Raw genomic sequence first — 144179 nt, 5'->3', positions numbered from 1 at the left:
TCCCACAGTCACACTCCCTTCCCAGGGACTATGATCCACTGTTACTATAGACACCATCTCTCCCTACTATACCTGCTATCCCACAGTCACACTCCCTTCCCAGAGACTATTATCCCACTGTTACTATAGACACATCTCTCCCTACTATACCTGCTATCCCACAGTCACACTCCCTTCCCAGAGACTATTATCCACTGTTACTATAGGCACCATCTCTCCCTACTATACCTGCTATCCCACAGTCACACTCCCTTCCTATAGATTATTATCTACTGTTACTATAGACACATCTCTCCCTACTATACCTGCTATCCCACAGTCACACTCCCTTCCCAGAGACTATTATCCACTGTTACTATAGACACCATCTCTCCCTACTATTATAGTTCAGTAGATAGATGAACAATTGCTCCTGAGGGAGACAATTACAATTGGCTGTGCAGTGATGTTGGTCAGTACCATTGGGCAATAGAAACATGAGTGAAAAACTTGTGTTTATTTTTTTGCATTAATAGAAATCAGAGCAACTCGATGGATCCAGACACTATGTTCTTTATCCCTTCTTCGTCTCACGTTTGTGAAAACCCCAAATAAGACTGCTCACCTCCTGTTGCTAAGCAACCTGACTATTGCACCGCCAGATATTGTTTTCCATACTAAAGTGACAGAGGAAGGAGACCTGAAGGACAATTCCATCCCTTAAAGTCAAATTAGAATGTGGATTTTGTTTTCACCCATTTCCTTTTGTTTTGTCATTATTCTCTGTGTTTCCTAAATCCCTGAATTCTGTCTGAGATAATCTGGTCCCAAAGGAGCAAATGATTTAGTTTCTGTCTGAAATAAACAGAATTGACTGGCGAAGCCACTAACTGCAAATGTCTCTTAACTAGAGATTCAACCCTCTATACTCCTGCACCCCCAAACCTTGGGATAATGATCTGTATCTCACACATATATTGATATTGTACATCAGTCAGGAACCCCACTGTCCCTCTATACTCCTGCACCCCCAAACCTTGGGATAATGATCTGTATCTCACACATATATTGATATTGTACATCAGTCAGAACCCCACTGTCCCTCTCTACTCCTGCACCCCCAAACCTTGGAGATAATGATCTGTATCTCACACATATATTGATATTGTACATCAGTCAGAACCCTACTGTCCCCTCTATACTCATGCACCCCCAAACCTTGGGATAATGATCTGTATCTGACACATATATTGATATTGTACATCAGTCAGGAACCCCACTGTCCCTCTCTACTCCTGCACCCCCAAACCTTGGGATAATGATCTGTATCTCACACATATATTGATGTTGTATATCAGTCAGGAACCCCACTGTCCCCTCTATACTCCTGCACCCCTAAACCTTGGGATAATGATCTGTATCTCACACATATATTGATATTGTACATCAGTCAGGAACCCCACTGTCCTCCCTCTCTACTCCTCCACCCCCAAACCTTGGGATACTGATCTGTATCTCACAAATATTGATATTGCACATCAGTCAGGAACCCCACTGTCCCTCTATACTCCTGTACCCCCAAACCTTGGGATAATGATCTGTATCTCACACATATATTGATATTGTACATCAGTCAGGAACCCCACTGTCCCTCTATACTCCTGTACCCCAAAACCTTGGGATAATGATCTGTATCTCACACATATATTGATATTGTACATCAGTCAGGAACCCCACTGTCCCCCCTCTCTACTCCTGCACCCCCAAACCTTGGGATAATGATCTGTATCTCACACATATTGATACTGTACATCAGTCAGGAACCCCACTGTCCCTCTATACTCCTGTACCCCCAAACCTTGGGATAATGAACTGTATCTCACACATATTGATATTGTACATCAGTCAGGAACCCCACTGGCCCCTCTATACTCCTGTACCCCCAAACCTTGGGGATAATGATCTCTATCACACACATATATTGATATTGTACATCAGTTAGGAACCCCACTGGCCCCTATATAGTCCTGCACCCCAAATGCTTGCAATTGGTCTCTTTGGGTGTCTGCATATTAATTATCTACTTCTCTGCTAAAAATGTCTAATACAGAATATATAATGCCTGAATTTTGTCATTTTTATTTAGTTAAACGGCGGCTGAGAAAACACCCACTTGTCAAGTTGAAGTATATGCTGACATGATACCTACACTGTAATTTCTAGCTGATCCCTCCTTTCCTAAATGCACCAACACAGGGAGCAATGAAAGAAATGCATTAGCAAATGACAGTGAAGCGGAAAAAGTGGCGTCGTTTGCGGGTAATGTGGATACAGAAGCCCCCCGTGCTGAGTTAGCTGCAGGCACCCTACTGTGCATTGGGCCGCGTGCTGATTGGCTGCTACAGCCACTGGGAGTAGTGATGCTTTCTGGAGCGTTACTGGGGGGGCAGCGACGGCAGCAAAAATACATTGTTTTCATTCCCTAATGTCCATTATACAGGCAGGAAAAAGAATAAATAGAAAGGGCCCTTATATCCAAGTACAAAACAACTTTTCTTCCTTGTGTACAGGCACCTGGCTGGATACAATAAGAGTTTGGCCTCTTCCCATAAATATGGCCTGGGGGGGTATATCTAATAAATTCTGTCCTTATGAGCCGAACTACATGTTCATCTTTAAAAGCCCATGTATTCAACGTCTCCTCTTTAATACAGATATACTTGTGTGCCACAATGGGATAATATGGATTTGGTATTAATGTTTATCTCATCACACACAGGCCTTTATATATCTTTCTAACTGTGTATTCGTGATTCCCATCATCCTATTGTAACATGCTGCCTCTATTTGAACCAGTGACCTACAGGTTCTATGATGGTCGGACTGGGCAAGTGGGACACCGGGAAAAAACACTGTGGGTCACACTGTCCCACATCTGCTACCTGCCTGAGACCTGCCTACTTATTAACATACTGTTATGTTTTGGGTAGCCAAGGATGATTAGAGTATAACAGTGCTTTATTAGCAGAGTCATGCAGGCATTACACACCAGTAACTTTCACTTTCCCTTTTAAGCTGTACAGAAAGTCCTGTGCACAGTGACACCCGCAGGCCATTTGTATAAACACCACATATTCCCCCTATAGTAGGAAAGCATTTGGGCAAATGTAATAAACAACAACAATGCATGTTAAAGCAATAATATACATTATTCACATCACATAGTCCTTGGTCCATGCAGCTAGTTTTCTGATTCTCTCAGTACGCCTTATAGGTTCACTTTCTTCAGGTCTATTGCAGTTGACATCAGGAGTAGGAAAATGTCCTTCATCAAATGGAGCTTCTCCAAAGTCATATCTAACAGGAGCAAGACTTGCATTCCATATGCGTCCATCAGACAGTTCATATGTGTATGGTCCTCGCTGGCATCTCACATCAAGTGATGTAATAAATTTAGATTGTCCTTGTTTCTGTATTCCTGGTTTCTTAATTCTGACTAAAGATCCAGGCTGAAAGTGTACTTCTCTTGCACCATGTTTTCTGTCAGTATAAGCCTTGCATTTGGCTTGTTGACGTTTCACAATGTCAGCAGTAGAGGATTTTGTAGGCACAGTATTCTGTGGAAGTTTGATGTCTGCAACATGTAACTTAGTGCGCATCTGTCTGCCATGTAATAATTCAGCTGTAGATGATTGGGTTGTTGCATGGCACGTTGCTCTGTAGTTATGTAGGAACTCTGTTGTAAATACTTTTCCCAGTAAGATTTGCTGTCTGTAGTGCTTCTTTCAGACTTCTGTTGAATCGCTTGATTTCTCCATTTGCTTGTGGGTAATACACTGAAGATTTCCTATGCACAATATTCCTCTCTCTCAGAAAGAATTCAAACTCAGATGAGACAAACTGTGGTCCATTGTCTGATATTAACTCCTTTGGATTACCTTCTCTGCTGAAGACTGTAGACAGAAATGTTATTACTGTTGCTGATGTTATATGAGAAGCAAATCCAATTTCAGGCCATTTACTGTAATAGTGTATCAAGGTTATAGCAAATCTACAGTCTATAGGAGCATCTGTAAAAGGACCGACAATATCAATAGCAAGTTTTTCCATGCTGAATCAGGAAATGGCACTGGTTTGACATCTGGTCTCACCCTTAAGTATTTCCAGAAAATCTCCTTTGGTCATATAGAAAGAGCTGAACCCGTATCACATCTGGTTAATGGAGTGTCCCTTGTCAGCAGAAGCAGTACTGACACTGACAGTGCATATAAACTTGTCTGGAATAAATGTACCAGCTTTATCCACACTTAATACTGTGACATTTGTAGTAGTGACTTCATGAACATCTTTAGTAGAACTACGGCAGATCTTAGCAAAATCTCCTACTTTTGTGCAGTTGCGGCACCGTAAAGCTTTTGCAGGACATGTAACATAATTTGCAGTGTGTTGTGTTGAACCACAGTGAAAACAGTATTTGCTATTTGTATTTGCTGCACAGTTTTGCAGTGTAGGTGAATCCCTTTCCTTAGCACTGTATTTTGCCTGTGATTGTGCATTATTAGGCCCCAGTGCTGAATTCACAGTCTGTACATTCCCAGCAGTTCCCTGACTGAGAGTTTTAGCCTCTGCCACTGCTGTTTCAATTGCTGTTTCAATGTAGCTAGCAACTGTAATAGCCTTTTCAAGGGTTAAATCCTGCTCTAGGAGCAGTCTCTCTCTAATGCGAGGTGAGTTTGTATTTTCCACTATTTGGTCTATTAGCATTTCATCTGTTCAGTGGAGTAACTACAATGTGCTGGGCATTTAGGGTTGCCACCTGTCTGGATTTCACCCGGTTTTTGGAAGGGCTGAAAAATTAGGAAAAATTAGGAAATCCAGACAGGACATTGAAGTGAATGACATGGCTATCAGTCAATCGCTGATCGCCACATCATCAGTCCTGCCCCTGATATCACATGCCCCGCCTTCCCACATCACCTATATAAAACTGGACTTATTTCCATGTATATACTCTAATATGTGTGGATTTTGTTCTGAGAAATTTCTATTTTCAAATGTCATGAGAATCGGCAAACATCCAGATTGTGAGAAGTACAGTATCTTGCATGAATTATAGTTTCAATTATTAAACAGTTAAATGTGGGGGCACAACAGAATGATACGACTGCTGCACCCTCCTATAACCATAGCCTGGCACCTGGGCATGGGGAGGGTAATGCTGAGATTCTCTGAATTAGAAGGGAACATATTAGCATCAGTTTAATACGACTGGAGAGAACAAAAGGAAATAAGGAATAAGGAAAAGCCTATCCCACATCATCACCAGGAATCACAAAGTGCATCTGAACAAATCCGGTTTAATGAAAGTCAGACTCGTAATATCCACAAGGTCAAAGCTATAAAGGCAAAAGCACTGACCTGATCACTGAGAACCCCCTGCAAAGAGTACCGGGTGGCCCCAAGGAGTCAACAGGCCATGAATTCAGCTTTGCTGGTAATGATCCAATTGACTTGCCTAATGGTGTCTGAAAAAATTCTCATTGAGATACATTTCTTAGTGAAAATACATAAAGTCGCTAATTATTTTCCACCCAATGGGGACGGAATTTTCTTCTGTTCGGCTGTTGTCTGAAATGTAGCAATAGTTATTTTATAGTACAGGTATGGGACCTGTTATCCAGAATGCTCAGGACATGGGTTTTTCCAAATAACGGATCTTTCCGTATATTGGACCTTCATACCTTAAGTCTACTAGAAAATCATGTAAATATGAAACAAACCCAATAGACTGGTTTTGCCTCCAATAAGGATTAATTATATCTTAGTTGGGATCAAGTACAAGCGACTGTTTTATTATTACACAGAAAAAGGAAATCATTTTTAAAAATTTGGATTATTTGGATAAAATGGAGTCTATGGGAGATGGCCTTTCTGTAATTCAGAGCTTTCTGGATAATGGATCCCATAGGTGTATAATATAGCTGGGTAGAAGAACACAGTCATAAGTAACACAGTGTTTATTGACTGGGTGTCAGTGAAAGTGCCAATGTGCATATGGACTTGTGTCTGGCAATAGATGTCAGTTGCTTGCTGGCCAGTGCCTAGTTTAAATGCAGGGAAATTTGGGCACTCCCAGTTGGTTCTAGGAGATTATTAGACGAGGTCTTTGAAACAATAGAGGGAAACTGGCCATGGAGGTAGGAGTGCAGAGTGTTGGCAACTGATGGGGAATATGGGGTGGGGACAGAGAGGGTGATGTGAGGATGGCGCATGTAAACGTGTTGGCACCGCTATGAAAAGACAATGTGAATCATGGGTGCCGCATAAGGAGTAGGGTGGGGGATATCCTAAAATCAGTATGATCAGTATCGAGAGTTAAAAATCAGAATTAAATGGAAGCTATTATGCAGTATTTAGTGGCACCTGGTGATGCTCTGCCATGGGTTACATTTACATGGGATACATTTACATGGGATATACTGTATTTAAATGGGATATATTTACATGGAATATACTGTATTTACATGGGATACATTTACATGGGATATATTTACATGGAATATACTGTATTTACATGGGATACATTTACATGGGATATATTTACATGGAATATACTGTATTTACATGGAATATATTTACATGGGTTACATTTACATGGGCATCAACAGTTTCAGCAGCGCACTCCGGAACCACTTTGAAGAACTGCACAATCACTGGTCACAGGTAAAAGTAGACAGAGAGTAGATCTTTATTTCCACATGATTCACAAACATAGCGTCCGAGGTCTTGGACACTATGTTTGTGAATCATATGTGGAAATAAAGATTTTTTTTACCTGCGCCCAGCGATTGTGCATTTCTTAAAGTGGTTCTGTAGTGCGCTGGTGAAACTGTTGATGCGCTGATTACGTTCTTCTTGGTGACAGACTCAGGGCGACAGCACCTGTGTCACAGCGGTGTTGGGTAAGACCTGTTTTTATACCCTTGTGTGGGGAGATCGGGTTAATTGTACCGGCTCCAAGTTTTAAAATAGGGGTCCAGGGCATGTAGCACCCGGACCAAAAAGTGCTTAACGGTGAGCAACACGTGGACCTTGATGACTATTTAAAATTATAGTCTTATCCCATCCTGTCTATTTAAATAAATAGTGATATGAAGCCCGGGAGAAGCGATGGACATAAATATTTGGTGGTACATTTACATGGGATATATTTACATGGGATATAGTTACATGGAATATCCAGTATTTACATGGGGTTATAGTTCTAGTTGTATAAGAGATGTTTTTTTTATTCCAGGAAGATTGTGCTTTGCCAGTTACAATGTGCCAAGGGTGCTGCTCACTCTCTGTCACATTTCTCCCCTGCGGCACCCACAGCACCCTGCCCCTCACTGTCAGTAACATCACCCACATACCCGACTGGATTCCTGCAGGCCGGATGTGACATTGGACAACTCTCATGCTTCATTCTCCATTCCTCTTTGTATTAACCTTTTAAATAAATCACTCCCTGCACCAGTGGAGCTTGCAATCTAAATACCTGTAGGTTAGAAGTACATGTAGATTGAGTGAGGTAGGGGTAAGGACTGGTAGTGGGTTCATACACAGGTGGAATGTGCCAGTGTTTTAGGCAGGTTCATGGAAGTTGAGAAACCCCTGTAATCTGAGACTGGGATCCCAAAGAGAGTAAATGAGGCTGTAACTAAATCACTGTCTGGCATGTAACATCATGAAAGCAATGAATGTCTGTCCCATCTGTACCATAAATCAAGCAGTGGAAGCAGGGGAGGAGGGCCCCACTGATTTAAGGCTGCAGGGAAGGAGGGCCCCACTGATTTAAGGCTGCCGGGAAGGAGAGCCCCACTGATTGAAGGCTGCAGGGAAGAGGTGCAGTGTCCATAGGAAACCCACACAAACACAGGGAGGACATCGGACCTTGTGCCTCGAAGCAATAAATGTGCTGGGAGATTATCCAGAAAGTAAGATCATAGCCCTTTACTTCTGCCCCAGTTGTTAGCCATGCACCCCCATATCTCCCCCATACTTGGGGGCCTGCTATAATCAGTATGTGAGTCTCTCCTTCCACTTCCATGTGAGTATAATGTGTTCCATCACTGATCAGACTGTCTCTGTAAACACAGGCAACTGGAATGCTCAGGACTTGGGGTTTTCCTGATAATGGGTATTTGTGTAATTTGGAGCACCGTGCCATAAGGCTACTGAGGTCACTGACCCCATCTAAAAAACAAATGCTCTGTAAGGCTACAAATATATTGTTATTGCTGCTTTTTATTACCCATCTGTCTATTCAGGCCTCTCCTATTCAAATTCCAGTCTCTTATTCACATCAGTGCATGGTTGCTAGGATAATTTGGACCCTAGCAACCAGATTTCTGAAATTACAAACAGCTGAAGAAAAAGCTAAATAACTCAAAAACCACAAATAATAAAAAATTTATACCAATTGCAAATTGTATCAGAATATCACTCCCTGCATCATACTAAGGGGTAAATTTATCAAAGAGTGAAGTTCCGCCACTAGAGTGAAATTCCGCCGCTCTCAATTCATTTCTATGGGATTATAAAAAAAGGCGTATTTATCAATGGGTGAAAGTTCACCCTTTGATGAATACGCCTTTAAAAATCCCATAGAAATGAATGGGGAGTGGCGGCATTTCACTCTAGTGGCGGAACTTCACTATTAACTTCACTCTTTGATAAATATACCCCTAAGAGTTACTTTGTGAACAACCCCTTTAAATCCTCCAATGAGAATCCCTGCTAATCAGTGCCAGTCTGGCTCCATGTTCTTTGTACTTGCAGCTGGAGCTCCTATACAATGAGTTGCTATTGGCTGTAACGTTCTGCTCCTGCCCAATTCTTGTGTTCCTTCATTACCAGGGCCCACCAATCTCTGACTTGCTCGGTTACAATTAAGGGATGAGGGGATGTTGCTAGTTGTAGTTTATCTATGTGCAACAGTCACACTATTGAGAGTAAGACCCTGATTATGACATTTACATTAAACTGTGTGTAAGGAGTAGAAGTACTAATGGTGATTACAAGTAGGAGGAGTTGGTCCCTGGAGAATAACATGGTCTCGTCTAACAGTTTAGGGAAATGCAGAGTCTACAGAAATCCCCCCGTGGCCAATTTAATCTGAGCTGCTGAGTCCCATTGGGAACGGGGAATTTGATACTGGTGCACCTGTAGTATAGCCATGAATTACTTCTTCCTCTTCTCCACTTCTGTTTGTTTCTCAATCCAGCACCTTCTCTCTTCATCTCTTCACTTCTGTCTCTTCTCTCCCAATTCTTCTTCCACTTTTCTCTCCTTCTTAACTCTTTCCTCTTCTGTTCTCCCGTTGTGCCATTCTCTCATTTATTCTCCACTTACAAATCATTTTACGTCCCACTCTCTGCTTCTGTTTTTCTCCCACCTCCATTTTCTCTTCTTGACCTCTCCCCTCCTGTCCTTCTTTCATTATACCCTGTTTCTCTTCTCGTTCTTGTGTTTCCCATCCTTCTCTCTTCATTCCACCTTTATCCTTTCCCTCATTTCCTGTATTCTCTCCATTCTCTCCATTCTCTCCTCCTCTTCATTTGTTCTCTGGCAGTCTTACTCTTATTTAACCCCACTTCTCAACATTTCTCCTCTTTCTTCCTATAGTTTTTATTCCTCCTTCTGTCAGGCTTTCTCTTTTATCTCCTCCCCTTTAACTTTGTATTTGTTTTTGCCATGTTGCTTTTGAATAAGCACAGACATGATCTGGTTGTGTTGGTGGGGTCAGTGACCCTGGTAACCAGAAAGCAGACAGACGTTGAGGCTGATTCCTATTTTAATATGTTTGAGTTTATATCTCCCTCCTCCCTTGCCAACCCCTCAGCGGGTCAATTTTTTCCCAGTTTATATATATATATATTAAATGCAGGGATTGACAGCACTCCAAGGAAATACATCAAGTCAATAATTCAAATGAAAGTGGAGATTTATTGGTGATCCAACGTTTCGGCTCCGCACAGAAGCCTTCATCAGGGAAAGAAAAAAGTTTTTTCTTCTATTTGTGAAGGAGCCAAAAATGATCTCCCAGACAGCGGAACATTTTGGACCTTATTTTTGGGTGTGGTCATGGGCCTCGTGCAGGAATTTTCAACTAAAACCCCAGGCCCTGGTACACTTGCCTCCCCAGTGCCCCTACCCCATTCCTCATCGCAGGTCCTTTATCCACCCATATTATTTGGCCCATATATATAATTACAGATTATATTGCCCCTTTCTTTGAAAAATGCCTTTGTTCTCATTGGCTCCCCTGAACCCCTTGTTGTTCCGCTCCTGTTATTTGGCTGCCAGATGTCCCCCTTGTGTTATGTTTTGGGTAGCCGAGGATGAGTAGAGTATAACAGTGCTTTATTAGCAGGCTCATGCAGCCATTACACAGCAGTAAGCAACTCTAACACCACAAGCTGTATAGTAAGTAGGCACATTATAAGTCTTGAGCACAGTGACATCTACAGGCCATTTGTATAAACAATACACCTTGCACCACAGTGCGGCACATCAAGTACATTGGGGATTACTCTCGGCCGAATTAAATAACCCCCCTAAAGAAAGAAGCAGTGTAGAAATATGAGTAAAATAATTGAATATATTACTTCCCTCCCACTGACTTAGGTCCCGGCCCATCGGGGCTCTCAGACTCACAACAGAAGACGTGACCTATGAATAAGCAGATTTGTGCAACTCTCACATCACATCTGTCAGTCTCAGGCTATTTCCAGCACCCGCAGCCTTAGGGCCCGGCCAGTAGAAAGGTCATTCCGGATCTTCTTTTCATATCATCAGATAATCATCAGAATTCTAAATAAATAAAGGGTAAGTCACCCTTGTGATCAGTTACTAGTGCTAATGTTAAAGGGGTGGTTCACCTTTAAGTTTACTTTTAGAATGTTATAGAATGGCAAATTCTAAGCACCTTTTCAGTTGGCCTTCATTTTTTTTTATTATCATTTTTGAATTATTTGTCTTGTTCTTATGACTCTTTGCAGCTTTCAAATGGGGGTCACAGACCACATGTAAAAAACAAATACTCTGTAAGGCTACAAATGTATTGTTATTGCTACTTTTTATTACATATCTTACTAATTAGGCCCCTCCTATTCCTATTCCAGTCAAATCAATGCATAGTTGCTAGGGTAATTTGGACCTTAGCAACCAGACTGCAAACATTTCAAACTAGAGAGCTACTGAATAAAAAGCTAAATAACTCAAAAACCAAAAATAATAAAAAATGAAAACCAGTTGCAAATTGTTTTAGAATATCCCTCTCTACATCAGACTAACAGTTAATTTAAAGGTGAACAATGCCTAACCTTTAAGTTAACTTTTAGTATGTTATAGAATGACTAATTCTTTGCAACTTCATTAATTATTTTTTCCTATAGTTTTTTGAATTATTTGGCTTCTTCTTCTAACGCTTTCCAGCTTTCAAATGGGGGTCACTGACCCCATCTAAAAAACAGATACTCTGTAAAGCTACAAATGTATTGTTATTGCTAATTTTTATTCCTCATCTTTCTATTCAGGCCTCTCCTATTCATATTCCAGTCTCTTATTCACATCAGTGCATGGTTGCTAGGGGAATTTTAACCCTAGCAACCCGATTGCTGAAATTGCAAACTGGATATAAAATAAAAATAAAAAAGATGAATGAAAACCAATTGCAAATTGTCTCAGTATGTCACTCTTTATATCATTACATTACATATCTTACATCAAGGTTAATTTAAAGGCAAACAACCCGTTTAACAGTCAGCTGACAAAGTACTGGGAAGCTGCATTCTTATAGGTCAATTCCATTGCATCTATAATTACATTTTAGTTTATCTTATTTAGAGAACTAGGTGGTGCAGTGAAACAGTTTTATAGGGTGGGGGTTACAGTTTTGGGGTTCTTGCTATTCACATTTTTTTAATATTTGGATCAGGGTCGGTAATTTTTCTTATTATAGCTTGATCTAAAGATTTTTGCAGAATTGGACACTGTGTTTTGTAATATTTTTACGCATATATATAGAATTTTACTTTTGCTGTGCAGAAAATCAGCAGGTTTCCTCCTTTTCAATCAAAGAGAAGCGTCAGCTTTGCAGCAATGTCACAGTCAGCAGTGGAAATGAAGAGTGGGATGGGGGGGGGGATTAAGCAGACGAGGGGAGATGCCCAAATCCCCTTATCACCCAAGTGCAGGATACAGATAGTAATGTGCTCAATAACCGATTGACTCTGCTAATAAAGCACTGAGCCGCACTGCTTCCTCTCTGATGATCGGGTGCTGGCGACCATAGGGTTAAAAATAATGAATTCATATTTGTAAGTGTTTAATTGTCATTGAGGTGAGCCGGTGATGTTCATTGTAATTGTGCTGATCATGCCGCAGCCGTCTGACTGACACGTACAGACGAACAGAGAGGGCACCCACGCAGCTCCAGTGCCAAATTCAGATACAAATTCAAAGACAAAGTAAAGAAAATCCAATATGATTGGATACAAAGGTTAAAGCTGAGGTTATTAGAAAGTATGTGCATTAAAGACATTGGGGCTCATTTATCAACACTGGGCAGTAACTCATGGCAACCAATGAGATTGCTGCATTCATTGTTCTACTTGCAGCTGGTTTCAAAAAGCTAATCACTGATTGGTTGCTATAGGTAACTGCAAATGTGCCCAGTGTTGATAAATGAGCCCCATTGACGTTAGCTGGGTACAATAGGTACAGCCCCCAGAACATGACAAAGTCATTGGAGTTTGGGTTGGCTTCCATTAAAGGGGTGGTTCACCTTTAAGTTAACTTTTAGTATGTCATAGAATAGTTAATTCTAAGCAACTTTTCAACTGGTCTCTTATTTTTTCTTTTTTTATATACTTTTCCTTCTGACTCTTTCCAGCTTTCAAATGAGGGTCACTGACCCCATCTAAAAAACAAATGCTCTATAAGGCTACAAATGTATCGTTATTGTTACTTTTCTCCTATTCATATTCCAGTCTCTTATTCAAATCGATGCATGGTTGCTAGGGTAATGTGGATCCTAGCAACGAGATTGCTGAAACTGCAAACAGGGTCAGACTGGGGCGTGCAAGGCCCACTAGGGCTCCCCACAACCCCTCTGGGTTGCAGTAATAGAAAAGGGTTGTTGAGACCAGCGTCAGACTGGGGGCCCCGGGGACCACTGGGGCTGCTGCCTCCGTTTTTTGGGTGCTTTTTAGCACTAGGTAAATGTGCCCCTAACAATTAATTTAAAGGTGAACAACCCCATTAAATCTGCCCAGGAACTCCGCCATGCTTTGCTAGAGGTGGGTATTCTGGGAATGCGGAGAATAGAACTGATAAATACTAGAAATGAACAGTTATCAAATTCTACTTTTAAAGTGAAAAGCAGTTCATTCAGATTTAGGTTTCCCAATGTTTGGTTAAACAAATAAAAAATAAATTCATTTTGATCGGGAACTTGAAATGAGATTTAACTCAAATAAAATAACGTTCCCGATCCATGTCATTATTGGTCGCAATTAATCCCTTATTTGGTCTCACTGCAAAACCCGGAGCAGTGTCCTTCTGAGCAAGAAAGATATTTATTATAATGTTGCACCGAAATCCTGACACACTGGGATACATATAATCACTAGGGGCACTAGGCTTTATATATTTATATTTATATATACACAGCATCAGTGGAGAAACAACAAGTGTGACATTAGTCTGAGTCTTTCCAGTTCTTCCCTAATAATTCCCAGATACATGTTTAAACTCTGACCCACAGATTTTGGGTTTGTTTAGAGACATTTTGTAGGAGCCGGATCCTCTTTCAGGTTCAGATTCTTGGCTGACTGATTCATATTGAATTTCTGATATTTAGGTGAAATGCTTCTTCCCTCCACATTATATACAATATTCCCTGTACCACTGGCTACCCACAACCCTAAAGTATTATGGATTTGCCAACAGGTGTAACATTTGGCAAGGGGTCTTCTTATTCATTAAATGCTGCTCCATTTTTTCTCCAAACTTTAATGATTGTGGCCAAACACTTCCACTTTATCAGCCCCACAGCACTTGTTTCCCACAGCCCTCCAGTTTGTTTAGATTCTGCGTTGTACCATCTCTCCCCACTATCCTCACTACTACTATAGGCACCATCTCTCCCTACTATACCTGCTATCCCACAGTCACACTCCCTTCCCAGAGACTATTATCCACTGTTACTATAGGCACCATCTCTCCCTACTATACCTGCTATCCCACAGTCGCACTCCCTTCCCAGAGACTATTATCCACTGTTACTATAGACACCATCTCTCCCTACTATACCTGCTATCCCGCAGTCACACTCCCTTCCCAGAGACTATTATCCACTGTTACTATAGGCACCATCTCTCCCTACTATACCTGCTATCCCACAGTCACACTCCCTTCCCAGAGACTATTATCCACTGTTACTATAGGCACCATCTCTCCCTACTATACCTGCTATCCCACAGTCACACTCCCTTCCCAGAGACTATTACCCACTGTTACTATAGGCACCATCTCTCCCTACTATACCTGCTATCCCACAGTCACACTCCCTTCCCAGAGACTATTATCCCACTGTTACTATAGACACCATCTCTCCCTACTATACCTGCTATCCCACAGTCACACTCCCTTCCCAGAGACTATTATCCACTGTTACTATAGGCACCATCTCTCCCTACTATACCTGCTATCTCACAGTCACACTCCCTTCCCAGAGACTATTATCCACTGTTACTATAGACACATCTCTCCCTACTATACCTGCTATCCCACAGTCACACTCCCTTCCCAGAGACTATTATCCACTGTTACTATAGGCACCATCTCTCCCTACTATACCTGCTATCCCACAGTCACACTCCCTTCCCAGAGACTATTATCCACTGTTACTATAGACACCATCTCTCCCTACTATACCTGCTATCCCACAGTCACACTCCCTTCCCAGAGACTATTATCCACTGTTACTATAGGCACCATCTCTCCCTACTATACCTGCTATCCCACAGTCGCACTCCCTTCCCAGAGACTATTATCCACTGTTACTATAGACACCATCTCTCCCTACTATACCTGCTATCCCGCAGTCACACTCCCTTCCCAGAGACTATTATCCACTGTTACTATAGGCACCATCTCTCCCTACTATACCTGCTATCCCACAGTCACACTCCCTTCCCAGAGACTATTATCCACTGTTACTATAGGCACCATCTCTCCCTACTATACCTGCTATCCCACAGTCACACTCCCTTCCCAGAGACTATTACCCACTGTTACTATAGGCACCATCTCTCCCTACTATACCTGCTATCCCACAGTCACACTCCCTTCCCAGAGACTATTATCCCACTGTTACTATAGACACCATCTCTCCCTACTATACCTGCTATCCCACAGTCACACTCCCTTCCCAGAGACTATTATCCACTGTTACTATAGGCACCATCTCTCCCTACTATACCTGCTATCTCACAGTCACACTCCCTTCCCAGAGACTATTATCCACTGTTACTATAGACACATCTCTCCCTACTATACCTGCTATCCCACAGTCACACTCCCTTCCCAGAGACTATTATCCACTGTTACTATAGGCACCATCTCTCCCTACTATACCTGCTATCCCACAGTCACACTCCCTTCCCAGAGACTATTATCCACTGTTACTATAGACACCATCTCTCCCTACTATACCTGCTAATCCACAGCCATAAACAGAAACTTTGTTCTAAATATTCATAGAGCACATATTAAAGTAGTTATTCAGTCTATGTTTGATTGAAGCAAATGCTATTTTGGAAATAATAGCCAGGGAAGTTAAAAGGTAGCTATTTTTAAAGCCAACACTTCTTTTATCAAACAGCAGCACAGCAATCAAAGCACATTTGTAATCAAGGGAAATCTGATTGCTGAAATAAAAATAAATCTTGGCTATGAGTTCAACACTAAAATGAAAAGTGAAGTGATTTCAACCGAAGACTCGTTCATTTCTCAAAGCTCAATTAAATCTTCTTGGAACTGATCAGCTCCTTCATTTTGATTCTGCATCAGGAAAACACTTCCGTGTACTGCAGAGACAGAATAGTATCACATTGTCAAGACATTTGTAAAATATTTTGTTTCTCAGATGCATGTCAAATTTAATCTGGTTTTCTGGCTTGATTGGTTGTATATATATATATATATATATATATATATATGCCTTATAACATAATTCATAGTGATCATATCCCCCTTAACTGTCTCTTCTCCAGTGTAACAATCCCAACTTGCCTTTCCCCATAACTGATCCCTTCCATTCCCTTTATCAGCTTAGTTGCTCTTCTCTGTACTTTCTCTATTTCATTACTGTCCCTTATATATTAATATATAGAGATCATATCCCCTTATATATTTATATATAGTGATCACATCCCCTTATATCTTTATATATAGTGATCATATCCCCCTTATATATTTATATATAGTGATCATATCCCCCTTATATATTTATATATAGTGATCATATCCCCTTATATATTTATATATAGTGGTCATATCCCCTTATATATTTATATATAGTGATCATATCCCCCTTATATATTTATATATAGTGATCATATCCCCTTATATATTTATATATAGTGGTCATATCCCCTTATATATTTATATATAGTGATCATATCCCCTTATATATTTATATATAGTGATCATATCCCCCTTATATATTTATATATAGTGATCATATTCCCCTTGTATATTTATATATAGTGATCATATCCCCCTTATATATTTATATATAGTGATCATATCCCCCTTATATATTTATATATAGTGATCATATCCCCCTTATATATTTATATATAGTGATCATATCCCCCTTATATATTTATATATAGTGATCATATCCCCTTATATATTTATATATAGTGATCATATCCCCCTTATATATTTATATGTAGTGATCATATCCCCCTTAACTGTCTCTTCTCCAGTGTAACCAATCCCAACTTGCCTTTCCCCATAACTGATCCCTTCCATTCCCTTTATCAGCTTAGTGGCTCTTCTCTGTACTTTCTCTATTTCATTACTGTCCCTTATATATTTATATATAGTGATCATATCCCCTTATATATTAATATATAGAGATCATATCCCCTTATATATTTATATATAGTGATCACATCCCCTTATATCTTTATATATAGTGATCAAATCCCCCTTATATATTTATATATAGTGATCATATCCTCCTTATATATTTATATATAGTGATCATATCCCCTTATATATTTATATATAGTGATCACATCTCCTTATATCTTTATATATAGTGATCATATCCCCCTTATATATTTATATATAGTGATCATATCCTCCTTATATATTTATATATAGTGATCATATCCCCTTATATATTTATATATAGTGATCATATCCCCTTATTTATTTATATATAGTGATCATATCCCCTTATATATTTATATATATAGTGATCATATCCCCTTATATATTTATATATAGTGATCATATCCCCTTATATATTTATATATATAGTGATCATATCCCCTTATATATTTATATATAGTGATCATATCCCCCTTATATATTTATATAGTGATCATATCCCCCTTATATATTTATATATAGTGATCATATCCCCTTATATATTTATATATAGTGATCATATCCCCTTATATATTTATATATAGTGATCATATCCCCTCATATATTTATATATAGTGATCATATCCCCCTTATATATTTATATATAGTGATCATATCCCCTCATATATTTATATATAGTGATCATATCCCCCTTATATATTTATATATAGTGATCATATCACCCTTGTATATTTATATATAGTGATCATATCCCCTCATATATTTATATATAGTGATCATATCCCCCTTATATATTTATATATAGTGATCATATCCCCCTTATATATTTATATATAGTGATCATATCCCCCTTATATATTTATATATAGTGATCATATCCCCTTATATATTTATATATAGTGATCATATTCCCCTTATATATTTATATATAGTGATCATATCCCCTTATATATTTATATATAGTGATCATATTCCCCTTATATATTTATATATAGTGATCATATCCACCTTATATATTTATATATAGTGATCATATCCCCCTTAACTGTCTCTTCTCCAGTGTAACAATCCCAACTTGCCTTTCCCCATAACTGATCCCTTCCATTCCCTTTATCAGCTTAGTTGCTCTTCTCTGTACTTTCTCTATTTCATTACTGTCCCTTATATATTAATATATAGAGATCATATCCCCTTATATATTTATATATAGTGATCACATCCCCTTATATCTTTATATATAGTGATCATATCCCCCTTATATATTTATATATAGTGATCATATCCCCCTTATATATTTATATATAGTGATCATATCCCCTTATATATTTATATATAGTGGTCATATCCCCTTATATATTTATATATAGTGATCATATCCCCCTTATATATTTATATATAGTGATCATATCCCCTTATATATTTATATATAGTGGTCATATCCCCTTATATATTTATATATAGTGATCATATCCCCTTATATATTTATATATAGTGATCATATCCCCCTTATATATTTATATATAGTGATCATATTCCCCTTATATATTTATATATAGTGATCATATCCCCCTTATATATTTATATATAGTGATCATATCCCCCTTATATATTTATATATAGTGATCATATCCCCCTTATATATTTATATATAGTGATCATATCCCCCTTATATATTTATATATAGTGATCATATCCCCTTATATATTTATATATAGTGATCATATCCCCCTTATATATTTATATGTAGTGATCATATCCCCCTTAACTGTCTCTTCTCCAGTGTAACCAATCCCAACTTGCCTTTCCCCATAACTGATCCCTTCCATTCCCTTTATCAGCTTAGTGGCTCTTCTCTGTACTTTCTCTATTTCATTACTGTCCCTTATATATTTATATATAGTGATCATATCCCCTTATATATTAATATATAGAGATCATATCCCCTTATATATTTATATATAGTGATCACATCCCCTTATATCTTTATATATAGTGATCAAATCCCCCTTATATATTTATATATAGTGATCATATCCTCCTTATATATTTATATATAGTGATCATATCCCTTTATATATTTATATATAGTGATCACATCTCCTTATATCTTTATATATAGTGATCATATCCCCCTTATATATTTGTATATAGTGATCATATCCTCCTTATATATTTATATATAGTGATCATATCCCCTTATATATTTATATATAGTGATCAAATCCCCTTATTTATTTATATATAGTGATCATATCCCCTTATATATTTATATATATAGTGATCATATCCCCTTATATATTTATATATAGTGATCATATCCCCTTATATATTTATATATATAGTGATCATATCCCCTTATATATTTATATATAGTGATCATATCCCCCTTATATATTTATATAGTGATCATATCCCCCTTATATATTTATATATAGTGATCATATCCCCTTATATATTTATATATAGTGATCATATCCCCTTATATATTTATATATAGTGATCATATCCCCTCATATATTTATATATAGTGATCATATCCCCCTTATATATTTATATATAGTGATCATATCCCCTCATATATTTATATATAGTGATCATATCCCCCTTATATATTTATATATAGTGATCATATCCCTCTTAAATATTTATATATAGTGATCATATCCCTCTTATATATTTATATATTGTGATCATATCCCCCTTATATATTTATATATAGTGATCATATCCCTCTTATATATTTATATATAGTGATCATATCCCCCTTATATATTTATATATAGTGATCATATCCCTCTTATATATTTATATATAGTGATCATATCCCCCTTATATATTTATATATAGTGATCATATCCCCCTTATATATTTATATATAGTGATCATATCCCCTTATATATTTATATATAGTGATCAGATCCCCCTTATATATTTATATATAGTGATCATATCCCCTCATATATTTATATATAGTGATCATATCCCCCTTAACTGTCTCTTCTCCAGTGTAACCAATCCCAACTTGTCTTTCTCCATAACTGATCCCTTCCATTCCCTTTATCAGCTTAGTCGCTCTTCTCTGTACTTTCCCCACAATATACTCCCTAAGCTGCTAAAGAGTGAGAGACTGAAGAGTTAACTCCAGGCTATAACCAGGGCTAGTAGTTCCATGTGGAGGAGCCAGGCTGATGACTGTAATAAGAATCACGTGACGGGGCCTAATTTCCCTTAGAAATGACAGTGAAAGGGTTGGAGCCCTCAGGAACTGCAGATATTTTTATATGTACCAAAAAGATAGAAATAAATCTCATTATATTAAGCTTTACATATATTTCGGCTATAAAAGGATGGAGCGGGAAGGAAGTATTCAGGATTCTGACTCCGGTCCAACCTCAAGTATTTCTGTCAGTGCAAGAATTTCACAAATCAGAAACTATTGAGCGACAGAGAGAGGAACGAGTTTCCTCATGAGCGGAAATAGAATCAAGAGGGACGGTCAGGCAGGAACAACGCCGGTTCCAGGTGGCCATGGCAGCTGTGGCTACTCCATTCCTAGGCACTGACAGTGATTGATAGCCAAATTACAAACTTATTAGCACACACCAGGCCCCGCACTCTGGGGACCCATTTCCTTCAGCCGAGGTTGTTCACCTTTACATTAACTGTTAGTATGATGTAGAGATGAATATTCTGAGACAATTTGCAATTGGTTTTCATTTTTTATTATTTGTGGTTTTTGACTTATTTAGCTTTTTATTCAGCAGCTCTCCCGTTTGCAATTTCAGCAATCTGGTTGCTAGGATCCAAATTCCCCTAGCAACCATGCACAGATGTGAATAAGAGACTGGGATATGAATAAGAGAGGCCTGAATAGAAAGATGAGTAATGAAAATTAGCAATAACAATACATTTGTAGCCTTACAGAGCATTTATTTTATACACGGGGTCAGCGACCCCCATTTAAAACCTGGAAAGAGTCAGAAGAAGAAAGCAAATAATTTAAAAATTATAATGTATAAAAAATGAAGGCCAATTGAAAAGTTGCTTAGAATTAGTCATTCTAGAACATACTAAAAGTTAACTTACAGATGAACCACCCCTTTAACATGGGGTTGGCTCCCACTCTCTTGTCTGCACCTTGTGACTTTGCAGCATTGGGGTTCATGGGGAATGGAATAAAGTCATTAAAGGGATCATGTCATGGGAAAACATGTTTTTTCCAAAACGCATCAGTTAATGGTGCTGCTCCAGCAGAATTCTGCACTGAAATAAAATTCTCAAAAGAGCAAACAGATTTTTTCATATTCAATTTTGAAATCTGACATGGGGCTAGACATTTTGTCAATTTCCCAGCTGCCCCCAATCATGTGACTTGTGCCTGCACTTTAGGATGGAACTACTTTCTGGCAGGCTTTTATTTCTCATACTCAATGTAACTGAATCAGTCTCAGTGGGACTTTGCTTTTACTATTGAGTGTTGTTCTTAGATCTACCAGGCAGCTGTTATCTTGTGTTAGGGAGCTGTTATCTGGTTACCTTCGCATTGTTATGTTGTTAGGCTGCTGGGGGGGAAAAGGGAGGGGGTGATATCACTCCAACTTGCAGTACAGCAGTAAAGAGTGATTGAAGTTTATCAGAGCACAAGTCACATGACTGGGGGCAGCTGGGAAACTGGCAATATGTCTAGCCACATGTCAGATTTCAAAATTGAATATAAAAAATCTGTTTCCTCTTTTGCAAAATGAACTTCAGTGCAGAATTCTGCTGGAGCAGCACTATTAACCGATGCGTTTTGAAAAAAACATGTTTTCCCATGACAGTATCCCTTTAAATTAAAAAAGAAAATTACAAAAAAATCTCAATTTATTATCTTAAGGAGTAATTGTAGAAGATCTAAGAATCACCCTATGTGACTTAATACAGAAGTAAAGAAGTAAATAGAAAGAAATAGAAGAAAAAGATATTTAGTAACTACAAGTCTTTTGGGGCAGAAGCTGCATTTAATGAATAATATAATAAATGTTGTAAATCAGCAATCTGGAAGGCAAAGAAAGGAAATGAGGAGTGCATTGAGGCTAAGGCTAAGTCTAACCTCAAAAAGTTTTTTTTTAAGTATATCAATAGTAAAAAGATGCAGGTTGAGGGTGTTGCTCCATTAAATAAGGGTACCAGTCTGGTTGTAACAGATACAGAAAAGGCAAATATGCTAAATCAGTGTATACAATAGAGTTAGAGTTCACAGACCCACCTCATAGCTGCACTGTTTGTTAAGCTCAGTCTAGTCAGTTGCTGACTCAGGATATGATTCATAAAGACTTATTAAATATTAATGGGAACAAGACGCCAGGGCACCCCCGGGTTTTAAAGAGCTTAGTTCAGTTTTAGACCAGCCCCTATTTCTGATTTTCTCAGATTTGCTTTCATCTGGTATGGTGCCTATGGATTGGAGAAAAGCTGATGTCATTCTTATATTTAAAAAGTAATTACGATCTCAGACTGGGAATTATTGGCCAGTAAGTCTGACAACTGTGGTAGGCAAATTATTTGAAGGCTTGTTAAGGAATCTAAAAGTTAACTTAAAGGTGAATCACCCCTTGAACATGGGTTTGGCTCTCACTCTCTTGCCTGCACCATGTGACTTTGCAGCATTGTGGCTCACGGGGCATGGAATAGAGTCATTAAACTAAAAAAATTGCATAAAATTGTATGTGTGGAGGGGCAAGTAGGGGTTGTGGCTAGGGTGTGGTGCCAGAGGGGGTGTGCAGGCTCCTGAGGCTCCAGTTCTGGTGGGCAATGGACCCCCCCAATCCAATGTTGCCTGATATAGTCAGTCTTCCTCTCATTGCTGCAGTCCTGCAACTATTCCTGATGGTGGTTAGAAGGAGAGACAGGGTGCAATAGACACCCAAAACATCAGTGGCTGCTGTGTATGAATCCCTTGTGGGTTCAGTTGGCCCAAATCAGTAAAACGGACAAAAGATAGGCTCAAGAGTACATTTTTTATCATTTGTAGTGAAATACCTCCTTTAAGCAGGTTTTTAAAAAAACTGCAGCCTGAATAAAAATGAGCAGAATAATAACAGTCAATATATTGCAAAATGTCATTGTTAAAGGGGAACTGTACCCATAATGGAAAAATCCTCTACATTGTAGGGCTTGAGTTGCCTGGGGGGCCTGAATGACAATTAGGGGCAGTAACAGCACATAATGGTGCCTAATCAATTGCAATTAGTCACACGTTTCTGGAAATCTGATCTTATTTGTAAAAAATCATGATGGGTTAATCATGGATGAATTAAAGGCAAGAGATAATCACAATCATTTTAGCTTTATACATTTTCAAGGCTTTTGAGGGCTCAGGAGACATGATGTTTTATCAGATTTGGGGGGGGTAAATACAATTATTCACATGGTAAAATTGTGAATTATTTATGTTTTCCTTATTTGAGCCAAATTTGCAGAAAAGGCCACAAATTCCTCTGATTTCATCATGAATTGGACAAGAAGGATAAACTGCAGTGTTTTTTGTTGCCTTCCTGCATTTTATAATAAATAAAATCAGAATACAATATTTGGATCTCAGTACAATTCATTCGCATCCAGGGTTTCAGATTTGTCTTTGTTTTACAACAGACACAGAGCGCCACCCAGTGGCAAGTTGGTGTATAACAGTTCAATGCTCACCAATGATTGTTAGACTTTTTCATATCAAAGAGGTGATTCGCCTTTTAGTTTGTCATAACTTTTTTTTATTAATTTTAAGCAACTTTTCAATTGTCTTCATTATTTATAGTTTTTACATTTTTTGACTTCTTCTTCTGACTCGTTCCAGCTTTCAAATGGGGGTCACTGAAAAACAAATGCTCTGTAAGGCTATACATTTATTGTTATTGCTACTTTTTATTACTCCTCTTTCTATTCAGGCCTCTCCTATTCATATCCCAGTCTCGTATTGAATCAGTGCATGGTTGCTAGGGTAAGACCCTAGCAACCAGATTGCTGGAACTGCAAACTGGAGAGCTGCTGAATAAAAACCAAAAACCACAAATAATTAAAAATTAAAAGCAATTGCAAATTGACTCAGAATATGCCTCTCTACATCATACTAACAGTTAACTCAAAGGTGAACAATCTCTTTAAACCCCTTTGGAATCAAAACTTGATGATATAAAAGGAAGGTGCTGAAGCCTTATAGGTGGAGTTCTTAAGTGAGGAGGAGGCTAAGCTCCTGATGCAAATAGAAAAGGCTGCTAGTTTGGGTAAAGTAATGATTATGTGGGATTTTAATTAGCCAGATATTGACTGGAGCAACAGTACTGCCAGATCAGTTAATGGAAACAAGTTTATAAACTGTTAAATTACAATTTTATGGCACAGGTTGTTGAGGAGCCAACCAGAAAAAATGCTATTCTGGATCTAGTGATCTCTAATGAGCCAGAACTTATAGAAAATGTGCAAGTCATTGAACCCCTGGGTAATAGTGACATAATGTTATATCATTTAATGTCTGGTGCAAAAAACAAATATATACTGGGGCAACAAAAACCAGGAATTTCAGAAAAGCTAATTTTAGTGCCTTGAGGGCTGCCCTTCAGAGAATTGATTGGGGCATTAGGTTTTCAACTAAAAACACAGAACAGAAATGGTTGTAATTTAAACTGATATTAAATCGTTACTATTCTCAATTTATTCCCTTAAGGAGTAAATGTAGAAGCTCAAAGAATCATCCTGTGTGGCTCAATACAGAAGTAAAGAAGTTAATAGAAAAGAAAAGAAAGACATTTAATAACTACAAGTCTGTTGGGACAGAAGCTGCATTTAATGAATATAAACACTATAATAAATGTTTAAAAACAACAATCGGGAAGGCAAAGATTGGAAACGAGGAGTGCATTGAGGCTGAGGCTAAGGCTAACCCCAAAAATGTTTTTTAAGTATATTAATAGTAAAAAGATGAAGGTTGAGAGAGTTACTCCTTTAAATAATGGTACCAGTATGGTCTGATACAGATAAGGCAAATGTGCTAAATCAGTGTATACAATAGAGTCAGAGTTCCCAGACCCACCTCATAGCTACACTGTTGGTTAAACTCAGTCTAGTCAGTGGCTGACTCAGGATATGATCCATAAAGCTTTAATAAAAATTAATGGGAGCAAGGCGCCAGGGCCAGATGGCATACACCCCCAGGTTCTAAGAGAGCTTACTTCAGTTTTAGACCAGCCCTTATTTCTGATTTTCTCAGACTCACTTTCATCTGGTATGTACCAAGCTGATGTCATTCCAATATTTAAAAAGGGATAATGATCTCAGCCTGGCAATTATAGGCCAGTTAGTTTGACATCTGCTGAAGATGCTGGACAGTGGGGGGGAGTAGATGTGATCTATTTGGATTTTGCCAAATCGTTTGATACTGTGCCCCACAAACGACTGCTTTCTAAACTAGTCCGTTGGGCTTATTGAAATCATTTGCAGATGGATAGGAAACTGGCTACAGGATCAGGTTCTTAGTGGGGTCCTCCAGGGATCGGTATTGGGGCCACTTTTATTTAACTTGTTCATTAATGACTCAGGGGAGGGTATTGTAAGTAATGTATCAGTGTTTGTAGATGACACAAAATCAGCCTAATTAATTCCATCCAGGATGTGGCACTTGCAACAGGATCTTGACTAACTGGCAATCTGGGCAGCTAAGTGGCAAATGAGATTCAATGTTGATAAATGTAAAGTCCTGCACCTGGGATGTAACAATATCCACTTATACCCTTAATGGGACTGCACTAGGCAAATCCATAATGGAGACGGAGCTTGGAGTCCTTGTAGATAATAAACTTGTCTGTAGCAAGTAATGCCAGTCAGCAGCATCAAGGGCAAATAAGGTCTTGACTTGTATTAAATGGGGCAGAGAGTCACGGGAGGAGGGGGTCCCACTGTATAGAGCACTGGTAAGGCCCCATCTAGAATATGCCCTACAGTTTTGTCTCCATCACTCAAACAGGACATTATTGTATTAGAGAGGGGACAGAGAAGGGCAACTAAGCTGGTAAAGGGAAAATCTTAGCTATGAGGAAAGACTGGCCAAATTGGGGATGTTCCCACTGGAGAAGAGGCGCTTAAGGGGTGATATGATAACTATGTATAAATATATAAGGGGATCATATAATAATCTCTCTAATGATTTATTTACCAGTAGGTCTTTCCAGCTGACACAAGGTCACCCATTCCGATTAGAAGAAAGGAGGTTCCAGCTAAATATTGGGAAGGGGTTTGTTACAGTGAGAGCTGTGAAGATGTGGAATTGTCTCCCTGAATCAGTGGTACAGGCTGATACATTAGATAGGTACAAGGAAGGGTCGGATGCTTTATTCACCAGTAGCTCCTCCCAGCAGACAGGAGGGAGCCAATGAGATTAGAGGAGGGAAAGGGGTGTTACAGGGAGAGCTGGGAAGTGAATCAGGAGGTACAGGTGGACACATTAGATAGGTACAAGGAAGGGTCGGATGCTTTATTCACCAGTAGCTCCTCCCAGCAGACAGGAGGGAGCCAATGAGATTAGAGGAGGGAAAGGGGTGTTACAGGGAGAGCTGGGAAGTGAATCAGTGGTACAGGCTGATACATTAGATAGGTATAAGGAAGGGTCGGATGCTTTATTCACCAGTAGCTCCTCCCAGCAGAGAGGAGGGAGCCAATGAGATTAGAGGAGGGAAAGGGGTGTTACAGGGAGAGCTGGGAAGTGAATCAGGGGGTACAGGCTGATACATTAGATAGGTACAAGGAAGGGTCGGATGCTTTATTCACCAGTAGCTCCTCCCAGCAGACAGGAGGGAGCCAATGAGATTAGAGGAGGGAAAGAGGTGTTACAGGGAGAGCTGGGGAGTGAATCAGTGGTACAGGCTGATACATTAGATAGGTACAAGGAAGGGTCGGATGCTTTATTCACCAGTAGCTCCTCCCAGCAGACAGGAGGGAGCCAATGAGATTAGAGGAGGGAAAGGGGTGTTACAGGGAGAGCTGGGAAGTGAATCAGTGGTACAGGCTGATAAGTGAATCACAAGGTCACCCATTCCGATTAGAAGAAAGGAGGTTCCAGCTAAATATTGGGAAGGGGTTTGTTACAGTGAGAGCTGTGAAGATGTGGAATTGTCTCCCTGAATCAGTGGTACAGGCTGATACATTAGATAGGTACAAGGAAGGGTCGGATGCTTTATTCACCAGTAGCTCCTCCCAGCAGACAGGAGGGAGCCAATGAGATTAGAGGAGGGAAAGGGGTGTTACAGGGAGAGCTGGGAAGTGAATCAGGAGGTACAGGTGGACACATTAGATAGGTACAAGGAAGGGTCGGATGCTTTATTCACCAGTAGCTCCTCCCAGCAGACAGGAGGGAGCCAATGAGATTAGAGGAGGGAAAGGGGTGTTACAGGGAGAGCTGGGAAGTGAATCAGTGGTACAGGCTGATACATTAGATAGGTATAAGGAAGGGTCGGATGCTTTATTCACCAGTAGCTCCTCCCAGCAGAGAGGAGGGAGCCAATGAGATTAGAGGAGGGAAAGGGGTGTTACAGGGAGAGCTGGGAAGTGAATCAGGGGTACAGGCTGATACATTAGATAGGTACAAGGAAGGGTCGGATGCTTTATTCACCAGTAGCTCCTCCCAGCAGACAGGAGGGAGCCAATGAGATTAGAGGAGGGAAAGAGGTGTTACAGGGAGAGCTGGGGAGTGAATCAGTGGTACAGGCTGATACATTAGATAGGTACAAGGAAGGGTCGGATGCTTTATTCACCAGTAGCTCCTCCCAGCAGACAGGAGGGAGCCAATGAGATTAGAGGAGGGAAAGGGGTGTTACAGGGAGAGCTGGGAAGTGAATCAGTGGTACAGGCTGATACATTAGATAGGTATAAGGAAGGGTCGGATGCTTTATTCACCAGTAGCTCCTCCCAGCAGACAGGAGGGAGCCAATAAGATTAGAGGAGGGAAAGGAGTGTTACAGGGAGAGCTGGGAAGTGAATCAGTGGTACAGGCTGATACATTAGATAGGTATAAGGAAGGGTCGGATGCTTTATTCACCAGTAGCTCCTCCCAGCAGACAGGAGGGAGCCAATGAGATTAGAGGAGGGAAAGGGGTGTTACAGGGAGAGCTGGGAAGTGAATCAGGGGTACAGGCTGATACATTAGATAGGTACAAGGAAGGGTCGGATGCTTTATTCACCAGTAGCTCCTCCCAGCAGACAGGAGGGAGCCAATGAGATTAGAGGAGGGAAAGAGGGGTTACAGGGAGAGCTGGGAAGTGAATCAGGGGTACAGGCTGATACATTAGATAGGTATAAGAAGGGGTTGGATGGTGTTTAGCAAGTGAGGGAATACAGGGATATGGGAGATAGCTCATAGTACAAGTTGATCCAGGGACTGGTCCCATTGCCATTTTGGAGTCAGGAAGCAAATTGGAGAGACTTCAGATGGGTTTTTGCCTTCCTCTGGATCAACTGGCAGTTAGTCAGATTATATATAGACTTAAGGGTGAACTTGATGTGTGTTTTTTTTAAACCACTATGTTACTCCCTCTATAGACAACTATAACAACACCTACAGCCTAAACAGTTTAAAACTCCATTGCTGTCAGAGAAAGTCATTACTAGATGTCTGGAGAAAGCACCCAGGATAAATGGACTGAACTTACTACTCCCCACTATACTATACCCACTCCAGAATTGATTTGTTTCTAGCCGACCCACAAAGCACAGCACAAATTGCAACAGCATCAATAGGACTTGGTCAGATCATGCACAGATTGCTATGGACCTAGACGCCATAAAACACCAGGGATGTGTTAGAAGGACAGTCCCTATTTTGACAGCTCAGCCCATAGTCCCAGATTGTTATGTAAATGTCCCGACTTTCTCTTTGATCTCCTGTACTGTACAGCCAGAAAAAGATACAACGTTTCTAACTTAATTGACTTTAGGCAGAGAGCCCAGAATGTGTGCCAGGTGCACTCAGAGCTGCCATTAGAAATCACGGGGCCTCGTACAACAACATTTCTGGGGCCCCGCCCACCCAGACCCCACCCCAGATCCCGCCCACTCCACACCACAGTTAAAAGACCACACAGACATCAGCGCTAAAAAAGGTACCCCCCACAACACACACAAGTTATAAAAAGCTATTGATGGTCAGGGCTCCCTTATCAGTAAAAAAAAAAAACTGTGGTGCCTGGGCACTCCATAAAAGTTTGTGGTCAGGGCCCCCCTACAAGAATTGGTGACCAGGGCCCCCCTATAAGTTAAAAAAAAAAAAATTCGCTCCAGGTCCCCCCATAAAAGTTTTTTTTACAAAAACATTGGTGCCAGGGCCCACCTTACAAGATAAAAAATTTGGGGCCCCAAAGAATATTTTTTTAAAAAAAAACCTTGGTGCCAGGGCCCCCTTACAAGTTAAAAAAATTGGGGAAAGAAGAATATTTTTTTAAAAAAAAAACCTTACAAGTTTACAAGACCCATAAAATATTTTTTTTTTAAAAATTGGCAGGGGCCTATAGAGTATTAAAATAAAACGTTGGTGGCCAGGGGATTAAAAAAAACATTTACAAACCCACATTGGTGTTAGTAGAATTGAACTCGTGGCTGCAGGACTTCAATTATAGCTGTTTTTGTGACTTCGGGTCTTTTCGCCGCCTCAGGACTTGGTCTGTTCGGCACTTCCGCATTCGGCTGTTCGGGAATTTGCTCAAGTGGCACCGCTTCAGAGCTGTCAAAGGGGGCCCGGCTCTTCGAAAAGTGAAGCCCTGCCGGGCCCCCCTTCAGGCCCGGGCCACCTGTCCCCCCTGATGGTGCAGTTAGATACATTTGTAACAATCCAGGATTCGGTTCGGGATTCAGCCTTTTTCCGCAGGATTCGGCCGAATCCTTCTGCCCAGCCGAACCAAAGCCGAATCCTAATTTGCATATGCAAATTAGGGGCGGGGAGGGATATTGCGTGACTTTTTGTCAAAAAACAAGGAAGTAAAAAATGTTTTCCCCTTCCCACCCCTAATTTGCATACGCAAATTAGGGTTCGGTTCGGAATTCAGCTGAATCTTTAGCAAAGGATTCGGTGCATCCCTAGTAACAATTTAAGATAAGTAAAGAAACAATTATAACAATTTAAGATAATCCGATTTATGGGGGAAACTGTGACTCACTGCGGCATTTTTAGCCACATTCATTTTTAGGGTTTAGTTCTCCTTTAAAGGGCAATTGACTTTCATTTCAAAACTGTAATAACACATAAAACCTGACCCTCAAACCCCCAGAAATGTGTTCAGACTTTCCATAACCAGAGCCACTCCCTGCCTGAAGCCATTGCCGCTGCCACAGGAGCCCCAGGCCAGTGTCTATTATGTCCTAATAAATATTTTTGTACATTTGACTGATTTTTGGAGGGACTCCCTGGCCCCCCAGTCTGACAATGTCTCAGGGGTGTCCCTGTCAGGCTGTGTTGTTATTGTTGATATAAATTTCATATATAACTTACCTGGTGTCTGTGCTACACCCCCTTGTGTCTAAATATCACTTGACCCCTGTACCCCAACATAGCGGCGCTGTCACAGACACAGCAGGAAGTCACGTGATCTCCGCACGGCATTGTGGGACTGCCCAAGCCACACCCACACAGGAAGTAGCTTTGCAGCTGTCACAGAGCACCATGTCTGGCACAGTGGTTGCTATAGTGATTGTGGTGCTGCTGTTGGTGCTGATCGGATCGGCGATGCTGATTATTTATTGCTGGATCTGTCAGATCTATAATTCCCTGATGTTACTAATAGGAATGTATTAGCTCATTGGCCTACAGAGGTGAGTCTGATAACCAGGCCTCCCAGTAACACCCGGACTGGGCCGAGCAAATTCCTCTTATTTGGATTATTGGACACAACCAGTGTCGGACTGGGGGGCCCGGGGCCCACCGGGACAGCTGTCTATGGCCCCCCTCTGGCCTCCCCGTCCGGCCCCTACTTTGAAGTGCGCCGGCGCGCACGCATTCTGGCGCGCTCAGCGCGCACGCACGATGCTGTACTCGCCGCATCGGCGGCTGCGCGGCGCAGTTTTTTCTTTCCGATTTGTGAATGGAGAGAGGTGGTCTGGCCCGGCGGGGGCCCATTAGGGTCGGAGCCCACCGGGTTTTTTCCCGGTGTCCCGCCGGGCCAGTCCGACACTGGACACAACTAGGGTCGTCACCTTGCCGGTATTTTACAGGCCTGGCCGATAAAAATGATGCTTGATGCCAATGTTATTAACATACCTCTTAACATCAAAAGTTGCCGCACGAAATGTGTTTGACCACGCCCATTTTTGTGGCCACACCCCTAATTACCATGTTCATTATACAAAATCTGGCAGGTTATGAAAGTCTGAACATATTTCTGTGTTTTTTTCCAGTTATTACAGTTTTGCTAATGAAGGTGAATTGCCCTTTAAGCTGTGAGTCTAACTTCTCCCCAGGGACCTGTTATCTTATATTGTTACAATTACTTATTCGCTTATCTCAAAATTGTTACAAAAGTATCTTATCTGCAGCTGCGGCTGTTCTGGGCTCTCTGCCAAAAGCCGATTAAGTTAGAAATTTTGTTTATTTTTCTGCCTGTTCAGTGCAGAGAAAAATGTGACTTTCCAGTGCAAACGAGGGACTGCGGGTTGAGCTGTCAAAAGAGGGATTGTCCCTCTAAAAACGGGACAGTTGGGAGGTATGTATTAATAGGAAAAGATTACAAGAATATAGGAAGGCTGGTATTTTTTCCCAGAAACGGTGGCAACCCTAGACACAGCGCTGTGCTCGGCCCACAGTAACGACATTGAAAAAAACATGGTGATTTATGTCCAAAATGACACTTTACACCCTGAAATTGTAGTCGTAAATGAGTCTTCTGCAGGGTCAGACTGGGCCAGTGAAATGCTGGGAAGACACCCAATGGGCCCCAGTCCCATGAGACCAACTAACACAGACCCAATACCTACCTGTGAGTTTTGTCACCCCCCCCCACTCTTTTCCATCCCCAATTGGTGTGCAAGGGGGGCTGGTGGGGGTGAGAGGGCAGTGAGGGCCCTTTAGTGGGTGAGGGGGATCTCAGACACTCAGTCCTGACAACGCTGGTCTTTTGGGTATTCACTGAAGTGGACAAAGTGCAAAAATGTCAAATTTTTTCCTACTATTCCAGCACAGTTACACCCCAAATAATGATAAACTCTGTCCCTTAAAATTAGAGAACAGCACCAGCAGTATAACTAGATGTTACTGGGCCCCACAGCATATTCATTTTAGGGCCCCAAACATACCCAGAGATTGTCCTGTTTTACCAATTCATACCTCCCAACTTCTCTTAGATCTCCTGCACTGATGCCAGAAAAAGACACAACGTTTCTGAAACTTAATTAAAATAAGAGGCCCAGAACACTCAGCAGCTGCACTGAGATACTTTTGTAACAATTTAAGATAAGCAAAGATACAATTGTAACCATTCAAGATAAGCAGGTCCCTTTGGAGAACTGAGATTCACAGCTTAAAGGAGAACTAAAGCCTAACTAAAGAAGTAGGTAGAAATGTTGTACATGATGTTTTGTGCTTCTGTACCAGCCCAAGGCAACCACAGCCCTTTAGCAGTAAAGATCTGTGTCTCCAAAGATGCCCCAGTAGCTCCCCATCTTCTTTTCTGCTGATTCACTGATTCACATGCTCTGTGCTGCTGTCACTTACTGAGCTTAGGGAGCCACTCACAATATACAGTACACATAGAATAGAAATGTCACAATATAAGGCTGATTAGTCATTAATACACATAATTACTACATGGCAGCACAGAAACCAGTGCAATTAGCATCAGAATTGAATAATCAGCAAACCTGTAGCATCAGCTTATATTACAGCCAGGGAAGCTCATTTTCTGCTGGATAATTAGTGACGAGCCCTAAGCTTAGCTTCTCAACAGCCAATCAGAGCCCACTGAGCATGTGAGTGTCACAGACACTTTCCAAGATGGTGACCCCCTGTGACAAGTTTGAAGTCCTGGATCATTGCTGCTATTGACAAGCTCAAACTTTAGCCTCGTGCAATAAGTTCACTATATAAAATAGGACATTTTTAGGCATTTTTTTCTCCTTTAAAGGGCAATTCACTTTCATTAGCAAAACTGTTATAACACATACATTTAGTATAAATGGACATGGTAATTAGGGGTGTGGCTATATAATGGGTGTGGTCAAACGGTTAGTCCCTCTTTCATTTTTCAAACGTTGGGAAGTATGCAATTACAGTCATAAATGAGTCTTCTGCAGGTCGGAATGGGCCAGTGGAACACTGGGGAAAAAACCCAATGGGCCCCGGTCCCATGAGATCCACTGACACAGACCCAATCCCTACCTGTAAGTTTTGTCACCCCCCCCCAGTGCTTTCCCATCCCCAATTGGTGTGCAAGGGGGTGTTAGGGTCATCCATAAGTACAAGAAGGGATGTCAGCTGCAGGATGATTACATGCAAGAGAACAGACGCAGACCAGGAGTCTTATTTGTTCTGTTCTACCATATTGGTGGACAGACCGTTTATTTATAGGTCGAGTGCATACAGAATTAGTTAATGATTATGCTTTCCCACCATAACCAATTAGAGAAGAGTATTTAGGTTTAGAACAGTGGCGTAACTACCGGGGGAGCAGGGGGTGCGATTGGGCCAGGGCCCGCACCCCCTCAGGGCCCCCCGGAAGCTCGCACGCCACGAATTGCAGGCATACGGAGGGGGGCGGGGTCGGCTGCGCGGCCCGCCCACCCCCTCTAGTTACGTCGCTGTTCCGCCCTTTGCTGCCTCAGCGTACCTCCCCTCTTCTTTGACGATCGTCGATCTGCCTGCGTCTCTCTCCTCCCTGTTCAGCTCCCCCCTCCTTCTCCAGTCACGCAGCACGCTCCTTCTGTCCCTCCCACACCCTGTCATTCTTCAGTCTCGCTCTGTCTGCCCCTCCCACCTACATCTCTCTCCAGCCTTGTGCCCTCATTCTCCAATCTGTTTCACTCCCTCTATCCCTCTCCATTCATCTCAAGTGTTGCTCACCCCCTACATCTTCCATCCTCCGTGTCTTCTTTCCCCTTATGCCACAACCTGCAGCAATACAAAATGCTCAAGAGTCAATATTAGGGTAAGTGTGGCATTGTGTACAATAATATAAATCAGAGGCAAAGAACTTCTTACTTATTTACTTCTTACTTATTTATAATGAATAATGCACCCCCTACCAAAATTTATAAAGATATTGGAAGTCACTTTGGAGTTACGTGACCTGTATAAAAGCCTGCGGCCTTGTGCTTTTATATGGTCGCGTAACTCCTCAGTGACTTCTAATTTCTTTATAAATTACAGTAGGGGGTGCATTATCCACTATATATATATATATTATATATATATATCCTGAAAATTGACATTATAATACATGAGAGATACTGTATCATATATATCTCAGCCTGCAGCCTTGTGCCTTTATATGGTCACAGAACTCCTCAGTGACTTCTAATATCCTTATCATTTACAGTAGGGGGTACATTATCCCTTATAATACATGAGTGATACTCAGAGTTCCCTGTATAACTCAGCCTGCAGCCTTGTGCCTTTATATGGTCACAGAACAACCCCTCAGTGACTTCTAATATCCTTATCATTTACAGTAGGGGGGTACATTATCCCTTATAATACATGAGTGATACTCAGAGTTCCCTGTATAACTCAGCCTGCAGCCTTGTGTCTTTATATGGTCACAGAACAACCCCTCAGTGACTTCTAATATCCTTATCATTTACAGTAGGGGGTACATTATCCCTTATAATACATGAGTGATACTCAGAGTTCCCTGTATAACTCAGCCTTGTGCCTTGTGCCTTTATATGGTCACAGAACCCCACAGTGACTCCTAATATTCTTATCATTTACAGTAGGGGGCACATTATCCCTTATATCATTATAATACAGTGAAACCTCAATTTTACATGTCCTTTTTACATGTAACTTTTAGTATGTTATATAATGGCAAATTCTAAGAAACTTTTCAATTGGACTTCATTATTTATTTTTATTGTTTTTGAATTATTTTCCTTCCTCTTCTATATCTTTTAGCTTTTAAATGGGGGTTATTGACCCCATCTAAAAACAAATACTACTTTTTAAAGACTCATTTGTGTGTTTACACACTCTTCTATTCATATTTAAGTCTCTTATTCAAATCAGTGCATGGTTCCTAGGGGAATTTGGACCTTAGCAACCAGATTGCTGAAATTGCAAACTGGAGAGCTGCTGAATAAAAAGCTAAATAACTCAAAAACCAACAAATAAAATAAAATGAAAACCAATTGCAAATTGTCTCAGAATATCCCTCTCTACATCATACTGTTACTCATAGGTGAACAATCCCTTTAGGGGGGCCCAGTTGTATATTTCTGTACCGGGGCCCTTAGGGGTCTAGTTACGCCACTGGTTTAGAAATAACAAATATGACATGACCGTTCACCTAGTTCTGTCTCATGGGTTTAGTCCTTGATTGGGGTATGATTAATTAGGTGATGTTTGTTAATCATGATAAGCCTGATGGAAGTTTGGGGACTTTCTACTCATGTCATGCTGACCTAGAATATTATAGAATATTATTCAAGAAAGAGACTTTTCTTAAAGTGGTATACAGGCATATATTAGATATAGTATATATGTGACTACAATAAAGGCTACCTTATCAGGGGGCTGGTGGGAGGTGAGTGAGCAGCAGCCCCAATGGACCTCAGACACCCAGTCCTGATGCTGGTCTTCTGGGTATTTACTGAAGTGGGCAAAAATGCCATGCTTTTCCCCACTATTCCAGCACAGTTGCACCCAAAATAATGATAAACTTTGCGCCTGAAAATTAGGGGACAGCACCAGCGGTATAACTAGATACTAGTAACTAGTTACTGGGCCCCACAGCATATTCATTTTAGGGCCCCAAACATATCCAGAGATTGTCCTGTTTTACCAATTATTAATTATGGCCTCATGGAGCCCCCTATACCTCCCGCTACCCCCTCCCCCATTGCCGCAGATTCCGCTTCCTCTGTAGTCACACCCTGAGCACTATTTGCCACTGGTTAGTAAATTGCATTCACTTATGCAAGTTGCGCCCTGGATTAAAGTTGCCACCCATCCAGTTTTGACCCTGACAGCCCAGTTCTCAGAAGGACTGCCCGGGTCAAGACAGTCTGCCTGGTTTTCCAAATAAGGAAAACCGAGCAGGATCCCCCTTGATTAACATGGTGATCAGCCAATCGCCACATCATAGCCCCGCCCCATTACATATCTTGTCCCGCCCTGTGACGTAACCCACCCGTCCAGTTGCATCACTGACCCGCCCCTATGACGTCACTGCCCTGCACCCTCCCCGAATCATGAGCCACAGAAAGGTGCGACCCGACCCTGGATATTAATACTCATTAATGAATATTTAGGTCCTTGGCACAACACTAGCAGAATAGATGCTGCCTGTCAAATACACATTTTTTTAGGCCAAAATCTGCCTTTCCTCACTGGTCTATGGCAGGAAATGTGAGAGACAAGAGTCAGATCTTAATCTTAAATAAACTTTCAGCCTGATGGGGGTTCTGATCAATATCTACTTGCTCTTTCAGGCCAACCAGAAATTTGAAAAGCAAGTTGATTGGGAGGCTGGACTTATTTATTACATCATTATTATTTATCGTCTATTCAAGCCCTGTCCTGTTCTTCATCTGGTCTGGCATTCAAGCCACACCCTGGTTACTAAGGTAAGTGGGACGCTAGCAACCAAATAGCAGTTTACATATCAACAGTGCTAATGAAAAAGAAAAAATAAATAAGCAATAAGACCAACTGCAATCAGTGTGTATTGTCCTCTGCAGTCAATGGCAAGTGTGATTTATAATCCAAATTATCCATGAATGAATAGTCTGTACCCAGGGATATAACTACAGAGGAAGCAGACCCTGCGTTTGCAGGGGGGCCCAGGAGTATAGGGGGCCCAGCAAGGTTGTAATTAATGAACAATTTCTTTTTAACAGTTTTTATTAACAGTTTTGGAACTACAAGATGGATCACTGTAAGAAATGCCTGATTATTTCTGGCAATCCATTTGAAGAACAATTGATACCTTGATAAATAGGCCAATTTACCAATGTTTTGGGGCCCTAAATTGAATTTGCTGTGGGGCCCAGTAACATTTAGTTATACCACTGTATCACTGTGCGGATGAATAACAATGCAGCCATTCTTCTTTTCTTTTGCTAAATACTTGTGCATTTATGTATTGCGTTCTATATTAATATCATCAATGTGACATCTGCACATCATCAGTAAAGAATGGAATTATTGCTTAAGGTTTCAGACATATGGGTTCCCTTTCATAGGAGACGTGAATCAATTTAAATGGCCAATGCTAAGAAGCTTTTCATTTGATCTTCATTGTTTATTTTTTTATCATTTTTACATTATTTGCCGCTGCCTTCTGACTCTCCAACTTTCAAATGGAGGTCACTGACCCCCAGCAGTCAAAAAATGATTGCTGTTTGACGCTACTATTTTATTGTTATTCTTACTTTTTATTTCTTATCTTTAACATAGTAGTAACATAGTAAGTAAGGTTGAAAAAAGACACACATCCATCAAGTTCAACCTTTGAACTTTTAACCTGCCTGTCAGTTGATCCAGAGGAAGGCAAAAAAACCCATCTGAAGTCTCTCCAATTTGCCTCAGAGGGGAAAAATTCCTTCCTGACTCCAAAATGGCAATGGGACCAGTCCCTGGATCAACTTGTACTATGAGCTATCTCCCATATCCCTGTATTCCCTCACTTGCTAAACACCATCCAACCCCTTCTTATACCTATCTAATGTATCAGGGAGACAATTCCACATCTTTACAGATGTAAAAAAACCCTATCGAATATTTACCCGGAACCTCTTTTCTTCTAATCGGAATGGGAGACCTCTTGTCAGCTGGAAAGACCTACTGGTAAATAAATCATTAGAGAGATTATTATATGATCCCTTTATATATTTATACATAGTTATCATATCACCCCTTGAAGGAGAAGGAAAGCCTTAAAAATAAACCCCCTCTCAGATGTTCATCTTAACCCCCTCTCCTGAAACGCTGCCTTATTAACTTTCAAATCGTTACCATTCTCACACAGTATTAGTTGAAAAATCCCCACTATTTAAAAGTTTGCCGCCGCCATATTCCTCTGTGCACGTCACTTCCCTTCCTCCACTGTAATGCTACTGTGCTCTCGCCAGAATTTGACCCCACTACGTCAGTTTGTAAATTGAATGCTGTGTTCGTACAGACGACTGTCTGAATGCAGCTGATGTATCTCTGTGTACTGCTCCTGAGGAGCGCAGTAGCTTCCAAACTTATCTTAACTTCGGGACGTCTCCATGGCAACGGGACAGCAGTAATCCTACTGGTGCTTGAGCTAGAACAGGCAGGGGCAGCGAGGTCAGCAATTCCTTTCAAGTCACGTGACATCTACATGCTGGGGAAGGCTTTCGACGTTTTGCGCATGTACAGGGCACCTCAGAAACTAACTGCGCCTGCGTGTGCCCTGAATAGATGAATTTCTGGACTGCAGCAGAGGTATACATTGCAGAACAGCTTAAAGCTTTTTTTAAAATTGATTCCACCTTCAGAATAACTGACTAATTGTAGGAAAAAAATACTGATGGTATGTATATGTACATTTTACGGCCAATGATTAGAGCTTTATTTATTTTTAGCCTTTCCTTCTCCTTTAAGCGCCTCTTCTCCAGCGTGAACATCCCCAATTTGGCCAGTCTTTCCTCATAGCTAAGATTTTCCCTTTACCAGCTTAGTTGCCCTTCTCTGTCCCCTCTCTAATACAATAATGTCCTGTTTGAGTGATGGAGACCAAAACTGTAGGGCATATTCTAGATGGGGCCTTACCAGTGCTCTATACAGTGGGACCCCCTCCTCCCGTGACTCTCTGCCCCATTTAATACAAGTCAAGACCTTATTTGCCCTTGATGCTGCTGACTGGCATTGCTTGCTACAGACAAGTTTATTATCTACAAGGACTCCAAGCTCCGTCTCCATTATGGATTTGCCTAGTGCAGTCCCATTAAGGGTATAAGTGGATATTGTTACATCCCAGGTGACTTTACATTTATCAACATTGAATCTCATTTGCCACTTAGCTGCCCAGATTGCCAGTTAGTCAAGATCCTGTTGCAAGTGCCACATCCTGGATGGAATTAATTGGGCTGATAGTTTTGTGGCATCTGCAAACACTGATACATTACTTACAATACCCTCCCCTAAGTCATTAATGAACAATTTAAATAAAAGTGGACCCAATACCGAGCCCTGAGGGACGCCAATAAGAACCTTACTCCAAGTAGCAAATGTACCATTAACAACCACCCTCTGTACCTGATCCTGTAGCCTGGTATTAAATGCTTTGGCAAAATCCAAAAAGATCCCATGCCCCCCCCCCCCCCACTGTTCAGCATCAACAATTTGAATGTGATCCCTTAACAAGCCTTCAAATAATTTGCCCACCACAGATGTCAGACTTACTGGCCTATAATTGCCAGGCTGAAATCATAATCACTTTTTAAATATTGGAATAACATCAGCTTTTCTCCAATCCATAGGCACCATACCAGATGAAAGCGAATATGAGAAAATCAGAAATAAGGGCTGGTCTAAAACTGAACTAAGCTCTCTTAGAACCTGGGGGTGTATGCCATCAGGCCCTTTAGCCTTGTTTACATGAATTTTTATTAAAACTTTATGAACCATATCCTGAGTACCCCTCCTCCTTTTCTATTGCCTCTGTCCTTCCGAAACAAAGTATAGCCGCTGATATTAACTGTCCAGTCATGAGACTTATTCAGCCATGTTTCAGCCAATCACATCATATTTTCCCTTCAGCACCTCCAGCTCTCCCATTTGCATTTGCAAACATACATTTAATACTGGTACCATATTGAACATATGAGATGCTCCTCGGACCTTGGAAGTCCTCGCCTTCAACTTTACACCTAGTTTTTAAAACTGTTCTTGAGGACTTCGCCACCTCCTCTAACTTTGACATTGGTACCTATGTGTTCCCCAACCACCGGGTCTTCCTCAGCCCCTCCCAATAATCTGTCTACTCGTTCCACCACATATAGAACCCTAGCACCAGGCAAGCAGCAGACTGTTTGGCATGAAGGTCTGTACGGCAGATTACCCTATACACCTTTCTAATAATTGAATCCCCTATAACTAGAACCTGCCTTTCCTTCCTAGCACTCCCCCCCACCACCTGTATTAGAGCCACTGTCCTCAGGGTGCTCCGAGAGTCAGTCTGCTCCATACATACCAGTTCAGAGTTTTCCTTCCCAGTATCTTCAGCCAAAATGGTTTGATAGATAGATCAAATGTAGAGATAATACAATGAATTAGGGTGGGTTGTAAATAGTCCAGGAGTCTGGATTCAGTCAGGTCACATAGTGTGACATGAAACCTGACCCTAAATTAAGGCCCTGTCTTAATGTGTTAAATAAATGTGTTAAATAACTCCATACATTTGAATTCATAAATCTTCCTTTCCCGTTCAGTTTTAAAGTTCCCTTTTAGAATTAAGACCTGCATTTCCTGAAGACTGTGATTTTGACTGCAGAAATGTTGATTTGGTGTTGATTTTATGTCTGTGATGGTTCATCCTTGTGCACAATCTTTGTCCTGTTCACCAATGTATCTGCCTCCTGTAGAGCACCCAGTACATGTAATTATATATTCCTCATTGGATGAAGCGCACGAATAGTGCTCCAGAATGGTGTAGACTTTTTGTGTATTCGGAATTGCAACTTTGCACACTTACATCTTTGCACAGGATGAATTTGCAGGTTTCACATCTGTTGCAGGAAAATGTCGCTGCTTTAGTTGTTTTAGGAAAAGACTTCTGACAATCATTTTCCTCCGAGTAGGTGGTTGTCTATAAGACAAGAGATGTAGTTCCGGGAATATTTGTTTTAGTCAGGTATCTGTAGGGTTGCCACTTTTTATAAAAAATTTTACCGGCTGCTGGGGGCGGGGCCTCAAAAGGGGTGGGTGTGACGTCAAAAGGGGTGGGGCATGATGTCAAAAGGGGCGTGGCCACGCGACGGAGACCCGCGGACGCTGAAGAGGCAAAAAAAAAAAGGTAAGTTGCAGGGGATTGGGGGCAGGCCGAGGGCTCCTTTTGCTCATATTACAAATTTACCGGCAGCTACATTGCCGGTAAATTTGTAATACTGGCCCTGGCCTTGGCAGGTATTTTACCGGCTAGGCCGGTAAAATACCGGCGGGGTGGCAACCCTAGGTATCTGTATGGAGCATACCCAACTAAAGAGAGAGAGGTATCACTTCTAAAATACTTTTTGTATTTGTTTGTTTTTTATTTGTTATTTAGACAGACTTAAAGTGATACTGATTCTAAAAAACTACTTTTTAAAATTTGAAAGTATATTAAAAGTTACCTATAAGTCATGCTGATCATTTTTTGCGGAGAGGTTTGTTTTTGTAAATTTATTGTTAGTTGAAGTTCCTAAACCTGCAAACCTGACTGTCCCATCTCAGCCTGCCAGTTAGAGTTACTGATGATAACAGACTCCTGCTGAACAAATATGGCAGCCTCCTCATACAGGAACATGGGGCATCAGACAGGTAATGTAAAAGCATTGGGCAAATACTTAGAAGTAGAAAAGTTAGAAGTAGCTTTCAAAGGCAATATTATGATAGATGTAAAAAAGAGTTTAATTTCTGGTATCTGTATCTCTTTAAAGGTTTCAAACCACAGAACACAAAGAATTTACCTGATTAACTCCTCCCCCTTAATTAGCAGACCGAGGAAAGAGAAAAAGAAATGCTGTTTGCTACCAGTAGTAAAATAACAACCCCTTATCAACTTTTTAAAAAATGTGCCCCCATGTTGCATGTGATCTATGTGTTACGTGTGAATTAAGTGTTAAGCAGCGTTAAAAACCTTAAAGGAGAACTAAACCCCTTTGGTGCTAAAATCCCTCCCCCCTCCCCTGTTTTGCCCTCCTTCCCCCTGGCCCACCTCTCCCCCAGGCAAATACCCCTAAGTTGCTACTTACCCCTCGGCGCAGGTCCTGTCCACGGAGTTCACAGACGCCATCTTCTCCCGTGTGCTCTTCTTCCTGGATTGCCCAGCGTTTGGCGGCGTAAGCGCAGTAGGAGTATTTGCCGGTTCAGCTCTACTGCGCATGCACCGAAAGTCACAAAGTTTCCAAAAAAAGAAATCGGAAAACTTTGTGATATGAATAGGAGAGGTCTGAATAGAAGGATAGGTAATAACAATACATTTGTGAAACAGAACTTAAAATGTAACTTTTAATGATTTCTGCCAGTAATATGCGCTCATTCGCATACACACCCACTGCTCAGCTGTACTGCTGGCAGTGCTGGACTATGTCCATAAAAAACATTAATTAAAAACAGCAAACGGTGGACACGTGGATTTTATCAAGCCGAGACGATTCTCATGCCATAAAAAGTTACCTTAAAGGTGAACCACCACTTTAACTCAAAGGAGAGCAAGATTAAAATCCAACTATACAGACTGATTGGCAGGAACAGAGACCACCTTGTCCCACCTGAAGTTACTTGTACAATTACAACCCATATCCCCTCCCCCCATAAAACAATGTAAGTTATACAATATTAACAAGAACTACAGCTGATAAATTAGGTTAAAATGACCCACCTTATCTTTTATGCCTTTCCACTCACCCAGGGCCCCTACATCCCTTTAAGATATGTGCCCCTGAAGATGTCCCCTGTAGCCCCCATATACTTTTTTTGCTGATTCCCAGCACATGCTCTGTGCTGCTGTCACTTACCTGAGCTTCATGACCCCTTGTGTCCCCTACAATATTGCTGCTATAGTTCCAGGGGTACCCAGGGTACAAATAAGCACTCACCCCAAATCTCCTCCTAACTGACCTTCAGACTGGGCCCCCTTAGCTCATAACAAGGTTACAGATATATAGAAACATTGGGGTGTCACCCTGCTATAGTTCCAGGGGTACCCAGGGTACAAATAAGCACTCACCCCAAATCTCCCCCTAACTGACCTTCAGACTGGGCCCCCTTAGCTCATAACAAGGTTACAGATATATAGAAACATTGGGGTGTCACCCTGCTATAGTTCCAGGGGTACCCAGGGTACAAAAAAACTCTCACCCAAATCTCCCCCTAACTGACTTTCAGACTGGGCCCCCTTAGCTCATAACAAGGTTACAGATATATAAAAACATTGGGGTGTCACCCTGCTATAGTTCCAGGGGTACCCAGGGCACAAATAAACACTCACCCCAAATCTCCCCCTAACTGACCTTCAGGCTGGGCCCCCTTAGCTCATAACAAGGTTACAGATATATAGAAACATTGGGGTGTCACCCTGCTATAGTTCCAGGGGTACCCAGGGTACAAATAAGCACTCACCCCAAATCTCCCCCTAACTGACCTTCAGACTGGGCCCCCTTAGCTCATAACAAGGTTACAGATATATAGAAACATTGGGGTAACAGTCACCCTGCTATAGTTCCAGGGGTACCCAGGGCACAAATGAGCACTCACCCCAAATCTCCCCCTAACTGACCTTCAGACTGGGCCCCCTTAGCTCATAACAAGGTTACAGATATATAGAAACATTGGGGTGTCACCCTGCTATAGTTCCAGGGGTACCCAGGGTACAAATAAGCACTCACCCCAAATCTCCTCCTAACTGACCTTCAGACTGGGCCCCTTAGCTCATAACAAGGTTACAGATATATAGAAACATTGGGGTAACAGTCACCCTACTATAGTTCCTGGGGTACCCAGGGCACAAATAAACACTCACCCCAAATCTCCCCCTGACTGCTCTTGACTCACCGGCAGGACAGCCCGATAATTTGGGAACAACTACTAGAAGGACTATTCATAAGAGTTATGGCAATTAATTCAGACCCAGTTCACTAAAACACTGAGAGTTGTAATACCCCAGTTGGACACAGGAGGGAGAAGGTTCTCAATGTAGAAATACACTTGACTTGCAAAAATAAAGAACTAAATTGCCGTCACTTGGAGACATGAGGTGTCACTCACATATGGAAGCTCAGTGAGCAAAGTGGAATTTTGAAAGCAATTACCATGTAAATCAGACTCAGAAGTCTGTCTGGTGCAATTTCCGGTTTTCATTGTCTGAGGGACTCCTGTGCCCAAATCTTTAATTGCAAGCAGTAACGGAACTAGGTGGGGCGGGCCCTGGTGCGGGCCGTGCAGCTGGGCCCACCCCCACTCTCGTCCGTGTGATTTTTCTCTGCGGCTGCAGACGAATCCAGCCGGCTGCAGCGCGCACGTACCGGGGTGCGAGCCCTGGCACAGTTGCACCCCCTGCTCCCCCGGTAGTTACGCCCCTGGGTGCAAGTGCATTATGTCTATTGGTGCTGGACTAGAAGGGAACCCTGAAGCCAATGCCTGGTCAGATGCTGTTGCCAGGGGTGATTGTGGCCCGTGTGCCTTTTCTGATGCCACTCCCAAATGGACATTAGTAAAGCAGGTGGTCTAGTGTAACAGTGGGGACCTCCATATCTTCCATAAACTTGTGTGCTCGCTCCTGCGTGCGTTCTTGCTGGTTTCTTATTCTTGGCCACATGATGTCATCACGCTTGGCGCGAAATTCAAAGAATTAAAGGTGCCACGGCCTCATTCTGGATCTATTCTTCCTGATCCTAATTCTGTCCTGCGCTGTATGACCCCGGCCTATTTCCTCGACTACACTTTCCTCTCACCCCGATCCTTCTGTCACACATTCCAGTCCCCCTGCCTGGCCAGAACTCTCACCTCGGTTCTCTCACTTTAAATCCTGGCGGCATCCGAGTAGCAAAGGGCAGAAGTGTGAGCCACAACCAGAACCTTTTAGCGTCTGTTCTGAGTTTTGGGATACTGAATTAGACAAAGGGATAAGAAATACTTTAATTCCAGACATGCCAATAAGATCACTGCAGAAATGGCTTTTGTGCACCACTTTAACCCCAGACATGCCAGTAAGATCACTTCAGAAAATACATAGATTCAAAGCATAAGCTCAGCACACATACACAAGCAGTTCCCCAAACTTTTCTTCCCTCTAAATCCTCCTATGATGTATGTTTCACTGCGGAATGAACATCCCTGAATTCTATTTCAAGCTATTTTTTTCATGTTCCCATTTCCTTCGTTCAAACACAATATTTTTACCTTCTGCTGTATTAGTTTTTTTGTTTGTTCCCTGTTTATTCCAGTACATATTATTATATTGGTTATATTTCTATGAATGTTTCCCCTTTCTTTCTGCCCCAGTGTATGGTGTCCTGCTGTTTTCTGTGTGTTACATTTAGGGTAAGGTCTCCAGTGTCGGACTGGCCCACCGGGATACAAGGAAAACTCCCGGGGGCCCACGTGTCAATGGGCCCTCTTGATTCTAACCATTTCCCTATTTTGCTCATTCCCTACTTCTTTATGGGAAAATAGGCCTAATAATGGAAGAATATAGTATGGCAAGTAGATATAAAAGACTAGGAGAATAAAAAGGCAGAGTGAAGAGGAATAATAGTTTGGAAAGTGGGCCCAAGGTCTAAGGTTTTCTGGTGGGCCCCTGGAATCCCAGTCCGTCACTGAAGGTCACACTTGGAGATTCGGGGAGATTTAGTCCCTCGGCGACTTATCACCTCTTCTTTGGGGCAACTAATCTCCCCAAACTGCTTCCCCCTATCTTCCGCCTGCTACAATGAAAAAACGCCTGCGGTGCTTTGTTTTCCAAAGTTGCCGCACGATGAAGACACGGGGAAGCACTTTGGGGAGATGAGGCGATTAGTCGCCGGGCAACTAAATCTCCCCGAATCTCCAGGTGTGACCTTACCCGTAGGGTTGCTGATCCCCATCTGGTGGCTACTGACACACTTCACACCAGGCAGAAGTCACACACTCAGTTGATAAGGTGGCGGGTGGCATCACTAAGCACCTCTCCTTTGGCACCCTCTCATACTGGCACCCACTGCTTTCAATAAATTCTGCTCCCCTAACACACACATCATTCCACACCATTGCAGAATTGACAGCTCTGGGCCCTATTGAGATGAGGAGGAGAGCAGCATTCCCTGGGCCACAAGCAGGCCTGGACTGGCAATCTATGGGTACTGGCAAATGCCAGAGGGGCTGCTGTAAGATGCCATGGACACTCACTATTTATTAGGCCGGTGGGGGGCTGTTTGGGCCTCTGTGTACTTGAAATGGAAGGGCCTATTCTGCTTCTCAGTCCAGACATGAGCAATGAGGGGCCCGCACTTGCACCCCAAAGTGCTCTAGCATCTTAGTAAAGTAAATAATTGCTAATGTATTTCAATGAGGGGCAGCACAAGCAAGGAAACGAATTTTTAGTGGCTTAATGGGCAGGTTACTAACTTTAAATATGTTATAGAATGGCCAATTCTAAGCCACTTTTCATTTGGTCTTCATTATTTAAATGATTTGCCTTTTTTCTCTGACTCTTTCCAGCTTTCAAATGGGGGTCGCTGACCCCATATAAAAAACAAATGCTCTGTAAGGCTACAAATGTATTGTTAATGCTACTTGTTATTACTATTCAGTCCCTCTCCTATTCATATTCCAGTCTCTTATTCAAATCAATGCATGGTTGCTTGGGGAATTTGGACCCTAGCCACCAGAGGGCTGACATTGCAAACTGGAGAGCTGCTGAATAAAAAGCTAAATAAGTCAAAAACCACAAATAATAAAAAATGCAAACCAATTGCAAATTGTCTCCGAATATCCCTCTCTACATCCTACTAAAAGTTAATTTAAAGGTGAACAACCCGTTTAACATGTGCTGCGAGTGCTTGTGTAGTTTTTGGCAGTTGCGCTGTGGGCTGACGAGACAAAAGGAGGGGGAGGAAGTGTTGGTGACAGACAGACGGCAGGGGGACAGTCACACGGACAGAGGAATCCCCTGCATGGCTCTTTACCCTGCCAGCCTATAGAGGAGGGAGATAGAGAATGGAGGAGGGACGAGGGAGGTAGAGAATGGAGGAGGGCTGACGGCACAGGGGAGGGCTGAGAGCAGTATATGGGGAGGGACACAGATGATGATGAGTTTTTATGAGGAAGCTGAATGTGAAAGTGTTGGCACAACTAGATAAAGGCAGTGCAATTCTAGGCACAGGACAAAGATTTTTGGGTAGATCCCACTTGCACCCAGTGTTTCTATCTTGGGGTATCTGAGGAGTAACAGTAGGAGCTGGGTGGCACCCACACTGGCACTGCCAGGAGCTGAAGGCTTCTCCCCATCTCTACAGCTTTGTACCTCCCCTCACTGACTCACATAGCGGCACTGACAGGGAGGTGGCAAAGGAAAGCGGCACCAGGACCCAGTGGGTTTTATGCACCAGCGTCCAGTGGGCATTGGGCCAGAAAGTCACTGCCATGGGGGAATCCTTGGAGCTGAATGGGCTGAGACCAGGGGAGAACTTGGCACTGCGGGATTCAGAGGTGAGAGACATTGGTACCACTATACGTCTGTCTGTGTGTGTGTGTATATATATATAGCTGGTCTCTTAGTGTATATACGCTATACTAGCATACCTCCCAACTGTCCCTTTTTCGGAGGGACAGTCCCTCTTTTGACAGCTCAACCCGCAGTCCCTCATTTGTACTGGAAAGTCCCTCTTTTCTCTGCACTGAACAGCCAGAAAAAGAAACAAAGTTTCTCACTTAATTGGCTTTTAGCAGAGAGCCCAGAACAGCTAACAGGTGCAAATAACAATTTTGAGACACAAAAACACAGTTTAGATAAGGAGAAATATTTTCAAACTTTCATAACCTGCCAAATTTTGTAAAACAAACAGAAAGTTAACTGAAAAAAAATGTGTTCAATCACATGTGCTGTTCTTATTGAAAATTATACAAATTATATTGATTGTGCACCTTGACTTAAAGTTTTGGAAAGAGAGCTGACACACACACATATATATATATTCTCACTATAACCTCTGTATGTCAGTATATACAGTGTCCCACACTCAATATACTAATACTAATAATACTAATGTGCCACACACACTTATGTACTGACAGTGAGCAGTAAGTGTGCCACGGAATCCTGTGCATGGATAATGTGTAGGTGCCTAGAGGCTTCTGCTCACATGTGTGTTTCTAGTAGGGTTGCCACCTTTTCTGGAAAAAAATACCGGCCTTCCTATATATTTATCTTTATTCCCTATTAATAACATTGGGATCACTGGCCTTCCTATATATTTATCTTTATTCCCTATTAATAACATTGGGATCACTGACCTTCCTATATATTTATCTTTATTCCCTATTAATAACATTGGGATCACTGACCTTCCTATATATTTATCTTTATTCCCTATTAATAACATTGGGATCACTGACCTTCCTATATATTTATCTTTATTCCCTATTAATAACATTGGGATCACTGGCCTTCCTATATATTTATCTTTATTCCCTATTAATAACATTGGGATCACTGACCTTCCTATATATTTATCTTTATTCCCTATTAATAACATTGGGATCACTGACCTTCCTATATATTTATCTTTATTCCCTATTAATAACATTGGGATCACTGACCTTCCTATATATTTATCTTTATTCCCTATTAATAACATTGGGATCACTGGCCTTCCTATATATTTATCTTTATTCCATATTAATAACATTGGGATCATTGACCTTCCTATATATTAATCTTTATTCCCTATTAATAACATTGGGATCACTGACCTTCCTATATATTTATCTTTATTCCCTATTAATAACATTGGGATCACTGACCTTCCTATATATTTATCTTTATTCCCTATTAATAACATTGGGATCACTGACCTTCCTATATAAATAATCTTTTTTCCCTATAAATAACATTGGGTTCAACCATCATTTTTACTAGCCAGGCCGGTAAAATACCGGCCAGGTGGCAACCCTAGTTTCCAGGCGTGTATCTGAGTGGTGCTACAAACACTGACGTTAGAGTCCTGTGTCCTGGGGGAAATTCCCTGGATTTCATGAACTTACTGGAAAGTTTCAGCTTCCCTCCCCCTGCCCAAAGCTACAGCCGTGTGAGAATCCCCTGTTCTATAAACCCTTGTGATGATTGTGCACTCGCACTTTGATCTCAGTGATCCGCTGAACTTGACTGTTTGCTGCAAGCTCAGTTAGTAAAGAAGTAAAAGAGTTCACACTGCCCTGGTGAGCTCACCAACATGCTGAGTACAGTACCCGTATTCACAACAGTCCAGTACCAATAGGGCCATTGTTATTGGCTAGTGACAGGGGATTAGGCTGAAAATGAAAATCTTTATTGAACTTATTTGGTCTCCTCCATCATGTTGTCCGGGGAGCTGCACATGCTCAGTGGCTGTTGGTGGGATACAGACTTAGAAGGTTAATAAATACCAGCATTGGCCCAGTTAAGTCATGTATCAAACAACTGGTTAATGTTCTAACCTGAGAAGCGAGGGACATCACACAGGAGAAACCTCTGCTTGCCTGTGTTTCTTCCATTTGTTTAGAATTGTATAACCCCAAATTTGGCAATGTTTCTTTTACAAAGCCCCCATACATGGGCCGATGAAAGCTGCCGACAGTCAGCAGTTTATTGGCCCGCGTGTGGGGCTTTCCCAATTGATATCTGGCTGAAAGTCGGCCAGATCTCGATCGGGCAGGTTAAAAAATCCTGTTGGATCACGGCCGCATTTGTGCGTATATGTAGTCCCGCGATCTGACCACCCGTATTGGATCCATTATGAGCCAAACAAGAGGATCTCTCCCCAATATTCCCTATTGCCCATGATCGGATCAGCCCGATATCGGCCACTTCAATGTGAGCTTATTGGGAAGAGATCCGCTCGTTTGGCGACATCACCAAGCGAGCGGATCTCTACGTCTATGGCCACATTTGTCTTCAGACGATTTATATTTTATCCAGTCAGACTTTACTTTCTTCAGTCAAACTGCGGTCCCATCAGATCTAACTGCTGATTGGTTACTATGGGTTACTGCTCTAGAATGTGCAGTTGTTGAGTTTGGTGCATTCAGGACCCACTGAAACAGGTTTTATTGGGCCAACGAGACACTATTGTTCCTTTTACTTCTGTTTCAACATTCAGATCTTATCGGCCCATTGGGAGTAAAGGGAAATTCTGATCATTGTTGGGTTGCACCACTGGCTGTAAAAATGTATTGTACCCACAGGTCCCTGAGACTGTTCTGTGCTCATTTTGACCTACTGATATGAAATGTACACTTTCCCTTTATTCTTTGCTATATTCTTTACTCTCTAGTGTTTCTATTCATTCATCTACGAGTATTACTGTGCTGCACTGGGGTCCCATTGAATGTAACACAAATACCAATTAATTCCTATGTGATTTGACTAATAGGATGCAATGGAAAAGCTTAAATTTATCTTCCTGCTCTTGTTCCATTAGGGGTTAAGTTACTTAGTACTTTATACACATTTATATTACTGAAGCTGCCATAGTGATTTTTCTTTCATGATTGGAGGCTGATTCACATTGGGGTATTTTCTAAGCTTTCTTTGAGGTGGGGGAATACCTCAGGTTTAACCGACGTTGCCCAATATTAGCTGAATATTGCCCCATTTTAGTTGAGCCACATCCTTCCCTATTCAGCTAATCCATTATTCTCAGCTGATCAGTAGAAAGGGCTGTCAGTTTCTCAACTATCCCCCCCTTTGATTCTATATGCGGCTTTTATACCTCAAATTTGTTCCCCTCCTTTCCCTGCATGTTCATTCCCATAGCATTTCCCAACTTTTTGACTAACCTAAGCTGCAACATTTGGTCCATGTCAATTATTAACTATAATGAGCTTTAAAAGGTGTGGAACCATGGTAACAGTCACCCTGCTATAGTTCCAGGGGTACCCAGGGCACAAATAAACACTCACCCCAAATCTCCCCCTAACTGACCTTCAGACTGGGCCCCCTTAGCTCATAACAAGGTTACAGATATATAGAAACATTGGGGTGTCACCCTGCTATAGTTCCAGGGGTACCCAGGGTACAAATAAGCACTCACCCCAAATCTCCCCCTAACTGACCTTCAGACTGGGCCCCCTTAGCTCATAACAAGGTTACAGATATATAGAAACATTGGGGTGTCTCCCTGCTATAGTTCCAGGGGTACCCAGGGTACAAATAAGCACTCACCCCAAATCTCCCCCTAACTGACCTTCAGACTGGGCCCCCTTAGCTCATAACAAGGTTACAGATATATAGAAACATTGGGGTGTCTCCCTGCTATAGTTCCAGGGGTACCCAGGGTACAAATAAACACTCACCCCAAATCTCCCCCTAACTGACCTTCAGGCTGGGCCCCCTTAGCTCATAACAAGGTTACAGATATATAGAAACATTGGGGTGTCTCCCTGCTATAGTTCCAGGGGTACCCAGGGTACAAATAAACACTCACCCCAAATCTACCCCTAACTGACCTTCAGACTGGGCCCCCTTAGCTCATAACAAGGTTACAGATATATAGAAACATTTGGGTAACAGTCACCCTGCTATAGTTCCAGGGGTACCCAGGGTACAAATAAACACTCACCCCAAATCTCCCCCTAACTGTGCTTCAGACTGGGCCCCCTTAGCTCATAACAAGGTTACAGATATATAGAAACATTGGGGTGTCATCTGCTATAGTTCCAGGGGTACCCAGGGTACAAATAAACACTCACCCCAAATCTCCCCCTAACTGAACTTCAGACTGGACCCCCTTAGCTCATAACAAGGTTACAGATATATAGAAACATTGGGGTGTCACCCTGCTATAGTTCCAGGGGTACCCAGGGTACAAATAAGCACTCACCCCAAATCTCCCCCCTAACTGGCCTTCAGACTGGGCCCCCTTAGCTCATAACAAGGTTACAGATATATAGAAACATTGGGGTGTCACCCTGCTATAGTTCCAGGGGTACCCAGGGCACAAATAAAAACTCACCCCTAATCTCCCCCTAACTGACCTTCAGGCTGGGTCCCCTTAGCTCATAACAAGGTTACAGATATATAGAAACATTGGGGTGTCACCCTGCTATAGTTCCAGGGGTACCCAGGGTACAAATAAGCACTCACCCCAAATCTCCCCCCTAACTGGCCTTCAGACTGGGCCCCCTTAGCTCATAACAAGGTTACAGATATATAGAAACATTGGGGTGTCACCCTGCTATAGTTCCAGGGGTACCCAGGGCACAAATAAAAACTCACCCCTAATCTCCCCCTAACTGACCTTCAGGCTGGGTCCCCTTAGCTCATAACAAGGTTACAGATATATAGAAACATTGGGGTAACAGTCACCCTGCTATAGTTCCAGGGGTACCCAGGGTACAAATAAACACTCACCCCAAATCTCCCCCCTAACTGACCTTCAGACTGGTTCTCTAGCCATACTTGCTGAGCCCTTCCTTTTTGGCAAGTTGTTAATGTGGGTACAGTTTCAAATGCCAAATATGTCCCTCAAACCCAACAAAACTTAGGAGTCTATTTACATTTATGTAAAAAGTGGAGCAAAACATTACCGGTGATGTTGCTCATAGCAACCAACAAGATATTTGCTTTTGTTTTCTGACTTTTGAAATCAAATTGTTGATTGGTTGCTCTGGTGAACAGGTAATGCTTCACTCCATTTTGTACACAGGATGATAAATAAGCCCCTTGGAATGTTAAACCAGTATCAGTGTTCCATTTGCTGCACTCAATAGGCCGGGTGTTTGTTGGCAGATTATTGGCTGTTACAATCTAATCAGACGGTATCAGTACTAAGTGCTCAGGATAAATCTGTTTCAGTAGCGGGTTATTCTGATGTGAGACTTATGCTACAAACCTTCTTGGGTGGGAAGTAAAAAATGATCACATGACAAGCAGGAAACCCACTTTCCCGTGTGGCCAGGAAATGATCTGTAACTTTTTAGAAATCTTCTGCCAGAGCCAAAAAAAGGAAGGTAAATAATATGAAAACTACAAAAAAAAATAATAATGAAGACCAATTGAAAAGTTACTTAGAAATAGCCATTCTATAACATACTAAAAGTTTTTTAAAACAGTTAGAATTGTTTGTATAATGTAAATGATCAGCTCACTATTCCTTCTGCAAGATCTCCCCTATCTCCCCTGCAGTTCTAGCTGAGGCAGCCATCTTGGATTTCACTGGCTCCTCCTACCTATATCTTCACAGCCAACTGTAGCTCTGAAATCTCACACATGCTCAGTTCAAATTCCTTGTTGCTTGTCAACCCTTCTAAGCTATTTTCAAATCATCCAAACCTGTGTGTTAGTTGCTGTTCAGTAGTGCTGCCCCCTGCTGGAAGTTACTGTGTGCCCTTCATTTGCATAATGACATCACCAGCAGGGGACAAGATAGGGAAATATCCTGATACTTCTAGTGGAGGAGTTTACTAAAGCTAAGCATTCTGGGTAGAATACTCAAAGCAGTGTTACAATCTGAGCATGCTCCTGAAATTTGCATATTAGAGTCTCTGCTATAGTCACAGTATGGCCTCCCTCAGTGAAAGAACCCATTTGACAAAGAAAGGGATTTTTTTAAAACCTGCAGTTTTTTTCCAAAAACTATATATGTAGTTTGATTAAACGTGTTTAGCTTGTACTGGTCAGATTGTTAATATGTGTTTGATTTTGGCTGTGATAGGTGCCCTTTAAAGCTGAACCCATATGGTTAGTATTGCGCTGAACAGAAATCATATTAACACAAGGGCTTTTCCCCAGACTCTATTCCTGTGGCTACTGGGGCAGACCAGACAGATGCCATTTCCCCCATAGATCCCCCAAAAGTCTCCCCAGCAGTATTACTACTATGAACACGTGTTTTGATCATTGAGGGGCCCAAACCCCCGTGTTTTGATCATTGAGGGGCCCAAACCCCCCAGCCACATCGGTACATCACACAGCATGATGGGAAATATTCATAATGACAGAAAATGTCTGCAACAATGTAGCAGCACCTAACTGATGCACAGACCTGCTACATTGTTTCATATGTTAGAACCAGCTGTGCAGGAAGAGGGAGAAAATACCAAAATATTGGAAAGTTGCTTAGAATTATTTTTTTTATTAGGCAAAAACTGTTCTTGGATTTAGTTCCCCTTTAAGCGCCCCCATCCTTTTCCTCTTGCACAATGAATGGGTTTTTTTTCTGTGAAGTCAGGAAAATGAAGGTTTCGTGCCAGGGAGGCTGATAACGTTAATAAATAGGGTGTCTGCTCTTGGGTGTTGTATGACTATAGTTTGCACATACTACAGATATTACAGCATAATATTCCCCAGATGCAGCTCCAGCCCTGCAGAAGAGGCCACTCAGCAATTTATAAATCCCACAAACACTCCCATCCGGAAACATCATGCCCTGAATGAACTCCCTGCAACCCCCTGCAACCCCCTGCTCCTGCCTGTCCCACAGATGTTGCATTATGTCAACTGAAAGCTATTGGCTTCTTTCTCTTGCACCACCCTGAATAATGATCTCAGCTCTGGAGTCAGAATCCACCTTGCAGAGATTTATAAAGGGCAACTATACTTTCATTTTTTATATTTCTGTAATGGAAATATTAAGAGGCCTCTGTATTTGTCCCACAGGTTTCCCAGTATTGTCCTACTTTCCCTTTACACAGCAAATTCACTCTTCACTTTCTCTTCAACAGATGGAAGTGTATATATATATATACTAGACTTCCTATATTTTTATCTTTCTTGTCTGTTAGTAGCATTGGCATCAAACATCATTTGTACTGGCCAGGTGGCACCCTTATGTAGCTACCACCCTAACTGTCTGGGGGGAGTTCCCACAAGGTGCCCTCTCTGGCCCACCCTGGGGCCCATATCCCTAAAGTGCCCTGGCTTCTGGCTCCCAAATGACACTGCAGTGTCTGCCATACACAGTGATTCCCTGCTGTCAGTATGGAAGGGCAGTTCTGTTGCCTCAGCGCAGGGGCCAACAATATATACTGTACTAATGGCTCCATAATAGCAGGGCAACCAAATACAGTGATCACACCACAGGGGGCTCAACTCATTTGCCTGCCACATCCGTAGCTCTCACATATTAATGGAAGTGTCAGGAATAATCCTCTCTGTAGTAAGGAAATGCCAAGAACTAGTGATTAACAAGATGATGAAAATTATGAGTCTTTCACAAGTAGGGGCTAGAGCCAGGAGCATCAAACTAGGGGCCACATCTATCTGGATAATACTCAAGAAATAAGGCCAGGACACATCTCTTTGGATGATACCCAAGAAGTAGGGGCAGGACACATCTCTGTGGATAATACTCAAGAAATAGGGGCAGGACACATCTCTCTGGATAATACTCAAGAAATAGGGGCTGGACAGATCTCTCTGGATAATACTCAAGAAATAGGGGCAGGACACATCTCTCTGGATAATACTCAAGAAATAGGGGCAGGACACATCTCTCTGGATAATACTCAAGAAATAGGGGCAGGACACGTCTCTCTGGATAATACTCAAGAAATAGGGGCAGGACACATCTCTCTAGATAATACTCAAGAAATAGGGGCAGGACACATCTCTCTGGATAATACTCAAGAAATAGGGGCAGGACACATCTCTCTGGATAATACTCAAGAAATAGGGGCAGGACACATCTCTCTGGATAATACTCAAGAAATAGGGGCAGGACACATCTCTCTGGATAATACTCAAGAAATAGGGGCAGGACACGTCTCTCTGGATAATACTCAAGCAATAGGGGCAGGACACATCTCTCTGGATAATACTCAAGAAGTAGGGGCAGGACACATCTCTCTGGATAATACTCAAGAAATAGGGGCAGGACACGTCTCTCTGGATAATACTCAAGCAATAGGGGCAGGACACATCTCTCTGGATAATACTCAAGAAATAGGGGCAGGACACATCTCTCTGGATAATACTCAAGAAATAGGGTCAGGACACGTCTCTCTGGATAATACTCAAGCAATAGGGGCAGGACACATCTCTTTGGATGATACTGAAGAAGTATGGGCAGGACACATCTCTCTGGATAATACTCAAGAAGTAGGGGCAGGACACATCTCTCTGGATAATACTCAAGAAATAGGGGCAGGACACATCTCTTTGGATAATACTCAAGAAATAGGGGCAGGACACATCTCTCTGGATAATCAGGGCCGGATTTACATAGTGGGCACCCCTAGGCTCACTGCTGTTCGACGCCCCTGTCCCCTCCCTTTATTAGTGCAAATTTTCATCATCTGGACTGGAACAATGGGGATTGGCGCAAAGGGAAATTTAAAAAATGATTGTATCTCCGGCGCATCCCCAGTGTTTTTGAACCAATGTGGGTGTGGTTGGGCAGCATGCCGCCCCCCTAAAATCCTGCCACCCTAGACCCGGGCCTAGGTGGCCTTTCCACAAATCCGGGCCTGTGGATAATACTCAAGAAATAAGGCCAGGACACATCTCTCTGGATAATACTCAAGCAATAGTGGCAGGACACATCTCTCTCTGGATAATACTCAAGAAACAGGGACAGGACACATCTCTCTGGATAATACTCAAGAAATAGGGGCAGGACACATCTCTCTGGATAATACTCAAGAAATAGGGGCAGGACACATCTCTCTGGATAATACTCAAGAAATAGGGGCAGGACAGATCTCTCTGGATAATACTCAAGAAATAGGGGCAGGACACATCTCTCTGGATAATACTCAAGAAATAGGGGCAGGACAGATCTCTCTGGATAATACTCAAGAAATAGGGGCAGGACACGTCTCTCTGGATAATACTCAAGAAATAGGGGCAGGACACATCTCTCTGGATAATACTCAAGGAATAAGTCCAGGCACATCTCTCTGGATAATAAATGTGAGCAGAAGGGAAGGGTATATATAATGGGAGATCAGCTGTGATTGGTTCTAACTGGCCATAAGTCTTTGAGTACCATAAACCTCTAAATTGATTTGCTAGTCAGTGGAAAAGCCACTGGCCAATGGGGGCCATGCTAGGTGACCTGAGCATAATTTTGGGCTAATAAATGTACATGGTGGTATTTACTCTGCTCATGCTTCTCTCCGTGTTCCCCATGTACAGAGAAATAATGTAGTTTGGTACTGGCTCTCCTGGGTCTCTCCCCTAGTCACGCTCATGTTATTATCTGCGGGTCTGTATAGTAGTAGCGATTCCCTTGTCTGGTGGAACAACATGGGGAAGGTGCTGATAGGCGAGGGGAGGGCAGCTGAGTCTGGAGCTAAAAATACTCCCACAGGGACAGACAGACTGGTTAATATTTTACACTGGCCTTTACATTATATATACTGTAGCAAGCTGATCCAGGGGCAGAAATGTATATTTTCAGGAACAATTCTGCTGTCTGCGGGGTTAATGGATCCAATTGCAGGTGTATTAGGTTTATTGTACTGCTGCCTCCAGGGGGGACTTATATACACAGTTACCCAAAATCCTGATCATTTTTAGTATTTAATATGTATAAACTTTGGTCATTTCATATTTAAACACTGGCAACAATGCAATGGCATCAAACCACACTCCCCTGGACCAATCCCCTGAAGGTAACACATTAGGATGGCTATGGGCTAACTAAGGTTGTTTCCAGGGAGTAAGGATGTAGCGAACGTCGGAAAAAATGTTCGCGAACATATTCGCGAACTTGCGTCAAAAATGCGAACGGTCCGCGAACGTCGCGAACCCCATAGACTTCAATGGGAAGGCGAATTTTAAAAGCTAGAAAAGACATTTCTGGCCAGAAAAATGATTTTAAAGTTGTTTAAAGGGTGCAACGACCTGGACAGTGGCATGCCAGAGGGGGATCAAGGGCAAAAATGTATCTGAAAAATACATTGTTGACACAGCGCTGCGTTTTGTGCTGTAAAGGGCAGAAATCACACTACGTCACTCAGGTGATGTTTCTGGACACGGAATGTGAAAAAGCTCACACAGCTAGGTGGCACTTGGTTAAAGACTGGGCAAACAATGCCTGCAAGGGCAACGTATACAGTAGTGGATACGGAATATATTATTGCTGCTGTAAAAACATCACTCAGGTGATGTTTACGGACACGGAATTATTATTGTTATTTAGACAGAATGTGAAAAAGCTCACACAGCTAGGTGGCACTTGCATACCTCCCAACTGTCCCTCTTTTGACCACTCAACCCCCTGTCCCTCTTTTGTACTGGAAAGTCCCTCTTTTCTCTGCACTGAACAGCCAGAAAAAAACCAGTTTCTAACTTAATTGGCTTTTGGCAGAGAGCTCAGAACAGCTAACAGGTGCAAATAAGATACTTTGTAACAATTTTGACTCTGGTTGGTGCTGGTGGTGGTGAACTACTAGGAGGAGCAGCACACCAGTCCCACTCCCCAACACAGCTAGACTAATAGCACTGGGCTCTTATAGTAGCAAAGTAAAAAAACAAAAAAGAAAATAAAAGCAGTCCTTACAAGGACTATTGGGTTATTACAGCAGTCAGCAGATGAGAGATCAGAAGCAGTGCCCACAACAGCTACATACAGAGCACTGCAGTAGAAGGTAGATTACTAGCCAGCAAAGCTACCTAACCTAAAATGTCCCTCAAATCCCTGCAGAGTTCTGTCCCTACAATACAGAGCAGTATCAAGTAGATTACTAGCCAGCAAAGTTACTATCAACTGTCCCTCAAATCACTAACAGCTCTCTCCCTACACTAGCTCTTCCAAGCACACACAGGCAGAATGAAAAAACGCTGCAGGGCTTCAGTTTATATATGGAAGGGGAGTGGTCCAGGGGGTGTGGGGGTGGTCCAGGAGGGAGAGCTTCCTGATTGGCTGCCATGTATCTGCTGGTCTGGGGTGAGAGGTAAAAAATAAGCGCCAGCTAAGGCGAACCCAAATTGGCGAACGTCGCACGACGTTCGCGAACATTCGGCGGACGCGAACGGTCGATGTTCGCGCAAATTAGTTCGCGGGCGAACAGTCCGCGACATCCCTACCAGGGAGTCCGACACAATTGTTAAGCAGGAATCAGAAGCCAGGTATTGTAAAGCAAGGACAAATAATTATCCATTCTTGATTTTTCCAGATACAAAGGGAAGCAGAGGGCACACTTTCCCTTTAATCTCCATGTTTGTACACAGTTTGGCTTAGGCCTGCGCAGCAAATATCACTTTGAAATGAAGCTAAAACTGCAAACATTGGTCGTTTCATTGGGATAAGCAAATACCATTTGAATAACCTGTTTCCCATGTGGTTTCTGGTTGAGACCGGCGGTGTATGAGTCTGACCCGGTGATTTCCAGTGGTGTCTGACACCAAAGGGAAAGTAAAACCCAGATTAGTATTTACTCTCACTGTCTGTCCTGTTTAATCTCTGTTGGCTGCACAGGACTGACGGACGTTCATTGGCATTAAATAGATGTGTGAATATACCGGTACATACAGGTACTGAGCCTCTGGTCCAGTAACTGCAATTAATAATTAATACCGGGTCTTTGTTATTTTCCCTGGTTCCTGTTCTAGTTTTCTATTAAACTGGGTCAGCCCGGTCAACCATTGAAGCCACTGGCTGCTCCTTCCCTTTAGTTTGACCATTTAGAATGATACAGGGGCCCTGCCTGGTTGGTTACTTTGATAATGTATATTTTTACCTTTTCACTGGGATGCAACAAATCCACTATTTGATTCAGCCAAATACCGAACCAAATCCAAATCCTAAATTTGCATATGCAAATTAGGGGCAGTAAAGGAAAACATTTTTTTTACTTTCTTGTTTTGTCAGGAAAAGTCACTTGATTTCTCTTCCTGTCCCTAATTTGCATATGCAAAATAGGATTCAAATTTATTCACCAGGCACAAAGATTCGGCCGAATCTAAATCCTGCTGAAAAAGGCCGAATCCTGGCCAAATCCTGAACCGAGTCCTGGATTCAGTGCATCCCAACTGCTAAGTATAACCTACTACTACTCCAGAACAATGAATGATTCAGGCACATTAAGGGCTCTTACAGATAAGCGTTTTTACCTGCGCTCCCCTGCGTTCCGTTTTTCTGCGTTCAGCTGCAGGGGAGCGCAGGGATAGACGCATTACATTTTTTCCAATGGGGCCATACTCACACAGGCGTGTGTAGGCGCCGAACGCAGGAAAAATGCAGCATGTTGCGTCTCAACCTGCGTTCTATCCCTGTGCTCCCCTGTGGCTGCACGCAGAAAAACGGAACGCAGGGGAGCGCAGGTAAAAACGCTCGTCTGTAAGAGCCCTAAGTTACTTGCCACAGAGCTGACAATCTAAATCATTCATCCAAGGAGCACAGAAGCTTCCACTCACACACTGGCCCTGGGAAAAGCAATTGGCCGCTTTCCAATATCACATATCCTGGAAAATGATTGCAAATGAACTTTGGAGCAGATTGATAAACTCATGGCCAGCTTGTTCCACACAATCATTTCAATTTGTACTGGAAATGTATCCAGCCCATTCAGACTATTAAAACGATAATAACTCTGACTTCCTCCCTCTCCTTCAGCCTGTGAATCAGGAGGTGTGTTTATAGTGAAACAATGACCTCTAGATAAACAATCTCCTCCCTTCCCCAGTTGTCTCAGGGTCAAATGATTTAATCACAAACCCAACTGGGCGTGTTGAATAGGGGGATATTCTGCTCTTTATAAGACAAATTTCTGTTCACAGCTGAAGGTGCAATGAGAATATGGAATGTGGGGCAGAGATTTGGGGCTATCAGAGCAATAACTAGAGAGGAAGCAGACCCTGAGGCTGCAGGGGAGCCCAGTAGGTATAGGGGGCCCATGTGGCCCTAATTAAATATACAGGTATATTGGTAAAACAGGTTCATCTCTGGACATTTTGGGGGCCAGTGGCGTAACTAATCTAGCCCAGACCACCGGCCCCACACCAGACTCATACTATATGCACTGCGCATGCTTGTGCCAAATAACCACTGCCCTCCTGCCGGCAATTTACTTTTTTTTTCTGACCCCAAGGGGGTGCAATCGAATCACATGCATCTCCTGCACTGAACAGCCAGAGAAAGATACAAACTTTCTAAAACTTAACTGGCTTTTGCCACAGAGCCTATAATATGTGGCATGTGCATTTAGATACATTTGTAACAATTTATGATAAACAAATATACAACTGTAACTATTTAAGATAAGCAAAGAAGCAACTGTAACTATTTAAGATAAGCAGGTCTCTTGGGGAAACTGTGACTTGCTGATTAAAGGGCAACTTTATTAGCAAAACTGGAATAACACATAAAACCTGACCCTAAAACCCACAGAAATGTGTTCAGACTTTCCATAACCCGCCAAATTTTGTAAAATGAACATGGTAATTAGGGGGTGTGGCCATAAAATGGGCATGGTCAAAAAAATCGTAGAGCCAAATCTTTTTGTCCCTCTTTCTGTTTCCAAAATGTCAGGAGTTATGCATTAGGCATGTAATTATAGGAACATAAATGGTGCATGGCCAACCCTAATGCCATCTCTGCTGGGCGGAGCTTGAGTGTAGGGCCACTCCTCAAACCTCTGGGAAATTTCTGAGAGCCCTTTATATTATGTAGGACATCTGTCTCATGTGAAACAATGGGCTTTACTATCTCCTTCTGGTGTCTCTGGACTTCCCCAGGCACCGAGCTCTTTATTATATCCAGTTACTGGGACCCATTGAGAGGCCCCAACAGAAAGGGCAACAGAGGGTTTATAGTTAATGCTCCAAATATAGAGATGAGGAATGTGAAGGTTCCAGGCACATGGGCAACATGTTTATTATAAGAAGTGTTTTACTGCTACACTAGGGAGGGTGCTACAATGGGCACCCTCCTCTGGCAGCACCCAGATAAGAGCACAGACTTTCCAGGACATAGATCAGCCAAATGGAAAAATCAGAAGAAAATTTCCAAGTTGCAGAACTTTAACTCACAGCCTTTTCAATTCACGGAACAGCTATTACTAAATTGGGGAAACCACCTATTATAGCCTAGAAGTAAATATTGTATTACTACATTTTAAACAAGTGACCACCCACCTGAAGTAATTAAATATTTCTATGTATTTTTACTGATTACTTATTGTGTTTCAGGTTGGCCAGATTTTAAATTGAAGATTTTGAATGTTAAATAAATGGTACACTTTCTAAACAACTTGGTCTTAAAATACACTTTTAATTAATACTTTTACTTTTGCATTATCCTCAATAGGACCTTGGGGATCTAAGGTGTTATTTAGATCAGTGAGAACGTTTTTTTTCCTTAAAGGGATACTGTCATGGGAATTTTTTTTTCTTCAAAATGAATCAGTTAATAGTGCTGCTCCAGCAGAATTCTGCACTGAAATCCATTTTTCAAAAGAGCAAACAGATTTTTTTATATTCAATTTTGAACTCTGACATGGGGCTAGACATATTGCCAATTTCCCAGCTGCCCCAAGTCATGTGACTTGTGCTCTGATAAACTTCAGTCACTCTTTACTGCTGTACTGCAAGTTGGACTGATATCACCCCCCCCCCCAGCAGCCTAACAACAGAACAATAGGAAGGTAACCAGATAGCAGCTCCCTAACACAAGATAACAGCTGCCTGGTAGATCTAAGAACAGCACTCAATAGTAAAATCCAGGTCCCACTGAGACACATTCAGTTACATTGAGAAGGAAAAACAGCAGCCTGCCAGAAAGCATTTCTCTCCTAAAGTGCAGGCACAAGTCACATGACCAGGGGCAGCTGGGAAATTGACAAAATGTCTAGCCCCATGTCAGATTTCAAAATTGAATATAAAAAAATCTGTTTGCTCTTTTGAGAAATGGATTTCAGTGCAGAATTCTGCTGGAGCAGCACTATTAACTGATGTGTTTTGAAAAAAACATGTTTTCCGATGACAGGATCCCTTTAATGCCACATTACCTCAAGTAATCCCTAAACAATAGCCCATTGTCTCATATTACAGGTATGTAACCTATTATCCAGAATGCTTGGGACCTGGGGTTTTCTGGATAATGGATCTCTCCATATTTGGATCTTCACACCTTCAGTCTACTAAAAAAATAAGTTAAACATTAAAACCAATAGGCTGGTTTTGCCTCCAATAAGGATTAATTATATCTTAGTTGGGATCAAGTACAAGCGACTGTTTTATTATTATTACAGAAGAAGGAAATCAATTTTTTAACATTTGGATTATTTGAATGAAATGGAATCTGTGGGAGACGGCCTTCCCATGGTTCAGAGCATTCTGGATAACAGGTCTCCAGATAACAGATTCTATACCTGCATATCACAAATAAAAACCTTCTTAGATATATTTTACAGGTGAAAATGACAAAGGTGCTTTATATTTATCGGTCCTTGAGCCACTGAGCTGTTGTTAATACATACATACTATATACTGTACATGACTTGGACCTTTGAGTCCTACAAATTAAAAATTATTTTAAATCCAATTTGGTGCACTTTCTAGAAGGGTTTCAGAAACGTGTTTAACTAGCAAAGAAGGGCCCTTTTCCATTGCCTAATTCTTTCCTCCTGTTGCAGGTTACAGTCAGGAGGCCACTGAATATCAATCATTATGCCAACAAGAAGAGCGTAGCAGAGAGCATGCTGGATGTGGCCTTGCTAATGGCCAATGCATCACAGATGAAAGCAGTCATTGAGCAGGGGCCCAGCTTCTCATACTTTGTACCACTCCTCGTTCTGATCTCCATTTCCCTCATATTGCAGATCATTGTGGGAATTCTACTCATCTTCATAGGTTAGTCCCTGCTCTCCATATAGAGTAAGAGTCCTCGGGGGTGGGTCTTTATCTTTTCCTTCATTGGTTAGTATCTTCTCTCAATGTAAATTAAAAGTCCTCGGGGTGGGTCTTTATCTTATCCTTCATTGGTTAGTATCTTCTCTCAATGTAAATTAACAGTCCTCGGGTGGGTTTTTTCTTTTCCTTCATTGGTTAGTATCTTCTCTCAATGTAAATTAACCGTCCTCGGGGTGGGTCTTTATCTTATCCTTCATTGGTTAGTATCTTCTCTCAATGTAAATTAACCGTCCTCGGGGTGGGTCTTTATCTTATCCTTCATTGGTTAGTATCTTCTCTCAATGTAAATTAAAAGTCCTCGGGGTGGGTCTTTATCTTTTCCTTCATTCTTTAGTAACTTCTCTCAATGTAAATTAACAGTCCTTGGGGGTGGGTTTTTATCTTTACCTTGATTGGTTAGTATCTTCTCTCAATGTAAATTAACAGTCCTCAGGGGTGGGTCTTTATCTTTACCTTCATTGGTTAGTATCTTCTCTCAATGTAAATTAAAAGTCCTCGGGGGTGGGTCTTTATCTTTTCCTTCATTCTTTAGTAATTTCTCTCAATGTAAATTAACAGTCCTTGGGGGTGGGTTTTTATCTTTACCTTGATTGGTTAGTATCTTCTCTCAATGTAAATTAACAGTCCTCAGGGGTGGGTCTTTATCTTTACCTTCATTGGTTAGTATCTTCTCTCAATGTAAATTAAAAGTCCTCGGGGGTGGGTCTTTATCTTTTCCTTCATTCTTTAGTAATTTCTCTCAATGTAAATTAACAGTCCTTGGGGGTGGGTTTTTATCTTTACCTTCATTGGTTAGTATCTTCTCTCAATGTAAATTAACAGTCCTCGGGGGTGGGTTTTTATCTTTACCTTCATTGGTTAGTATCTTCTCTCAATGTAAATTAACAGTCCTCGGGGGTGGGTCTTTATCTTTTCCTTCATTGGTTAGTATCTTCTCTCAATGTAAATTAACAGTCCTCAGGGGTGGGTCTTTATCTTTTCCTTCATTGGTTAGTAACTTCTCTCAATGTAAATTAACAGTCCTAGGGGGTGGGTCTTTATCTTATCCTTCATTGGTAAATATCTTCTCTCAATGTAAATTAACAGTCCTCGGGGGTGGGTCTTTATCTTATTCTTCATTGGTAAATACTGTATCTTCTCTCAATGTAAATTAACAGTCCTCAGGGTGGCTCTTTATCTTTTCCTTCATTGGTTAGTATCTTCTCTCAATGTAAATTAACAGTCCTCAGGGGTGGGTCTTTATCTTATTCTTCATTGGTTAGTATCTTCTCTCAATGTAAATTAACAGTCCTCAGGGGTGGGTCTTTATCTTATTCTTCATTGGTTAGTATCTTCTCTCAATGTAAATTAACAGTCCTCGGGTGGGTCTTTATCTTTTCCTACATTGGTAAATATCTTCTCTCAATGTAAATTAACAGTCCTCGGGGGTGGGTCTTTACCACACACACATAACAATGTGTCTCTGATTTTTCAAATTTTCCTCTCTTTGAGTGTGGAAAGATGCTCCTTCTTCTTATTTAATTTTCTTCCTTTATATCAGTATAATTATAGCCTTAGTACTGTATTTTTCTAATTATTAGGGAACTGCAGTAGAGTGTCAGAAAGTATGAGCTGGGTTGGTGCCACGTGATCCCCATTGACTTTCCTAAGAATTATCTTTTTTTACTTTTACTGGTATCTGCCCATTCTACAGAATGGTGCTCAGCTAGGGGTGTGTCTCTATCTTCCCAGTGTGAAATAGACGTGACTTGCTTTAAAGGGCAACTAGAGCTGTATGCATAGTTATGCATAAACAAGAAAATGCAATTTCTTGAATGTCTGGTTGCCAGGGTTATTTCAGATTTATATGAGAGCAAGTCAGTGCCGGTGCTGGACATAACCCAACCCAAACCCCCCTTCCCAAAAAACACACTCATTACTGTGTCCATGACGTTAATGGCAGCTCTCATGGTTAATAAGTGTTTGCAAGGACTCCTCCTAGGGATTGCTACAGTCCCTTAGCTCATATTTGGTTTCCTAGAGAGGGGTCTGGCCGGTGCTAGAAGTGCCGAGTCTTTTATAGGCCACTGGAGAGACACCCAAGTCTATTCCTACACCCATCAGTCAGAATTGCTCCTGCCGGCAGCTCTGTTCAGCTTAGAATGAACTGGGTGTCTCTGTACTTGCTGTGGATAGAAGTGCCTATAAATAAAGAGAAAGGGTGAGATGTGTATAATCTGGATTAGGGGTACAAATTTTCTCAAAAAATCATTCAGTGAGGAGCTGAACCCCATTATGTCAAACTGTGGGGCGAGCAGAGGGATTGGAGCAGTGTGTGTGGAAGGGCACAGCCCGAAGGTGAGTTTGGGTTAGAATTAGGTTGAATGACTTATTAGAAGTTTCCTGAGACATCCACATGGAATTGTCCTTGTTCAGAATCAGAGTGATCCGGCCTCTCTCCTAAATAGTTAAGTGAGAAACATGAGAGCCAACAATAGGGGACACTGGGCTCCGCTAACCTACTGTTCTCGTATTGGCAGGTGCTATTGTTATTGCTCACCCACTAGGCATGAATGGAAGTGACTCATGAGTCAGTAATACAGTGACTTCTCTAACCCATTGAGTGCCAACAGATCTCTGAACATTTTGTGCTCGTTCACTTTAGGGCCATTTCCTTGGGAAGAAAGAAAACGTTGTGTTTACTTTAGTATAACGTGTGTAATTCCACATGATATAGAGAAATACGTCAGAAATATCATTTTTAGTTGTCCGTATTTTGTCCATATTCTCTTGGTCACTAAGATAAAACTTTGTAAATTCAAATTCCAGGGCTTTTCTAAGCAGTTTACCACTTGAAGCATACTTTCAATAGCAGCTGTGTAATGAGCTAACTAACCCAACAACAATCGTACAAAGAGCTAACTAACCCAACATCAGCTTTATAATGAGCTAACTAACCCAACAACAATCGTACAAAGGGCTAACTAACCCAACATCAGCTTTATAATGAGGTAACTAACCCAAAGGCAGCCATATAATGAGCTAACTAATAGTGATGGGCGAATTTATTCGCCAGGTGTGAATTCGCCGGCGCCGTTTCGCTAATTTTTCGCCGTTTCGCGAAATTCGCAAATTTTTCAGCGAAGCGAAACGGCGCAAATTCGCCCATCACTACTAACTAACCCAACGGCAGCCATACAATGAGTAACTAACCCAACGGCACCGTATAACGAGCTAACTAACCCAATGGCAGAAATAAAATGGTCTAACTAACCCAACGATGGCCATATAATGGTCTAACTAATCCACTAGAAGTATTATCATGAGAGAACTAACCCAAGTTAATGTTCTGTTGTTTTGCAGTGAAATATGATCTGAACAATCCGGCCAAGCATTACATACTGGACATCCTGGAAAATACAGCCACGGGCCTGGTCTTTATTATAGTGGTCATTAATGTTCTGATCACGGCGTTTGGAGTTCAGAAACCTGCAGGGACCTCACCTTATGTATAAGAGACCCCACTGCCCCCTCCTGCAATGGTAACTATGGTGCTTTATAGTGCCCAATGCTTCCTAACAACTGGACTCACTCTGCAGCCAAGAGTAATAATGGGCTAATTCTGATACCAAACACCAGCAATGTGGTCTCCTGCTGCTTCATCCCAGTATTCTAGGATATTGGGTCGGGGATATTGTTCTTGAGATATTGGGTTGGGGATATTGTTTATGGGATATTGGGTCGGGATATAGTTCTTGGGATATTGGGTCAGGGATATTGTTCTTGAGATATTGGGTTGGGGATATTGGGTCGGGATATAGTTCTTGGGATATTGGGTCAGGGATATTGTTCTTGAGATATTGGGTTGGGGATATTGGGTCGGGATATAGTTCTTGGGATATTGGGTCGGGGATATTGTTCTTGAGATATTGGGTTGGGGATATTGTTTATGGGATATTGGGTCGGGATATAGTTCTTGGGATATTGGGTCAGGGATATTGTTCTTGAGATATTGGGTTGGGGATATTGGGTCGGGATATAGTTCTTGGGATATTGGGTCGGGGATATTGTTCTTGAGATATTGGGTTGGGGATATTATTTATGGGATATTGGGTCGGGATATAGTTCTTGGGATATTGGGTCAGGGATATTGTTCTTGAGATATTGGGTTGGGGATATTGTTTATGGGATATTGGGTCGGGATATAGTTCTTGGGATATTGGGTCGGGGACATTGTTCTTGGGATATTGAAAAGGCTCTCAATTGGCACTGGGTACCTTTCCTAAGAACAATATCCCAGACCCAATATCCCAAGAACAATATCCCAGACCCAATATCCCAAGAACAATATCCCAGAACCAATATCCCCTACCCAAGATCCCAAGGATAATATCCAGATCCAATATCCCAGGAACAATATTCCTGACCTAATATCCCAAGAACAATATCCCCGACAATCCTGGCCCAATATCCCAAGAACAATATCCCTGACCCATATTGGGTCAGGGATATTGTTCATTGGATATTGGTTCGGAGATATTGTTCTTGGGATATTGGGTCAGGGATTTTGTTTCTGGGATACTGTCCAACATAGATGTTGTTGGGGGTGCAGCTTTATAAAAAATGGAGCAGCCTGTGAAATGTTGAGTAAAGATGGAAATTCAGTTTAATGAGCTTCTGCTGGGTGATTGGCATCAGGCATATTGTTCCCTGTCTGCACTACTCCAACCATTGCTGCCTTATTATAAAGTAGATGCTGATTGGCTGTGCCTGTGAGTGGCGGGTGTGCTGACCTGTCACTCACTTCCCCTGAAAGGCAAAGGATTCTCTGCAGCAAATTGTGAAACAGCAAATGATTTAGTATTTTGCAACATTTCCATAGTTATAGAATTCAGAATTAAGTGTCACTTATTTGCACCATAGTGACTTGCAGTATGGCAGCTTCACTTTTCTTTAAATAGAGAGAAATAAGAAAACATAAATCAGTATTCTCCCCAGTAACATTGATATTCTCATTATATTCTCTCTTTCTTCTCTCTGCTCAGGTGTGGGGGGCACATGAAGGAATAGAAGGAATATATATATAATATACAAGAGCCAGTAACATGAAGACCAAATCCTAATCACTTCCAACCACTGCCCCGGGACATCTCTGTGTGTGACATTATTGGTCCAATCATGGGGCTCCCAGTTTGGGGGTGCTGTCTGCAAATGACCATCTGGGACTCCCTGGAAAATATTCACCTCTTCTCATTCTCAGGAATTTACCCCCCCCCCCAATGGATGGTCGTACAACACAGATATTTAGGGAATAATGGACCAGACACACGACAATCACTGGAACTGGCTCAGTCACATACAGACTGTTTAACCCATTCCCTGCTGCCACATTCCCTGTGAGCCCCCACCAATCACTGTGTTACCTACTGACATCTGCCTGATACTCGGGGTCATTGGCTGATAGGAACTAGGGATGCACTGAATACACTATTTTGGATTCGGCCGAACCCCCAAATGCTTCAAATATCGAACCGAATCCTAATTTGCATATGCAAATTCGGTGCATCCCTAGATACAACAACTGGGGGTCAATGTCTGATTAACCCTTGTGGTTCCGTGTGCCTCCCTATTACCCACAACAAAACGTTGGGAAGGTAATTACACTGGGTCCCTAGAGTCTTGATCTTCCCCATGTGGGGGGACCAGGGCTGATTTATTGGGAAATGTCACTGTTTTTGCTGTTGTGGCCTCTGATAGTAGAAGCAAAACCTATAGAAGCTCTGTGAGTATCTGAGGGGTGAGTAGATTCTGTATTAGGGCTGTACAGGGCATCTCTCTGTAGCTGAACTATAACTCACAGACCTTCGCTCTAATACCATTAATGTGTTTTTAGATCAGGAATTACTTTATTACTGAGAATAGTCCCACCTTAAAGGAGAACCAAACCCTTTTTTATTATAATCCCTGCCCCCTCCCCTAAATAGACCCCCCTCCCTGCCCCCCCAGCCTAGGTGTTACCCCTAACTCTAAGGGGTCCTGTAAGGTTAAATCTGGACTCTGCTCTGTACAAGTGCCTCTTTCTAAATGTCACATCATTGGAGTGACAAATACAAGCAAGCTGCACTATTCTCCTATATACTGTATCTATATATATATATATGTATATGTATATATATATATATATATATATATATATATATATATATATATACATACATACAAGCTGCACTATTCTCCTATATACAGTATATATACAGGTATATATATATATACACACATACAAGCATGCTGCACTATTCTCCTATATACTGTACATTATATAGTGAATAAAGTACCCCCTCTTGTAAAATATAAGGATATTATTAGTTACCGAGGAGTTTCATGACCATATAAAAGTACGAGGCCGAAGGCCGAGAGTTTTTATACAGGTCATGGAACTCCGAGGTAACTTCTAATATCCTCATATTTTGCAACTGGGGGTACTTTATTTATTATAATACACAAGTTTCAGTGAGTCATGTGACAGAAATGACATCAGAACTCACCGTTTATAACTGATGACATCAGAACTCACCGTTTATAAGGATATAATTTACAGGATATTCATGGATTTTGTGTATTATATATATATATACACATACAAGCATGCTGCACTCTTCTCCTATATACAGTATATATATATATATTACTCATACAAGCAAGCTGCACTATTCTCCTATATATAGTATATATATATATACACACATACAAGCAAGCTGCACTATTCTCCTATATACAGTATATATATATATATACACACATACAAGCAAGCTGCACTATTCTCCTATATACAGTATATATATATATATTACTCATACAAGCAAGCTGCACTATTCTCCTATATACAGTATATATATATATATATATACACACATACAAGCAAGCTGCACTATTCTCCTATATACAGTATATATATATATATATATATACACACATACAAACGATGGATTAGCCAGTCACAAGCTGTGCCGGCACATGTGGCCCCTAGTGTATGAGCCTTGAGTCATTATTATAGAGGCCCCTGCCTTTAGTTCCATATAAACAGCAAATACTGATCTATTCACCCCTCAATCTGAACCACTGCACATTATTGGGGTGCTATTTGGGCCTGTACAAGGCAGTGAAGTATAAAAACTCTTGTTCTTTGTTCTTCTTCCACTATTGACTTTATCCTCACGCCTTCAGCTCATTCCATGGTGCCCCCCAATTGTCCCCTCATGTCTTCCAGCTCCCCCCAAACAAACAGGGTCTGACTGGGCTGGTGGGACACCAGGAAAAAACCTAGTGGACCCCACAGACCCAATCGCTCCGCTGTCTCTCTCCGGCCGCCCTCCCTCCCGTGACTATGGCAGAAGTAAGGTAAGGTGTGGGGGAGGGGTTGTTGGAGTGTGAGCAGGGGGTAGCGGGTGGAGCCCATTCACACCCCAGTCTAACCCTGCAGACAAATACATTTCCATGAATCTCTTTCTATTAGGGATGCATTGAATCCTCTATTTGGGATTCGGCCGAATCCTTGACGGAAGATTCTGCCGAATACCGAATCCGAATTTGAATATGCAAATTATGGGCAGGGAAGGAAAAAGTGAAATTTTTCTTTAGTGATAAAAAGTCACGTGATTTAACTACCTGCCCCTAATTTACATATGCAAATTCAGATTTGGTTTGGCCAGGCACAAGGACTCGACGGAATCCTCCTGATAAAGCCTAATCCTGGATCCGGCACATCCCGACTTTCCATCCAGCCAATGACACAAACCTTTAGTGCCTGACTGTCAGCCTCGTGCCCACAAATACCCCATTATTATTGGATGCCCACCTGGTTATAACATCTCATCCCACCCTCGTATCTATGGGCAGTGGTTGTATAAGGGTCACTGTATATAATAACCAGCCAGAGACAATTGGGGTTCTAGTTCCCCCCCAGACTCTCCCTTATAATCTCCCCCAGACGTCAGCCCTATTACCTCTGCCCCGTAGGGTCTGGGGCATTAACTTTCCCCTAAATATCCCCCTATCACTTCTGCCCGGGGAGAATAGAGAATCTAAATGTATTTTTAATGTTTATTCTGCTGAAGCTTTGCACCTTTTATTTAGTATTTACCCTCAGTACAAACACTTGATGCTGAATCTTATCACTTGTTTTTTTTCACAAAATTGTTTGATGTTTATTCTAAGTTTTAAAATAAATACGTTTTTTTTTATAAACAATTGTGTGACGGAACAACTTATTGTTATATTGTGGCCTGACGCAACAAGGTGGAAGATTTACAAAACAAATGACCAACTGAAATAAATAAAAGCCGACAGCGAGCGCAAGCTCATGGGTTTGACTAAGGGGCACATTTACTTAGGGTCGAATATCGAGGGTTAATTAACCCTCGATATCCGACTGTCGAAGTTAAATCCTTCGAATATCGAAGTCGAAGGATTTACCGCAATTTGTTCGATCAAAGGAAAAAAACCTTTAAATCTTTCGAATCGAATGATTCGAAGGATTTTAATCCATCGATCAAACGATTTTTCTTCGACCAAAAAAAGCTTAGAAAGTTTACGGGGACCTTCCCCATAGTCTAACATTGAGGTTCGGTAGGTTTTAGGTGGCGAAGTAGGGGGTCGAAGTTTTTTTAAAGAGACAGTACTTCGACTATCGAATGGTCGAATAGTCGAACGATTTTTAATTCAAATCATTCGATTCGAAGTCGTAGTCGAAGGTCGAAATAGCCAATGCGATGGTCGAAGTAGCCAAAAAAATATTCGAAATTCATAGTTTTTTTTATTCTATTCCTTCACTCAAGCTAATTAAATCTGCCCCTTAGTGACACGGGGAGGCCTATTTACTATTGGTCGAATATCGAGGGTTAATTAACCCTCGATATTCGACCCTCAATGTAAAATCCTTCAAATATCGAAGTCAAAGGATTTACCGCAATTTTTTTTCCTTCGATCAAAAAAAAGCTTAGAAAGCTTATGGGGACCTTTCCCCATGGACTAACATTGGTGCTCGTTAGGTTTTAGGTGGCGAAGTAGGTAGTCGAAATTTTTTTAAAGAGACAGTACTTCGACTATCGAATGGTCGAATAGTCAAACGATTTTTAGTTCGAATCGTTCGATTCGAAGTCGTAGTCGAAGTAGCCAAAAAAAAACTTTGAAATTCAAAGTATTTTTCATTCTATTCCTTCACTCGAGCTTAGTAAATGTGCCCCATTGTATCATTGTGTCATTGTGTGTTACACAGAAGAGGGAATAGATCACACTGAAAACCCACAATTGCAACACAAACTAAGAACAACTCCAGGTATTTCTGCAGACAAAAAGGGGAAAGAAAACCGCACAGTCTGTGCCTCAGTATAAGAAGGGGCCCTTGGTACTTACCTCTGTGGCAGATATGAACAAATTGCTGCTTTATAATCTGGCGTTAGAAAAGCAAATTGCAGCGCTGCAGTTAAATGCGCCGATACGGCGTTTCCTTACAGATGTTGTCGCCTGTCAGCTCCGCTGCTCTTACTCTGCTCCAATATATGAGCAATGTATTCGGGGGTAATGAATTATGCCAGGGGGAAAGCAGGATGGGGGGATTATCTCAGGTAGTAGGTATGGGCTTTTCTTATTGGGGGTTTAGTTCTCCTTTAAGGACCTTAATGGTTAAAGGGGCAGTTCACCTTTAAGTTAACTTTTAGTTAACGCATGGTTGCTAGGGTAATTTGGACCCTAGCAAACAGATGGCTGAAATGAGATAGTACCCCATTATCTGAAAACCCCTTATCCAGAAAGCTTCAAATTGCAGAAAGGCCGTCTCCCATAGAATACATTTTATACAAATAATCCAAATATTTAAAACTGATTTCCTTTTTCTGTGTAATAATAAAACAGTAGCTTGTACTTGATCCCAACTAAGATATAATTAATCCTTATTGGAGGCAAAACCAGCCTGTTGGGTTTATTTAATGTTTATATGATTTTCTAGTAGACTTTAGGGGGCAGATTTACTAAGCTCGAGTGAAGAATACGAATGAAAAAATATTCGAATTTCGAAGTATTTTTTTGGGTACTTCGACCATCGAATGGGTCGAATTCGATCGAATCAAATGATTCAAAGTAAAAATTGTTCAACTATTGGACCATTGATAATCGAAGTACTGTCTCTTTAAAAAAAACTTCGACTTCATACTTCGCCACTTTAAACCTACCGAAGTACAATGTTAGCCTATGGGGACCTTCCAGAGCGCTTTTCTAAGTTTTTTTTTAATGAATAAAATCATTTAAAATCGTTCAAATCGATGATTTTATCGAACGATTTATTTGAACATTTTGCGCTAAAATCCTTCTAATTCTATATTCGAAGGATTTTACTTCTAGGGTCGAATTCGAGGGTTTCTTAACCCTCGAAATTTGACCCTTGATAAATCTGCCCCTAGGTATGAAGATCCAAATAAAGGAAAGATCAATTACCCAGAAAACCCCAGGTCTCGAGAATTCTGGATAACAGGTCCTATATCTGTATATATATATATATTTATACATTGGGGCTCATTTAGAGGGGCTGAACTTTGAATTTGATGGACTCCGGTCTTTTTTAAACAGAATATAATGGTGTAACATTAGGAAACAATTGTGTTGGGTAAATGCAGAAACGTCCAACAAACAAGCTTCTGCTTTCAGATTAATATGAATAAATATTTAATATAATTCTGGCTTCTTAGAATCTGCCCCACTCCCGGCACCTGCGGGTTCATCTGGGTTCAGAGATGAGAAACAAACGCTATTTCGTGTATAAAAAGGGAACTGAGCTGCTCGTAATTCTCATGAACCCGAGTGTATCGTCTATTAACTGTTACACAAACGATCTTTATTCATCGTCCTATTTCTAATAAGAGTAAACTTCCGCCTCTTAACCCTTTCCTTGCTGCTGCAAATATCAGACTCATGCTGCCAGTCCTGGGGCAGAAATTCATTTGTAACTAATAGGGCTCTTACACACGGGCGGTTTTTCCTGCGCTCCCCTGCGTTCCACTTTCTTCCGTTCAGCCGCAGGGGAGCGCAGGAGTAAACGCACTCTATTATTGTGAAGGGGGCTGTACTCACAGACGCATGTATGCGCCAAACGCAGGTGAAATGCAACATGTTGCGTCGTCCCACATTTGCCGCTTACATGCGTCTGTGAGTACAGCCCCTTCACAATAATTGAGTGCGTCTACTCCTGCGCTCCCCTGCGGCTGAACGGAAGAAAGTGGAACGCAGGGGAGCGCAGGAAAAACCGCCCGTGTATAAGAGCCCATAAGGAGGTTAAACAACCGAAGGAAGCAAACCTATTGTTTATAGGCCTATTATTCTGGGCAGTTATGGGATCCATTATCCTGAAACCCGTAATTCAGAAAGCTCCGAATTACAGGAAGGCCGTCACCCATAGACTCCATTATGATCAATTAATCCAAATTTTTAAAACTGATTTCCTTTTTCTGTGTAATAATAAAACAGTCACTTGTACTTGATCCCAACTAAGATATAATTAATCCTTATTGGAGGCAAAACCAGCCTATTGGCTTTATTTCATGTTTATTTGATTTTCTAGTAGACTAAAAGGTATGAAGATCTAAATTACAGAAAAATCCGTTATCCGGAAAACCCCAGGTCCTGAGCATTCTGGGTAACAGGTCCCGTACCTGATGGGATACGGATCCAGGAGTTCCCGTAGGAGTAACAAGAAATTGAATATAATGTATCTGCCAGTACAACTGCTCCAGGGAGAGAATCCCACAACTTCCCAGATCTCCCTGTAACATCCCTTTTTCCTCCTTTCCTCTTATCTGATTGGCTCCCTTGTGTTTGATGGGAGGGTCTACTAGTGAATAAAGCCCCATAACTGATCCCTTCCATTCCCTTTATCAGCTTAGACTCTCTTCTCTGTACTTTCTCTATTTCATTACTGTCCCTTATATATTTATATATAGTGATCATATCCCCTTATATATTTATATATAGTGATCATATCTCCTTATATATTTATATATAGTGATCATATCCTCCTTATATATTTATATATAGTGATCATATCCCCTTATATATTTATATATAGTGATCATATCCCCCTTATATATTTATATATAGTGATCATATCCCCTTATATATTTATATATAGTGATCATATCCCCTTATATATTTATATATAGTGATCATATCCCCCTTATACATTTATATATAGTGATCATATCCCCCTTATATATTTATATCCAGTGTAACCAATCTGAGCCCCATTTGAAAACAGGACAAACACATGGAATTGGGTGGAATAATCATTTAATAAGTCCGACAGAATTGGGGGCCACATACAGAGCCGCACGTCAGATCAGACCCCTCTGAACATACAAACAGCGGTGACTTTATTCCCCGGGGGGGGCACAGCAGGTTTATCTCCAGTAAAACAGACGCCCCTGATAACCAGCAGTTTTACCCACATTTCCCCGGTTTCCGCCTCGGCCACATTTGGCTCCAGCGCAGGAAAAAGGGATAAAACCACAAATTTGTGAAGATAAAATCCTGTTTGCTTTGAGCTGCACCCACATTTCCTGACATAACCCCAAATTCCTAACATCAAGGCACTTCATTTCCCTCATTAATATGCACGGAAAGAGGGGGGCACTGAGTAACAGATACGAAGATTCTTCCCAGACAGCCCCTCCCCCACCCCGAAATTTTCCTGAGATTCCACAGTTGTCAGTTTAACGGCACTTCCAAAATAACTGAAAAATTCTTTGGTACATGAAGGGCTTATTTACAAAGTGTGCGGCAAAGTGAAACAACTAAATTTCTTGCACCTCTCCTGTGAGTGCAGCTCCATTTGCATTCGGCAAAGCTGTATTCATAAGGGGCTGCTTGGGGTGTGTCCTATTGCTACGGGGGGCCTGTTGCACCCACAAAGCTGCAGCCTGCACTGGATTTGTAAGCTGGTGTATATAGAAGCCATTGATCCTGGTGCACTAGGTTAGTGCATGGGTTTTAAAGGGCCCTTTAATTCTCTCACACTTGGTAAATAAGGCCTAGTAGGAGTGAATACGAGTTCAGTGAAATAAAAAATGATTTCAAATATTATATCTAATACACAGCACCCCAAATTCTAGTCCCCCCTTTAGCAGTTAATGTAACAAATGTTACACATATAATATATAGAAGGTACACTGGCCACACCCTGGAATATAAAGGCGTGTGTTTAAAAAACGTAAAAAGACTTAAAAACTCTTTAAAAGTCCAAAGAGATAAAAACTGACCCAAGACCCGAGGATTTGCCTGGATAATTCCAGGTTCTGCGCCCCACGAGAATAATTAGCAACTAATGGAAGGATTTCTTTGTGTTGGATCTGCTTCGCTTTGGTCCCCAGTTAATGCCCTTTTTTTGGAGTTCTGGACGGCACAAACATGGTGAATGTCACCCGAATATTGATAAATGACTTGACATATTTATAGACAGTAACTGGAGGCAGGGCCACAACCCTATTCCCTGAAGTCCCACGTTTATATGGTGTCAAGCTTTGGCAGAAAAGTGCATAGTAGTGTGTAGCTCCGGGCCCCTAAGGGCCCAATCTGTGTCGATATGAAGTCCGGTCATTGGCTGCCCAATGGTTCCTCAAGGAACGAGATCAGAATATTTTTGATGTGTCTCCCAAAGCCGATAGCCGTGTATCCAAACACCTTCCTGGCTGAGCCATTCGATTTCATCTCTAAAATATGCAAATACGGTGTGTTATATTATTGCTGGGGTCACTGTATCATATCATTGCTGGGGTCACTGTGTTATATTATTGCTGGGGTCACTGTGTTATATTATTGCTGGGGTCACTGTGTTATATTATTGCTGGGGTCGCTGTGTTATATTATTGCTGGGGTCCCTGTGTATTATTATTGCTGGGGTCCCTGTGTATTATTATTGCTGGGGTCACTGTGTTATATTATTGCTGGGGTCACTGTGTTATATTATTGCTGGGGTCACTGTGTTATATTATTGCTGGGGTCACTGTGTTATATTATTGCTGGGGTCCCTGTGTATTATTATTGCTGGGGTCACTGTGTTATATTATTGCTGGGGTCACTGTGTTATATTATTGCTGGGGTCACTGTGTTATATTATTGCTGGGGTCACTGTGTTATATTATTGCTGGGGTCACTGTGTCATATCATTGCTGGGGTCACTGTGTTATATTATTGCAGGGGTCACTGTGTTATATTATTGCAGGGGTCACTGTGTTATAATATTGCTGGGGTCACTGTGTTATATTATTGCTGGGGTCATTGTGTTATATTATTGCTGGGGTCACTGTGTTTTAATATTGCTGGGGTCACTGTATCATATTATTGCTGGGGTCATTGTGTTGTATTATTGCTGGGGTCACTGTGTTATATTATTGCTGGGGTCACTGTGTTATATTATTGCTGGGGTCATTGTGTTATATTATTGCTGGGGTCACTGTGTTTTAATATTGCTGGGGTCACTGTATCATATTATTGCTGGGGTCACTGTGTTATATTATTGCTGGGGTCACTGTGTTATATTATTGCTGGGGTCACTGTGTTATATTATTGCTGGGGTCACTGTGTTATATTATTGCTGGGGTCATTGTGTTATATTATTGCTGGGGTCACTGTGTTATAATATTGCTGGGGTCACTGTATCATATTATTGCTGGGGTCATTGTGTTGTATTATTGTTGGGGTCACTGTGTTATATTATTGCTGGGGTCACTATATCATATCATTGCTGGGGTCACTGTGTTATATTATTGCTGGGGTCACTGTGTTATATTATTGCTGGGGTCACTGTGTTATATTATTGCTGGGGTCATTGTGTTATATTATTGCTGGGGTCACTGTGTTATAATATTGCTGGGGTCACTGTATCATATTATTGCTGGGGTCATTGTGTTGTATTATTGTTGGGGTCACTGTGTTATATTATTGCTGGGGTCACTATATCATATCATTGCTGGGGTCATTGTGTTATATTATTGCTGGGGTCACTGTGTTATATTATTGCTGGGGTCACTATATCATATCATTGCTGGGGTCACTGTGTTATATTATTGCTGGGGTCACTGTGTTATATTATTGCTGGGGTCACTGTGTTATAATATTGCTGGGGTCACTGTATCATATTATTGCTGGGGTCATTGTGTTGTATTATTGTTGGGGTCACTGTGTTATATTATTGCTGGGGTCACTATATCATATCATTGCTGGGGTCACTGTGTTATATTATTACTGGGGTCACTGTGTTATATTATTGCTGGGGTCACTGTGTTATATTATTGCTGGGGTCACTGTGTTATATTATTGCTGGGGTCACTGTGTCATATCATTGCTGGGGTCACTGTGTTATATTATTGCTGGGGTCACTGTGTTATAATATTGCTGGGGTCACTGTGTTATATTATTGCTGGGGTCATTGTGTTATATTATTGCTGGGGTCACTGTGTTTTAATATTGCTGGGGTCACTGTATCATATTATTGCTGGGGTCATTGTGTTGTATTATTGCTGGGGTCATTGTATCATATTATTGCTGGGGTCACTGTGTTATATTATTGCTGGGGTCACTGTGTTATATTATTGCTGGGGTCACTGTGTTATATTAATGCTGGGGTCATTGTGTTATATTATTGCTGGGGTCACTGTGTTATAATATTGCTGGGGTCACTGTATCATATTATTGCTGGGGTCATTGTGTTGTATTATTGTTGGGGTCACTGTGTTATATTATTGCTGGGGTCACTATATCATATCATTGCTGGGGTCACTGTGTTATATTATTACTGGGGTCACTGTGTTATATTATTGCTGGGGTCACTGTGTTATATTATTGCTGGGGTCACTGTGTTATATTATTGCTGGGGTCACTGTGCTATATTATTACTGGGGTCACCGTGTTATATTATTGCTGGGGTCACTGTATCATAATATTACTGGGGTCACTGTGTTATATTATTGCTGGGGTCACTGTGTTATATTACTGCTGGGGTCACTGTATCACATCATTGCTGAGGTCACTGTGTTATATTATTGCTGGGGTCACTGTGTTTTGAAATGCTGCATGTTACTGATCATTTATGAAATTGTACACAAACATTACAAATGGGAGGTCTTGCAAGTGTCTAAACCTGTGACTTTACACCATTGTTCCACGGTTCTGGCCCCAGGGACCACATAGGGGGGCTGCCCAAATCTCAACCACTGACCCAAAACTAAGGACTCTTTCATGCGGCTACAATAGGTGGGTGTGGCTTCAAACATTCCCTGAATGCCACCTTACCTGGATTATTGTAGTACAGTAAGAACGCTAGCCCAGCGGCTGCACTAAAGCAAGCCAAGAAATACAGCGGCCCTGCAAGAGATACAGTCGCACGTCAGAGGGACACATGGTTTGTCTTACTCTCTCTTTTATTAGTCCACTTATCCCCCATTATCTCCAACGCTCCTGCTCAGCCTAAACCCCACTTCCCCACAGCACCCTCCAACCATTCCGAGAGGCGACTTGTGACATCAGCAGAATTGGGAAATGGGGGAAATGCAGAAGTGGAAACAAATTCCCCTCAATGTGCCAACGTCCTCCCCTCCGGCCGAGCCTTCACTGAACTAAAAGGGAAGTGGAATTTGAAGAAAGAGGATGCGACTTACAACTTTCCCACTGAGTGTTTATTTCACACAGAGATTCACAATGCTGATACTGCCCCCAAGTTAAAGGGGTTGTTCCCCTTTAAATGAACATCCAGTATGATATAGAGAGTCATATTCTGAGACAACTTGCAATTGGTTTTCATTTTTTATTATTTGCGGTTTTTGACTTATTTAGCTGGAAAGAGTCAGAAGAAGAAGGCAAATCAATTAAATATTAAATATAAATAATGAAGACCAATTGAAAAGTTGCTTAGAATTAGTCATTCTATACCATACTAAGGGGCAGATTTATCAAGGGTTGAAGTGAATTCGAGGGAATTTTCGAAGTAAATAAAATTTGAAGTCATTTTTTTGAAACCACGACCATCGAATAGGATACTACGACTTCGACTTCGTTTCGAAGTAAAATCGTTCGATTATTCGACCATTCGATAATCGAAGTACTGTCTCTTTAAAAAAACATTGATTTCAATACTTCGCCAAATTAAACCTTCCTCGAGCAGTTTTCTACTTTGCAAAATCTAAGTAAAATCGTTCGATCGATCGCTAAAATCCTTCGAATTGTTCAAATTCGATGGTCGAATTTCAAAGTATTTTTAACTTCGAAATTCAACCCTTGATAAATTTGCCCCTAAAAGTTAACTTTTTTTAAATTTTTTTTTTATTCATTTTAAACATACAAAAACCCTAATTCGATGGCTGGGCACAATTCAACTGTGGACCTCCAAGTTTGTTTTAATATTTCTTCGCCCATCGTTTTTAAGGATGTGACGCTGAAAACAGCAAAGCCTCTTTCTCATGGGCCAATCAAGGCATCCAGATTTTATCATATCCATATCATTGGCTAAGCTTCTCATTAGTCGCTATATCAATTATAATGGCTAATTAAGCATTCTATATGTGAGACTAAGGGGCAGATTTATCAAGGGTCGAATTTCGAATAAAAAAAACGTTGAAATTCAAATAAAAAAAGACCAACCAAAATTTATTTAAAAAAAATCTAAGTTTTTTTTTCCCGGTGAATAGTCAGTTTTCGTTCGAATTCGAATCGTACAAATCAAAGTAACAGCGCATTCGATGGAATTTTTTCAAAGTCCACCAAATAGGTTTTAGGAGGTCCCCCATAGGCTAAAACAGCAATTCAGCAGGTTTTAGATGGCGAATGGTCGAAGTCGAATTTTTAAAGAGACAGAATCGAATTTGGACTATTCCCTAAAATGAACTCGAAATTCGAATTTAAAAATTCTAATTTTTAATACGATCCTTGATAAATCTGCCCCTAAGAGACCCTGAAGCAAGTGGAAATTTACTAGATATTGATTCAAAACCTGAAACAGTGAAAATACCATGTTCACATAACTGACATAATGTAACAATTGCAGAATTTTTCGAAGTTTTTTTTAAAGAGACAATACTTCGACTATCGAATGGTCAAATAGTCGAACGATTTTTAGTTCGAATCGTTCGATTCAAAGTCGTAGTCGAAGGTTGAAGTAGCCAATTCGATGGTCGAAGTAGCCAAAAAATAACTTCGAAATTTGAAGTCTTTTTTTATTCGAATCCTTCACTCAAACTTAGCAATTGCGCCCCCTAATATAAGCGGTCTCATCTTTAAAAAATCAAGAGTGGTGATTCCCCTATTTATCCACTAACAAAAAGCTTTCTTATACAATCCAGGGGGAAAATCCTAATTATTCATTAACGGACATAAAGGGGAAGTAAAGTGTAAAATAGAACAAGACTAGAAATGCTTATGTATATCTTTGTTATACATCTTTGCAAGACCAAGACTGTGCACATGCTCAGTGTGGTCTGGGCTGCTTAGGGATCATCATAAATGATCAAAACAGCACAAGTCAAATAATATCTGCCAGAAGCCGATACACAAGACTGATTAATAATCAGAATATACAGACTGACTGTGTCCTGTGTTGTCATGTAATCTAATGTGGATTTTATAGTTTTTGTATTGTTTAATACAAACTTTCTCCAACTCTGCAGAACCAGTGGCTGCAGCAAAATAATCCTCCAAATAGAATCCCAGTTTATCTGTTTAAATCTGGCTCCATGATCTTTGTCCCTGCAGCTGGAGTTGGAAACAGTAAAGGGGATGTCAAGCCAAAATAAAATCCAATACAAATCTCTACACAGTCACTGACTGCTCTACAGGGAAACAAACAAAGCTGCTTGAGTTCTGCATGGCTGGGAAGTAAGGTGGGGGCTCCCCCTGCTGTTCATAAGTCTGATTGTTTCCCTGCAGAGCAGTTAGGGACCGTCTGACAATGCCTATCCACAGCAGTAAATGAAGGGAGAATCTCACTGCATACAGTCAGGTTTCTTATAAAAACAGCACACATTTTTTAATTAAAGTATATTGGAGATAGGTTTCTTTTTCATTAAAGAAAGTAAAAATGGGATTTTATTTTTTTGCCTTTACATGCCTTTACAAAGTGAAGTGCTGTTATGTAAGTGCCAAAGATTTAACATTTCTATCGTTAAAGTTGACGGTTCTATAAAGTGCCGAAACGTTATCATAGACCTCCATATTGCTTGATTTATTGAATATGAGTAAAGTAAATCAGTTTCAATCTGAACCCATAGGCCTAGCATGGAGCTTTATTAGCTTTCACATTCTGACCAGAGGGCAGGGCTCAGCCCACATGCAGACAATAGAGAGGAGATCAGGATATCAGTAATATGAGCCAGGTCTCCTCTCTATTCCCTGCCTGTGGGCTGAGCCCCACCCTGTGCTCAGGTATCAATAGAGGAGTTGCATTATCTACAAGGACACATTTTACACCACTTACCCCTGTCATTTAATATAATCTTCTCCTGTTCTGCGCTGATCTCTGCAGGCTCCACCCTCTCTGTGGGGCAAGAACAGACAATAAGCTAAATATGATACAAGAAATAATTAATAATAATTAATAATAATACAATAAACTGCATTAAAACCCCAGGGAAACTATAACTGCACTGCACTTATAGAGAGGGGCATTTAAAGGGGTGGTTCACCTTTAAGTACTATTAGTATGTTATAGAAAGGCTAATTCTAAGCAACTTTTCAATTGGCCTTCATTATTTATTTTTAATATTTAATGATTCTGACTCTTTCCAGCTTTCAAAAGGGGGTCACTGACCCCATATAAAAAAACAAATGCCCTGTAAGGCTACAAATGTATTGTTATTGTTACTTTTTATTCCTCATCTTTCTATTCAGGCCTCTCCTATTTATATTCCAGTCTCTTATTCAAATCAATGCATGGTTGCTAGGGGAATTTGGACCCTAGCAACCAGATGGCTGAAATTGCAAACTGGAGAGCTGCTGAATAAAAAGCTAAATAAGTCAAAAACCACAAATAATAAAAAATGAAAACCAATTGCAAATTGTCTCAGAATATCCCTTTCTATATCATACTAACAGTTAATTTAAAGGTGAACAACCCCTTTAAATACAATCAGAATAATGATGTATGTCTCATTCTTTCCTGTACATTATATTATATGTAATACGTTCAGCAATGAAATGCACTGTAATATGAAAGTAATAAAAGATACTCTTCAGCCAACAACTCCTGGGTTGCTGGGAACATTGTGCTTAGCAACCGGACAGAACCGAAAGTCTCTCTTTGGAGACAATGAGTATAAAGAAATATAAATCATTTATAGAAGAAATGTTTGGCTGACTCCTGTCAGCATCTAAATGTAAATAGTTCTAGGTGCAACAACACATGCTAAAAACAACATACTAATACAGCGGTGAGATATATAACAAATTATTTACATTAAATATTTATATTTTTACTCTGTGACCCTGGTTTGTTCAATGATTGTAACGTATGCTGGTTATGACTTTGTGTAACTTGCTGGTGCCGTATCAATAGATGATGATGATGATATAGAGATACAGAAACCAATACAGAACTAGAATAAAAACAAATAGAATTTTTAGAACAAGTGATATTCCGCCCCCTGCTGGCTCTGGCTGGTACTGACACTTACGTATATTTTCCCGGCTTGGCAGAGTGGCGTATATTTTATCTGCGTTGTTCCGAAGCGCCCGGTAGAATTCCTGACATTCCCGGTCCCCATTCCGGTGCAGGTGCTTCAGCAGGTCGGATAGTCGCGTCCGCAGGGGGGTCTGGGGGTTCCGGAACTGGGAATTCAACATGAAACATCAGTCTAATGTTGCTCTGTACCTTATTATACACCTTATTATATTCCTTATTATATTCCTTATTATATACCTTTTTATATTCCTTATTATACAACTTACTATACATCTTATTATATTCCTTAGTATACAACTTATTATATAACTTATTATATACCTCAATCCAAAATTCAAATAGGTCAGCACTAATCAAAGCTCTGTACCTTATTATACACCTTATTATATTCCTTATTATACAATTTATCATATTCCTTATTATACACCTTATATTCCTTACTATAAAACTTATTATATACCTCATTATACACCTTCTTATATTCCTTACTATACAACTTATTCTATACCTCATTATACACCTTATTATATACCTTATTATACACCTTATTATATACCTTAATATATAACTTATTATACACCTTCTTATATTCCTTACTATACAACTTATTATATACCTTATTATACACCGGATTGTAACCAGAAACCTCTGTACTCAGCAGATCAGTCATAATGATTTAAAGGAGAACTAAAGCCTAACTAAACAAGTAGCCATGTTGTACATTATGTTTTGTACTTCTGTAACAGCCCAAGGCAACCACAGCCATTTAGCAGTAAAGATCTGTGTCTCCAAAGATGCCCCAGTAGCTCCCCATCTTCTTTTCAGCTGATTCACTGCACATGCTCTGTGCTGCAACACTCACAATACAAGGCCAATTAATAAGGAATTCAGATTCACATGACATGGCAGCATAGAAATCAGTGCAGTCTGCATCAGAACTGATTCATAATCAGCCCTATAGCATCAGCTTCTATGACAGATGTGACATCACTTTCCACTTGATGATTTCCCCCGACCCCTAAGCTTAGCTCCTCCCCATCAGCCCAGAGCCCACTGAGCATGTGCAGTGCCACTGACTCACAAGAGATGCCTAACAAGATAAGGAGATGGGGGGCTGCTGGGAATGCCGGGATTATTAATGTTATAGGGCTGCAGTACTTACCCTTTCTGCCTCTTTATTAGAGAGGATCTGCGGATAAACGCGGTTGAGTTGGAGGATTATCCTGTCGGCCACTCGCTCGCTCAGCCTCCCGCTCTTTGTTAAATAGGGCGTGTCCTGCAGGAGGCGCTCACGGTACATCTGGTCTGGAGATACAGGGACAAAAGGAATCCATTGGGGAAATCAGCTACAGGGGTTAAGGCTTCCCCTCAAAGGGGTTAAAGTTTTCCCCTTCAATTAACTCCCCAAATCCCAATCTTTCTGCAGCACCACCGTGTAGATTCCTATTGGCTGTACCAGTGGGAGGTCCCTGTATGGTAATTACTCTCTCTCAAATCAACCATTTGCCCCCTGAGATCTCTATTGGACCAATCACGGCTCATTAGTGCCAACGAATAGGAGATTTATTGACATTTCTGGATCAATTCAACTCCCCGCACCCTACACAGCTGCTTGATGGGAATCTGACGGCATTAATTCCAGTATTCTGGGGAGATTATCGTAATGCAGCGGAGGGACTGGGGCCAAATTCATGCCGAAAAACTAGTATCTGCCTCACCCCATGTATTATTAGAATTTATTTGCCCTTTAATTTCCCATATTTGTCTGTAACTAGGAGCCTGACTTCTTTACATGATTATATTGAATGAATGAATGAGAGATGCCATACTGCTTCAATAGCAGAGGGTACAGGGGGTGTAACTCCCAGGGCCCCTTCTCTTTATGAAAAATATTAACCCATCACTGTACAGAGCAAAATCAGGGGCCGCTGAGAGTTTCATTTTGCCCTGTAAGAGGCAACTAACAACTCCCAGCACCCCAGGCCCTTTGATTTAACTATATGATTGGTGCTGGGAGTTGTAAGTTGCCTCTTAAAGGGCTCACAGCATCAGCAAAGCTTAATCCATGTCTCACAGAAGGAAATTGGGCAAATTGAAAAATATTCAAACACATATTAAATTTTTCTATATTTTCACAATTATCTTTGTGATGTTTATAGTGATAACGCAACTTTTTACACAATTTCCCATAATAAAAATGTCAATCGGCCTTAGGAATGACATGGTAATAAATTGAGTATCCCTTTAAGGGTTTTATGGCGCTTCCTACATCTCTCTGTCCAATGGCAGTTTAAGGAATGAGCCAATCACAGTGTCCTGAGCTCTCCAGCTGCAGAACATGAGACCAATGGGGTTGGAGTGTAAAACTGCCCCTACAGGTCCAGCAGGCTCTTTCCCAGGGTCCCCAGTGCAAATACTGGAATGACTTTTCCTTTGCACTGACAGTTTCCTGAGTGACAGTTAGTGGGCTGGTAATTCTGTGGTTACTCTGGAGAGCGCAGAAATGAATAAAGCAAAGACAGGGAGCCTGAATGATTCTGCCCCAATTTGTGTAATTTAACCCCTGTACTAAATCCCTGGCGAGGGGTAAATTTCGTAGGCACCTCCATGTGAGCAAAATGGGCACGTTTTTGGCTGAGTTGGGCACAAGACGTGGCATGGGGGGGTGCAAGTTGGTTACAGACCAGGGGTGAGAGCTGAATCTTTATTATAGAAAACTTTACTGGCAGATCTGAGGGCACTGACAGGGGCCACAATTAGGCAAGTGTCACTTGAGGGGCCCCATGTAGAAGCTGATGTGGCCCCTGGCTAATATTGGACACTATGGATTCAAATCAGTGATTAGCGGCTGCTTCCTATTGGCTGCAAGCAACGCCCCAGGAGTCACATGTACCACGCGGGCTTATTACATACGAGAAGTAACAAGGGCTGCCCCCGGTTGCAGTACAGAAACAGCTGGAGGGTCACATATTGTAGTTGAACAAGAGCCGGAGGGCCCTAGGCTGTGGGACAGATATATATAAACATTGCAACCCAACCATTTCCCACCCACATTCTGCAGAACTACATCTCTCAGTTTGTGTCCCACTGCTCCTGGTTGTGAGTTGTAGTTCTGCAAGATCCGAGCGTTGCAATGTCCAGCCCTATTTATAAAGCCTGGAACTCCTGTACATTCCCAGCATGCAGCAGTATTTATAGTTTCTTTCCATTCAGATATAAATAACTGGCACCACCCCCCCCCCCCACAACTCCCTGACCTCTTCCTCCCTACAACTCCCAGCAGCACCTCACACTGGCCTAGTGGGGAAACAAGGGTTAAAGGGCCCCAGGGACAGAGAGTTGCCTGTTGTGACCTTGCAGACTGTGAATGACGGGAAACTGACAGTTAGTGCCAATAAGTGACAGTTAGTGACAGTTAGTGCCAGTCCCCCTGTGTCGTGTCTATCTCTGGGGTTTTAACTCTTTCAAAGAATTTGGGCATATGGGGGTGAAACACTGACCTGACATGGTGACACCCGGGGGCTGACAATCCTCTCCTGACAGTTGAACTCACAGGCTTCCTTGTCTGTCTGTCCCTCCCATGTCTGTACCCAGCACAGGCTCCACCCCCTCCAGCCAGCCCCGCCCCCACCAGAGGGGATTTAAGGTGGAACTGTATTTCCACTTGTACTGACCTGCCCTGGAACAGCAATAAATATTAACCTTGCAACTGCCAACTGACCTCTCTGTCCAAGGGGGAATTTAACCCTACGGTGGCTGTGACTTTCAGAAGTCTCCCCCCCCCTTACAATGAATCACTCTCTGCCCATAATGAAATATTAACCCCACAACTACTGACTCTAAACTAACACTCTGTCATAATAAGTTAAATAATTAACCCTCCAGCAGCCAGTGACTCTCTGTCCATAAGACACTATTAACCCCAAGGTTGCCAGTGACTAATAGTCAGTATCAGAGAGTGCAGCCATAATAAATATGTTGTACAAGTAGTGAGTATGGCGGTGCCAGGCAGTAATAATAATAATAATGATAATAATGAACAGCAACTCACTGCTATAGACAGCTCAGCCCATAGTATCAGGGAGTATGTCAGTCAGTAATACACAACAGGCCCAGAGAGTAATAACAGGGCATTACAGAGTATTGGTAGAGTAACACTAAATTGCTGAAAATCTCAGTAATCTCCAGAGAGAACCATCAGAGTATTAGGAGCCATTGAACATTAATATTTGGTGCTAGTGAGTAACAGCAGAGTATTAGAGAGTCATTGGGAGTAACAGAGAAATACTGTGGAGTCTCTGTAAGTTGCAGCTGAGTATTAGAGAGATAGAAGAATATTACAGAGTTTGGGCAGTACCAACAGAATATTAGAGTCCCAGTGAGTATCAGCAGAGTATTTATACTGGGTTTCAGCATTGGGTGAGTAACAATAGGTCTGGACTGGGAGTCAAAATAGACCCAATCAGCCCCCACCAGCCCACTAAATACTGAATCTCTATGGGACCTAATAGCAGCCCCTCTGGCATTTGCCAGAACCCACAGATTGCCAGTCCGGGCCTGAGTATTAGGGAGTCCCAGATAGTACCAGCAGTGTCAGAGGATGAGTATGTTATTTAGTTCCACTTGGTGAGTACCAGGGTATTAGAGTAAATAGCACAGCAGCCTAGAGATACTTACGGTTATTACCAGTGGTACCAATAGGAATAAGAGGAATGTACGTGAGAACCAGAGTGAATTATAATTGGTGCCAGTGGGTCGGTGAGTATCAGAAGTACCAGCTATTCCAGATGGCGAGTGGCACAGTGAGAACCAGTAGTGCCAGTGAGTATCAGAGTAAGAACCACCAGTGCCAGTGTCAGAGTGAGAACCAGCAGTGCCAGTGAGTATCAGAGTGAGAAGCAGCAATGCCAGTGTCAGAGTGAGAACCAGCAGTGCCAGTGAGTATCAGAGTGAGAAGCAGCAATGCCAGTGTCAGAGTGAGAACCAGCAGTGCCAGTGAGTATCAGAGTGAGAAGCAGCAGTGCCAGTGAGTATCAGAGTGAGAACCAGCAGTGCCAGTGAGTATCAGAATGAGAACCAGCAATGCCAGTGTCAGAGTGAGAACCAGCAGTGCCAGTGAGTATCAGAGTGAGAAGCAGCACTGCCAGTGTCAGAGTGAGAACCAGCAGTGCCAGTGAGTATCAGAGTGAGAACCAACAGTGCCAGTATCAGAGTGAGAAGCAGCAGTGACATTAGCAGCAGGAGGAGGAGGAGGAGTCACAGCTCAATAACTTTGCGTCTCATTCCCGCTGGGCCCGGGGCTAATGTCGGATATGGGAGGAGTAAAGGGAAGTAGAGAGGTCGGTCCGGGAGTTGCAGGGAGTAGAATGGGCGGCAGGGGGCGCAGGGGAGACTGATGTGTCCGGAGCAGAGGCTGCAGTTCCCTCAATGAGCGGCAGGGGGAGCTCGGTAACTAATATCGCGGGTGCAGTGAGCGCAGTGATCACATGATCCGCTGTCTGTTGGGGGAGGAGCAGGAATCTCAAGGAATTTATTGCAGGGCCCGCCCTCTGTTTCCTCTCCGCGCATCGTGTTTGTCCTGCTGCTGCGCATGCGTCTGGCCCACTGCCCGGAGTCTACTTTATCTGTAGCTCAGAGCCGACCCCCAAATGTCCCCTAATAATGGGGCGCCCAGACTCTCAGGCATCAGAGGGGGCAGGGCTGCTGGGAGTTGTAGCTCGAGTGTCCCTCTTGTCTTTATTGGATATATCCAAATAATGACTGTGGCCCAGAGCAGCCAATCAGATCTTTTGTTTTCTGACTGTTGGAATCTAATTGCTGATTGGCTGCTCAGAGCAACATCACTTCTTTTACTCCACTTCTTACACAATGTGATAAATAGACTCCTTACTCCTCATCCAATTCACTGACCCCCATTTGAAAGCTGGAAAGAGTTGGAAGAAGGAGGAAAATGATTCAAAAACTATAAAAAATTAAATAAATAACAAAGACCAATTGAAAAGTTGCTTAGAATTAGCCATTCTATAACTTCCTAATAGTTCTCTTAAAGGAGAAACAACCCCTTGCTACTAAAATCCCCTGCCCCCCTACTCTACATAGACCCCCACACTCCCCCCTCCCCCCTCCTAGTGGTTACCCGAGGGAAATGCCCCAACTCTTTACTTACCCCTCGGTGCAGATTCTGTCCAGGGACTTCACGGGCCTCATCTTCAGCCACTTCAATCATTTTTTGTTTTTTTTTCTGGCATCCGCCGCTCTATTCCCAAAGTTTACTCAAGAGAAGAAGATGGCGCCGTGAACTTCAATGCCCTGAATCTGCACCAAGGGGTAAGTAAAGAGTTGGGGCATTTCCCTGGGGTAACACCTAGTCTAGGGGGAGGGGTGCAGGGAGGGGGGTCTATGTAGGGTAGGGGGGTAGGAGATTTTAGTAACAAGGGTTTACTTCTCCTTTAAAGGTGACCCACCCCTTATAATAAATACAATGAAGCAGGAGGGAACAGAAGGAGAGTCGGGACAATACAGGCGTATCCACCAGTCTCTATAATAAATAATCCCAAGGGCCATTATAGAAAAGTCTGTTTCATGGAAGGGAAAGTAAATTTTGCCATCTGGACTATGTACCAATCGGCCAGCACCTATTAACCCCCAATATTGGAATTATTCCACCCATTATTGAACATTGGCCTACAGGCAAAAAGTACCCAAATAGCCATTTGAAAAATTTCTCGGATGATCGAGTCACTTTGGGGAACGTGTGCCCATTATTTGTCTTGACTTTGGGACTTTTGCCTTTACAGGACCACTAAGGATTTACCCAATTGAATATTCTCTACATACTAACGGAATAGCACTCATTTCAGTTGCACATTTAATCAGATAACGGGGCTAAACATCCAGTGCTGCTTGTTTTTAAATGTTTTTAGTACATGGCACGGTGGTAAATTAAAATTGCTTTTTATTTATTCTGAGGTTTGATCATTTATATCATTATCATATCCTTTTGGGCACATGTATTGTGGTGTTTTAGTCGTTCTTATATTCTTTATATTTAATGTTGGTGATAAATTGTACCACTAGGGGGCAGCACTGCCCAGCAGGGAGTCTAATGTACAAAGGGACTGAGGGTTCAGGGCAATAATGGGATAACAAATGTACAAATCAGGTTCTGGATCTGGTTTCCAGTAGTGATGTTTTTTACCCAACCCGATCCTGAGTCAGATTTCCTTTTATAGACCCGAGCCGCTCCGCTGATGACATCACAAAAGGGGCGGGGCGAGCAGGAGCTTGTCTATAAAAGTTGAACCCGGAAGTTGGGCGAGTAAGCTGAAGAGCTAAACCCAGACCCACCCGCGACCCCGAAAGAGGGTGCAAGGTTTGCCCGACCTGCAGGTAAACAAGTGGGTATCAGGCCAGACCGCACATCTCTAGTTCCCAGGGTTGGACTGGGTCGGTGGGACACTGGGAAAAACCAAGTGGTTCTTTGGCTTCCTGGTCCCCACTGACCCTGACCCACTCCCCGTGGCACCCGACCCTCTTGTCTGATCACAAGTAATGTACAAGGTCTGTAGTGTGGCAGCGGCAGGGAGTTATGTTAGGGGGGGCCTTTATGTCGCACGGGGGACCCTTGAGGTCACTGACCCACTGAGCCCGAGAACCTCAGTCCCGATGCTGTTGGTTCTGTATTCGGCTGAGTGGTACGTGGAGGACACGGATTATAACTAATTATAACAAGTAATATTTATTCATCTTTATATTCACACCCTCCGCCATTCACACCCCTATTAAGCATGCAGTCTGTTGCTATGGTGACTGGCCATGACAACCAGGCAGCCACTGGAGATCAAAAAATGTAAATAATTCCAAAACATACAAAGTGAAAGACTGGAGAACATAGGGATTTTTAACTGGACGCCGAGTGGATACATTGTATCATTTGTCCTGCAAATAACTTCTCTCATCTGCAAAGGGCAAGTAAAGCCCAAAGTAATTGGCCTGTAAAAATCCTAATGACCCGCCCAAAGGCACCGACCCCAGGAGACAATTTAGTGTTAGACTGAAGGATAATAATGTGGCTGGAACCTTGGCAGAAGCTCAGCCAATCACATTCAATTAATGCCAAAGGTTCTGCCACTAAAGATCCCAAATATAATTAATGTCTGGATGGTGATCCAAATGTCAACTGCGGCTTCTTATTGAAATCCTCACCATTCACTAGGGTCAGTGACCCCGGCAACCACATAAAGTGACTGCAAAGCTGCATTTTTATCGTAACTTTTCGTGTTCTTGTATCAGTTCCAATTAATCTTCAGTTTGGGCCTAATATTTGGTTTCCATAGCAACCAGGTAACAATGTCAGAACATTAACGTTGTTTTATTGGTAACGGCTCATTGTCAGGAACTCGGAACAAGGATCTCATTCTGGGGTGCAGAGGTCCCCCCCCCCCCGCATTCATTCTGCTCATTTATCTGCTTAGAGAACCCCCTCCCCAAGCCTCACCCACTGAATATTTTATGCCCCTTCAGACCAGGTCAAAAACTGCCAGAAAATAAAATCTGACATTTAACATTACTGACGTCTTCCTCAGCCACGAGTTCTACATAACCCCTTTTATTATATCCATATTTATTAACCCCCAAATTCAGCCCTGGTCCCTGGATCTCCAACTCACTCACCTTATAGCACCGACCCACAGCAGATATACAACTCTGTGTATCACTCATGTATTATAAGGGATAATGTACCCCCTACTGTAAATGATAAGGATATTAGAAGTCACTGAGGGGTTGTTCTGTGACCATATAAAGGCACAAGGCTGCAGGCTGAGTTATACAGGGAACTCTGAGTATCACTCATGTATTATAAGGGATATTGTACCCCCTACTGTAAATGATAAGGATATTAGAAGTCACTGAGGGGTTGTTCTGTGACCATATAAAGGCACAAGGCTGCAGGCTGAGTTATACAGGGAACTCTGAGTATCACTCATGTATTATAAGGGATAATGTACCCCCTACTGTAAATGATAAGGATATTAGAAGTCACTGAGGGGTTGTTCTGTGACCATATAAAGACACAAGGCTGCAGGCTGAGTTATACAGGGAACTCTGAGTATCACTCATGTATTATAAGGGATAATGTACCCCCTACTGTAAAGGATAAGGATATTAGAAGTCACTGAGGGGTTGTTCTGTGACCATATAAAGGCACAAGGCTGCAGAATCTTTAACATACTTAACATACATTCAGGGAATTGTTCAGTATAAAAATAAAAACTGGGTAAATAAATAGACTGTGCAAAATAAAAAATGTATCTAATATAGTTAGTTAGGCAAAAATGTAATGTATAAAGGCTGGAGTGAGTGGATGTGTAACATAATAGCCAGAACACTACTTCCTGCTTTTCAACCCTCTTGGTTTCCACTGACTGGTTACCAGGCAGTAACCAATCAGAGACTTGAGGGGGGAGGCCACATGGGACATAACTGTTGCTTTTGAATCTGAGCTGAATGCTGAGGATCAATTACAAACTCACTGAACAGTTATGTCCCATGTGGCCCCCCTTATAGTCACTGACTAACTCAGAGTTAGAGAGCTGAAAAGCAGGAAGTAGTGTTCTGGCTATTATGTTACACATCCACTCACTCCAGCCTTTATACATTATATTTTTGCCTAACTAACTATATTAGATACATTTTTTATTTTGCACAGCCTGTCTATTTACCCAGTTTTTATTTTCACGCTAAACTCTTCCTTTATACTTAAGTGAGAAAGGCAGCTCTTTATGCAGTTTTATCTCAATATACGAGTGGATTAGTACAAGCTCATTGTGTGTTTACATGTGGGCTGCTTTTTACTCCCAGCCCGGCCCTGCCCCCTACTGTTTTTTCTCAGCGCGGACAAGTCACAAAGCCATCGGCTACAGCCCCACCCCCTGAAATTGGCCGATCTTGGTTGATCTCAGTAGCCTTTCGGGGCTGGGCCTGGTTAGTACCTGGATGGGAGACCACCTGGGAATGTGTGTGTTACTATTATACTCAGTTTTATAATGAGAGTCATGGACCCTACAACTATTATCCCACCCGTTACACTCCTGCACACACACACACCTTTACACACACACTACTACACACACTCCTACACACACCTTTCATTGATTTAAAGGGGAACTTCCAAAAAAGCATCTGTCCCTTTGTGTTCTCTGATTATGAATCTTGAGACGGTCTAGCAGAAGCGAGTTCTCCTCTAGATCTGTCAATCAGCTGGCTTCTGCTAAATTGTCAGCAGTCACAACCAGCAGTGCACAGAATATAAATACACAGACAGGCACTGCATTCAGCAGTCATCATTAAATGGCAAGGGCTATTTGAGAATATTAGAGAAACTCTAAGGTTACCAGTGACCACTAATGTGATTCTGGACCCGGCGCCAAATTGTTACGTGAGTAATAAGGGGCACATTCTTGTACCCCTTCACTCTGTCCTGGAGATCTGTAATAATGACCCCCACCGAGTCTGGAGAATAACTTACCTTGATAAACAGGATAGTTAATGGGACCACAGACAGGCCCCCAACTGATATCTGACCCAAAATCTGTCTCACCCCAAGTTCTAGTGACTCAACATCAAATAACCAGTGTTACCTGCCCAATGACACCCCATTGGCTGAGCTCGTGAAGGGGCGGAGTCACTGCCAGACTTATAATTATCTGGGTTTGGACCCAGAGTCACACAAAACAAATCAAAGAACTAAAGAAATTGACAAGTGTTTTTTTTTTTTTCATTTTAATTTTGATTTCTCAGTAATTATGTGCAAAAATATGCTTTTTTTTAATCAAATTAGAAAAATGACTGTTTGTAGGAGGATTCTGTGCATGTGTCGTAAGGAATGTGGCATTGCCCCTGTCTGGGGAGGGCACCGCTCAGAACTTTCAGGATTTAGAAAATATTGTGCTGCTAAGAGTTCAATGGCCCATCAGAATCAACATTACACTGCCCCTCAGTCCAGGGAAATCCCGATATCCAAACATCCCAGCTCAGGTAAGCGCCCTCTGCTGCCTTCATGTCCAACCTTCATGTCTAACCTTCATGTCCAACCTTCATGTCCAACCTTCATGTCCAACCTTCATGGCCACACTTCATGGCCAACCTTCATGGCCAACCTTCATGTCTAACCTTCATGCCCAACCTTCATGCCCAGCCTTTATGTCTAACCTTCATGTCCAACCTTCATGTCCAACCTTCATGTCCAACCTTCATGTCTAACCTTCATGTCCAACCTTCATGTCCAACCTTCATGTCCAACCTTCATGTCCAACCTTCATGTCTAACCTTCATGTCCAACCTTCATGTCCAACCTTCATGTCCAACCTTCATGTCCAACCTTCATGTCTAACCTTCATGTCCAACCTTCATGGCCAACCTTCATGTCCAACCTTCATGCCCAGCCTTCATGTCTAACCTTCATGTCCAACCTTCATGGCCAACCTTCATGGCACCATTTCCAGAGAGCAGCAAGTGGGTGTTGAGACGATGCCAATGAGATGAAGTGATGGCGAGTCCTTGAGTCCTTCTCTTGTTAAACATTATTGGGAATAAAGAACAATAATAAGGAATCTCCTTGGAATTTGGGCCGCTTGTGAGAATTCCCTTTAGTTAGTACAAAATGAGACACTAGGAGTCAGAACCAGCACCAGAGTCAGATCAAATACAAAAACCCAGTTTGATATTTATTGCTAAGGCTGGTGCTTTTATCAGTTGGTTCTGGCATCGCAGCTGAGAGACGAGGGGTGAATTAAAAGTTCTTCAGTTACAAAATTGCTGTCCCCAAATCGGAGCCAAGTGCTGATCCGGTGTATAAAATGCCGCCTGTGTTCCCCGCTGCAGGGTTTGATATTTATACAGCCCTCGTTCTGCAAAGGGAAACTCACCCCAAGAGCTTACTTTTCTCCGAATTTCTTTCGGCATCCAAAAATATTGACACAAAAACTTTATGTTTAAAAGTATCAGCACCTTCTCCTGGAGGGGCATCTGGGTGCTGGACATTCTGTAGGGTCCCTATTGGCTTTAGGTGTCTGGTGGTTCCAGAGAATTTGGACTTTAATAAAATATGACGGTTTCTAAAGTCACATCATGAAATTGGGGATATTTATGCAGAAAAAAAATCAGCAAATGATCAGTTGGCACCTGGAAATATTCTCTGGAGTTTAACATGATCCGACCCACAAGAATGTTCCAGTCGTGAGTAAGGCACATGGGTGACCCACTTGGTTCTTCAGTTCATTATTTGTCAGTTTGTTGGTTTCACTCGGGTAAATGTGCCTCGAACCTCCTAATAAATTCCTTGTCCCGACCATAGACTTCTATTATGTGCCCCCGGCTCACTGTCTGTATCGCTCCACTGGGCACAACATGACTGGCACTTCTTGGCCCGGCAGCAGAATGTTCTCCACCGAAACCAACAGTGGGGACTTCCCCCGCCCAGACATCGTGGCATCTAAAGGCATTAAAAACAGGAAAATAAATTTGGTTTAAATAAAGAAATACTTAAATTAAACACAAGTAGTGTAGATAATACAAGTATAGGATCCCTTATGCTAAACATCAATTATCGAGAAAACTCATTTCCGATAAACTCCGATTTAATCAATTAATTCAATACCCTGAGCTAGGGGCTGCAAAAGGTGTGTGTGGGCCACCCCAAAGACTATTGTGAGTTTGTACTAAGCACAATTTAGCAGGAACAGCCCCTAAGTTTGCTCATAGTCTGTACAGAGAGATCCCATAAAACTATGGCAGCATAGGTATTCCCTGTACTAAGCACAATTCAGCAGGAACAGTCCCCTAAGTTTGCTCATAGTCTGTACAGAGAGATCCCATAAAACTATGGCAAGCATAGGTATTCCCTGTACTAAGCACAATTCAGCAGGAACAGCCCCCAAGTTTGCTCATAGTCTGTACAGAGAGATCCCATAAAACTATGGCAGCATAGGTATTCCCTGTACTAAGCACAATTCAGCAGGAACAGTCCCTAAGTTTGCTCATAGTCTGTACAGAGAGATCCCATAAAACTATGGCAGCATAGGTATTCCCCTGTACTAAGCACAATTCAGCAGGAACAGTCCCCTAAGTTTGCTCATAGTCTGTACAGAGAGATCCCATAAAACTATGGCAGCATAGGTATTCCCTGTACTAAGCACAATTCAGCAGGAACAGCCCCTAAGTTTGCTCATAGTCTGTACAGAGAGATCCCATAAAACTATGGCAGCATAGGTATTCCCTGTACTAAGCACAATTCAGCAGGAACAGCCGCAATTATTCCCTAGCTCACTGGCCATTCCTGCCCCTGACAACACTGTGGGTAAGTAGGGGTTACAACAAGAGAAAAGGGGGAGAGCCGCAGGCACTAATTAATGAAGAAAATGAAGAAAAACAACAGATTTTGCCTGATTTGTGTTTGTCACAGAAGGAAACACTGTTTATAGGAAAAAGTGTTTAATGAATCATTTCAGCACCAAATTACACGACAGCCGGAGGCTAAAAAAACACCCACATATTGACTTATATATATATATATATATATATATATATATATATATATATATATATATATATATATATATTAACTCACTGAATGCCAGCCAGGCCAGAATAACCAGATATTTCTATTATCTCCAGTAAGTGTCTTTTCTCCTCTAGCCAAACATACTTCAGTGTGTCCCTGTATACAACTGCCAGCTGCTAAATGCCACATCCCTCCTGGTACTGCCCGGTCCCCATAACACAAGGGCCATTTAAGACTGGGGCAAGATACACACGACAACCTTCTATTGTACTGCGCTGCGGGATATGTTGGCCCTTTATAACTAATTATAGGCATGGGATCTGTTATCCAGAAGCCCATTATCCAGAATTATCTGAATTACAGGAAGACCATCTCCCATTCACTACACATTAAATTATCATTTTAAAAACTGATTTCCTTTTTCTGTGTAATAATAAAACAGTCGCTTGTACTTGATCCCAATTAAGATATAATTAATCCTTATTAATCCTTATTGGGGGCAAAACCAGCCTATTGGGTTTATTTCATGTTTAAATTATTTTTGAAACCCCAGGTCCCGAGAATTCTGGATAACAGGTCCCACACCTGTATAATACTCTCTATAATGTCCCTGAAACCCAATTACAAAGTAGAATGAGGTATCCTGAGTGTGGGGAACAATCTGGTATTTCTGCCCCCCATTTTCATACACACAACTCCCCTGCCTTCCCCCAAGAAAAAAGTGGGGGGATCACAGTTGTAGGCCCCCAGTGCTAAGACATATTTCTGTGTAACACGAGCAGGTAAATCCAATTCTCTAATAAAATGTTCTGTATTAATTATAAAACACATTAAAGGGTTTAATTCTCCTTATAATAATGGGCAGAAGATAATGAGCAGCAAACAGTCCAATTAAATCATTACAATTGCAGTTTAGGGAATCAGCACTTAGTGTAACTCTCACCTCCTTCTTCTTCCAATTCCCATTAAATAATATAAATATCTCCCATTTTTTGGGACTGTCCCCAATCAGCACCACAATATTCAGCTCTAAACAAATCCCTGTGCAGATTCCCTGGAATTAATTCCGCACTCACCCTGGATCCTTCATTCATTTTAACAATATTTATAGCGAATCAAGTCTCCTGATTCTTAGCAGAATATATAAATCTATATTGTTTTCTCTAATCACATGGGAATTCAGTTTGATGACAGCTGGGGGCACAGGGTACATTTCTCTGTGTTGGACACAAGGATCTGGGAGTCCAGTGTCTGTTACTCACCTGCAGAATCCGTGGTTCTCATACGACATATTGATCCAATCCGCCAGCGCGGGCCGGCCGCCATCTTTATTATTGTTATTATTTCTGCCTTTCATCCCAAACTGCTCCACCTGCACATTCTCCAGCCCCTCACAGTCCAACTGATTCCACACGACCTTCTCTCTGCGCAGAAAAAAGGTGAAAAAAAGAAAAATAGAACGAGGACTATTTCCACCTGATCCCTCCTGCCCTGAACATCACAAATACCAACTTCTCTTCCTTTTTACTTAAAGGCGCACACACAGATTTACAGCACAGTCAGAGATGTGTTTGGGGGATTCAAGCACTTGCAACTGGCCTGAACCCCATAAATCTGCACCCTGAGAGTGCAGTCAATACAGCAGCATCTATAGACACATAATATATACTATAGTCTCTGGGGAATGAGTGTGACTGTGGGATAGCAGGTATAGTAGGGAGAGATGGTGTCTATAGTAACAGTGGATAATAGTCTCTGGGAATCGAGTGTGACTGTGGGATAGCAGGTATAGTAGGGAGAGATGGTGCCTATAGTAACACTGGATAATAGTCTCTGGGAAGGGAGTGTGACTGCGGGATAGCAGGTATAGTAGGGAGAGATGGTGCCTATAGTAACAGTGGATAATAGTCTCTGGGAAGGGAGTGTGACTGTGGGATAGCAGGTATAGTAGGGAGAGATGGTGCCTATAGTAACAGTGGATAATAGTCTCTGGGAAGGGAGTGTGACTGTGGGATAGCAGGTATAGTAGGGAGAGATGGTGTCTATAGTAACAGTGGGATAATAGTCTCTGGGAAGGGAGTGTGACTGTGGGATAGCAGGTATAGTAGGGAGAGATGTGTCTATAGTAACAGTGGATAATAGTCTCTGGGAAGGGAGTGTGACTGTGGGATAGCAGGTATAGTAGGGAGAGATGTGTCTATAGTAACAGTGGATAATAGTCTCTGGGAAGGGAGTGTGACTGTGGGATAGCAGGTATAGTAGGGAGAGATGGTGCCTATAGTAACAGTGGATAATAGTCTCTGGGAAGGGAGTGTGACTGTGGGATAACAGGTATAGTAGGGAGAGATGGTGTCTATAGTAACAGTGGGATAATAGTCTCTGGGAAGGGAGTGTGACTGTGGGATAGCAGGTATAGTAGGGAGAGATGTGTCTATAGTAACAGTGGATAATAGTCTCTGGGAAGGGAGTGTGACTGTGGGATAGCAGGTATAGTAGGGAGAGATGTGTCTATAGTAACAGTGGATAATAGTCTCTGGGAAGGGAGTGTGACTGTGGGATAGCAGGTATAGTAGGGAGAGATGGTGCCTATAGTAACAGTGGATAATAGTCTCTGGGAAGGGAGTGTGACTGTGGGATAGCAGGTATAGTAGGGAGAGATGGTGTCTATAGTAACAGTGGATAACAGTCTCTGGGAAGGGAGTGTGACTGTGGGATAGCATGTATAGTAGGGAGAGATGGTACCTATAGTAACAGTGGATAATAGTCTCTGGGAAGGGAGTGTGACTGTGGGATAGCAGGTATAGTAGGGAGAGATGGTGCCTATAGTAACAGTGGATAATAGTCTCTGGGAAGGGAGTGTGACTGTGGGATAGCAGGTATAGTAGGGAGAGATGTGTCTATAGTAACAGTGGATAATAGTCTCTGGGAAGGGAGTGTGACTGTGGGATAGCATGTATAGTAGGGAGAGATGGTACCTATAGTAACAGTGGATAATAGTCTCTGGGAAGGGAGTGTGACTGTGGGATAACAGGTATAGTAGGGAGAGATGGTGCCTATAGTAACAGTGGATAATAGTCTCTGGGAAGGGAGTGTGACTGTGGGATAGCAGGTATAGTAGGGAGAGATGTGTCTATAGTAACAGTGGATAATAGTCTCTGGGAAGGGAGTGTGACTGTGGGATAGCAGGTATAGTAGGGAGAGATGGTACCTATAGTAACAGTGGATAATAGTCTCTGGGAAGGGAGTGTGACTGTGGGATAGCAGGTATAGTAGGGAGAGATGGTGCCTATAGTAACAGTGGATAATAGTCTCTGGGAAGGGAGTGTGACTGTGGGATAGCAGGTATAGTAGGGAGAGATGGTACCTATAGTAACAGTGGATAATAGTCTCTGGGAAGGGAGTGTGACTGTGGGATAGCAGGTATAGTAGGGAGAGATGGTGCCTATAGTAACAGTGGATAATAGTCTCTGGGAAGGGAGTGTGACTGTGGGATAGCAGGTATAGTAGGGAGAGATGTGTCTATAGTAACAGTGGGTAATAGTCTCTGGGAAGGGAGTGTGACTGTGGGATAGCAGGTATAGTAGAGAGAGATGGTGCCTATAGTAACAGTGGATAATAGTCTCTGGGAAGGGAGTGTGACTGTGGGATAGCAGGTATAGTAGGGAGAGATGTGTCTATAGTAACAGTGGATAATAGTCTCTGGGAAGGGAGTGTGACTGTGGGATAGCAGGTATAGTAGGGAGAGATGGTGCCTATAGTAACAGTGGATAATAGTCTCTGGGAAGGGAGTGTGACTGTGGGATAGCAGGTATAGTAGGGAGAGATGGTGCCTATAGTAACAGTGTATAATAGTCTCTGGGAAGGGAGTGTGACTGTGGGATAGCAGGTATAGTAGGGAGAGATGGTGCCTATAGTAACAGTGGATAATAATAACATTTAGGAAATCTCTGGGAATAAAACACACTTTCCCCTCTGGGTTATTTGGCCTTTAGCTGTAGCCGAGTGTAATGTTCTCTCCAGTTATTCTGCCGCATCCAATTAAAGGCTCTAGTGCCCGACAGACGCCCCAATCAGTTGAGATTTTATTAATGACCTTCCTGCCAGCCCCACTAATAAAGCAGCCGCACTGGATGGGATAATAAAGGCAATGACCTGTGGCTAATGGCACTTGCTTCATGGCACATAATCCCCCGGGGGCTGAAGGTGAATAAATACAGGGCAATGACTCCGGGCACAGGAGGTAGAATTTAAAGGAACAGTAACGGAGAGAGAAAGTCTCTGGTCAGTTGGGAGAAATAATGAGCAATTTTAATTTGTTTCAATGAGTGAGAAGGGCCCCCACATGGGGGGACACAAGGCATGAACTTACACATTAGGTGCAATATGTACCCCCCTGTGACACCCCATTATGAGGCATTAGAATTATTAGGTTCCAATGAGATGCCACTCTGAGAAGGGCTGAAGGGTTAATGCAGTGCCAGAGGCTTGTTTTGTCCCCTGAGTATTTTTATATAAAATTTATGTTATAAATCGGATTTTGCTCGCTGGGCATCTCCATGGTGATTCGCTGCTGAGACGGCTGAATGGCTGCGCTCCCTGTTACCCGTCTGTGTGTCGGTGGGGAGTGGGGGGGGGTGTCTTTATATTTGTTTCACCCCTTGGAAACATTTGATTGGCTGAATAAAAGCCCCAGATTCTTTCATTTGATTCTTGATAAACCTGCAGGGGGCGCAGCAGAGAAGCCAATAGGTTTGTCTCTACGATGGGATTCACTGCCACCAACAGGTCAGAAACGGAACTGCAGGTCACAGTGATCACTCATCTAATTGTGCCTCACATAAAGCAATGGGCAAAATGCAAAGAGTGGGAGCAAAGCATCTGATTTCACAGCTTGCCTGTCGCCCTGCTGCTTGCACCTTGTGCACCAATTATACAAGTCCCCCCATTCCTCAGGTTGAGCCTCCAGCCTTACAGAACTGCTGGGAGCCCCCCTGCCCTGAATTCAGCCATTACAGAATATAGGAGCGACCATACCGACATCCCAGTTTCACTTCTTACCTCTCGGATCGGCGCCTCTCGTTTTTCTTGACGCAGCTGACGAGACAACACGTAAGGAAGGCCATGGACATGAGCAGGATAATGGCGCAGCTCACAATGGAGGCGATTACTGCCACTTTAAAGCCGAAAGTCTCGTACCTGGAAAGGGCTGGGGGGACACAGGAGAGAAGCGGCACAAACGTTACTGGGGCTCATTCACATCAATGTGCAAAAAACAGCAGCAATTGTCCATTTTTCTTCAGTTCAGTTCAGATCAACAACCCCCTTCATTAAACTCCAGCTTATAATAAACATTCCTCACTGTCACCATGACAACCCCAATTTACTCATATTTAGGAAAAAAAACGTGAGCTTTGTAATTGTGATGTCATTATTTGCTGCCATACTGATTTACCCAGCAACGTGTACTGTATCCGCAGCAATCTCTCAATCCATTCCCCTATAATTGGCCTATAGAGAGCAGCAATGTGGGTTGCGCCGAGACCTACTGAATATCAAATAGAGAACAACCTGTTTCAGCTGTCGCACTGTCTGGGGCACAAACGCAAGTGGGATAATTCTGTCTCAGCTCACTAAGGTGAGCCCGAAACGTCATGTTTGTTGTAGATCCTGAAGCCATGTGCAAATAAAGGCTTTTTAGATTATTATCTTGACTGGAGCTGTGTCATATATTGGAATATTTCGTAAAGTCGGTTGGACAGTGGGCCACTGGTCACGTGCACCGCCAGAATTACTAAGAGGTTAATAAGTGGGTGAGTGCTGACTAAATAACTTATTTGTCCCCAGCTCACACCACCCTCCCCAGTATCTGTTACAGTTACACAGAACTATAAACCCAGTGAGAATGAGGAATGAATGGATATTGGGAAGTTGTATCAGGAGTCAGAGGCAGCAGTGCAGAGAAAGGGACAGACACAATGACAGTTACACAGAACTATAAACCCAGTGAGAATGAGGAATGAATGGATATTGGGAAGTTGTATCAGGAGTCAGAGGCAGCAGTGCAGAGAAAGGGACAGACACAATGACAATTACACAGAACTATAAACCCAGTGAGAATGAGGAATGAATGGATATTGGGAAGTTGTATCAGGAGTCAGAAGCAGCAGTGCAGAGAAAGGGACAGACACAATGACAATTACACAGAACTATAAACCCAGTGAGAATGAGGAATGAATAGATATTGGGAAGTTGTATCAGGAGTCAGAAGCAGCAGTGCAGAGAAAGGGACAGACACAATAACAGTTACACAGAACTATAAACCCAGTGAGAATGAGGAATGAATGGATATTGGGAAGTTGTATCAGGAGTCAGAGGCAGCAGTGCAGAGAAGAGAAAGGGACAGACACAATGACAGTTACACAGAACTATAAAACCCAGTGAGAATGAGGAATGAATGGATATTGGGAAGTTGTATCAGGAGTCAGAGGCAGCAGTGCAGAGAAGAGAAAGGGACAGACACAATGACAGTTACACAGAACTATAAACCCAGTGAGAATGAGGAATGAATGGATATTGGGAAGTTGTATCAGGAGTCAGAAGCAGCAGTGCAGAGAAGAGAAAGGGACAGACACAATGACAGTTACACAGAACTATAAACCCAGTGAGAATGAGGAATGAATGGATATTGGGAAGTTGTATCAGGAGTCAGAGGCAGCAGTGCAGAGAAAGGGTCAGACACAATGACAGTTACACAGAACTATAAACCCAGTGAGAATGAGGAATGAATGGATATTGGGAAGTTGTATCAGGAGTCAGAAGCAGCAGTGCAGAGAAGAGAAAGGGACAGACACAATGACAGTTACACAGAACTATAAACCCAGTGAGAATGAGGAATGAATGGATATTGGGAAGTTGTATCAGGAGTCAGAAGCAGCAGTGCAGAGAAGAGAAAGGGACAGACACAATGACAATTACACAGAACTATAAACCCAGTGAGAATGAGGAATGAATGGATATTGGGAAGTTGTATCAGGAGTCAGAAGCAGCAGTGCAGAGAAAGGGACAGACACAATAACAGTTACACAGAACTATAAACCCAGTGAGAATGAGGAATGAATGGATATTGGGAAGTTGTATCAGGAGTCAGAGGCAGCAGTGCAGAGAAGAGAAAGGGACAGACACAATGACAGTTACACAGAACTATAAACCCAGTGAGAATGAGGAATGAATGGATATTGGGAAGTTGTATCAGGAGTCAGAGGCAGCAGTGCAGAGAAAGGGTCAGACACAATGACAGTTACACAGAACTATAAACCCAGTGAGAATGAGGAATGAATGGAAATTGGGAAGTTGTATCAGGAGTCAGAAGCAGCAGTGCAGAGAAGAGAAAGGGACAGACACAATGACAGTTACACAGAACTATAAACCCAGTGAGAATGAGGAATGAATGGAAATTGGGAAGTTGTATCAGGAGTCAGAAGCAGCAGTGCAGAGAAGAGAAAGGGACAGACACAATGACAGTTACACAGAACTATAAACCCAGTGAGAATGAGGAATGAATGGATATTGGGAAGTTGTATCAGGAGTCAGAGGCAGCAGTGCAGAGAAGAGAAAGGGACAGACACAATGACAGTTACACAGAACTATAAACCCAGTGAGAATGAGGAATGAATGGATATTGGGAAGTTGTATCAGGAGTCAGAAGCAGCAGTGCAGAGAAGAGAAAGGGACAGACACAATGACAGTTACACAAAACTATAAACCCAGTGAGAATGAGGAATGAATGGATATTGGGAAGTTGTATCAGGAGTCAGAGGCAGCAGTGCAGAGAAGAGAAATTGACAGACAGACAGTGACAGACAACAGCAATGAGAGTGATATATAACCTTGCATCATTATATTAAGAAGGAAAGTGTCAGGTAGGGGTTAAACTACATGTTTTATTTGGGGGTCTCTGGATTTAGAGCCACTTGAGGTTGTGTTGTCCCCAGTCAGTGAGAGGTGCAGTTGGGCAGTAGCAGGGGGTGTATTAAATCATTTATTTACGATACAGTTGCAGTTTCTCAAACAGACGGATCATAAAGTCTCCCTTTGTCACTCGTGTGATTTAAGCAGCAACTTCCTATTTCTGCTCCGGGAATGAAATTCAAGAGGAAATAGAAATCGATCCCCACAATGCGCCAGTCAGACTCATCAGCTTCTCTGCAGGGGCCCCGTGTCTTTTATCTACTGAACTTCCCAGTACTTGAACTGGGCATGAATAAAGTTCAATCTCATTTCTGCCCCAGAGGAAGGTATAAACCCATCTACATCCGTCTTCAGTTTCCCCCAGAAAACATTCCCCCTGATTCCAAGAGCCCAATGAGATCAATTTGTGGATTTGTCATTGTCCTGAGAGTATTATTGGCAGTTTATTAGCCCTAGAATTAAAACTGAAATTTCTTTTCTCTACTCTGATTGGCTCATGACTGCTATGTCAACAGTATCGACTGGTGAATAAATAATTATGTTTAACTGTCTCTTCTCCAGTGTAACCAATCCCAACTTGTCTTTCCCCATAACTGATCCCTTCCATTCCCTTTATCAGCTTAGTCGCTCTTCTCTATACTTTCTCTATTTCATTACTGCCCCTTATATATTTATATATAGTGATCATATCCCCTTATATATTTATATATAGTGATCATATCCCCCTTATATATTTATATATAGTGATCATATCCCCCTTATATATTTATATATAGTGATCATATCCCCTTATATATTTATATATAGTGATCATATCCCCCTTAACTGTCTCTTCTCCAGTGTAACCAATCCCAACTTGTCTTTCCCCATAACTGATCCCTTCCATTCCCTTTATCAGCTTAGTCGCTCTTCTCTGTACTTTCTCTATTTCATTACTGTCCCTTATATATTTATATATAGTGATCATATCCCCTTATATATTTATATAAAGTGATCATATCCCCCTTATATATTTATATAAAGTGATCATATCCCCTTATATATTTATATATAGTGATCATATCCCCCTTATATATTTATATATAGTGATTATATCCCCTTATATATTTATATATAGTGATCATATCCCTCTATATATTTATATATAGTGATCATATCCCCCTTATATATTTATATATAGTGATTATATCCCCTTATATATTTATATTATAGTGATCATATCCCCCTTGTATATTTATATATAGTGATCATATCCCCCTTATATATTTATATATAGTGATCATATCCCCTTATATATTTTTATATAGTGATCATATCCCCCTTATATATTTATATATAGTGATCATATCCCCTTATATATTTATATATAGTGATCATATCCCCTTATATATTTATATATAGTGATCATATCCCCCTTATATATTTATATATAGTGATCATATCCCCCTTAACTGTCTCTTCTCAGTGTAACCAATCCCAACTTGTCTTTCCCCATTACTGATCCCTTCCATTCCCTTTATCAGCTTAGTCGCTCTTCTCTGTACTTTCTCTATTTCATTACTGTCCCTTATATATTTATATATAGTGATCATATCCCCTTATATATTTATATAAAGTGATCATATCCCCCTTATATATTTATATAAAGTGATCATATCCCCTTATATATTTATATATAGTGATTATATCCCCCTTATACTATTAATATAGTGATTCATATCCCCCTTATATATTTATATATAGTGATCATATCCCCTTATATATTTATATATAGTGATTATATCCCCTTATATATTTATATATAGTGATCATATCCCTCTTATATATTTATATATAGTGATCATATCCCCCTTATATATTTATATATAGTGATTATATCCCCTTATATATTTATATATAGTGATCATATCCCCCTTATATATTTATATATAGTGATCATATCCTCCTTATATATTTATATATAGTGATCATATCCCCTTATATATTTATATATAGTGATCATATCCCCCTTATATATTTATATATAGTAATTCTACCCAATACTCATCAGTGTGTTTTTTATAAACATACACCTCGTACAGTCATGGCATAGATGCCCTTTAATTACTACAAATTGTGAAACTATTTCTTACAGGCTCCTCCCATTTACCCATCATGCTATGTGAAGGTTGAACTGTATGATGGTACAAAGCTCACCTATAGAATCATGTCACATGGTGTAACAGAATCAGTGTATTTGATATACAAGGTTTATTCTCCAATCAGCATTCAGTGTGCCAGCGAGGGGCGTTACCTTTGCACGTGGGGGCCCCTGAGGTCCATAAGGTGCTGTTCCCTCTCCATACACAGGTAGAGATTCCTTCTCCCACCAGTTGGTACATAGAGGAACACTGGAACATTAACACGGAGCCAACGGAGGAGCCATTGCCATAGACGACGTGCAGGGTCCCCGAGTCTGGCGGCGACATCTTCTTACACTGACCTGAGAGGGAACACATGACATAATGAGGGTCTAAATAAACCTCATCTCTACTTGCACCTGTATTTTGTGCCCCCATGTTGGGTCAGTGGCGCCCCCTGTATAACTCCAATATAACCGTAATATAAAAGTTCTCATGTCTAATATCCTGATAGGTTACACTAGGGGGTGCATTACTTATGCACACTCACTGCCCCACGCGTGTATAATGATGAGCCATTTATTATTAATAGGCCTTATTATAAAGTCAATTTGATTCTGAATTTCCATCTTCCCCGTGAGTTCCTCTAATAAATATTCCTGCCCAGCTGTAAGTGGGCCCCGGGGCCTGAGACGCCTGGAACCCCCGGGTGCACAATCTGAATTACAGGATCAGCCTTCAGGTGCCGCTTGTGCTTTGGTTAAAGAGAAGAAATACAAAGTAGGTCTGAGGAAAGTTTTACAGGTCAAGAGCTGAACATAATTTCATTTAATTCTCCTTTAAATCACCCCCAATTCTCTCGTATAAACAGCGGGGCACCTGGGGCGGCAGGACATTAAGTGCTTTCTGGGAGCGTCGGGTTCAGACAGGGAACTCTAAGCCTGTAATTACACTGCTTCTTTCTCAGTTATAATGGCTGCCCATGGAACGGTGCGGTTATTGGGGTGAGCGGGAGGAACCCCAAAGGGAAAGTTCAGAAGAAAATGTGCAGATCAGGACGTTGGGAACTCCCCAGCCCCCGCAGTGCAGATCTTGAGAGTATCCGCCATTGCCCTTTACTATTTTAAAGTGAAACTTTTCAGCATCACAAATAAACTGCACTCTACTGGGTGGGTTCGTTGAATTAAAGTGATACGCGCATCTTTAAACGAATGGCACCACTGGATTCTGGGCAGAGAATCAACCCCAGGATGAAGAGTTAAATTTCATTTTTCAGCCGTTTTCTCTGTGTTCTACACAGTGTCCGGCCAACGGAAAAGGTGGAGCTTCTCTGTGTGCACTGCTGGAGGGAGGAGCTTATTTCTGACATTACATCTCACTCTTTATAGTTCTCACTTTTTAGGACCAAGGAGCTCACAATCATTCGGCACTTAAATTGACACTAACCATAGGCCCTGTACCTACTGAACACTATAGACAGTTATTTATAGCGATAAAGTTATTAGAATATAAAGGGGGTTCTGTAATGAAACAGCAAAGATTATCTCCATAGTGACCCATAGTGAACTCGTTGTCATATGTCCGAAAGCAAAATCAAATTGGTTGCTATTGGTTACTAGACCCTGCTCAAACTCTCATTTCCTCATCATTCAAACTGCTGCCTGGTTGCTAGGGTAATTGGGACCTTAAAAAAAATTAAATAATTTAAAAACTGTTAAAAAAAACCCAAAACAATTAGTTGACGTTATTCACGTGACCATATGTGAAGTTAATCGCTAGGTAACTGCCCCTTTAACGTCAAATCCAATAATAAATATTAATAATAGATAAAAACACACGTCAGACTGAGCCCATATTTTTACATTGCGGGTTCCTAAGGCAACAACAAGGCTAAGGTAATAACTGTCGTTGCCCGTAGCAACCTGTTTAAAGTCGAACACCTGAAACACAGGGAATTTAAGATGCAGTGTTTGCGATGCTGGATTCCCAGATTATCGAATTTAAAGGGACGCACAGTGTTTATAAAAAAAAAAAACCTCGACATACAGCCAATGATAATTCATATACGGCATGTGGTTTAAATTTGGGCTAAATTGATTATTATACAGGTGGTTGATGATCTTTAAGTAACTTTTAGTTTGTTATAGAATAAGCAACTTTTCAATTGGTCTTCATCATTTATTTTTTATAGTTTTTTAAATTATTTGCCTATTTCTTCTGACTCTTTCCAGCTTTTAAATAGAATGGGTCACTGACTTTTTATTGTTCATCTTTTTTTATTCAGGCCTCTCCTATTCATATTCCAGTCAAATTCAGTGTTTGGTTGCTAGGGGAATTTGGACCCTAGCAACCAGATTGGTGAAATTGCAAACTGAAGAGCAGCTGAATTAAAAGCTAAATAACTCAAAAAAACACAAATAAAAAAAATGGCCCCATGTGACACTAGTCTTATACTAAGGCCCTTCCAGCAATTCAGGCCTGTCCTGACTAAATCAGAAAATTAGGGGTGGGGCATAGAGTATAGGAAGGAAATGGGTGTGGCTTGTGAATGTGGGTGTGGCTTGATAGTAAAATGCCAGTGGTCATTTGATTCAGATAAATTTCCTTCGTGTCCCTGGATTTCACTTTTCAAAATCTTTTCACATGAAACAAACAGTATGGGGCAGATTTATCAAGGGTCGAATTTCGAAGTACAAAAAAATTTCGAAATTCGACCATCGAATTGAAAAACTTTGAATATCGAATTCGAAGTTTTTTCACCAAATTTGACAATCCTACGATTGAATACAAATAGTTCAATTGAACGAACGATTAAATTGTTTGAATCGAACGATTCGCACGATTTTAGTGTATGATCGAAGGATTTTTATTCGATGTGTAAAGGCTAACATAGCAATTCGGCAGGTTTAATTTGGCGAAGTATTGAAGTCGAAGTATTTTTCAAGAGACAGTACTTCGATTATCGAATGGTCGAATAGTCGAACGATTTTTACTTCGAATCATTCGAATCGAAGTTCGAAGTCGTAGTAGCCTATTCGATGGTCGAAGTATCCATAAAATTACTTCGTAATTCGAACTTTTTGTACTTCGAAAATTCACTCGAACCTTAGTAAATCTGCCCCTATATAAATATATTCCTCCCCGGGAAACCCAGTAGTGGCATCACTGATATACTGAGCCATTAGACTCTACACACAGATAAAGACAGTATAAAACAGCAGCCAGGAGGGACTCGTATAACAGAGCAACACAGATAAACAAGGAGTGGGAATATTGGGAATGTGTCAGACGAGGTGCAGATTCGATTCCAGGGCCGTATCCAGACAAATGTGTCAGAACCAAAAGCCATCAGGACATAAATATCTCCCTCGGGTAGTGGGGGCAGTGTATTTAGTTATGATGTAATTATGAGATATTGGCTACACTCCATAAACCCCTGAGTGAATGGCTCCAACCAGCACCCATGCCATTTACACTCTGCTTTAGTGAGACTGAGCAAGAAACATTAGGGACAAAAATGTTTTTAAAGAAGACCCCAAAAAGGGTTGAACTGAACAATATATACAGGCGTGCAGTGATATCACAATAACAATATGCACAGGCGTGTAGCGATATCACAATAAGAATATATACAGGTGTGTAGTGATATCACAATAACAATATATACAAGCATGTAGTGATATCACAATAACAATATATACAAGCATGTAGTGATATCACAATAACAATAAATGCAGGCGTGCAATGATATCACAATAACAATGTATACAGAAGTGTAATGATATCACAATAACATTATATACAGGTATGTAGTGATATCACAATATCAATATGTACTGTTGTGTAGTGATATCACAATAACAATATATACAGGCGTGTAGTGATATCACAATAACAATATATACAGGCATGTAGTGATATCAATTGATACCAATTGTCAGAAGCATCTCTGTCCAGGGTCAGACTAGGCCAGTGGGGCACTGGGGAAAAAAACTTGGGGGCCCAGACCCTACTCCCTCCTGCCCTCCACCGTTGCCCCTTCCTCCAATTGTGGCTAATGTAAGTATAAGGTGCGCGGAGGGGCTGGCAGGTGGGGTGTGGGCGGGTGATGGGGGCACCAGAGGGCCCTGAGTCTATTATTGTACAAATCTATTTTTCAGATGATGGGTCTCTGTCCCCAGTCTGACGCAGTGGGTTCTGGGGGGACACTTTCCACTCAATGAGTGTCTCTGTCGCTTGATTATTCCCCACATCAGTCCAGTAAGATTGTGCAGGGAGTAAAAATACTGCCCAGTAATACCCAGTGATACCAAGTAATACCAAGTAATACCCAGTAATACCCAGTAATACCCAGTATTACCAGTAATACCCAGTGATACCAAGTAATACCAGTAATACCAAGTAATATCAGTAATACCAAGTGATACCAGTAATACCCAGTGATACCAGTAATACCCAGTAATACCAGTAATACCACGTAATACTAGTAAAAGTCAGTGATACCAGCGATACCAGTAATACCCAGTGATACCAGTAATAACAATAATACCAAGTAATACCAGTAATATCAAGTAATACCCAGTGATACCAGCAATACCCATTGATACCAGTGATACCAGTAACACTCAGTAATACCAGTGATACCAGTAATACCCAGTGATACCAGTAATACCCAGTGATACCAGTAATACCCAGTAATACCAGTAATACCCAGTAAGGCAGCAGAGTCTCCCCTCGCCGGGCTATCAATCAGCGAAACAAAGGGCCGGCACAGATTCCCAACATGGATTTTTCCATAATAATAAACACAAAGAGGCCAATGCATTTGTAATAAAACCTCAGCAAATTGCCTGTGACGGTTCAGAGACCCGACGATAAAAAATGCATCAAAACTGTGACTTTGTCATAATTAATATTCGTGCATTGGCTCCGGTTACAGTTGTATTACACAGTATTATTACAGTTGTCTCATACTCACTCCTGTTACTCATTACTGTTACTTACTCTCACCCCATTAGACAGCTGCACCCCACAATCAAACTGATTCAGAATAGAATATTGGACCTTCCTTTGTTTCAAACCTATAAAATGTATATATGTGAGTTGACATCAGAGGGTCCTAATCCCACCCACTTCTTGAGTCACAGACTTCCCGTCCCACCCCCTATAAAATGCCATCAGAGGGTCCTAACCCCATCCACTTCTTGAGTCACAGACTTCCCGTCTCACCCCCTATAAAATGCCATCAGAGGGTCCTAATCCCATCCACTTCTTGAGTCACAGACTTCCCCTCCCACCCCCCTATAAAATGCCATCAGAGGGTCCTAATCCCACCCACTTCTTGAGTCACAGACTTCCCCTCCCACCCCCCTATAAAATGCCATCAGAGGGTCCTAATCCCACCCACTTCTTGAGTCACAGACTTCCCCTCCCACCCCTGATAAAGTGGCATCAGAGCGTTCCAGTCTCACCAGGGCGCCCATTAGACCCCAATTATTAACTGGTCTGACAGTGGTACCTGTTGGCATGGAGCCTGTGCCAGTAATATTGCCCCTGTGACTATGATTAAATCATACAAATCTGGGACCCACATACCCCACTAGTTATTATAAGCCCACCCTGTATGTTCCACCCAGAGGTGTAAAGGTACCTGCACCCCCATAGCCAGACCCCCCAGTTTCATCCTGCTCCATATAAAGGGCAACACAATGCAATTGACACCACAGGCCGAATAATGATTATTCTGTATATTTTATGCATTCTAGGGTCCCCCGAGCTTCCCTTGACAAGGGGCCCCATTTCTCATTGCGGGGCATTTATACAGGGTTGCTGGACACAATTGCACTGAGGAGGCAGCGGCGCAGAACCGTAAATAACAAAGAGGCACTCGGCTGAAAAATAGCATTTGGGAAACACATCGGATCTGTGACGGTGACAGGCGTTTGAACTAAAATAGGAACAAAACATTCATTTTACAGAGAGAAATAAAGAGAGAAATGGAACTGCCGGCCTGGTGCTGACTCAGCAGTTGCTGCAGCGGAATCATCTCCATTGCAAATCAGCAAATCAGCACAAACACAAAGCGAAGCAACAAAATAATCGGCTTTGCGACTCCGGTACATATGGGACCTCCAGCCAGGGACACTCTCGGATACTGAATGTAGTAGTTTAGGTTGAAATAAGACAAATATCCTTCATACTATTGAATGTGGACTGAAAACTGGGTCATGTGACCTGTACCGTTACTTACTGTATAATTGTAGGTTTCCCCACAGTCAGTGCAGACAAGGGGTTGAGTTCCCCTTTACCCAAACATTAAACCTTTCTGTATTAATAATGATTCAACAAGATCAGCTGTATCTGTGCCATTGAGGCCGTTCCTACTCTCAGTGCTGCCCCCATCATCTCCTACACCAGGGGGCAGCAGATTCACCGAGAAACCCCAAGAAAATACAGACTTTCAGGACAAAGACAAAGGAAAATGTTGGTTGCAGTTTTCGGTCACATTTTCCATTGACAATTGATGGGCAAAGCCTGGCCAAAGTATCATCAATCCAAGTGACTCTACCCATATGTTCAAGTCTCTGTTACTTACACCATCTACATAGCAGGGTTCCACATATATTCCTTTATCAACCACCCAACACACATCCAAAAGCATTCAGGGTACAAATAAACACTCACCCCAAATCTCCCACTAACTGACCTTCAGACTGGGCCCCTTAGCTCATAACAAGGTTACAGATATATAGAAACATTGGGGTGTCACCCTGCTATAGTTCCAGGGGTACCCAGGGTACATATAATCAATCCCCCCAAATCTCCCCCTAACTGACCTTCAGACTGGGCCCCCTTAGCTCATAACAAGGTTACAGATATAAAGAAACATTGGGGTAACAGTCACCCTGCTATAGTTCCAGGGGTACCCAGGGCACAAATAAACACTCACCCCAAATCTCCCCCTAACTGACCTTCAGGCTGGGCCCCCTTAGCTCATAACAAGGTTACAGATATATAGAAACATTGGGGTAACAGTCACCCTGCTATAGTTCCAGGGGTACCCAGGGTAGAAATAATCACTCACCCCAAATCTCCCCCTAACTGACCTTCAGACTGGGCCCCCTTAGCTTATAACAAGGTTACAGATATATAGAAACATTGGGGTGTCTCCCTGCTATAGTTCCAGGGGTACCCAGGGTACAAATAATCACTCACCCCAAATCTCCCCCTAACTGACCTTCAGACTGGGCCCCCTTAGCTCATAACAAGGTTACAGATATATAGAAACATTGGGGTGTCACCCTGCTATAGTTCCAGGGGTACCCAGGGTACATATAAACACTCACCCCAAATCTCCCCCTAACTGACCTTCAGGCTGGGCCCCCTTAGCTCATAACAAGGTTACAGATATATAGAAACATTGGGGTGTCACCCTGCTATAGTTCCAGGGGTACCCAGGGTACAAATAATCACTCACCCCAAATCTCCCCCTAACTGACCTTCAGACTGGGCCCCCTTAGCTTATAACAAGGTTACAGATATATAGAAACATTGGGGTGTCTCCCTGCTATAGTTCCAGGGGTACCCAGGGTACCAATAAGCACTCACCCCAAATCTCCCCCTAACTGACCTTCAGACTGGGCCCCCTTAGCTCATAACAAGGTTACAGATATATAGAAACATTGGGGTAACAGTCACCCTGCTATAGTTCCAGGGGTACCCAGGGTACAAATAAACACTCACCCCAAATCTCCCCCTAACTGACCTTCAGACTGGGCCCCCTTAGCTTATAACAAGGTTACAGATATATATAAACATTGGGGTGTCACCCTGCTATAGTTCCAGGGGTACCCAGGGTACAAATAAGCACTCACCCCAAATCTCCCCCTAACTGACCTTCAGGCTGGCCCCCCTTAGCTCATAACAAGGTTACAGATATATAGAAACATTGGGGTAACAGTCACCCTGCTATAGTTCCAGGGGTACCCAGGGTACAAATAATCACTCACCCCAAATCTCCCCCTAACTGACCTTCAGACTGGGCCCCCTTAGCTTATAACAAGGTTACAGATTTATAGAAACATTGGGGTGTCACCCTGCTATAGTTCCAGGGGTACCCAGGGTACAAATAAGCACTCACCCCAAATCTCCCCCTAACTGACCTTCAGACTGGGACCCCTTAGCTTATAACAAGGTTACAGATTTATAGAAACATTGGGGTGTCACCCTGCTATAGTTCCAGGGGTACCCAGGGTACAAATAATCACTCACCCCAAATCTCCCCCTAACTGACCTTCAGACTGGGCCCCCTTAGCTTATAACAAGGTTACAGATTTATAGAAACATTGGGGTGTCACCCTGCTATAGTTCCAGGGGTACCCAGGGTACAAATAAACACTCACCCCAAATCTCCCCCTAACTGACCTTCAGACTGGGCCCCCTTAGCTCATAACAAGGTTACAGATATATAGAAACATTGGGGTGTCACCCTGCTATAGTTCCAGGGGTACCAGGGTACAAATAAGCACTCACCCCAAATCTCCCCCTAACTGGCCTTCAGACTGGGCCCCCTTAGCTCATAACAAGGTTACAGATATATAGAAACATTGGGGTGTCTCCCTGCTATAGTTCCAGGGGTACCCAGGGTACCAATAAGCACTCACCCCAAATCTCCCCCTAACTGACCTTCAAACTGGGCCCCCTTAGCTCATAACAAGGTTACAGATATATAGAAACATTGGGGTAACAGTCACCCTGCTATAGTTCCAGGTACCCAGGGTACAAATAAACACTCACCCCAAATCTCCCCCTAACTGACCTTCAGACTGGGCCCCCTTAGCTTATAACAAGGTTACAGATATATATAAACATTGGGGTGTCCACCCTGCTATAGTTCCAGGGGTACCCAGGGTACAAATAAGCACTCACCCCAAATCTCCCCCTAACTGACCTTCAGGCTGGGCCCCCTTAGCTCATAACAAGGTTACAGATATATAGAAACATTGGGGTAACAGTCACCCTGCTATAGTTCCAGGGGTACCCAGGGTACAAATAATCACTCACCCAAATCTCCCCCTAACTGACCTTCAGACTGGGCCCCCTTAGCTTATAACAAGGTTTACAGATTTATAGAAACATTGGGGTGTCAACCCTGCTATAGTTCCAGGGGTAACCCAGGGTACAAATAAGCACTCACCCCAAATCTCCCCTAACTGACCTTCAGACTGGGACCCCTTAGCTTATAACAAGGTTACAGATTTATAGAAACATTGGGGTGTCACCCTGCTATAGTTCCAGGGGTACCCAGGGTACAAATAAATCACTCACCCCAAATCTCCCCCTAACTGACCTTCAGACTGGGCCCCTTAGCTTATAACAAGGTTACAGATTTATAGAAACATTGGGGTGTCACCCTGCTATAGTTCCAGGGGTACCCAGGGTACAATAAACACTCACCCCAATCTCCCCCCTTACTGACCTTCCAGATTGGGCCCCCTTAGCTCATAACAAGGTTACAGATATATAGAAACATTGGGGTGTCCACCCTGCTATAGTTCCAGGGGTACCAGGGTACAAATAAGCACTCACCCCAAATCTCCCCCTAACTGGCCTTCAGACTGGGCCCCCTTAGCTTCATAACAAGGTTACAGATATATAGAAACATTGGGGTGTCACCCTGCTATAGTTCCAGGGGTACCCAGGGTACAAATAATCACTCACCCCAAATCTCCCCTAACTGACCTTCAGACTGGGCCCCCTTAGCTTATAACAAGGTTACAGATATATATAAACATTGGGGTGTCACCCTGCTATAGTTCCAGGGTACCCAGGGTACAAATAAGCACTCACCCCAAATCTCCCCCTAACTGACCTTCAGGCTGGGCCCCCTTAGCTCATAACAAGGTTACAGATATATAGAAACATTGGGGTAACAGTCACCCTGCTATAGTTCCAGGGGTACCCAGGGTACAAATAATCACTCCACCCAATTCCCCCTAACTGACCTTCAGACTGGGCCCCCTTAGCTATAACAAGGTTACAGATTTATAGAAACATTGGGGGTGTCACCCTGCTATAGTTCCAGGGGTACCCAGGGTACAAATAAAACTCACCCCAAATCTCCCCCTAACTGACCTTCCTGACTGGGCCCCCTTAGCTCATAACAAGGTTACAGATATATAGAAACATTGGGGTAACAGTCACCCTGCTATAGTTCCAGGGTACCCAGGGTACAAATAATCACTCACCCCAAATCTCCCCCTAACTGGACCTTCAGACTGGGCCCCCTTAGCTCTATAACCAAGGTTACAGATTTATAGAAACATTGGGGTGTCACCCTGCTATAGTTCCAGGGGTACCCAGGCGGTACAAATAAGGCACTCACCCCAAATCTCCCCCTAACTGACCTTCAGACTGTGGCCCCCTTAGCTTATAACAAGGTTACAGATTTATAGAAACATTGGGGTGTCACCCCTGCTATAGTTCCAGGGGTACCCAGGGGTACAAATAAATCACTCACCCCAAATCTCCCCCTAACTGACCTTCAGGACTGGGCCCCCTTAGCTTATAACAAGGTTACAAATTTATAGAAACATTGGGGTGTCACCCCTGCTATAGTTCCAGGGGTACCCAGGGTACAAATAAACACTCACCCCAAATCTCCCCCTAACTGGCCTTCAGACTGGGCCCCTTAGCTCATAACAAGGTTACAGATATATAGAAACATTGGGGTGTCACCCTGCTATAGTTTCCAGGGGTACCCAGGGTACAAATAAAACTCACCCCAAATCTCCCCCTAACTGACCTTCCTGACTGGGCCCCCTTAGCTCATAACAAGGTTACAGATATATAGAAACATTGGGGTAACAGTCACCCTGCTATAGTTCCAGGGGTACCCAGGGTACAAATAATCACTCACCCCCAAATCTCCCCCTAAACTGACCTTCAGACTGGGCCCCCTTAGCTTATAACAAGGTTACAGATTATATAGAAACATTGGGGTGTCACCCTGCTATAGTTCCAGGGGTACCCAGGTACAAATAAGCACTCACCCCCAAATCTCCCCCTAACTGACCTTCAGACTGGGCCCCCTTAGCTCATAACAAGGTTACAGATATATAGAAACATTGGGGTGTCACCCTGCTATAGTTCCAGGGGGTACCCAGGGTACAAATAAGCACTCACCCCAAATCTCCCCTAACTGACCTTCAGACTGGGCCCCCTTAGCTTATAACAAGGTTACAGATTTATAGAAACATTGGGGTGTCACCCTGCTATAGTTCCAGGGGTACCCAGGGTACAAATAAACACTCACCCCAATCTCCCCCTAACTGACCTTCAGACTGGCCCCCTTAGCTCATAACAAGGTTACAGATATATAGAAACATTGGGGTGTCACCCTGCTATAGTTCCAGGGGTACCCAGGGTACAAATAAGCACTCACCCCAAATCTCCCCCTAACTGGCCTTCAGACTGGGCCCCCTTAGCTCATAACAAGGTTACAGATATATAGAAACATTGGGGTAACAGTCACCCTGCTATAGTTCCAGGGTACCCAGGGTACAAATAATCACTCACCCCAAATCTCCCCCTAACTGACCTTCAGACTGGGCCCCCTTAGCTTATAACAAGGTTACAGATTTATAGAAACATTGGGGTGTCACCCTGCTATAGTTCCAGGGGTACCCAGGGTACAAATAAGCACTCACCCCCAAATCTCCCCCTAACTGACCTTCAGACTGGGCCCCCTTAGCTTATAACAAGGTTACAGATTATAGAAACATTGGGGTGTCACCCTGCTATAGTTCCAGGGGTACCCAGGGTACAAATAATCACTCACCCCAAATCTCCCCCTAACTGACCTTCAGACTGGGCCCCCTTAGCTTATAACAAGGTTACAGATTTATAGAAACATTGGGGTGTCACCCTGCTATAGTTCCAGGGGTACCCAGGGTACAAATAAACACTCACCCCAAATCTCCCCTAACTGACCTTCAGACTGGGCCCCCTTAGCTCATAACAAGGTTACAGATATATAGAAACATTGGGGTGTCACCCTGCTATAGTTCCAGGGGTACCCAGGGTACAAATAAGCACTCACCCCAAATCTCCCCCTAAACTGGCCTTCAGACTGGGCCCCCTTAGCTCATAACAAGGTTACAGATATATAGAAACATTGGGGTAACAGTCACCCTGCTATAGTTCCAGGGGTACCCAGGGTACAAATAATCACTCACCCCAAATCTCCCCCTAACTGACCTTCAGACTGGGCCCCCTTAGCTTATAACAAGGTTACAGATTTATAGAAACATTGGGGTGTCACCCTGCTATAGTTCCAGGGGGTACCCAGGGTACAAATAAGCACTCACCCCAAATCTCCCCCTAACTGACCTTCAGACTGGGCCCCCTTAGCTTATAACAAGGTTACAGATTTATAGAAACATTGGGGTGTCACCCTGCTATAGTTCCAGGGGTACCCAGGGTACAAATAATCACTCACCCCAAATCTCCCCCTAACTGACCTTCAGACTGGGCCCCCTTAGCTTATAACAAGGTTACAGATTTATAGAAACATTGGGGTGTCACCCTGCTATAGTTCCAGGGGTACCCAGGCGTACAAATAAACACTCACCCCAAATCTCCCCCTAACTGACCTTCAGACTGGGCCCCCTTAGCTCATAACAAGGTTACAGATATATAGAAACATTGGGGTGTCACCCTGCTATAGTTCCAGGGGTACCCAGGGCACAACTAAACACTCACCCCAAATCTCCCCCTAACTGACCTTCAGACTGGCCCCCCTTAGCTCATAACAAGGTTACAGATATATAGAAACATTGGGGTAACAGTCACCCTGCTATAGTTCCATCAGGCAATGGATATTAGGAAGTTGCTATTATCTTTCATTCTGCAGAACACAGTGTGTGAGCGGAGTTCCCCTTTAATAAATTGTGCTGCCCCAGTGACTGATGTGGCAGTTGTGGTATTTCTGGGTAAGTCGGCAGTTGCAGCTCGTTAGTTAAGAGCCAAGATTAATTTCAGTTTGTTAGGGACCCGCAAGTTGACTTGTATAGTTTGGGATAATTGTTACATTTATCAGCGCGGAGCAGAGGAGAATCTTTCGCTTGTGCGTCTCGCTGTGAATGTTGCCCATGTATTTTGGGTGACAGTCGCCGTTTAGATTAACCCCTTCCTGGCTGGAGAAGCCTCGCAACGTAGCGTGAAATATTCTCTTTTAGCCGCGTAAAAGTTTGATTTACAGAGTGTTTTCTTAAACGTAATGAAGCAGTTATTGGGCAATACATCAAGGCGACTTTATTCGCTACATGACGCGCAGCAATAATTGCCCGTCGCATTTGTTTGTGGCAGTTAGTAGAGGGGTGGACATAGTAGCGGCTTCTTGTAAGCACCAATGCATCAGAATTAATTAACCCTGTAGACTACAGAGGAAACAGACCCAGCAACTCCCGGGGGGACCAGTGGACTGATCAGTAGCTGTAATATATGTTCATGGAAAAAGTCTTGTTCCAAAAGTTCAGGGGCACAATAATTAGCCAGTGTCAGTTCATATAAATAGTACAAATAATTGTTAAATGTGCTAATAAGTCAGTTTATTGGGGGGAGGGGGGCAGTGGAATTTAACCCTTCCTGTAACTTACACAACTATGAGGCTGTTCACTGTGAGCCTGGCCAATATCTGAGTGGGCACAGGTCTATTCATTCATTTTTTTATCAGAAACTCTATGGCAGCTCCCATCCTTATGTATATATATATATATATATATAGTCTTCTTCCCTGATGAAGGTTCCAATATAGAACCGAAATGTAGGATTAAATAAATTTAGTTTATCCCTTTTTTTTTGTTGTTGTTACATTCCTCGGAGTGCTGTCACTCGTTGGTTAATATATATATATATATATATATATATATATATATATATATATCTCAATAAAAGCTAGCACTCACAGGTCTTAAAGTGGAAAAAAAGGGGGTTTATTCAAACAGAAAAACTAACGTTTCAGTTCAAATTGGAAAACAATTGGAGTACTGATCCAATTTGAACTTTGTATGCCAAGCTTTTGATCAAGTACTTACCACTGGACTATGTAAGAGTGCGGGTACTTTCTGAAACATTATATATATATATACTGTATATACATGCAATGCAGCTAACATGTGCTGTACAACAGGAGTCTTACATTTATTTCTGGGGGCTGAAACCCGACACAAAATGAGACAAAAGCTCATTAATACAGATCTGAGCTGCTTCATTCTAACAATCTCAGGAGCACAGGGAAAGGGCATATTTAGCATAATAACACGGCTGGAACATTCCCAGGCTGGCATCAGGGTCTGTACTTACAGGCTGCAGCATGAACTGCGAGGAGATATAGCAGATTTTATAGACATCTTGTCCTACTGTCTCCATCTTGCCCAACTGTCTCCATCTTGCCCAACTGTCTCCATCTTGCCCTACTGTCTCCATCTTGCCCTACTGTCTCCATCTTGCCCAACTGTCTCCATCTTGCCCTACTGTCTCCATCTTGCCCTACTGTCTCCATCTTGCCCTACTGTCCCCATCTTGCCCTACTGTCTCCATCTTGTCCTACTGTCTCCATCTTGTCCTACTGTCTCCATCTTGTCCTACTGTCTCCATCTCCATCTTGCCCTACTGTCTCTATCTTGTCCTACTGTCTCCATCTTGTCCTACTTTCTCCATCTTGTCCTACTGTCTCCATCTTGCCCTACTGTCTCCATCTTGTCCTACTGTCTCCATCTTGTCCTACTGTCTCCATCTTACCCTACTGTCTCCATCTTGCCCTACTGTCTCCATCTTGTCCTACTGTCTCAATCTTGCCCTACTGTCTCCATCTTGCCCTACTGTCTCCATCTTGCCCTACTGTCTCCATCTTGTCCTACTGTCTCCATCTTGTCCTACTGTCTCCATCTTGCCCTACTGTCTCCATCTTGCCCTACTGTCTCCATCTTGTCCTACTGTCTCCATCTTGTCCTACTGTCTCCATCTTACCCTACTGTCTCCATCTTGCCCTACTGTCTCCATCTTGTCCTACTGTCTCCATCTTGCCCTACTGTCTCCATCTTGCCCTACTGTCTCCATCTTGCCCTACTGTCCTCCATCTGTCCAATCTTCCCCCATCTTGTTCCTACTGTCTCCCATCTGTCCTACTGTCTCCATCTTGTCCTACTGTCTCCATCTTGCCCTACGTCCCATCTTGTCCTACCGTCTCCATCTTGCCTACTTGTCATCCATCTTACAATACTGTCTCCATCTTGTCCTACTGTCTCCATCTTGTTCTACTGTCTCCATCTTGTCCTACTGTCTCCATCTTGCCCTACTGTCTCCATCTTGTCCTACTGTCTCCATCTTGTCCTACTGTCTCCATCTTACAATACTGTCTCCATCTTGTCCTACTGTCTCCATCTTGTCCTACTGTCTCCATCTTACAATACTGTCTCCATCTTGTCCTACTGTCTCCATCTTGTTCTACTGTCTCCATCTTGTCCTACTGTCTCCATCTTGCCCTACTGTCTCCATCTTGTCCTACTGTCTCCATCTTGTCCTACTGTCTCCATCTTACAATACTGTCTCCATCTTGTCCTACTGTCTCCATCTTGTCCTACTGTCTCCATCTTGTCCTACTGTCTCCATCTTGTCCTACTGTCTCCATCTTTTGTCTCCATCTTGTCCTACTGTCTCCATCTTGTCCTGCTATGGGACCAATCACCCAAGTCCTAAAAAATGCTGTCCCTGAAGAGGTAGGAACTGATTACTCACATGGCCCTAAGCTTCCACTTAGTGAGACTTATTAACACAGCATTGGTGCGATTAAAGGGTAACTAAACCAACAAGGCAATATTTCACAGTAAGATCTGTGCTTCCGTATGGATTTCCACAGAGACCAGCACTAGGTTCTTAGGTTCTACCCCTCAAATTCCCCTGACTCACCCTCTGCATTTCTTTCTTTCTTTCTAATTTAAAGCCATTAAAAGACCAGCAGCAAATTTCCTTCAAATATCTTACAACTTGCACTGGAAAAGGGAACTCTGCTCATTTAGTTAATGACAGATAATATCACTCTAAGCAACCTCCTAATATCCATTCGTCCCTCATTCTCATGTTATCAATATTGTCTGTCAGTGTCTGTCTATGTGTTCTCTGCACTGCTGGTTCTGACTCCTGAAACAACTTAACAGAAGTCAGTCTACCTCCAGGTCTGGTAAATGGTAAAATGGTAAAAACCCAGTGAGTATAAGGAATGAATGGATATTGGGACAATGATTACAATTGTATTTCCTTTCATTCACAAAAAGAGTTTTTGGGTTGAGATTCCTCCTTTAAAAAGATATTTATTCACCAGAGTATTTGGTTTATTTCCCAGGAATTATAACCTGCAAATTGGTTTTCCACAAGGTCAGTCAGAGATAAGTGAAATCTGCTCTTGTGTAAAGGTTCCCAGACGGGGCAGAACAACCTCCTCCTATTGGGCAGAACCATCCCCACCCCAGGCTGAGGGGTGACTAACTGAAAAGGGGGTGCAGGACTGGTTTTATGTGCTTGTTATCCCCGCAGCCCCTGAAGAAAGAACCACCATATCCCCATGTCACACACTGAGCCAATTCCTTTATATTAGGAAATTACTTAAAACCAGATTTTCTTCTTTTAGCAAAATTCTATTTTGGGAGAAGTTCCCCTTTAAGGCTGGGGAGGGCACATTCAACCAATTTAACCCTCTGTCCAGATAATTTGGAAAGTTGGCAAATGAGAGGGATTTTACCTGATTTCGATACTAACATGATGGGACAAATCAGAATGATCGGATCGCTTGGCCCCCAGATAGTGATTTTCACTGGGACTGAATCCCAATGGGATTTTCAAGCCATTGATATTTAGACAATTTCTGCCAATTCTACCAATCAGGTTTCTAAGTGCCCCAACAATGGGCTGGTGCAGCCAAATAGATTTTTATCAACATTAAACCCTGCGATCCTATTGGATCCCGATGCCCCTCAGCACTTGCCACTGCTCCCCCCACTCATGTTCAGAGCTGCCCAATTGGGCCACAGGAGTAGCAGGTAAATATCTCACATTAACCAATAATTCCACAGGGAAACTCTACACTCCCCTCACTGAGGCTTCTGGTTCCAGGTGGATTAACGGATAACAAGAACCTCCCTGACAGATGTCCCTCAGTTTAATATTCTCACGTTCCTGAGAGGGGGGGTAACAAGTGGCATCTGAGGGATCTGAACCCTCTACTGACGCTTATGAGTAACACGAGAAATTAAATATTCACTAATGTGCTGACACTTACTGATCCCAAATCTCATTCCACTGGGGGTGAATGTTCAGCACAAAGATGCACTGCTGGGAATCAAACTATCTCTGGGAATGTTCTGTTATACAGAATCTCAGCTGCCATAAAGCAGGACAGGACTGCTGCTTACAATGGGGATCAGATAGGATCTGTGCAGCCACTGGGACAGAATGTTCTGTTATACAGATAGCTAGAATCTCAGCTGCCATAAAGCAGGACAGGACTGCTGCTTACAATGGGGATCAGATAGGATCTGTGCAGCCACTGGGACAGAATGCTCTGTTATACAGATAGCTAGAATCTCAGCTGCCATAAAGCAGGACAGGACTGCTGCTTACAATGGGGATCAGATAGAATCTGTGCAGCCACTGGGACAGAATGTTCTGTTATACAGATAGCTAGAATCTCAGCTGCCACAAAGCAGGACAGGACTGCTGCTTAATATGGGATCAGTAGCATTAGATGTGGTGAAATCCCACCTGTTGGGCCCTCACTGTATCATAGGGCAGGTAAATTTATCTGACATGATATCTCCTTTACAAAGCCAAACCAATTCATATTTATAAATCCACGACGCATCTGATAGAAACTGTTGGGCTTTTATTTAATCAAGGGAAATAGATTTCAATGTATCTGAATAAACATGTGACAGGCTATACTTCCCCTTTAATGAGATGCAATGTGTGAGGCACATTTGCATGAATTATTAACTAAAGTGCCATTTCTACAAGTCAGTATATATATATATATATAATATAATCCATTTCTCCCCTGCTGACGTGCGGGAAACTGCCGTGAGGCGGCGACTTATTGAGCTGTGAGAGGTTAATCAGGGGAGAGAGTCAGACGGCTGGAGCCGCTGTCATGTGACTGAGATATTGTGGGACCCTCAGTCTCCAGTGCGGCTGGTTATAGGGGCAATAGGTAAATCACATACAGAACATACAGTCTCTTCTTGTATCACAATATTTATATATACTTCTGCTTTGGAAATATTGGATATCTCATTGTAACAGTTACTTCTGGTCTGGAGACTATTTACTACAATACAGTCAATTTGTACATGTTATCAGCATAGGAAGGGGTTCTTTACTGTAAGGGCAGTCAGGTTATGGGATTCCCTACCAAGAGAGGGGGAATGAGTGATTCATTGGTGGGGAGGAAAGGAGATCTCACCATCAGCATAGGAAGGGGTTCTTTACTGTAAGGGCAGTCAGGTTATGGGATTCCCTACCAAGAGAGGGGGAATGAGTGATTCATTGGTGGGGAGGAAAGGAGATCTCACCATCAGCATAGGAAGGGGTTCTTTACTGTAAGGGCAGTCAGGTTATGGGATTCCCTACCAAGAGAGGGGGAATGAGTGATTCATTGGTGGGGAGGAAAGGAGATCTCACCATCAGCATAGGAAGGGGTTCTTTACTGTAAGGGCAGTCAGGTTATGGGATTCCCTACCAAGAGAGGGGGAATGAGTGATTCATTGGTGGGGAGGAAAGGAGATCTCACCATCAGCATAGGAAGGGGTTCTTTACTGTAAGGGCAGTCAGGTTATGGGATTACCTACCAAGAGAGGGGAATGAGTGATTCATTGGTGGGGAGGAAAGGAGATCTCACCATCAGCATAGGAAGGGGTTCTTTACTGTAAGGACAGTCAGGTTATGGGATTCCCTACCAAGAGAGGGGAATGAGTGATTCATTGGTGGGGAGGAAAGGAGATCTCACCATCAGCATAGGAAGGGGTTCTTTACTGTAAGGGCAGTCAGGTTATGGGATTCCCTACCAAGAGAGGGGAATGAGTGATTCATTGGTGGGGAGGAAAGGAGATTTCACCATCAGCATAGGAAGGGGTTCTTTACTGTAAGGGCAGTCAGGTTATGGGATTCCCTACCAAGAGAGGGGAATGAGTGATTCATTGGCCCCACGGTGCCTTTTAGTGATATCTGTGGGCCACATGATAAGGAGGCATTATGAGGTGGGCACTTCTACTTCTCAAAAACTTGGACCATAAGAGAGACAAAGAATCCAAAGTATTCTGAGTTTTAATGGAAAAAGTTACTGTGGTGCCACATATGCATCTCCCTCACAGATTCATTAAATATTAACTATAAACATAAAATATAATCATTAAATATAAACATTAACTATAAACATTAAATATAATCATTAAATTAAACATTAAATATAAACATTAAATTAAACATTAAATATAATCATTAAATTAAACATTAAATATAAACATTAAATATAAACATTTAATATAAACATTATAGCATCTATATCTGCCAGTGACCCGCCTTCTACACTAGGCCCTTCCATTGTATCTCTGTCCCCCTGTACCTAATAACTGTACCATCAAGTTTATTCCTTGCACCCTCACATTCACTGACAAGTAGAGTGTAAGCTCTTAGGAACAGAGGTTGCCCTAGATATTACCCTCTTGTGTGTCTATATGTTTTTCCACTAATACATTATATTGTGACTTCTTCAAGCAAGGAAGGTGTAGATCACTGATTTCTCTCTAATTAACCTGTGACTTGTCCATTGCCCAGGTATGTTGTATAATAAATGGGATCTCATACAATATGATCAGTTGTAAAGAAGCTTTTGCTCCCTCCATGTCATGTGCGCAATCATATCAGTCATATCAGTAATATCAGTAGTATCAGTAATATCAGTAATATCAGTCATATCAGTAATATCAGTAATATCAGTCATGTCAGTAATATCAGTCAAATCAGTAATATCAGTAGTATCAGTAGTATCAGTAATATCAGTAATATCAGTCATGTCAGTAATATCAGTCAAATCAGTAATATCAGTAATATCAGTCATGTCAGTCATATCAGTCATATCAGTAATGTGACTCCCTAAATACAGGTTAATGATAATTAATTTATTTCACACTCATACAGAGAGTTGTGAAATCCGGTATAGGCTTATTCGATAATGTTTGTTAACTTCAAATTTTTCTCACCATTAAGTTAAACTGGCTCAGGTGCCAATTGCCCCGAGCCTCTCGCTTAAGGAAGGGGGGAGAAAGAGAAAAATCGTCCCCAACTGCGATAGCCCCAATCTTCAATTTAGTATTTAGCTTACCGGATTTCTGCTGTGACCTGGGTGCAGCCGCCCCAAGTCCGTCGCCAAGAAATAAACGCCAAGTTACGATTATTGATGTATGGCAGCGCACTCCAGACCACATTCAATAGTCACCAACACCGCAGTTGCTTGTTAAAAAGATAAATTTTATTTGAACATTAGGCTAAAAAGCGTCTGAGGTCTGACGCGTTTCGTGTTCACACACTTCCTCAGAGACCTCATGCTCACTACCATGTGCACCCCTTATATTCACAAAGACCCTCCCCTTAGAATTAACATATCAATTAAGAAAGCCATTAAGACAATTACTTGTACACGAATGGTTAAAAACAATGTTACAAATGTTCAAATACTTGACTTATTGTTGCTTACATTTCTGTTCAAAAAATTGTTCCTTTTATATGAGTTATATATCCTAGATTAAGTTCGCAAATCATGTAACACACGTATATATTCAGTCAACTTGACATTGTATTTTGGGTCTACAATTGGGGATTCGAGCCAGTAGAGATACAATGTAACATGTTAATAAGAAAAGTAACTGAATATCATTTGGCTACTGGCGAGATTAAAACTTACTATAAGAATACACATAAAAAACTACTATGTCTTTTATAGCGACCCAAAATACAATGTCAAGTTGACTGAATATATACGTGTGTTACATGATTTGCGAACTTAATCTAGGATATATAACTCATATAAAAGGAACAATTTTTTGAACAGAAATGTAAGCAACAATAAGTCAAGTATTTGAACATTTGTAACATTGTTTTTAACCATTCGTGTACAAGTAATTGTCTTAATGGCTTTCTTAATTGATATGTTAATTCTAAGGGGAGGGTCTTTGTGAATATAAGGGGTGCACATGGTAGTGAGCATGAGGTCTCTGAGGAAGTGTGTGAACACGAAACGCGTCAGACCTCAGACGCTTTTTAGCCTAATGTTCAAATAAAATTTATCTTTTTAACAAGCAACTGCGGTGTTGGTGACTATTGAATGTGGTCTGGAGTGCGCTGCCATACATCAATAATCGTCCCTAAATACAGGTAATTCTCTGGTTATTAAAGGGAAAAGGGGGTTTGGCTGGGGAGAATGTGAATTACTCCAGCAAAGTCATTGAAGGGGTTGTTCACCTTTAAATTAACTGTTAGTATGATGTAGAGAGGGATATTCTGAGACAATTTGCAATTGGTTTTTATTTTGTATTATTTGTGTTTTTTGACTTATTTAGCTTTTTATTCAGCAGCTCTCCAGTTTGCAATTTCAGCAGTCTGGTTGCTGGGGTCCAAATTCCCCTAGCAACCATGCACTGATTTGACAATAAGAGACTGGATTATAAACAGGGAGGTGCTGAATAGAAAGAGGAGTAATACAAAGTAGCAATAACAATTCCTCACAATTCTTCGTGAGGCAACCTCTGAAAACGAACCGCCGCGTGTGATTAGCGCCGGTGTTTTTTAATTTTAAGCCGGCGCAGAGTCAGGGAAGGCGTTTGGGAAGATTGGTCGCCGCAAAGACGAGGCGATTAGTCGTCAGGCGACCAAATCTCCCCAAAACGCCCAGTGTGGACTTACCCTTACAGAGCATTTGTTTTATAGATGGGGTCAGTGACCCCCATTTGAAAGCTGGAAAGACTCAGAAGAATAAGGCGAATAATTGAAAAACTATAAAAATAAATAATGAAGACCAATTGAAAAGTTGCTTGCAGTTAACCATTGTGTTACCTACTAAAAGTTAATGGAAAGGTTTAACCCAGACTAGGGAGCAGGGGGCACAAATAAAGGGCCCCCAGAGCCTTGGGGGGGGGTAAGACAATATTAAGAGGGGGGAAAAGCTTTCACACAGGGAAGGGTTAAAATAAGTCACAAGTTTTTAAAGGACTGTCCCCTTAAATCTGCATTTAACCCTTTATTGGGATGAAAGATCCCTGGGGCACTGTCCTGTTAGGACTTTGGATATTGTCCCCCCCAGGCAAATGTCGGCGACCCCCGCATATGGTTGTACCTGATCTGTTGTACAAGTTGTCTCTCCCCTCTGACAGCAGGACGGTGAGACTCGGGTCTAATACAGAGGCAGTGACCGGCTCCATAGTCACAAACGCCCCAAATCGCTGGTCGCTCAGCGGCAGCAGCTCAGGGAGATGAGACTGTAGGAAGGTCCGTGTTCTGATCCGTTAATGTCAGTCCTCCTCCTCCTCCTGCTGCTGGATGTACAATGTGTGGCCCCGCTCTGCCCCCGCTGTCGCATCATCTGGAGGAGAATTGGGCGCAAGTGAAACAGTCGCGAAGTCTGAGCCGCTCAAACCTGAACTGATTCTGCTGCTGCGGGAAAACTGCTCCACTGCGCCCTCTGCCGCCCCCAGCGGCTACTGCACCCGCGTCTCGTCTGACTCTCACTGATTAAAGGAGCAGTAACACCAAACAATCAGAAGTGGAGGGACAATCCCACAGCAGAAATCTTCCACTTTATTTTATTATTGCTTTATCTTATTATTCCTCAATAAAACTATTTACTGCTTTGGATTTGTCCTGTATCCCAACTTTTCTTTTCTTCTGGCTGATTCATTTGGGGTGTCCACACAGGATCCCCCCCCAGGATAAGACACAAAGTATCTTTACTGGTGAGTAGTTATTGTATTCCTGTCAGTATATATATATATATATAGATATATATAATACACAAAAACCATGAATAACTTGTAAATGATATCCTTATAAACGGTGAGTTCTGATGTCATTTCTGTCACATGACTCACTGAAACTTGTGTATTATATTAAATAAAGTACCCCCTGTTACAGAATATGAGGATATTAGAAGTTACCAGTGTCGGACTGGCCCACCGGGATACCAGGAAAAGTCCCGGTGGTCCCAGGTGTCAGGGGGCCTTCACTGCTAAACATTTGGCCTATTTCATGGCCATTCCCTATTTCTATGAGAACAAAGAGGCTAAATAGGTGGAATAATAGATTATAGTATGTAAAGAAAATAGACTAGGAGAATAGGGGTTGAGTGAGGAGAAAAAGAATAATAGTACTGAGAGTGGCCCCTGGTCTAAAATTAATTTGGTGGGCCCCTGGTCAAAGGTTTTTGGGTGGCCCCTGGTGTCCCAGTCCGACACTGGAACTTACCTCGGAGCTCCATGACTCTGGCTTTCAGCCTCATGGAACTCCACTGTAACTTATAATATCCTTATATTTTACAAGAGGGGGTACTTTATTCCTATAAATAAGATGCTGTGTACAAACTAGAGAGTCCACATTCCATAAGCTCCATAGAATACAATGGGTTTAGCTCTTACCAAAGAGACAGATGTCATTTATGGCTCCCAAATCTAGAATGTAACATTTATTATATTTATTAACAGTTATTGCCAGGAGACAGCTCCCTGGAAGGTGGGGGTTGGACTCATGTTAAATCATTTCACTTTATGGTGTTACCGGCCCTTTAAAATAGTTGCAGGTGGGATGAGGCTGAGGATTTTGTTTATTAGGATCGGGGCTTCATTCTGGGAATGTTCTATTAGTTACCCAGGGAAAGTAACCCCCACATTCTGATTTGCACAGGAAGGAGGGGAGGGGGAGTCAGTGATTTTACAACTCGGGACCTAAATAACTGCCCCCCCCCCGTGCTATAAATAAGACAAGAAAGTCACATCACTAACATTACTTATTCCTATGGATCAGGTCTAATTTCTAAATCTCCTGGAACTGGATGAGACAACTGACTGGATCCTGGATTTAGGGAATGATGATGGATCTCTAGTATCTCTATGCTGGATCTCTAGTATCTCTATACTGGATCTCTAGTATCTCTATACTAGATCTCTAGTATCTCTATACTGGATCTCTAGTATCTCTATACTGTACCTCTAGTATCTCTATACTGTATCTCTAGTATCTCTATACTGTACCTCTAGTATCTCTATACTGTATCTCTAGTATCTCTATACTGTATCTCTAGTATCTCTATACTGTACCTCTAGTATCTCTATACTGTACCTCTAGTATCTCTATATTGGATCTCTAGTATCTCTATACAGGATCTCTAGTATCTCTATATTGGATCTCTAGTATCTCTATACTGGATCTCTATACTGGATCTCTAGTATCTCTATACTGGATCTCTAGTATCTCTATATTGGATCTCTAGTATCTCTATACTGGATCTCTAGTATCTCTATACTGGATCTCTAGTATCTCTATATTGGATCTCTAGTATCTCTATACTGGATCTCTAGTATCTCTATATTGGATCTCTAGTATCTCTATACTGGATCTCTAGTATCTCTATACTGGATCTCTATACTGGATCTCTAGTATCTCTATACTGGATCTCTAGTATCTCTATACTGGATCTCTAGTATCTCTATACTGAATCTCTATACTGGATCTCTAGTATCTCTATACTGGATCTCTAGTATCTCTATACTGGATCTCTAGTATCTCTATACTGGATCTCAAGCAGCTACTGGGTCTGCCTTTTCCTGCCCATGTATCACCAGTGCCCGGCTCTGCTCTGTACCCTCCCCGATGCCCCAGGGTAAATATAAACAAATACAAATTGTCTCTTATAGGCAAAGACCCCCCCCCCACCCCATTGTATAAGAAGACTGGAGGGGGAGGGGCAACAAAGAGCAGTGACACTTGGGAAGTCTGTGACCCCCGGAGCAGAGGTTTGACCTTTACTATGGAGACAGGACAAAGGGCTCAATTGTGCCCCCAGTTGTTATTGGCCCCCCTGTAACTAATAAAGTCGCCAATAACACGGAGCATGTGGTGTCACCTATTGACTCTCATGTGATTCATCTGGGGGTGAGGGGTTAATTCTGACCTGCAATGAAATAATAAGGGAGGGCACTTACCTGCTTATATCACTCACACTTACACACACTCAGTTACACTCACACACTCACACTTAGACTCACACACATACACTCACACAGACACTCACACAGACACTCACACAGACACTCACACTGACAGACACTTACACTCAAACTTACACTCACACTCTCACACACATACCTCCCAACATTTTGGAAGTAAAAAGAGGGACAAAAATGTTTTTTCCGCACGTAGCGCAGCATTTTTTTGACCACACCCCTTTCTGTGGCCACACCCCCCTAATTATCATGTTTGTTTTACAAAATTTGGCAGGTTATGAAAGTTTGAAAATATTTCTCCTTATCTAAACTGTGTTTTTGTGTCTCAAAATTGTTACAAAGTATCTTATTTGCACCTGTTAGCTGTTCTGGGCTCTCTGCTAAAAGCCAATTAAGTGAGAAACTTTGTTTCTTTTTCTGGCTGTTCAGTGCAGAGAAAAGAGGGACTTCCCAGTACAAATGAGGGACTGCGGGTTGAGCTGTCAAAAGAGGGACTGTCCCTCCGAAAAAGGGACAGTTGGGAGGTATGCACACAGACACTCACACTGACACTGACACATACTCACATCCACTCACACTCACACACAGACAAGCTGATAGACTGGGGGAGGAGTTGGCATGGGGTTGTCACCTTTTCTGGAAATAAATACCAGCCTTCCTATATTCTTGTCATTTTCCCAATTAATAACATTGGGATCAGCCTTATTTTTACCGACCAGATGGCAACGCTAGTGAGGGGTAAGAGTCTCCCTCAGCTCTGAGACCCACATTAATATCTGTATTATACAACTGACACACACACTCACACACACACTGACACACACACTGACACACACTGACACACACTGACACACACTGACACACACACTGACACACACACTGACACACACACTGACACACACACTGACACATACTGACACACACACTGACACACACACTGACACACACTGACACACACACTGACACATACTGACACATACTGACACACACTGACACACACACTGACACATACTGACACACACTGACACACACTGACACACACTGACACACACACTGACACACACACTGACACACACACTGACACATACTGACACATACTGACACTCACTGACACACACACTGACACATACTGACACACACTGACACACACACTGACACATACTGACACACACTGACACACACACTGACACATACTGACACACACACTGACACACACTGACACACACACTGACACACACTGACACATACTGACACACACTGACACACACTGACACACACACTGACACACACACTGACACATACTGACACACACTGACACACACTGACACACACACTGACACACACACTGACACACACACTGACACACACACTGACACACACTGACACACACACTCACACACACACTGACACACACTCACACACACTGACACACACACTGACACACACTGACACACACTGACACACACTGACACACACACTGACACACACTGACACACACACTGACACAGCCAATGATACAGGAACCTTCAGTGTTGGAAACTCATCTGATGCCCCTCCCCCACTGATACCTCCCAGGCCTGGATTTGCCAATCAGACACAACAAGACCAAACCCCCCTGGATGGATCTTCCACCCCCCACACTCCCCTGCCCGTTACTGTTGCTGCAGAAACCACAAGTATTTTACTTTTACTTTCCCCCAAATCACAGCCTGTAATTCACCTGTATAGAAAGTGAACCTCCCATGAGATCAGGACATGAAGGATATTGTGATTGAGTCGCAACTGATTTGTGGATATTGCGCTGGGGCATCTCTGTGCCCTGTATGTGCCACTGAGTATTTATCATTTTCTACTGAGCAGTATCTGCTGCAATGTCTATGTCAGTCCTAAACCCAATACTCACCTCTACCCATCCACTCATATATATACATATATACAGTGTGATCCTGAAATACAGTCCTGAAACTTCCAGCTAGAGAGTCAGTTAGGGATTTAGAACATGATCATTTCTGGCTGTCAATTGTATCTAAAGAACCCCTTCCTATGTTGATGGTGAGATCTCCTTTCCTCCCCACCAATGAATCACTCATTCCCCCTCTCTTGGTAGGGAATCCCATAACCTGACTGTCCTTACAGTAAAGAACCCCTTCCTATGCTGATGGTGAGATCTCCTTTCCTCCCCACCAATGAATCACTCATTCCCCCTCTCTTGGTAGGGAATCCCATAACCTGACTGTCCTTACAGTAAAGAACCCCTTCCTATGCTGATGGTGAGATCTCCTTCCCTCCCCACCAATGAATCACTCATTCCCCCTCTCTTGGTAGGGAATCCCATAACCTGACTGTCCTTACAGTAAAGAACCCCTTCCTATGCTGATGGTGAGATCTCCTTTCCTCCCCACCAATGAATCACTCATTCCCTCTCTCTTGGTAGGGAACCCCATAACCTGACTGTCCTTACAGAAAAAGAACCCCTTCCTATGTTGATGGTGAGATCTCCTTTCCTCCCCACCAATGAATCACTCATTCCCCCTCTCTTGGTAGGGAATCCCATAACCTGACTGTCCTTATAGAAAAAGAACCCCTTCGTATGCTGATGGTGAGATCTCCTTTCCTCCCACCAATGAATCACTCATTCCCCTCTCTTGGTAGGGAATCCTATAACCTGACTGTCCTTACAGTAAAGAACCCCTTCCTATGCTGATGGTGAGATCTCCTTTCCTCCCCACCAATGAATCACTCATTCCCCCTCTCTTGGTAGGGAATCCCATAACCTGACTGTCCTTACAGTAAAGATCCCCTTCCTATGCTGATGGTGAGATCTCCTTTCCTCCCCACCAATGAATCACTCATTCCCCTCTCTTGGTAGGGAATCCTATAACCTGACTGTCCTTACAGTAAAGAACCCCTTCCTATGCTGATGGTGAGATCTGCTTTCCTCCCCACCAATGAATCACTCATTCCCCCTCTCTTGGTAGGGAATCCCATAACCTGACTGTCCTTACAGTAAAGAACCCCTTCCTATGCTGATGGTGAGATCTCCTTTCCTCCCCACCAATGAATCACTCATTCCCCCTCTCTTGGTAGGGAACCCCATAACCTGACTGTCCTTACAGTAAAGAACCCCTTCCTATGCTGATGGTGAGATCTTCTTTCCTCCCCACCAATGAATCACTCATTCCCTCTCTCTTGGTAGGGAATCCCATAACCTGACTGTCCTTACAGTAAAGAACCCCTTCCTATTCTGATGGTGAGATCTCCTTTCCTCCCCACCAATGAATCACTCATTCCCCCTCTCTTGGTAGGGAATCCCATAACCTGACTGTCCTTACAGTAAAGAACCCCTTCCTATGTTGATGGTGAGATCTCCTTTCCTCCCCAGCAATGAATCACTCATTCCCCCTCTCTTGGTAGGGAATCCCATAACCTGACTGTCCTTATAGAAAAAGAACCCCTTCGTATGCTGATGGTGAGATCTCCTTTCCTCCCACCAATGAATCACTCATTCCCCTCTCTTGGTAGGGAATCCTATAACCTGACTGTCCTTACAGTAAAGAACCCCTTCCTATGCTGATGGTGAGATCTCCTTTCCTCCCCACCAATGAATCACTCATTCCCCCTCTCTTGGTAGGGAATCCCATAACCTGACTGTCCTTACAGTAAAGAAACCCTTCCTATGCTGATTGTGAAATCTCCTTTCCTCCCCACCAATGAATCACTCATTCCCCCTCTCTTGGTAGGGAATCCCATAACCTGACTGTCCTTACAGAAAAAGAACCCCTTCTTATGCTGATGGTGAGATCTCCTTTCCTCCCCACCAATGAATCACTCATTCCCCTCTCTTGGTAGGGAATCCTATAACCTGACTGTCCTTACAGTAATGAACCCCTTCCTATGCTGATGGTGAGATCTCCTTTCCTCCCCACCAATGAATCACTCATTTCCCCTCTCTTGGTAGGGAATCCCATAACCTGACTGTCCTTACAGTAAAGAACCCCTTCCTATGCTGATGGTGAGATCTCCTTTCCTCCCCACCAATGAATCACTCATTCCCCCTCTCTTGGTAGGGAACCCCATAACCTGACTGTCCTTACAGTAAAGAACCCCTTCCTATGCTGATGGTGAGATCTTCTTTCCTCCCCACCAATGAATCACTCATTCCCTCTCTCTTGGTAGGGAATCCCTTAACCTGACTGTCCTTACAGTAAAGAACCCCTTCCTATTCTGATGGTGAGATCTCCTTTCCTCCCCACCAATGAATCACTCAATTGTCAATAAACCCATAGTTATTGTAACGTTTGTTTAAACTTTGTAAAATACTTTCTGCCCTATATCTAGGGGCACCTTGAACTTTTAATTGTATTTAAAGCACATTCACATTATACATGGACATTTACTTGATGCTAAAGTATCTCTGCCCTGATTATTATTAATAGATCCATATAAAGTAATTCCATGAATTTCCTTAAAGAATTGTAATATCATATTAACCAGCTACAAGTCACTGAGTGTGATCTTCTCTGTCTCCTTGTCGCCCAAATCCCAAAAGTGTAAAGATAATTACAAAGAATTTAGCCAATCACTGGGAACCACTGGCTGACACGGGGGAAATATCCCAAGTCTGTAATTGGTGCGTATTAATTGTACAGTTCCCATTAACTATTCCACAACCAGAAACACTGATATAGTCTCACAACTCTGAAAAAAAGCCAAGTTTCTATTTCTGATGTAACATTCACTCAACTTCCGGAAACAGAATTCCATCCCAGGAAACAGGTTCTGATGATGATGTTACAACTATACCTGCTATCCCCACTGTTACTATAGGCACCATCTCTCCCTACTATACCTGCTATCCCACAGTCACACTCCCTTCCCAGAGACTATTATCCACTGTTACTATAGGCACCATCTCTCCCTACTATACCTGCTATCCCACAGTCACACTCCCTTCCCAGAGACTATTATCCACTGTTAATATAGACACATCTCTCCCTACTATACCTGCTATCCCACAGTCACACTCCCTTCCCAGAGACTATTATCCACTGTTACTATAGGCACCATATCTCCCTACTATACCTGTTATCCCACAGTCATACTCCCTTCCCAGAAACTATTATCCACTGTTACTATAGACACCATCTCTCCCTACTATACCTGCTATCCCACAGTCACACTCCCTTCCCAGAGACTATTATCCACTGTTACTATAGACACATCTCTCCCTACTATACCTGCTATCCCACAGTCACACTCCCTTCCCAGAGACTATTACCCACTGTTACTATAGACACCATCTCTCCCTACTATACCTGCTATCCCACAGTCACACTCCCTTCCCAGAGACTATTATCCACTGTTACTATAGACACATCTCTCCCTACTATACCTGCTATCCCACAGTCACACTCCCTTCCCAGAGACTATTATCCACTGTTACTATAGACACCATCTCTCCCTACTATACCTGCTATCCCACAGTCACACTCCCTTCCCAGAGACTATTATCCACTGTTACTATAGACACCATCTCTCCCTACTATACCTGCTATCCCACAGTCACACTCCCTTCCCAGAGACTATTATCCACTGTTACTATAGACACCATCTCTCCCTACTATACCTGCTATCCCACAGTCACACTCCCTTCCCAGAGACTATTATCCACTGTTACTATAGACACCATCTCTCCCTACTATACCTGCTATCCCACAGTCACACTCCCTTCCCAGAGACTATTATCCACTGTTACTATAGACACCATCTCTCCCTACTATACCTGTTATCCCACAGTCACACTCCCTTCCCAGAGACTATTATCCACTGTTACTATAGACACCATCTCTCCCTACTATACCTGTTATCCCACAGTCACACTCCCTTCCCAGAGATTATTATCCACTGTTACTATAGGCACCATCTCTCCCTACTATACCTGCTATCCCACAGTCACACTCCCTTCCCAGAGACTATTATCCACTGTTACTATAGGCACCATCTCTCCCTACCATACCTGCTATCCCACAGTCACACTCCCTTCCCAGAGATTATTATCCACTGTTACTATAGGCACCATCTCTCCCTACTATACCTGCTATCCCACAGTCACACTCCCTTCCCAGAGATTATTATCCACTGTTACTATAGGCACCATCTCTCCCTACTATACCTGCTATCCCACAGTCACACTCCCTTCCCAGAGACTATTATCCACTGTTACTATAGACACCATCTCTCCCTACTATACCTGCTATCCCACAGTCACACTCCCTTCTCAGAGATTATTATGCCACTGTTACTATAGACACCATCTCTCCCTACTATACCTGTTATCCCACAGTCTCACTCCCTTCCCAGAGACTATTATCCACTGTTACTATAGACACCATCTCTCCCTACTATACCTGCTATCCCACAGTCACACTCCCTTCCCAGAGACTATTATCCACTGTTACTATAGGCACCATCTCTCCCTACTATACCTGCTATCCCACAGTCACACTCCCTTCCCAGAGACTATTATCCACTGTTACTATAGGCACCATCTCTCCCTACTATACCTGTTATCCCACAGTCTCACTCCCTTCCCAGAGACTATTATCCACTGTTACTATAGACACCATCTCTCCCTACTATACCTGTTATCCCACAGTCACACTCCCTTCCCAGAGATTATTATCCACTGTTACTATAGGCACCATCTCTCCCTACTATACCTGCTATCCCACAGTCACACTCCCTTCCCAGAGACTATTATCCACTGTTACTATAGACACCATCTCTCCCTACTATACCTGCTATCCCACAGTCACACTCCCTTCCCAGAGACTACTATCCACTGTTACTATAGACACCATCTCTCCCTACTATACCTGCTATCCCACAGTCACACTCCCTTCCCAGAGACTATTATCCACTGTTACTATAGACACCATCTCTCCCTACTATACCTGTTATCCCACAGTCTCATTCCCTTCCCAGAGACTACTATCCACTGTTACTATAGACACCATCTCTCCCTACTATACCTGCTATCCCACAGTCACACTCCCTTCTCAGAGATTATTATCCCACTGTTACTATAGACACCATCTCTCCCTACTATACCTGCTATCCCACAGTCACACTCCCTTCCCAGAGACTATTATCCACTGTTACTATAGACACCATCTCTCCCTACTATACCTGCTATCCCACAGTCACAATCCCTTCCCAGAGACTATTATCCACTGTTACTATAGGCACCATCTCTCCCTACTATACCTGCTATCCCACAGTCACACTCCCTTCCCAGAGACTATTATCCACTGTTACTATAGGCACCATCTCTCCCTACTATACCTGCTATCCCACAGTCACACTCCCTTCCCAGAGACTATTATCCACTGTTACTATAGACACCATCTCTCCCTACTATACCTGCTATCCCACAGTCACACTCCCTTCCCAGAGACTATTATCCACTGTTACTATAGACACCATCTCTCCCTACTATACCTGCTATCCCACAGTCACACTCCCTTCCCAGAGACTATTATCCACTGTTACTATAGGCACCATCTCTCCCTACTATACCTGCTATCCCACAGTCACACTCCCTTCCCAGAGACTATTATCCACTGTTACTATAGACACCATCTCTCCTTACCATACCTGCTATCCCACAGTCACACTCCCTTCCCAGAGACTATTATCCACTGTTACTATAGACACCATCTCTCCCTACTATACCTGCTATCCCACAGTCACACTCCCTTCCCAGAGACTATTATCCACTGTTACTATAGACACCATCTCTCCTTACTATACCTGCTATCCCACAGTCACACTCCCTTCCCAGAGACTATTATCCACTGTTACTATAGACACCATCTCTCCTTACTATACCTGCTATCCCACAGTCACACTCCCTTCCCAGAGACTATTATCCACTGTTACTATAGGCACCATCTCTCCCTACTATACCTGCTATCCCACAGTCACACTCCCTTCCCAGAGACTATTATCCACTGTTACTATAGGCACATCTCTCCCTACTATACCTGCTATCCCACAGTCACACTCCCTTCCCAGAGACTATTATCCACTGTTACTATAGACACCATCTCTCCCTACTATACCTGCTATCCCACAGTCACACTCCCTTCCCAGAGACTATTATCCCACTGTTACTATAGACACCATCTCTCCCTACTATACCTGCTATCCCACAGTCACACTCCCTTCCCAGAGACTATTATCCACTGTTACTATAGACACCATCTCTCCCTACTATACCTGCTATCCCACAGTCACACTCCCTTCCCAGAGACTATTATCCACTGTTACTATAGACACCATCTCTCCTTACTATACCTGCTATCCCACAGTCACACTCCCTTCCCAGAGACTATTATCCACTGTTACTATAGACACCATCTCTCCCTACTATACCTGCTATCCCACAGTCACACTCCCTTCTCAGAGATTATTATCCCACTGTTACTATAGACACCATCTCTCCCTACTATACCTGTTATCCCACAGTCTCACTCCCTTCCCAGAGACTATCATCCACTGTTACTATAGACACCATCTCTCCCTACTATACCTGCTATCCCACAGTCACACTCCCTTCCCAGAGACTATTATCCACTGTTACTATAGGCACCATCTCTCCCTACTATACCTGCTATCCCACAGTCACACTCCCTTCCCAGAGACTATTATCCACTGTTACTATAGGCACCATCTCTCCCTACTATACCTGTTATCCCACAGTCTCACTCCCTTCCCAGAGACTATTATCCACTGTTACTATAGACACCATCTCTCCCTACTATACCTGTTATCCCACAGTCACACTCCCTTCAGAGAGACTATTATCCACTGTTACTATAGACACCATCTCTCCCTACTATACCTGCTATCCCACAGTCACACTCCCTTCCCAGAGATTATTATCCACTGTTACTATAGGCACCATCTCTCCCTACTATACCTGTTATCCCACAGTCTCATTCCCTTCCCAGAGACTACTATCCACTGTTACTATAGACACCATCTCTCCCTACTATACCTGCTATCCCACAGTCACACTCCCTTCTCAGAGATTATTATCCACTGTTACTATAGACACCATCTCTCCCTACTATACCTGCTATCTCACAGTCACACTCCCTTCCCAGAGACTATTATCCACTGTTACTATAGGCACCATCTCTCCCTACTATACCTGCTATCCCACAGTCACACTCCCTTCCCAGAGACTATTATCCACTGTTACTATAGGCACCATCTCTCCCTACTATACCTGCTATCCCACAGTCACACTCCCTTCCCAGAGACTATTATCCACTGTTACTATAGACACCATCTCTCCTTACTATACCTGCTATCCCACAGTCACACTCCCTTCCCAGAGACTATTATCCACTGTTACTATAGACACCATCTCTCCCTACTATACCTGCTATCCCACAGTCACACTCCCTTCCCAGAGACTATTATCCACTGTTACTATAGACACCATCTCTCCTTACTATACCTGCTATCCCACAGTCACACTCCCTTCCCAGAGACTATTATCCACTGTTACTATAGACACCATCTCTCCTTACTATACCTGCTATCCCACAGTCACACTCCCTTCCCAGAGACTATTATCCACTGTTACTATAGGCACCATCTCTCCCTACTATACCTGCTATCCCACAGTCACACTCCCTTCCCAGAGACTATTATCCACTGTTACTATAGGCACATCTCTCCCTACTATACCTGCTATCCCACAGTCACACTCCCTTCCCAGAGACTATTATCCACTGTTACTATAGACACCATCTCTCCCTACTATACCTGCTATCCCACAGTCACACTCCCTTCCCAGAGACTATTATCCCACTGTTACTATAGACACCATCTCTCCCTACTATACCTGCTATCCCACAGTCACACTCCCTTCCCAGAGACTATTATCCACTGTTACTATAGACACCATCTCTCCCTACTATACCTGCTATCCCACAGTCACACTCCCTTCCCAGAGACTATTATCCACTGTTACTATAGACACCATCTCTCCTTACTATACCTGCTATCCCACAGTCACACTCCCTTCCCAGAGACTATTATCCACTGTTACTATAGACACCATCTCTCCCTACTATACCTGCTATCCCACAGTCACACTCCCTTCTCAGAGATTATTATCCCACTGTTACTATAGACACCATCTCTCCCTACTATACCTGTTATCCCACAGTCTCACTCCCTTCCCAGAGACTATCATCCACTGTTACTATAGACACCATCTCTCCCTACTATACCTGCTATCCCACAGTCACACTCCCTTCCCAGAGACTATTATCCACTGTTACTATAGGCACCATCTCTCCCTACTATACCTGCTATCCCACAGTCACACTCCCTTCCCAGAGACTATTATCCACTGTTACTATAGGCACCATC

At 42.3% G+C, this 144179-nt stretch overlaps 3 protein-coding genes across 5 annotated transcripts; 1 reads left to right on the top strand and 2 right to left on the bottom strand.

Moving 5' to 3' along the window:
- Positions 1-30847: 30847 nt before the first annotated feature.
- ninj1.L (ninjurin 1 L homeolog) lies at positions 30848-69379 on the top strand. 2 transcript variants are annotated; one of them, XM_018240403.2, is made up of 5 exons: positions 30848-30981; positions 36808-36942; positions 63800-64016; positions 67419-67597; positions 69101-69379. In XM_018240403.2, exons 3-4 carry the CDS (start codon positions 63863-63865, stop codon positions 67568-67570), a joined length of 306 nt encoding a protein of 101 aa, XP_018095892.2. In that variant the 5' UTR covers positions 30848-30981; positions 36808-36942; positions 63800-63862; the 3' UTR covers positions 67571-67597; positions 69101-69379. The 2 variants fall into 2 exon arrangements, with proteins under 2 accessions (XP_018095892.2, XP_018095894.1); XM_018240405.2 differs by lacking the exons at positions 30848-30981; positions 36808-36942 and adding an exon at positions 47321-47731.
- A 6992-nt stretch (positions 69380-76371) lies between these two features.
- card19.L (caspase recruitment domain family member 19 L homeolog) lies at positions 76372-89978 on the bottom strand. 2 transcript variants are annotated; one of them, XM_018240402.2, is made up of 6 exons: positions 89440-89978; positions 85925-86067; positions 84755-84908; positions 83560-83619; positions 80388-80459; positions 76372-77806 (listed from the first exon to the last, which is right to left on the bottom strand). In XM_018240402.2, exons 2-6 carry the CDS (start codon positions 86060-86062, stop codon positions 77691-77693), a joined length of 540 nt encoding a protein of 179 aa, XP_018095891.1. In that variant the 5' UTR covers positions 86063-86067; positions 89440-89978; the 3' UTR covers positions 76372-77690. The 2 variants fall into 2 exon arrangements, with proteins under 2 accessions (XP_018095891.1, XP_018095890.1); XM_018240401.2 differs by lacking the exon at positions 89440-89978 and adding an exon at positions 88263-88399.
- A 6348-nt stretch (positions 89979-96326) lies between these two features.
- Positions 96327-131334, bottom strand: susd3.L (sushi domain containing 3 L homeolog). Its single transcript, XM_018240400.2, has 5 exons — positions 130850-131334; positions 108585-108773; positions 103382-103529; positions 99586-99747; positions 96327-97255 (listed from the first exon to the last, which is right to left on the bottom strand). Exons 1-5 carry the CDS (start codon positions 130932-130934, stop codon positions 97063-97065), a joined length of 777 nt encoding a protein of 258 aa, XP_018095889.1. The 5' UTR covers positions 130935-131334; the 3' UTR covers positions 96327-97062.
- Between the last annotated feature and the right edge of the window lie 12845 nt (positions 131335-144179).

Source organism: Xenopus laevis, chromosome 4L (assembly GCF_017654675.1).
Source record: "Xenopus laevis strain J_2021 chromosome 4L, Xenopus_laevis_v10.1, whole genome shotgun sequence".
NCBI lineage: Eukaryota > Metazoa > Chordata > Amphibia > Anura > Pipidae > Xenopus > Xenopus laevis.
The sequence above is the reverse complement of the archived record's forward strand: the minus strand, read 5'-3'. Positions and strand labels throughout refer to the sequence as shown.

Excerpts from the sequence above, each read along its gene's own strand:
- ninj1.L (XM_018240405.2), top strand. The coding sequence starts at position 47,666 with ATGGGGGAATCCTTGGAGCTGAATGGGCTGAGACCAGGGGAGAACTTG. Across the intron at positions 47,732-63,799 it reads TGGCACTGCGGGATTCAGAG|GTTACAGTCAGGAGGCCACT; the intron begins GTGAGAGACATT and ends CTCCTGTTGCAG. Across the intron at positions 64,017-67,418 it reads AATTCTACTCATCTTCATAG|TGAAATATGATCTGAACAAT; the intron begins GTTAGTCCCTGC and ends GTTGTTTTGCAG.
- card19.L (XM_018240401.2), bottom strand. Across the intron at positions 83,620-84,754 it reads GCCAAGCCGGGAAAATATAC|AGAGGGTGGAGCCTGCAGAG; the intron begins GTAAGTGTCAGT and ends CTTGCCCCACAG. Across the intron at positions 77,807-80,387 it reads ACTGTACTACAATAATCCAG|AGATGAAATCGAATGGCTCA; the intron begins GTAAGGTGGCAT and ends TGCATATTTTAG.
- susd3.L (XM_018240400.2), bottom strand. The coding sequence starts at position 130,934 with ATGGAGCCGGTCACTGCCTCTGTATTAGACCCGAGTCTCACCGTCCTG. Across the intron at positions 108,774-130,849 it reads CAACTTGTACAACAGATCAG|GTCAGTGTAAGAAGATGTCG; the intron begins GTACAACCATAT and ends GTTCCCTCTCAG. Across the intron at positions 97,256-99,585 it reads GAGAACCACGGATTCTGCAG|ATGCCACGATGTCTGGGCGG; the intron begins GTGAGTAACAGA and ends TAATGCCTTTAG.